General features: G+C 39.6%; 1 protein-coding gene across 1 annotated transcript; it reads right to left on the bottom strand.

Annotated features, from left to right (window-relative positions):
• Nucleotides 1–24,283: 24,283 nt before the first annotated feature.
• gabrd (gamma-aminobutyric acid type A receptor subunit delta) lies at nt 24,284–54,426 on the bottom strand. Its single transcript, XM_042762944.1, has 9 exons — nt 54,296–54,426; nt 52,968–53,083; nt 40,108–40,175; nt 35,579–35,799; nt 33,100–33,182; nt 32,583–32,720; nt 32,261–32,416; nt 31,423–31,631; nt 24,284–24,703 (listed from the first exon to the last, which is right to left on the bottom strand). Exons 1-9 carry the CDS (start codon nt 54,415–54,417, stop codon nt 24,614–24,616), a joined length of 1,203 nt encoding a protein of 400 aa, XP_042618878.1. The 5' UTR covers nt 54,418–54,426; the 3' UTR covers nt 24,284–24,613.
• Nucleotides 54,427–113,921: the final 59,495 nt, after the last annotated feature.

Here is a 113,921-nt window from a genome sequence, read left to right as displayed (position 1 = left end):
GTCCCTGAGGATTGCAGTATTTTTCTCCTCATTTAAATATTTCGACGTGCCATTGGAACGCATGTCGGTGAGTATTTCTTTATTTTTCTCTGTTTGTTTTCAGGCATTTATTGATGGTTCTCAGGTCAGCTGTTCGCAGCAGACGAGAGTTTTCTTTTCCATTTACTGCGTGTGCGCACGTAGAATGATGGATATATAATTTTCTAATATGATTTTCAAGGAGTTCTGTTCGCAGACTTATTCTGAATGATGAGTATGAAGAGTGATTCATCACAATCTTTATATTAAATTGTACCTGGTTAATTGTGTTTAACTAATACCAGGCAGATATTTTTTTGTGGATTAAGGAAGTGTTCAATTTGATTAATGATCTAGTGATTCGTCACAATCTATTTGTTAATGGCATTTTTGTTTTTTTCAACTAAATGCTGAGTTATTTTGGAATCTTGCAGTTCAACTTCCAGAATTAGTTAAAATACTGTGATTTATTACAGTTAATTTTCCCTTTCATAGACTATCATTATATGAGTGACCTGACCTTGGACTTGTTGTCATGAGTCACTCAAAATGTCGTTTTTGCCAAACTAGCATACACCCAAGAGATGGGCATCGCGAATGTCCCTCCTGTTTGGGTATGCAACATGTACTAGACGATATTGAAGATCCATGTGCAGCTGCAATGGAGCTATCTTTGCGGGAAAGAGTGCAAAGAGCTAAACTTTTAACTGGTGGTAATAAAGAAATTATTCCCAGTAGTTCCTCTCATAAACGCAAGAGGCCAGATGATTTCATCAGGTCTTCAGGGTTCTGACATGCCTCCAGATAAATGGAAGAAAGCCACAGTAGTCCAAGAGCCCAAGGATGACACTCAGTTGCAAATCTTGGCAGCATTGCGTGACTTAGCTGGTAAGCTTGAAACACGTAATTCTTCAGTAAGCACACAGCCATCTGCACTCCGGGCTGGGGATGAGTTAACATCATGTCAGGAAGAGAGGGATGATTATACGGATGCCGTCTCACTGCATACAAATAACTCCCTCTATGGTAGTGAGGAGAATGCAGACGAAAACGAGGGAGATGAATCCAGGTCTGAGGTTTCTGAAGGAAGCCTGCATTCTGATGTTCTTTCACGCATTTTAAGTGCGGCAAGGATCCTGGGCCTTAATGCTCAGGAAGAAGCTACAGCTCCAGCCCCCACACAAGGTGTATGGGCGAGTATTTCCCCTGCACAGCCTACTGTGTCAATTCCTGTAGCTGAGGATTATTCCCAGATGTTGAGGAAAGCCTGGAATAATCCAAAAGCGGCACCCCAGTTTAATGCAGGATGTAGACGGTTTGTTAAGCCTCGTTGCCACAATGAGAGTGGTATGGGGAACATGCCGTCAGTGGAGCGAGAGATCGCAGCTTTAACCGCTTTGGGATCTGATAAGGTTACTGACAATCCTCGTTGTCCCGATAAGGAGTGCCAAAAGACCGGTTAATGAGCCAAGCATATAACGCAGCTACTCAGGCAGCCCGTTCAGGAAATGCTCTAGCAATAGTTTTGGCTGCGTTAAGAAAAGTTGATAATAAAGAAGAGCGTGATGTGATGAGCTTGATTGACACAGCACTCATCACACACTCACAGCTTACCAGGGACATAGGGGCATCTATGTCTTCTGCTATTTTAGCCAGAAGACAAATCTGGTTGGCTCAAACATCTTTACCTGACGCAATCAGGAAGGATCTGACTAATATGCCAGTGGTTCCAGGTCGGATATTTCACACTGATGCACAGGCTTTACTGGATACTGCTGTTCAGGCAAGACGCAGATGGGAGTCAGTTCAGCAAACATTTGCTGGCCCTACCAAATGTGGCCATAGGGCTGCTCATTCTTTTCAGCCCCCACACTTTCCTCGTTCAGAAACTTGGGGGTATGACAGAAGACGATCTAGGGGTTACCAGTCCCATGATCGAGGAACCAGACCTTTTTACCAGGCTCCCCAGACCAACCAGGCTTATAATCCAGTCAGAGGAGGACCACTTAAGAGGCGTCCTTCCAGGGGTTTCAAACCCCAGGGAGGCCGGTCATAGCAGTCTCGGAGTCGTCAGAGAATGCTCCCAACTGTGCCTGGACAGTTGGGAGAAGGTAACATCAGATCCTTGGGTTCTAGATACCATCAAGACAGGATACAGGATACAGTTCCCAGTGGTGCCCTCCTACTTTTTCAGGGGTTCATATGACCATAGTCAGAGACCCAGTCCAGGAACAAATTTTGGCCAAAGAGATCACAGTCTTACTTCAGAAAAAAGCGATTGTACAGATAAACACCAGCAAACAGCTCACTGGGTTCTATTCAAAGTATTTCCTAGTGCCAAAGAAAGACGGGGGACTTTGACTTTGAATGACTTTGACCCATTCTGGACTTACGAAGAATTCATAAAGGTATTGCCCTTCAAAATGCTGACTACAGCACAAATTCTGGAATCCATAGAACTGGGAGAATGGTTCACTTCCATAGACTTGAAGGATGCCTATTTCCACATACCCATCTGTCAGGATCACTGCACGTTTCTTTACTTTGCCTTTCAAGATCGGGTTTATCAGTTCAGGGTCCTTCCATTTGGCCTGTCTCTGTCTCCAAGGGTCTTCACCAGGGTGGTTTCGGCAGCCCTTCGTCCCCTTCAGTGTGCAGGTTTGAAAATTCTGTCATACCTGGATGACTGGCTAATTTGTGCTCCTTCTCGCAGTCAAGTCATGAAGGACACAGAAATGGTGCTCCATCATGTCCAGTCTCTCGGGTTCAAAGTGAACTGGGAAAAGAGCAATCTAAGTCCCAGACCGTGTTTGTAGGAATTTCGCTAGATTCCCAACTGATGACGGCAACTTTATCACCCCAGAGAGTGGTACAGTTGGTCAGTCTAACTCAATCATTCTATCTGAACAGGAGAGTGAAGTTAATTCAGTTTCAGCGATTGTTGGGCATGATTGCAGCAGCAGCAGCTGTGGTCCCACTCGGCCTTCTCAAAGCCCGTCCACTACAACGTTGGTTGAACAACTTTCACTTGCATCCCAAATTACACAGACATGTAAGGATAAAGGTTTACACAAAGGTGTGTCCAAATGTTACACCCTTGGAAGTCATTACCATCACAAGCGGTTCCTCTAGGCAACATCCCAGCGAGACGGTCTGTGATAACGACAGATGCCTCTCTAACAGGGTGGGGAGCAGTTTGCGAAGGCAGGTCCATCAGGGGACACTGGAAATTCCCCTGGACCACAGAGCACATCAACGTGTTGGAACTCAGGGCAGTCCATCTCTCCCTGAGGGTTTTTCTCCCGTTGTTACAGAACAAACATGTTTTGGTGAGAACAGACAACATGTCGGCAGTGTACCACATCAATCACCAGGGCGGCACCAGATCAGCGCGGTGTCTCCAGGTGACAAAGGAACTACTTTCTTGGGCATTTCCAAAGCTCTCATCACTAGCACCAGACTGTCATTGCAAAGATTGGAATTGCCCCCCACTTTATAGAAACAGACACTGACAGTGTAGGCTATTCTTCCAGGAAAACAGTCCTCAGTCCTCCTGTCAAAATGCACTGCACACATCTGAATATTTGGGTTGAACTGTTCTGGAACAGTGCTGTAAGCTACAACTTAACCACTGATTTCTAGTTGTGTCCTCTTTGGAAAGGCCAAACAAAGTGGCTTAGCCTTTTCACAACTAAACACACAGCATCTCCAGCCAAACATGGCGATTAAGCCAACAGAGAGGGATAAAAAGTGCATACATTCTTTTCTTTGTGTGAACATTTAGGTGGCATTATGTCCTTCCCGGCCACAGTGTGACGCCTTAGATATGTGGGTGTTTGTTAGAATGAGCCATTTTAGGTAGCCATCTCTTTGGCTCTCATTTTTATGAGCCATCTCTTTGGATTTGAGACTTTAGTCTTTGCAACTTTTACAGATCTCTTTATGCACCAATAGCTTGGAACACTCCAAAGAGAAAGGAAAATGTAAAATCAAAGATTATATGACCCCTTTAAGAAAGCGGGGTTCTTGCTCCATCCAAGCAACAAATGCACGCCCCTTGAATGAGCAAGTTGATCCATTTCAGGGGGCTGCCAAAATTAGTTTAAAATCAGTCACAGCAGAGCCGGCCAAAGGCATAAAAGTAACTAAGTGGCTGCATAGGGGCCCCAAGAGTTCATGAAATGACAGCTTGATTTATTTATTGATTAATATTATTAGTTTTTTTTTGTGATATATTATGTCATTGGAAATTGGTAATTTATACAAAAAATAATCTCTATATATCGAGATCAGCTTATTAGTTCAATAGTGGTGGCCATCCAGGCCAGGGTCAGCCTAAGCATTTATGGGGCCCTAAGCAGAATTTTATTTTGGGGGCCCCTCGGTACCACCAATACGACTTATTATTGGCAATGCTTGATTATTCACACACTATAAATCTAACACACCCATTATCAATTTTATTTGTTAGCAATTGTGTTTATTAGCCATGTTGCTGGCATCATACCAGTGTCTTTCATTACTAAGTGGCATACTTAATGTGGTGCACTGAACAGAAGCTAAATAACCCAGCAGACAATGCAGGAACATAATGTTATTTAACAACATAGTAAATTACACTGTCAAGATCCAGAAAAGTATGAAAAGCATCGTCTGAGTAGTCCATCTGCCAGACAGTGTAATTTACTTGCCAGTCTATGCGACAGTCACAAGTCTCCCAGTTTTCATCCAAAATATCTTAAATTGTGTTCTGAAGACGAACTAAGCTTTTACAGGTTTGGAATGACATGGGAGTAAGTGATTAATGACAAAATTTTCATTTTGGGGTGCAGTATCCCTTTTAGCAATTTATTTAAAATGCACTGATCACTCTACAATCTACACACGACACAAAATCAGACACAATGTGTAATAAACCCACAACAGCTTAAAGAGTAGCAAACTTTGGTTGCAAACACAAAATTTATGTTACTGGTTGGGGCTACTACTCTAACCAAAACAAAACTTTTTTGGCCATGACTGTTACAATGAATAAAAATACTAATTATTAATAGTAATAATTAATTAGATATTGATCATTGAAAGTTAGTTCATAGTTTATTAATTTTAACAGAAGGTGGCCATAAAACACACAACTTTAAAATGTAAAAAATGTATTAGGGATGTTGCAATTAACACACTCTAATGGAGGGCATCTTAAATGTAACACAAAGACCATAGCATGAAAGTACATACATATGATTAAGTGTGTCACGGTACCAAAATTTCAGGATTCGGGACCATACCAGTGAAAAGTCCCACCGTTCTCGGTTACCATTGTCGGTACCAAAGCAAAAACAAAAAGAAAAAAACATTAAAAAAAAAGAAAAAAAAAAGAAAAAAAAAAAAAACACTTTTATCACTAAAAATAAAACCAATAGCCATTCTTTATACTTATTTACACTTGTGTTAAAAGGTTTTTCTACAAGTAATATAATTATGAAAAACAGTAAAACAAGTTTCACCCAAATTTAATTTGTCTTTGTAATGAATGAAATTTAAACATTTTATTTTTTGTTAAATTAAGGGGGATTGCTATTAAAATTAAAACAGGAAGAAATATTGTGTGATTTATTTCTTTAAAAAAAATTAATTTAACTAATTTTTTCATCAGTTAGAAGAGGCTCACACATACATTCTACTAAATAATAGTAATAATTTCTGCACAACGCCTTTATGTAAAAATGAACTTTTATTTTGACGGGTTTGCAGTGTTTCCCACAGCCTTACACTCTATTTGTGGCGGCACTCCCCCGCCCCATATATAAATATATATATGCAAATTCATTTTCTGCCAGCAGGACGTGCTTTAGGAGCGGGAGAGATAGAGGTTTCTCCGGTAACGGCTGCCAAAGCAGTGCTGAGCTCACAAACGCTGCCTTATCAAGAATTACATGCAAAATGAAATGAAATGAAATCAAAAATTTTCTAAATACAGTCGGTTTATTTCTGAAATACAGTGATAAAAAAAACACCCCGCATCGGTTTTGGATTTTGAAACGTGCCCCCCCCCCCCAGTGCTATGTTAACGTACAATGAAGTCAAAAGCCTTTTGGAAAAATATATTTGTTGCAGTCAGTTTGATATTGTCAATAAAATCAATGTGTGGGAAACCGCTGGCGTTGCCGTGATACCTTTAAATTGACACTGGTTTTACTCAAATGAAACGGCTTTTTAAATGCTTGTGAAGTGACTCATGAACAGTTCTGGTGATGTGTTTATGTATTTATGTCCTCATTGAGACTGCAGATGCTGAAATTTACTGCAAGCATCACGCGCTTCAGTCTATGTAGTAAACAAAACCGCATGTCTCTGCCATTCATTCATTCATTCATTCATTCATTCATTCACACAGAGACGCGCAGAACATTTACAGATACTGGTCCATATGGGAGATTTGATTGATTAAAAAAATTTTTTTTTTTGCTAACTTGACAAATTCCTGTGACTGTCCATATTAAAATGTAAGTTGCATTTTCATGACTGGATTTTGAGATTCCGTGCCGCGTTTTCTGCTTTGCGGAAATCATAGCGCTGTATGCGCGTCAAGAACCGGGGTTGAACGGGTACTCGGTACCACCGGTACTTAAAGAAACCTGGTACCATGACATTTTCATTTTTTTAGTACCGACTTGGTACCGAAGTACCGGGTCTTTTGACAACACTAATATGGATAGTCTCACACTTTAATTGGTTCTATTCTAGAACATCTGATGATTATCTAAGCAAAAATAAACAAAATATGGCAGTCGCACAACTGGTTAAAAAGAGCAAGCACCATGTAGACAAAACTGTTACATTTAAAATCCAGGTAAGCCAAGAAAGTTCTCAAGTCTTAAAGATTTTATTCAAATTAATGCTAATAATTGGCAGCAGCGGTGCACACGACCCTTAAATTCTTACTCTAAAGCTTGTCATACAAACGTACCGCATGTGGAATACAGTATCTTCAAATACTCAAACACAACATTCCCCCATTACTTAAAGCAAAATACATTGTTGGTGCAATAGGTGTCAAGGCACCGGCCTGATCTGGGTTTGTTTATGTGTGACCTGGTCTGTCTGGAGCACATAGCTGTCAGTTGGTATTTGCTATCCATGTGCACTATTGTTATCCCACCCCTCTTGTTACCTCATTATCTTGTTAGGGTTAAAACCTGTTTTAGATCATTAGTCACCCTTTATATTCCCCTCTTGTTTTTCTGTCCTGTGCCAGATTGAATCTCTGTTCTGCTGAGTTAACCTGTTTCTTTTTCTCTGTTGACGATCTTGTTCCTGTTGCTGTTTAGCCTAGTCTTGCTTAGTTTTCTTTGCACTTATTTTATACCTTTTGATATTAGGGTTTTTCTTTTGATTTAGTTCCATTCTATCTTGTTCCTTGTTTTCTGAGCTCCTGCCTTTTAGTTTAGTTTTGTTTTTCCCTTCCCCCTTTTGCTCATCAGCTCCCCCATTGGCTCTGGCTGTTGGACTCTCTACTGCCTGACTCCTCCTTCCCATCCTCGCTGTTCTCTGTCCCTGGTGTTCAATGGAGAAGTGGACTGTGGTCGTTGCTCTTGGACTGTTACTCTCTGCCATTGCTTTGGAAAACCCTTTTCCTCGATGCCTCCTGTTGAGCTGACTCACTTCCACGGACCTGGCTGGAATCTCTCCTGGTTATCCCTCTCGGACTGTAGCTTAGTTCACTGTTTTGTGTTTGAAAATCACATAAAATCTTTGTTATCCCTGCAAACTGATTGCTCTTTCCGTTACCACCTGACAGTTTGATCTGGCCAGCAATGGAATCAGCGTGGTCGGCTGACAGGATGCCAGGCAGCCATGTCAGCAGGGCGGGGTACTGCTGGTAGTCAAACATGCCACATGACTCACAGAAACTACCAGAGAGGTAGATGCCATTCTCCTCTAAAAGTGCGGGACATTGATGCGGGACAAGGACATTCTTTGGACTGCAGCCATTGCCTCTGCTTCAGCTCATCTGCTCATGCTCTCGGGCAGAGCTCCAGGACCTATAGTGCCTACTCCACCACTTTATTGATGGGCCCGGGTCCCAAGAATATCAAGCCGGATGCTCCGTCTCGTCTCTTTGCCAGTCTGGGGGAGCAGGGGGACACCGCCAGGGAAACCATCTTATTCTGTGGTGCCATGGTGGCAGCTGCTTCCTAGGGTATTAAGAGGTGGGTCAGGGAGGCCTTGCGGAGGGCAGAGGTCATGAGAGGCTGGCCCTACTGGTCTGTTGTTTGTTGCGGGTACGTTGCGTCCTTCAGTCCTTGAGTGGAGTCATTCTTCTAGGCTGGTCTGCCATCCAGGTTTGAGGATGACACTGGCTTCTGCCCGCCCCAGTGCTTTTGGTGGCCTTCACAGCCCCATGATGTTAGACAGTTTGTGGCTTGCTTTCTCGGTTTGTGCCCGCGAACAAGACTTCTAAACAAGCCTCCCATAGGTAATGCTGCGGGCCTTTGCCTATACCCACTGCCCTTGGTCCCATATTGCCGGACCTTTGTTACTGGCCTCCCCTCCTCCAGGGGCAATACCGTGATTTTGACGGTTGTGGACCACTTTTCAAAGGCAGCACACTTTATTCCCCTACCCAAATTGCCCTCTGCCAAGGAAACTGCTCTGGTGGTAGTCGATCACGTCTTCAGGATTCATGGTCTTCCCAAAGACGTGGTCTCTGACAGGGGGTCCCAGTTTGTTTCCCATTTTTGGAAGGAATTCTGTCGTCTGATCAGTGCTTCTGCGAGTTGATCTCTGGATTTCATCAATGGCCAGTTTGAGCGAGCTAACCTGGATTTTGGAGCGAAATGCCCCACTGTCTGGCATTCACGAGACAATCCCGGGCCAGGAAGACCGGATCCTGGATCCAGCAGCTCACTTGGGCAGAATATGCCCATAGATACACGCAACCTGTGGTGGCCACTGGTATGTCCCCTTTTCAAAGTTCTATTGGTGATCACCCCTTCTCTGTTTGCTTTACAGTAACTTTATGCCGCCGCGTACCCCTCTGCCCAAGCCTTTGTCAAGAGTTGCAGACGCACATGGGAAAGAGCAGGAAGGCGCTACATTCAGGGCGAGGAGACTTGCTAAGGTGGCAGCTGTTCGTCGTCGGACTCCTGCAACCCAAGTATGTATGTGGGCAGAGGGTATGGCTTTCCACTAAGGACCTGCCCTCTTAAGGTGCCAATGCGCACAAGCTAGCCTCACCCCAACGGTTCGCAAGCCTAGGTCCATACCACCATTTACTAAAGTCTTAAGTCCAGCGGCACGGGTGCGGCTTAGGCTCCCATCTGTCTTTGCTTGTGTCCCACCCTGTCTTTCACATGTCTCATTATCAAGACTGTCATTTCTTCCCCTTTGAACCCCAAAAAACTTTAGTTTAGTTTGTTTTTTCCCCTTCCCCCCCTTTTTGCTCCCCAGTTTCCACCATTGGCTCTGGCTGTTGGACTCCACACTGCCTGCCTCCTCCCTCCCATCCCTCGCTTTCTCGTCTCTGTCCACTGGTGTTTCATCAGAGAGCTGGACTTTCTCGTTTGCTCTTGGATGTTTACTCTCTGCCTTTTGCTCTGGAACCCCTTTCCTACGACACCTCCTGTTGAGCTGACATTCACTTCCATGGACCCATGGCTTGAATCTCTCCTGGTTACTCTCTCAGCGTGTGGCTTAGTTCCTGTTTGTGTTGTAAAACTCAATAAATCTTTGTTATCCCTGCAACTGATTCCTCTTCCATTACCACCCTGACAATAGGCAAATTCAATACAGTAGTTACAACCAATTCAATTAGTTTAACAATACATTTTACATTCTGTAACCATACATATTAGAACTATAATGAATTTCTCATTTAGCATAAAGGAATCAATGTCTTTAGTACTAAGTGACATAATCATGTAACCAATGTGGAGGGCGTTTCACTCGTGATGAAGACTTACAGGAACAGAGGGAGATACAGTAGGTAAGTTCATTTTTAGGCAAGACAATCAATGAAGGAAAAGACTGGCGGGACAAGGACACAAGTTTCAATCGCAATGACATTGTCTGTAGGCACACAAGCTGGAGAAACGATGAGACACCACATGGCAAGTTTTCGCATCTGACAACTGGTTAAGTGCATGAAAGCCAAGTTGACGTAAAATTTTCAAAGGCTCTGGAGAATCTAGGATGTCCTTTTCGAACCATGAACTGGAATTTGTTTATGCACCCAGTCTCCAGGTTTGAACTCGGGAGTACAAGCTCTTCATTCCAAGGTCCAAGTATGTTTTCATCTTCTTTTGAGACAATGACACTTTTGGACTCAAAGCAGTTTCCTTACTAGAAAGTAATAGAAAAGAGCGAGAAAACTTTGAGACGAATATGCATTTTTTCTACCACACAGTAACTCAGAAGGAGACCATCCAGTAAACAGAATGGGAGAGTAGCACGGTAAGTTTTGAAGAAAAACTCTGTTACTGTTGGTTTCCAAATGGGCCAACAATGTAAACAGCCACATTTCCCCATGGCACAAAAAGGTACAGGTTGTAAAGGTGCAACATGAACAGTTGTAGTCTTATCAGAAGACAAGCAAACTTCACAACTCTTAATCTGTTCCTTAACTAAGCAGTCAATACCAGGCCACCAGTAAAGTTCATGAATGCGCTGTTTCATGCGCACTATTCTTTGATGACCTTCGTGGGGGCCAGATTCACCAAGACACATTGTAATGAAGCAGGAACAAGACTTGACCCTCGAAACACATAGTCCTTTTCAACATTAACTTCAAAATATACACAAAAATAAACACATCCACAGCAGCGAGGCAGACTCACCAAAGCAGCTGATGAAGAAGTCCGTCCATAAAAAATCTGAGCACGTAATGCAGAGCAATTTCATCATCAGTAGTCAGCAGGTTAGGGTAGACGAGAAAGATAATCACCTAGCACCTAGTCCATAAGCCGCGGCATCGTTAAACAACAGTAAAGCAATGTTAGGGTCAAACAATTCTAACGCAGGGTTTTGAAGTAACAAACTTCTTCACAGTACTGAGACTATTCTAAGCTTCATCTGACCAGCTGAACCCAGACAGACCTTGTCTGATGCAAGCAAGCAATGGTTCTACTACTGAGATGAAATTTGGAATAAATGTATTGTACCATAACAGCAATCTAAGAAGTGAACGAAGCTGTGGGCATCATATTAAGGCAAGTCAAAATTTGTCAATGTATATAGCGCTTTATACAAAGTATGGTTGTGTCAAAGCAGCTTTACAGAGTCAAACAGGAAAATAGTTTGTCAATGATGCAAGAAGACAATAACAGAGTCATTTTCATTAGGAACAGGAGCATGAGGCATGAGGCAATAATTGTATATGCTGAATGCACTGTAAGTCGCTTTGGATAAAAGCGTCTGCTAAATGCATAAATGTAAATGTAAATGAGGCATTGCACTGAGATGATCCCCATCTGGGTAAATATCTTGTGCAGAGACAGTATGACCAAGGAAGCACAAACTGCTTTTATTAAAGTGAAATTTCAAATCATTCAACTGTAAACCTGCATCGTGTATGTGCTGAATAACCACTTTCCTTTGAACATGCGGTCATGTTCACTTTGTGACAGCATTTCTAACAGATAATGGCAACTGTCTGAGTTTCACACCTGGAGAAAAGGAGAATTTTCACCTTATGCACAAAGCCTTTTGCACATCCTAGCTTAGTAACAGGCACAGAGCAGCAGAAAGGCGCATTACAGGGACTGATGACTGAGCAGGTCCTGGAAGTATTGAAAGAACCTTCAGTTTTGAGATGCAGTCTATTATTCAAATCCATTCCAAGAAGAGCAGTGCCCCATTTAACTATAAAGATTGACGTATTACAGTTAATATCATCATTGGTAACAATAACAGGTAGACAGCCAAGTACTGGTATTGAATAACTAAAAAAAAGCAAGGCAAGGCAAGGCAAGTTTATTTATATAGCACATTTTGTACACAATGGTAATTCAAAGTGCTTTACATAAAAGAAGGTAAAATAATCATGAAGAAAAATAATAAAAAAAATAAAACAAGCAATTTTAAAAAAAATAAAACAAGCAATTTTAAAACATTGGAAATGATTTAAAAATTGACTTATTTAAAATAAATTTAAAACAGTTAAAAATAGAAAATGATTTTACATAAATCACTAATTAAACAGAAGGAGGCAGCAAGGGGTCTTTTTTAAAGTGTTTTTCATACACAGATTTTGGCAGAATGGAAACAGAGGATCCAGAATCCACAATCAACTCCACAGGTACAGAGGCTGATGCAGTCATGATAGTAGAAATACATTTTATCTTATTAGACACTGAATCGTGCATGTAAATAATCTGAAGCTCAGGCAGTTCAATTTAATGTACAATTTCAAGGAAGTAGCAGAAGACTTTGAAGCCACAGACAGAGGATTCACAGGTGATTTTCTTTTGTAACGATCAACATCAGTCGTTGTTTGTATTGCTTGAACAGGTACTGAAAGGCAGCAAGATTTGAAAATAATTTTAGGTTGTTCACCAGCAGCCTCCAGTTGAGTAGCAATAGTATTAGCCTTGCTAATACTATCAAATCAGTCAAATCAAAGAAAAAAAAGAGTCAAATCAGTCTCCAACAGCAGACGTTCTCTAACACAATGACTGTTTACATTCTCCATTAATTGATCACGCAACATTTCATCATTGTTAGATGCAAACTCACACGTGGCTGCTAGTTCCGAAGAGAAGCGACATATTGCAGGATTGTTTCCCCGGTGCTTGAATTCATTTTCTAAATGCATGATGCTCAGCAACAACATTATGTTGAGGAATAAAGTGCAGTTTTTAAGTCTCAATAGCATCCTTGATTTGGTAACATATAGAGCAGACTCTGACCCTCTGTTCTCAGGCAATGAAGAAACAAAGCTTACTTTCTTGCAACTGGCCAGTCATCTCCTGATGCATTTATGACAAGTTAGTAGTTCGCAAACTTTTTTAGCCAGACATCTAAAGGTATAGATGGCTCACCCGGACATGGCAAGAATGGTGTAGGAAAAGAACCAAAAGCTTTTTTTCATGCAGAACTTTTTTTCATGCAGAACAGCAAAATCCTCATTACCAATTTGTTGTTTAAAAATCCAGGTAAGCCAGAGGACAAGAAAATTAGCAAGCCATCTGTCATGATCTCCAGCTGGAGTGCATATGAACTCCACCAGAGGGCACTCCACCTCTGACTCTTGCCACTCTATCCCAGACTACATTTCCCATAATTCTTTGCCGGACTCATCATCTCTGATTGCATTCACCTGTGTCTTGTTTCCTCATCAGTTTATTTAAAGCCTGGTTTAAAGCCTGTTTTACCCTATTTAAAGCCTGGTTCTACACACACTCATGGCTCAATATTGTTAGGCTTCAGCGTTCCTAGTTCCTTGCTTTTTGACCCTGGACTGTTATCTGGTTTTGTGATTGTTTGCTGCCTGCCCTGACCATTGCTTGTTTATTTGATTACTCTGTTGTCTGCCCTGGATTATACCTGTTTGCTGCTGTTGACCCTGCCGATTTGCTGACCCTGACCACGTTTTTTAATAAAGCCTGCATTTGGATCCTCAACTCCGTTGTCACACTTCCCAAGTTACACCAACAGAGCCAAGTGTTACATAATTGGCAGCAGGTGCAACAACTTCCATTCTTACTCTAGACCTTTTATTGGTAACAACATGTGGAATACAGTGCGATCTCCTAACAAATACACAAACACAACCCGGACAGCACACGCACGTCTGGCTGACGTCGACCTCATTAACTAAAACATATAACAATTAACAGCTCATCCCTCTACTTTCCCACATAAACAAACCCCACAAAATGAGTCTTTTCAATAGTTTACCAATGAAATGCCCACAGTTACAAAGAGACCATAATAAATCCAACTTCAACAGAAGGGACACACCACTCAGCAAATCAGTGCATAAAAATTCTTAAAGCAAGTGACAAACCAAACAAAAAAACATATGCACTCTCCCCTTCTGTTAAGCTTCAGTATAACAGCTCGTCAGACATTCACATGTAGATATGGGTACCGAAACCCAGCATTAAATGGGCCCTGGGGCTAAATTATTAAAGACCGGAGTATCGATAATCTCTGATGTTAACGGTTCTGCTGTCGGTACTGGAGAGATTAAGAAAACACATATAGCCTACATTTGTTATTGCTGTATAGACATTATCCTGCAAATTCTATCTCACCAGAGTCACTAGCTGTTTTTACATTTAGTCATTTAGCAGACGTTTTTATCCAAAGCAACTTACAAATGAGGACAATAGTTGCAATCAAAACTAACAATAGAGAGACACTATATGTAAGTGCAAATGACAAGTCTCGGTTAGCCTAACGCAGCACTGGTAGCAAGGTATATATTATATATATATATATATATATACATATATACAGTACAGGTCAAAAGTTTGGAAACATTACTATTTTTAATGTTTTTGAAATAAGTTTCTTCTGCTCATCAAGCCTGCATTTATTTGATCAAAAATACAGAAAAAAAAATGTAATATTGTGATATAATTATTACAATTTAAAATAATTGTTTTTAAATTTATTATACTATAAATTATCATTTATTTCTGTGATGCAAAGCTGAATTTTTAGGATCATTATCACATGATCCTTTAGAAATCATTCTAATATGATGATTCATTATCAAAGTTGGAAACAGTTCTGCTGCTTAATATTTTTTCAGAACGTGATACTTTTTAGGATACTTTGATGAATAAAAAGAAAAAAAAAAAAAAAAAAAAACGAATTCATTTTCATACCGTAATCATACATCGATCAAGATGGCGCCGATGTCTTTGGCATGCCGTCTGCAGACCGCCTTGTTGCTATCTTTTGTACCTGCTATGTTTTTATATATGTCTCATTTAGTTTTTATTGTAATGCTATATTGGTCTATGACCGTTTATCACTTTTAAACATCCGTAGCATGGTCACTGCCTGGCCTAATGTTAGGTGCGATGTCTGTGGACCGCGTTTCGAGCTTCCACCCCGTCCATCTCTCCCCCCTGCATACCTGTGCCAGCTCCAGGTTGATCTACCACGCCGGAGACGCCGGAGAAGGCGTGGCAAACGCGGAGGCATCGCTGTACGACTCAGATCGGCCCTCTTGCCGATTCGCCATCCGCGGCTCGCCTTGCTTCGGCGGGGATCTGAGTTTGCGCACAGTTTTACTGCTGGCCACTCTTCCCTGGATGGCCCTCTTCGATGGCTGCGCCCTATTGTGCCCGGATTCCTCTCTGTACCTGCTCGGATTTACAGTCACCCTGGCCGTGGCGGAGCTAATCTTCACAACCTTCGTTCGCTGTGCCGAGAAACACAGCCAGCATCTGTTTCATCGCGGCTGAAGTTCGCTCTCATTAACGCCCGGTCTCTGGTAAACAAAACTTTCATTTTAAATGACTTTTTTGCCTCTCAGACCTTGGATTTCTTGTGTGTTACTGAGACTTGGACAAAGCCCGGCGAGTTATCTCCGTTTTCGGAACTGGTGCCCCGCGGCTGTCACTTCTTAAACTCCCCGCGTTTGTCTGGCCGCGGTGGAGGTCTTGCTACTGTTTTTAAAAACACTCTTCACTGTCGATCTCTACCTACCGGCTCCTACCACAGTTTTGAGGTGCAATTGTTACAATTAGTCTCAGTTAACCCCATTGCCATAGCTCTAATTTATCGTCCTCCTCAGCAAAATAAGGACTTTTTAAGTGAGCTTGCTGCTCTTATGGGTGATCTAGTTATCAAACATGACAAAATATTACTGCTGGGTTGATTTCAACGTTCATGTTTGCTGTGCTTCCAAACCATATTCAGTTGAATGTCTAAATATGATCGAGTCTTTCGACTTTACTCAGTGGGTTTCTGGTCCAACACATATCCATGGCCACATTCTTGATTTGATTTTAACTCATGGTTTCTCTATTTCGAATATAGAAATCAACAGCGCATTTTTCTCCGACCACATGCCTGTACTTTTTACTGTTCCTCTCACTGGACGCACACTTAAAAATCCATCCCTGGCACGTTTAACTCGTTGTCTTACCCAACGCTCTAGTGAAGATTTTTCTACAGCCTATCACAATGTACGAAACTGCCTGGAATCTGTCTACCCTGCATAACCTGGATGCTGATGCACATCTTAATCTTTTTAATTCAACCTGCGCAGATATCATGAATTCTATTGCACCTTTGAGGTACAAAAATCACAAGCCTGTACCAGTGCCCTGGCACACTGACACTACACGTACCCTTAGACGGGTTTGTAGACAGGCGGAGCGCCAATGGAAAAAGGACCATCTGCAGGTTTCCTATGAAATCATGAAAAATGCCTATAAGGTGTTTCAGAAAGCTGCAAAGTCTGCAAAATGCAAACATTTTTCTGAACTTATTTCCAATAATTGCCATAAACCTCAAGTTCTCTTTGCTACTATAAACTCTGTTTTAAATCCCTCTGTGCATCCTATTTTAGAGCCCTCTACTGCTCTCTGTGACAATTTTGCAAAGTTATTTGTTGATAAGATCACACTTTTAAAGATCTCAATTGTCTAACTCAGTGTATACACATGATGTTCCATTATGTTCTTCCATCTGGTCTGAGTTTGAGTCGATTGATTTGGACACATGTAATGAAATTGTTGGTCACTTAAAACCCACTATCTGTCCACAGGATATTATTCCACCTTCTTTCCTTAGGCAAATTATGGACACAGTTGGACCAGGCTTGTTAATTTTAAGTAACAAATGTCTGTCAACTGGTTCCTTCCCCAACAGTCTGAAAGTTGCTGTGGTGACGCCATATCTTAAAAAAAAACTAATCTCGATCCTTCCACTCTTTCTAACTATCGTCCTATTTCTAATCTACCTTTTATTTCAAAGATCCTTGAGAGAGTTGTACTGATTCAATTACAATCATACTTATCCGCAAATTCTCTCCATGAAACATTTCAATCTGGTTTTAAAGCTCTACACAGTACTGAATCTGCTCTTTTAAGAATGTCAAGTGATATTTTCACTGAAACTGACTCTGGGAAATCAATGGCCTTAGTCTTATTAGATTTGAGTTCTGCATTTGACTTAGTTGACCATGAGGTCCTGTTACGTCGTCTGGAGACATCCGTGGGCTTTCGAGGCGTTGTCTTGCAGTGGTTCCGCTCTTACCTGAACAATAGATGTTTTAGTGTCCGTATTGGTCATCAATCCTCTACTAGTGTACCTCTGAACTGCGGAGTCACACAGGGATCAATCCTCGGCCCCATATTGTTTATTCTGTATCTGTTACCTCTGGCTTCCATCTTTAATAAATATGAAGTATCCTTCCATCTGTATGCCGACGATACTCAGGTTTATTTTCCTTTAAAACATAACGATAAAAATGTAGGCCTTAAACAGGCCTTGTTTGCCTGTTTAAGTGATCTTAAACTCTGGCTTTCAAGTAACTTTTTAAACCTAAATGAAAATAAAACTGAAATAATTATCTTCGGGCCCAAGGAAAACTGTGTGTTTGATGTTGAGCGTGGTTCTCTCGCACCATATGAAACCCACTGTGCAAGAAATCTGGGCTTTCTGTTTGACCACAACTTAAAATTTGAGAAACAGATCAGTGCTGTTGTAAAGTCATGCTTTTTTCAGCTCCGCCAACTCTCTAAAGTCAAACCGTTTTTAACTCAGAGTAATCTTCAAATAGTGATTCACGCATTCGTAACATCACGACTAGACTACTGTAATTCACTTTACTTTGGTCTATCTCAGTCTTCTCTCTCTCGCCTACAGCTAGTGCAAAACGCAGCAGCTAGACTCCTCACTGGGACACGCAAGTATGAGTCGATCACCCCTATTTTATTCAAACTCCATTGGCTACCTGTTAAATTTAGAATTGATTTTAAAATTTTACTTTTTGTGTATAAAGCTCTTAACAATTTGGCCCCTCAGTACCTGACTGATCTGCTCTGTCCGTACACTCCTTCTCGTACTTTGAGATCCAGCGATCACTGCCTTCTTATCGTGCCGAGATCCAGGCTTAAAAAACGAGGTGACCGTGCTTTTGCGGCTGCAGGTCCAAAACTTTGGAACAGTCTGCCTCTCTATATCAGACTGGCTCCCTCAGTTTCCATCTTCAAATCTTCTTTAAAGACTTTTTTGTTTTCTCTTGCCTTTTCATGCTTATTGACTCTGATACGATTACTGCTTATTTTTTCTTTTGTTTTACTTTTTTAGTTGTCTCTTTTGTCCTGTACTGCTCTGCATTTTATTCTCTGCTATGTACAGCACTTTGGTCAGCCTTGGTTGTTTTTAAATGTGCTTTATAAATAAATATTATATTATATTATATTAAAAAAAAAATACACTATTGGTCAGTAATTTGGGGTCAGTAAAATTTTTTCTTTCCTTTCTTTTTTTTAAAATAAAATCAATACTTTTATTCAGCAAGGATGTGTTAAATTGATAAAAAGTGATAGTAAAGAAAATATATTATTAGAATATATATTATTAGATTTTTTTTTTTTTTAATAAATGCAGTTCTTTTTAACCTTTTATTCATCAAATATATTAGACAGCAGAACTGTTTCCAACACTCATAATAAATCAGGAATATTAGAATGATTTCTAAATGATCATGTGATAGACTGGATGTTACATGTGACACTGAAGGCTGGAGTAATGATGCTGAAAATTCAGCTTTGCATCACAGGAATAAATTATTTTTTTAAAGTATATTCACATAGAAAACTATTATTTTAAGTTGTAATAATATTTCACAATATTACTGTTTTTTCTGTATTTTGATCAAATAAATGCAGGCTTGATGAGCAGAAGAAACTTCTTTCAAAAACATTAAAAATAGTAATGTTTCCAAACTTTTGACTTGTACTTATATATATATATATATATATATATATATATATATATATATATATATATATATATATATATACCACCACACAAACACAGAAAAATAAGTAGAATAGAAAAATATATGTATATTTTTTTTTAAATAAAAAGGAAGATAAATAGATAAAGTAGATTTAAAACTGAATAGAAAATGCTAGAGTTAGAGGGTCAAATAAACATGGAACAGATATGTATTTAGTCGTTTCTTGAAGATGGCCAAGGACTCAGCTGCTTGGATTCAGTTGGGCAGGCCACCAGGAGGTAACAGTTAATGAAAAAATATTATATTTATATAATTTATAATATATTTATAATACTATATTTTTATATGCAATAATATTTATACATTTGTCTATGACACATTTTTGCTATTCACAATTCAGAAGCGAGATCGCGCTCACAGATAAAGCGAGCAACATGAAACCCTGTTTAATTATGAACTAAACATTCAAACGTCTGCTTACACTTTAGGCCTGTGGGTGTGATATTAATCTCATTTTATTTTTATTTTTTTGATTTTGGCTTCTAAGGATTATAAAAAAGAAGATATGAGCTAAAACTATTAAAAACTTCCTTCCCTTAACAGCACCAGCATCAGAATCAGCACAATCGTGATTGTTGTAAAATGCCATCTTTACTGTTGCTACAGTAAATATAGGGACATGTTTGATAATAAAACGCTGAAAGCACAATAATACGCGCAAGAGACGATGTTCCCCAGGCTGAAATGTTTGCGCACGCTCCAATATAGAGAATTAAAGGGTTACTCCCATGTCGTTCCCAACCCGTAAAAGCTGTGTTCGTCTTCGGAACACAATTTAAGATATTTTGGATGAAAACAGGAAGGCTTGAGACTGTCCCATAGACTGGCAAATAAATAACAGTGTCAAGGTCCAGGAGAGTATGAAAAGCATCGTCAGAACAGTCCATCTGCCATCAGCGATTCAACCGTAACGTTATGAAATGACGAGAATACTTTTTGTACATGAAGAAAACAAAAATAACGAGTTTATTCAACAATTCCTCTACAATTCCTAATACAGAAGAGCATACGTGTACTGCTCAGATTTGCCAAAATGGTGCTACGCTGATTTGGAGAGACACCGAGGAGAGGAATTGTTGAATAAAGTCGTTATTTTTGTATTCTTCGAGAAAAAAAAAAAATTTGGGATGGAGTATCCCTATGGGGGTAAGTGAATAATGAAAAAAAATAATAATTTGGGATGGAGTATCCCTTTAATTTCTCTAAATTAATTTAAGCAAAATTACAATTTGGTCTTCGGGTGCCAGGTGCACGTCCATGCAATCAATACACACAAAATATGTCAAAATGGCCAACTCGGAGAGTATACATTTAAACATAAGGGGAAGTCGTGGACTAAAGGTTAGAGAGTCAGACTCGTAACCCAAAGGTGGTGGGTTTGAGTCTCGGGCCGGCAGGAATTGTAGGTGGGGGGAGTGAATGTACAGCACTCTCTCCACCCTCAATACCATGACTGAGGTGCCCTTGAGCAAGGCACCGAACCCCCAACTGCTCCCCGGGCACCGCAGCATAAATGGCTGCCCACTGCTCCATGTGTGTGTTCACTGCTGTGTGTGTGCACTTTGGATGGGTTAAATACAGAGCACAAATTCCGAGTATGGGTCACATCACTTTCATAGTTTATGCCTTAAGTGGATGTGAACAGTTGGGAGAAAATTGGGCCATCAATGTTAATCATACAGCAACATGCAAAGAGTAAATCACTTACAGCTCTCAGTCTGAATAACGTTAGCTTTAATAAGCATTATTATATCAAATCATACAGTGAAAACTATGCAGTGTTCATTTACATTTGATTACTTTTTTAGATTTCTTTTGTAGGCTATATAACCTACCAGAACAGTAATGTTAGTAAACCTTCATGGAAAAATTAAAGTACTGTTTATTTTATTTGTATCTTTGTTTTATTGTATTTATCAGTTTGTTTAAGTTTATTTGTATGTACGTATGTACAGTATGTATGTCTAACAAAAAGTACCAAAACTGTTAAACTACCGCATCGATAAGCAGTAATAATACAGTTAAAATCTTAACAATAACCATTCCTAGTGTTCGCGAGCACCCCCTTTGCTATTCAACATATCAACATCAAAAAAAAATCAGACTTGACCCGACAGTCAAAGCGGCATTATGTCACAAAAGTGTGGACTCAGAGGAAGACCGTGAGGGTTTAGGGTATGATTTGGGACAGGGCCTCAGCCTCTTCAGCAACAGATACAACATGGAAAAACTATCACATGGATTTTTGCCAATAGTTCCAGCAATCAACTATCGGTTCCGATTAATCTGAAAATTAGAAGCACCAGAAATTAAATTGTGTCATCTGTTATAGGGACTACAGAACAGACATTTATAATTTGCAAAATTTTAAAATTAAAATAAAGCTATGTAAATTCTTGCATTTTTACAATACTATAAGTGTGTCCCATCAGTTAATGAAAAGTTCGACACACATTTGTGGTCTTCATCCTCACTTGAACACTTGGGCCAAATACAGGAAACCATCATCCCAGCATTGCACCGATGTGAGCACGAGCCCGCCGTAACCAAAGAGCCTCAGGTAACGAGTCAGAGTATTAGTGGAAAACGAGGGCATAACTCACAATCCAAATAATTCACTCACTGATAAAAATTCCACATGTACTCACAATCCAAATAAGAGATTCATTGTGCAGTTTGGAAAGCTTCTTTGATTGTAACGGAACAATGTGAGATTGTGATAAACTGACATGAGTGATAGCTTTTTAGTGATAATATGGAAGCGCTATTTGCATTTTTTTTGCTAGGCTACATATAAACAATTCAGAATTTGAATAAAAGATTTGTTTTTCATGCTGCTAACAGGACCAACAGCTACATGCCGTGTACTGTACATGCAGCAAAGTTTCAGGAGTGACATATATCTCGCATCCCTCATACAATTGCGGGATTGACTTGGTAAATAATAATTTGTTTGGAGTCAGGGTTGCTCATATCTGTTGCATCGATGGAAGGCAAGTACTTCAATTTGTTTTAAAAAAAAATCACTCCTCTTCATAACATTAGGTTCGCATCCAACAGATGTTGTGATTTTCTGTTTATACCTTTCTCTTGTTTATAGAGTCTATACCCAGTACAGTACAGATTTTCCTGCATCTCATCCATTCTGCTTTTCACATCCTGCCCTCCATCTGAATTTATACACATTAGAATCATGTGACTGCAAACAAAACTATTGTTACTCCCAGTTCCACACCATGCTACTGTTTTTAGGGTTCCATCCCTGTTTTCACAAAGAGTAGCTGATTAGTCCTTATTTACCTTAGTCTGTGACTCCCTAGTCTAGAACTAATAAATCTCAAGTTAAGAAATGTCTCAAAAATACTTATTTTTTAATTTAATCCTTGTAATCCTTTGTTGTCTGATGCTGTTCTTATTGCATGTTTCACATGTGGTGCTGGTTGTTTTTGTTTTTTTTGTCTTGATATATTATTTTTCCTTGATATATTCTTTTTGCCTTTGTTTCCCATGTGTCTGAATGTACTTTTGATATTTTAATAAAATGTTTTGCACTTGGATCCCACCCTCTCAGTCAACCATTGTTACAGTAAACATATGCATCAAAGCTCTGCGAATCTGTGCAAGGTATTTTTGAGCATTTACAATGTATATGATGCAAAAAAATTTTGCATAGTTTTCTTGTTGATCAGATTTTTTCAGGTATACACCACCTCTTTCAATCTGACCAAAATTCATTCAGATTGAGATCTATTGAATCGACTGAGGTGTTTGCGTGGAAAAGTGGGAATCCATGTTAAGTAAGAATCTTTATATTGAACTTTTGTTCAATATTGGTTTACATAGGTTACTTTAGTGCAGGGCTATCCAATGATGTGGTTGGAACAAAACCTGCAGAGTTTAGTAAACCATAATCAAACACACCTGCCTGTAATAATCAAGCAATCATGCCGACCTTAATTATCTGATGCTGATGTGTTTAATTAAACAGGGTTAGAACAAAATTGAATAGCCCTGTATTAGTGCATCACCACTATTAACAGTAGGTGTCATTGAATTGCTCTTATGATACTTTGATGTCATATATTGATCGTTCTGCACAGTGCTGCTTCAAGTCGAACACACATATTGTTGTAATGTGGATCAGAGACACCACACTATACAACATTCTACCATGAGTTCTAATCAGGATATCTGTTAGAGTAATCATTAATATTAGTTCATAGGCATTTTCCAATCCAATCTCAAAACACTCCAATCCTGGGTGACAAGAACAGTTTTATTTATCAACTTTGTCATGTCATTACCCTGGTGCCAAGGGCCCCTCACAGACTTACCACACAGTGGTGGCATTAATATATTTGATTATATATATATATATATATATATATATATATATATATATATATATATATATATATATATATATAGCAGGAAATAATAAATCACATGTTCATTTTCATGCACAAAAACAATGTGCTGATTGTCACGACAATCGCAAATTTTGTTACAGCACAAATGTGGCACTTCAGAACAAAAGCATAATTAGAGCAGCCTTGACAAAAGAAAAAGCTAAATAAAAGATATTGAACAAGGGATAAATTGCTCAGAATAACATCACTACCTTCATCAGCAATACTGATACAAACTCTCATGCATAACATCAGTAGTTGTGGGCAGGGTTCCCATGGCTCATATGTAATATTTTTCCACAACATTGCTTGTATTTCAACCCAATTGCTGGGAGAATGCTAAACTTTAAGATAAACACTATGTAAGAGAATGCATACAGAAAAATATCTACTTTTACATTAATAATTCAGACAGCTCTGAATTTTATTTGAGAACAACATTAATTTGCAAAAAACACAGATATTGTCACATTTCCGAGAAAAAAAAAAAAAAAAGAGAGAGTCCATTGTAACAGTAGTGTCTTCCAATGCAACAAATATGCAGAACTTTTTTTGTGAAGAAATAGTTTTAAATATGGTGAAGGTAGGAATGAAGATTAATTCATAAAGCAGTATAACATTCTGCATTAGTTCATTCATACCAGTACTTAGAAGGCTATTCTGGTGCAAATATTATGAAAAAAAAAAACAAAAAAGCAACAAGGAAATGTAATTGTAAAGCATCAAAGACTATTTGTAAAGATGCAGAGGCACCTAAAATTCAACAAAAACCCAACATACAAAAAAAATTCAAAAAAAAAAACGTAAATTCAGCATAATGCATTTAACATATTCTAAAAGACTACCCTACATCATCATATTGATAAGACGTAATAATCCAGATATTGTCATATTTTAATAATTGTATAGTTATGTTGTCACATCATTTATTGATTTATATACATGCAGAGCTTAAAGTATTATAAATCATTTACATTGTGTATGCCACCCAATAGATGACATTTACCACAGCAAAGGTGAAAGGGAAGACAGCACGAGCGTAGATATCAATGGTATCAGCATCAATAGGTTTACACTTGCAGCATTTCTTCTCTTCACTGCTTTCCTTCTGTGCTCGACGGGACTGAGTGCCACAGACCTCTGTCTCTTCATGCAGATCTCCAGGAGGGTCAGTGGCCCGCTGATCCCTGTTTTACCTGTTTGAGACGAGGAGACCCTGGTTCATGCCAGCCACAGAAAGTGAAAACAGAACCATGGCCTGCTTTCCATTCTTTACCATGGACTGCAAAAAAACATAAGAGAGTTGTTTATTAAAAGTCATAGATAGTATTTATTATAAATCTTTTTAAATTATTTTTTATTATTAATAATTATTTTTATTATCCTTTAAACTGAAAAAGGAATAAAGCTTTAATCAATATTGTGCCATTCTATCATGAAGTAAAAAAAAAATAAAAATAAAAATAATAATTCAGGTAAAGGGGGCTTGTAAATTAAACTTGTAATTTAGATACCCAGATGTTTTTCATTTCTTTATTAACTTTGTTAGGTTTAAGTCCAGCTGTAATATTTCAGCCACCAGATCCAGTCTGTATCCAAGTCAGAGGGTCACTGCAGTCACCCGCATCCAGTATGTATCCAGCCCAGATGGTGGATCAGCACCTAGAAAGGACCTCTACAGCCCTGAAAGACAGCGGAGACCAGGACTAGAGCCCCAGAGACAGATCCCCTGTAAAGACCTTGTCTCAGACGACCACCGGGACAAAACCACAGGAAACTGATGATTCTTCTGCACAATATGACTTTGCTGTAGCCTGGAATTGAACTGCTGGTTTCGTCTGGTCAGAGGAGAACTGGCCCCCCAACTGAGCCTGGTTTTCTCCCAAGGTTTTTTTCTCCATTCTGTCACTGATGGAGTTTTGGTTCCTTGCCGCTGTCGCCTCTGGCTTGCTTAGTTGGGGACACTTCATTTACAGCGATATCGTTGACTTGCTTGCAAATTATTGCACAGATACTATTTAAACTGAACTGAGCTGCATGATGACATCACTGAATTCAATGATGGACTGCCTTTAACTGTCATTTTGCATTATTGACACTGTTTTCCTAATTAATGTTGTTCAGTTGATTTGATGCAATCTTTTTTGTTTAAAGCGCTATATAAATAAAGATGACTTGACTTGACTATTTCTCAGAGGGCGGGCTTCAAGTATAACTTGTTTGAAGTAATGGTGCATCATATAACATTATCCAGAGAAACAAATGTTAATGATAAATCCCCTGTGATGTTTGTACAGGCTACTGTATACAGGCCACCAGGGCACCATACAGACTTTATTAAAGAATTTGGTGATTTTATATCCAAGTTAGTGCTGGCTGCAGATAAAGTTTTAATTGTTGGTGATTTTAATATCCATGTTGATAATGAAAAAGATGCATTGGGATCAGCATCCAAAGACATTCTGAACTCTATTGAGGTTAGACAACACGTCTCAGGACCTACTCAATGTCGAAATCATACTCTAGATTTAATACTTTCACATGGAATTGATGCTGATGGTGTTGAAATTATGCACCCAAATGATGATATCTTTGATCATTATTTAGTTTTGTGCAAACTTCATATAGCTAAAACTGTAAATTCTACTACTTGTTACAAGTATAGCAGAAACAAAACTAGAGGTATTTCGTATTGTTTGGCGGGAAAGTAACTTATCCTATAGAAAAGCATTAAAAATTGCTAGATCTGATTACTTTTCGTCTCTTTTAGAAGGAAACAAACATAACCCCAGGTATTTATTCAATAAATTGGCTAAATTAACGAAAAATAAAGCATCAACAAGTGTTGATATTTCCCAACAGCACAGCAGTAATGACTTTATGAACTACTTTACTTCTAAGATCGATACTATTACAGATAAAACTAGTAAACAAATAGCCGTTAGCTATAGTATCACATCAGATAGCATGCTATAGATCGCCTGAGGAACAATTCCACTCATTCTCTATCTCTACTATAGGAGAGGAAGAATTGTATAAACTTCTAAATCATCTAAACCAACAACATGTATGTTAGACCCTATTCCATCTAAGAACATAAAAGAACTACATCCAGAAGTCATAGATCCTCTTCTGACTATTATTAATTCATCGTTGTCATTAGGATATGTCCCCAAAACCTTCAAACTGGCTGTTATAAAGGCTCTCATAAAAAACACAACTTGACCCCAAAGAACTAGTTAATTACAGACCAATCTCGAATCTCCCTTTTCTGTCCAAGATATTAGATTAGAAAAAAAACTCACAATTATATTCCTTCTTAGAAAAAATGTTATCTGTGAGGATTTCCAGTCTTTTGCATATACTAAAAAAACTTGTTTGGCATTAATGGAAGTGCAATAGCATGGTTTAAATCGTACTTATATGACCGCCATCAATTCGTAACAGAAGAGGTATCATATTGATCACATGTGCAGTATGGAGTACTTCAAGGCTCAGTACTGGGGCCGTTACTCTTCATGCTTTACATGTTACCCTTGGGAGATATCATCAGGAAACACGTGTCAGCTTTCACTGTTATGCTGATGAGACTCAACTCTATATTTCTTCGTGGCCCGGTGAAATATATCAATTTGAAAAACTAGCGGAATGCATAATCGATATAAAAAACTGGATGACGAGTAATTGCTTACTGCTAAATTCTGAAAAAAAAAAAAAAAAAACCCAAAGGTGTTAATTATAGGACCTAAAAACTTTGCATTTAATAACCTAGAACACTGTCTAAGACTTGATGGCTGCTCTGTCAATTCTTCGTCATCAGTTAGGAACCTGTGTGGCATTTGAAAGCAATCTTTCCTTAGAAAGCCACGTCAAACCTCTGGCAATTTGATAATACCTAGAATATAAAAATCAACTGCGGGCGGCAGATCCTTTTCCTATTTAGCGCCTAAACTCTGGAATAGCCTACCTAACATTGTTCGGCAGGCAGACACACTCTTGCAGTTTAAATCTAGATGAAAGACCCAGCTCTTTAACCTGACTTACACATAACACACTAATATGCTTCTAATATGCAAATCCGTTAAAGGATTTTTAGGCTGCATTAATTAGGTAAACCAGAACCGGGAACACTTCCCATAACACCTGATGTACTTGCTACATCGTTAGAAGAATGGCATCTACGCTAATATTAGTCTGTTTCTCTCTTATTCCAAGGTCACTGCAGGCACCCGGATCCAGTACGTATCCAGACCAAATGGTAGAACAGCACCTAGAAAGGACCTCTAAAGCCCTGACAGACAGCGGAGACCAGGACAACTAGTTGAGCCCCAGATACAGATCCCCTGTAAAGTCCTTGTCTCAGACGACCACCGGGACAAGACCACAGGAACCTGTTGAGTCCTCTGCACAATACCACATTACAACAGCCTGGAATTGAACTGCTGGTTACATCTGACCAGAGGAGAACTGGCTCCCCGACTGAGCCTGGTTTCTCTAAAGATTTTTCCTCCATTCTGTCAACGATGGAGTTTTGGTTCCTTGCCGCTGTCACCTCTGGCTTGCTTAGTTAGGGACACTTCATTTACAGCGATATCGTTGACTTGATTGCAAATGATTACAAAGATACTATTTAAACTGAACTAAGCTGGATGATGACATCACTGAATTCAATGATGAACTGCCTTTAACTGTCATTTTGCATTATAGACACACTGTTTTCCTAATTAATGTTCAGCTGCTTTGACACAATCTGTTTTGTTTAAAGCGCTATATAAATAAAGGTGACTTGGCTTAACATAACACACAGCTTCAGCCATTCTCAGGTGAAGTGGATGTTATGCAATGGACAATATTTTATGGAAAGATAAACTGAAGTTTCCTGGAAGTAATAAGGTAAACCTTATTCTAGATTCAACAAATAAATTGAGGGATTATTTGATTTTAACTCACATCAGCTATATAAAATCTAGTGCAAATTAGATCACCGTAAACTGAAAAAACACACTAATGCCAATGGTCTCTGGAAAGAGGTTTGGAAAGAGTGATATTTACAGTACATTCCACATCTGGGCGATGATGTCTTCCACTTGTTGACCTGGGCCATGCTGCAGTGGGAAGAAATTAATCTGATCGGTTTCACAGTCTTGAACACGAAGCACTAGTGAACGATGAACTCCTGAGCCCTGAGAAGGACCTTGGTCTGGAAACACGCAAATGGAGGAGCCTTGAAGGTGAAGATTCTGAAGTCTGTACAGAAGATCCGGACAACCTGGAATATGCAGGAGATGGATCACTGAAGAGAAGGATCTGAAGTTGTTGGAGAAGATGGAGGGCATTAAGCTTGTGGTCGTTGCTGCTGTTTCCAAACACCGCAAATCTACATCTTATAGAACTTCCTTGTTTCTCATTAAAACAACTTAGCTTAGCAGCTTAACAACAACAATTTTGTACTTACCACAAAAACACACCTGCTTAGGATACTTCTTTGTGTTGAAGATAATCTTTTCATCTTTCCTGAGAAGGAGGGATTTGCAAGTTGGTCAGTTTCAACGTTTTGATTGGAATTCTGAATGGAATGCTGAAGTCCTCATCCTGCCTTCCACAAATGATAACCTTGAGGGAGAAAAAAGCACTTCATGAACGGGGGTTACTGTTTATGTTACCCCCCCTCCACAAGAGGTAGTGTTGTTCAAACTGAAGACTAAAGGCATTCTTTGTTGTCCACAAAGCCTGATCAATTCAAAATGAAGCTTTCCAGTCGTCCACTGCTGTCCACTACATCATAAAGGGCCATACTTGGAAAAAAAAAAACTTTCAGAAACTTATACAAACCCTGAAGGAGAATATATATTTGGCATAGAAATACTCTGTCCTACATTCAAATAATTTTTGGAAACTTTGGCCATGTTTAGCATGAGAATCCACCTCTTTAACGGTGTAAGTAACTCGGAATGCATGAAATAGCGTTAGACCTCCCCTTTAAAATCCAAGAATGAGCAGATACACAATAAACAAAGATATGGCTTGGCTTGGCTTGATTTGACTAAACAAGAACTTGAATATGAACACAACTTACATTCAGCTAGACCTTCAACAGTGAACACAACAGTTGTCTTGCTTTGTTTTTGGCAGGGGAATCACCCCATTATGTTAAGTACTTTTGTGAACACAGTCACTGTGTGGAATTTAATGACATGGCACTAAAATACATTTTTCTTATGGGTTTGAATGAACCCATATGTTCACAGCTGCCTGGGGGTGAAAAAATTCCATAGCAGAGTAGACTATGCTTTGTTTTTGTGTGACTCATCATATAGTGTGAGAATTGCGGATGAGCGGCCCTGCAATCCCATAGTACCCGTCACACCAGAGCCTTGTCACACCTTGCCTGCCAAGCCAGAGCCTCCTCAAGTAATGCCAAAGCCTGTTCACGTCATGCCTACCAAGCTAGAGCCTCGACCCAACGTGGCTGCCACTCCAGAGTCTCAACCCATCATGGCAGCCATGCCAGAGCCTATGGCCAAGATGGCCGCCACGCCAGAACCCCTTTATGCCACGGCTGCCATGCAAATTTCCCCTAAGTATTTTTATTTTTTTTGGGTAGGGGGATTATAGGACACAAGCTCCTGCATATGCGGAGCTTGGCCCAAGACAGATAAGACTAATGGCCAGTGTAATGGATCCACAAATAATGTCAATGCGAGTGGCTGGCACCCCAATGACCTCAACGCTCTCAAACCCTGTGACCTCAGTGCTGTCTAACCCAGAGGTCCTCGCTCAGTCAGCTGTACTGCCCGTGATGGTGGTTGCCACATAGTGTGTTTGGGCTACACAATACACTCCAGTCCATGAGTCAGCTCCAGAGTCCGCTCTAGTCCACAAATCCACTCCAGAGCCCGCTCTAGTCCATGAATCCACTCCAGAGCCCACTCCAGTCCATGAGTCTGCTCAAGAGCCCTCTCCAGTCCATGAATCCACTCCAGAGCCTGCTCCAGTCCATGAGTCCACTCCAGAGCCCTCTCCAGTCCATGTATCCACTCCAGAGCCCACTCCAGTCCATGTGTCTGCCTAAGAGCCCTCTCCAGTCCATGAATCCACTCCAGAGCCCGCTCCAGTCCATGAGTCCACTCCAGAGCCCTCTCCAGTCCATGTATCCACTCTAGAGCCCACTCCAGTCCATGAGTCTGCTCAAGAGCCCTCTCCAGTCCATGAATCTACTCCAGAGCCCGCTCCAGTCCATGAGTCCGCTCCAGATCCCCGATCCAGTCCAAGAATTCAGTGCCCCTCAAGTCCCAGACCTCAGTCCTGTGTTGGCACCTGTGAGTTTGCTGCTTGTCCTGTTTTCACAGTGTTCACACGTAAACTTTCTGCCAGTCATGTCACGGCCAAAGAGGCCATCTCTAAACTCACAGTCTGCTGTGCCACTGCCAAGGAGGCTTTTTTGAGCTCTCAGTCTGTCCGGTTATGGCCAAGGAGGCCATACCTGAACTCAGACAACTCTCTGACTGTCATGCTATGGCCACTGAGGCCGTTCAATGATATTCTATCTATCTATCTATCTATCTATCTATCTATCTATCTATCTATCTATCTATCTATCTATCTATCTGTCAAACAAACAAACATTTAACAACATATTTAACAAACCCAAAAGCTTATACCTTAGATTATGAGTAAAATTCATAAGTTTACTCAATTCATTTGTAAAATTCAAAATAACTGATAGAACATGAGATCAATCACCAGGGTCATAGAGCATCAGCAAAAACATTTTTTTTTCTTAATAGTGTACCTTTAATTAAAGACCACTGTTATGCTCTCAAAGTGTAAACCCATTGAGCACAGTGCCATTTTAAATGGCCCACTTTACCTGAATTCACCCTACTTGAGTTTTGAGAGTATATAAAATGCTTGAGACTAGAGTATATAAAGTGTCATGAGATGGGTCAGTTATAGTACACAGTTTCACCATTCTTTGCAAAATGAATCTTTTGATGGTACCTCTGCACTCTTATTCGTCTTGACTTTGGCTTTCTCCTTCTTGCTGTAGTCTGCATTATAGTGAGCAAAAGCATATTCGATCAAGGCAGCAAACACAAAGACGTAGCAGATCCAGAAATACACGTCCAGAGCTTTGATGGCAGAAGCCCGGGGCAATGATGAACGAGCACTGACCATCAGTGTTGTCATGGTGAGCACTGTTGTGATTCCTAAGGTTAATGGACAGATGGAAATATTCATTTGACTTATCAGGTTAATGTGTGTGTGTGCGCGTGCGTGTGTGTGTGTGTGTGTGTGTGGGTGATTTGTTTTAAATGTGCTAATTTTTATAACTGGTTAACTGGTTTCAGTTTATTTCAATGTCCACTTTAGGCCACTTTAGATATTCATAAGTAAATTTGTAAATTCATGTCAACAAATTCTCATTAATTTGCAGCTACTGTACATGTCAACTGACTCATTTGAGTATTAGTAAACTTTTAGGCTAGGGTTAGGGTAAGTAGAATAAGTTGACATGCACTAAAAACGTTACTAGTCAGTAGAATGTCTGTTGGGGGACCATCAAAATCAAGTGTTAGCCGATATTATATCTAGGCTACTAATACTCTAATGACTGGTAGCTGACTTGTAGTTGCAATTTTACTAACAGTTAGTAAAATGTCTAAAGTGGACTATCAAAATAAAATGTTTACCTATTGTTTTTTTTTTTTTCAAATATACAAATTTAACTTTTTTAAATATTCTAGATATGGAGAATATTAAAATATATATGATTAAATGTACATTTTATAAACTTTAAGTTTTATGAAATTAGCACTATTAACACTGAAATACAGACCCAAAGTCACTCTTGCTGGCACAGCTGATTGGCTGATCCAGAATGAAACCCATGACATGGCAACCAGTAAGATGGAGGGCATGTAGGACTGGATGATGTATACGCCTCGATTACGCCGTAGTTGAAATCGTAAGCTGAGACGTGGAAATCTCCCTGCTGTTTCAAGAAGGACAATATTTGGCTTGAAAATATGTAATATGTTTTTTTTTTTTTTTTTAATAATTCAAAATGACAACAACAGTTGCTGCAGCATTAGCAATTAAAGTTTTGGCAGAGTTTAGTTATATCAGATATATAGGACAGTGTCGATGAAAAGCCTCACCAGATTTAAAGTTCATCATCTCCGTGACAAAGCGATAATCTGTAATGGTGAACTGGGACAGCTCCAATTTGTCAAGCCCATGGATGTGTTTCTGACTCTCTGACCAGTGATACACAATGTCTTCTGAAGAGTAGCCATCTGCAAAACCACCAACAGAAAAAAGAAAACATCTTGGTTTGCCTTCAGCTGCATATGACATTTGTATTTGTCACTCAAACATGATGCTCTCATAATGTTACGTTCATACAAGAACATAAAAGTAAGGAATATGTAAGAATATAAGAAATAAGGCAATTCAAAAGATGGAGAAGTGTCAGTGTCATGATAAAAAAAAATAGACAGATAATGAAAAACCTTATTTAAAACACTAGAAAATGTATGGTTTTTGAGATAAATAAAGTCAAAGGCATCGTTATCATGGTTTGTTTTTTGTGCAGGAATTATTTTCGTGCTCATGAAGTTGAAACACTGTAAATGCAAAAGAGAGATCCCAAATATAAGTTTTCCCTTTACTCACAGCTTTCCAAGTCTAGCATGCATTCCTGTTCATCCATGGGGTATTTTGTGAGGTCCATGTCGCATGCAGCTGTTGATGTAATTCTGAAATGGAAACCATCTTGATTACATTTTGAACATGGAGCAGGTCACAGAGAAGAAATAAACTCTCTATGATCATGTGTTAAGATATGGAAAGTAAATTCTGATTCTTTTAAAATAATGATGTTGCTGGGATTTTTTTTTTATACATATTTTCCAATACTGTTGGCATCATTTGTTTGCTTTACACAGCTCTCAGAAATATGTGATTGGTCAGTGGTGGCATTTATTTATTTATTAAGTATATGCAATGCCGGATTATCCAATGGGCATTATGGGCGCGGCCCCAGAAGCCCATGGGGCCTAAGCAAGGGGAAGACGTTTTTGTCTTTACACTAAGTGCACTCAAGATTTAAAAATGACACATTCAATTCAATGTTTTTAGTGGTGTAGGCAGTAGAATGTAGGACTTTCAGAATTGGCTTTTGACGCGGTGGACCCAGGTTTGAATCCACCTTTTTCCAAGCTATATACACTCAAAAAATAGCTTGTTGGTCTAACTTAATAAAATTATGACACATATTTCCACTCATTTAAACTTGAACTTAAATTAAGTTAAATGTACTAATGAGTAAAATTCATGCTAATTTAATGAGATCACACCAATTTCATTTGATATATTCTGTGAATGTTCCCTGAACATAATTCACTCTTGTTGATCCAACCAGTGTTGCTGCTGTTCAGACTGGTGCCTTCGTGCAGAGTTGCATGAGTTTTCTGCATTGTTATGAAAATGGAGAGGCCTGTTAGAGTTACATTTTTTAATGTTTAGTTATTTTGAACATTTAAAAGAGTTCAAACAACATAAAATTTATTAAATTATGCTTTTTTAATTTTTTTAAAATTTTTTTTATTTTTTGGTTACCATTGTGGTGAGAGCTTGTGCTTAGGTTGTCAATAGCTGTCATACACACATGTAAATGTTCTAAGATCGTTTGATTGTGAAGGGTAGAAATGCTGATACTATAGACTGTGTAAATCACGTGCTGGCTCTCAAACTGATTTCTTTTATTTATTCTTATGAGAATGTATCAGCCAACATAACACTTGTTCACATGTTAAGTCCAATTTTTGTAGCATGCAAGTAATGATCAAGTAAAAATGTTCTCATGACATTAGCACTGTTACAGCTCATATAGCCTATAGCCTAACCACAAAGTCTATACTTCACCATAATGGTAACCTGAGAGCTAATAACTGTTAAACTTAAACATAAAACGCAGCGCTCGTCACTGTCACCTTTTACCCAGCCATCCAATCAATGGAGGAGGGGTGGGGCAAATACTACACCGACCAACCATCCTACTTTTACTGAACAATGACTGAAAAACAACATGGAGAAGTTAATATTACTGGTAACTGTATTTTTATATTCAGTAATATTCTTCAAAATGAGATAATAGTAATATGTTATTGCCGTGGATCTTCCAAATCATAGCAACCAAAGCTTCTCAGCTGGAAGAAAGCAGTGCCCCAAAAGTGTTCTCAAGAACCACCAGTTGGCCGTTTTAGAAGAGCACCTGGCATTTTTCAGCTGGCTAAAAACGCTTTGGCGAACACATGTTAATTGAATATTTATTGTTAGGCATATGCTCTATTTGTCTTTTTTGCATTTATGAAATATTATAAATAATTGGAATTTATTGACATGCACATGTTCAACTATCAAATCTGATGTTTACAAGGCATTTGTGAAACCGGAGGAGAGTTTTTAAGGTCTTTTTTACACACAAACTACTTTAAATGTACACATATTTTTACGCAGGTTTCATGAATGAGGCCCTATATTATTATTGTACAAAAATACTGAGGTGCAAATAGTATCTGCCAATATAAAGTATAGATAGCATAATTACTATTAACACTTATTACAAAGATTGCTGCTGGTGCAGGAAAGCATTGTTGCAATTATGTGGTGTAAATGCTTTATGATGGAGAATATCTACAGGTGTTAATATTGTCCTTCAGGTTGTAATCATAGGCTGTAACCTGTCAGTGTAAATCCTGTATAAGCTAGAGGTGTTTCCAACAAATAGTACCCTATAATTCAAAACCTTGATTGTGTGTGTGTGGGTGTGGAAGGTGCCTGACAAGACATTGTGCCCAGGGGGCTCTGAATTCTTAATCAGGGCCTGAGTAGATGGTGTTCATTGAGGTTGATAGGCAGATTTATTTGTAATAAAATAAAGAACAGACGACTTTATGTTTATTTTGTTATAATGACTGTCTCTATTTATAAACATGAGTATTTGATTTTTTTTTTTTTTACTTAAAATTTCTTCCCTTTACTGTGATCTGTCAGCATTCCAGCTTTACTGTGCTCCCCAAAGTCCTTTTACATTATTGCCAATACAAAACCACAACCTAGTTTAAAATGCACTTAAAGCATACCCACGTACCGACTGCTGTAGAGAATGACTCCATCAGGCTGCAGGCGTATGAGTTTGTTCTCCACAGTAACATCATGAAACCAGGCTGATTTGGCATTAACTATGAATGTGTCTGGTAACCAGAGTTTGTCCACAAAGCGGCTGTCCAGGCCAAGAGTTTTGTTTGTGTGGTTGTAGGACAGACGGTCATCTCTCCAACTCTGCCGCAGAAACACGGTCATGGTGTATTCCTGTCAAAACAAGTGCATGCAAACAAAACAGTTGTTTAGTAACATTTCTTGGACTTATTGTTGTGTATTGTACATATTTACAGATAAGTTTACTTTAAAGCACTGAGTTAAATCAAGCAATAAGCCATTACAGTCTATTCATTACAATGTTTTTTACCATCAGTATGGGGTGTTCTTGTTCTTCCTAAAACCCCTGAACAGTGGTCAAATCAATAATTAATATAGATAAAAATAATTTCAATCAGGACCACTTCCGTCAAGTATGTTTATGCCAATTATATTGCATAAAGTTAGTGTTGGCGGTATGGTTATGAACAAAACAACACTCCACACGCCTGTCCATGCAGCCATGCTTGGACAGAGCGGGGAGAGCAGCAAGACAACACCCCCGGGGCACAGAACAGAACCATTATATGCATACATAATTATAATTCACAATTACATGAGTTGTAAACGAAATGTGATAGACACTGCTTCCAATGAAGAGACTGTAAAGAAAGAACAAAGTTAGATTGGATAACAGGTTCAGTTGGTGGATTCGGGGTTGGAGGAGGGAGTTAATTGCAAGCAGCGATGCGACGGAAGAGACGCTAAAGAATGGGAATATGTGATAGGTGTCAAGACTGGATTGGTACACGTCAGGAACAGCTGACTGGGCCTGACTGAACTAACGCGATGCTGAATATTTATTACTTTTGACAAATAGCTGGTGCTGTGACAAAATCGATGTGATGTGGTGTGTGGAGTGACAAGGGCACACACAAAGTTTGGTGGTAGCTTTAGATTCACAGTTTCATATAATGGCATCAAATTGGTTAATACATCAAATAATAACCATTTGGTCTAGTAACACAGAATCCACACCATTTGCTGGTATGGTCTGAAAATAGACTGACAAAAACAAACAAACCAACAAGCAAACAAAAACCTTCCACAAGGAGCTTGACTCACCTCAGCATGAGGCAAGTTCAAAAGTTCTTGGCAGAAACATGAGTGCAAATGTGGTAGTGCTAAAAAGTTTGAGTTACAGATTTCAATATTTCTTTGGTTAATATTCAGTAAATCTGTATACCAAGTTTCATAACCTTCCTGCAAGCAGTTCTCTGGAATACCATAGACTTTACAACAGGTGCTTACGAACCATCTGTGCTTGGTTCCTAATATGCATTAATATTGAATGTGTGCATTTATACAGTGTTTTTCATTGCCTTCGAACACAACTCAACCAATCAGAATTAATATAATTTATAAACTTTTTAAGACTTTCACAGCAAAGCCATGTATTCATTAAAACATTATAACACATTTAATAAAAATAAGTAGCAGAGTTGTAGGATCAGATTTACTGTACAATTATATACAATTATATACAATACATACATATACCAGGGGTGGCGAACTCCGGTCCTGGAGAGCCCCAGCCCTGCAGAGTTCAGCTCCAACCCTAATTAAAACACACCTGCCTGTAGCTTTCTAGTAACTCTTCAGACCTTAATTAGCTTGTTCAGGTGTGTTAATTAGGGTTTGAGCAAAACTCTGCAGGGTTGCGGCTCTACAGGACCGACGTTGCCCCCGATCCCCCCCTGCACTACACATACTAATTCATGACCATACTCTAGATCACTTAATCCTACCCCATACCTAAACATAACTACTACAACAACTGCCTTACTTAATATCAATTAGCAGCAAATTAGGAGTATATTAAGGGAAAACTCTCAATTAATAGTGAATATGTGTTCCCTAATCTAAAGTGTTACCAAATTATTTAATTCATATAACAAATTTATTCAATTTGACATTACATATGTTTTACTCAGTTTCATTCTGATATTTTAAGACTTGGATAAATAAACCAGCTCATAAACACACATAGGTCATTCATTAATAAATGCTGGAGCAAAGCCTACTGACAAGCATTGGAATATGTAGACATATCTTTACAGTTGTTTAATATAGGCTAAGCTTTACCAAAATTCTGGAACTTGCACGTAACTCAGACTTTCTCACTCACACCCTCATATCAATATCCGAACCTGATCGGAAAAACGTCGGAGCCACTCCGATTGCGAATCATAAATATTCAACATGTTTATTATTTACAATCAGAAATCCTGATGTGTGGGGGGAACCCCGAGGACCAACGTGCGCATGCTCTGGAGATTATCACGTGAAACAAAACAATATCCAATCAGAAAGTGAGATGATGGAAGACGGAAGCAGTCATGGTGCAGCACAAAGTGAAACAGAGATGGAGGATCATGTAATCATACAACATGTCATGTAAAACCTACCATAATAGACTGGACTTTTTTTCCCCCGTTAATTTTCTGTGAAAATAATTCCAAACACTATCACTGCAATTTCTTTCTGCATATCGTCCGCCATGCTTATTCTAAAGTCTCACAAGATTTTGCAAGATTTCCTGTGTTTACAGTTGAGACTCTAGTTGAAAATCCTTTTTATCCTCATGTTTGTGGTCTATCACATTTTGAAAATCTTATAAGATGTAAAAAATCTTTTGGTGTGTACCCAGCATTAGCAATCGTGAAAAGCACTTATCGATGTGACTGCCCTGACAAAAAGTACAACTTTCTTCTGTAGAAATGCTTTACAGCTTAACATGCTTTACAGCTTTCTTGTAACATCAAAACTGTTACTGAACGGAACTGAATCAACATTGACTGTCTCGAGCTGAATAATGACATTGTTACCTTTTGTAGAACTGCATATAGATGGATTGAACTTGTTTCAGAATTGATGAACTTCACACCGGAATTGTTCTGAACTAAACCAACACTGAAGTGACTTGAGATAAATAATGACATTATTGTCTTCTAGAGCATGCTATGCAATAGAATCTGAAGTGTCTCCATAGTTCAGGCAAAAGTCATAGTTAATGGTTAATAGTGAGAATTGGTCCCTAAACTGAAGTGTGACCCAGTGCTTATATACTCTCATAGTCTGCTGTAGAATACAGAAACATTATGATTCTCATCTTTATCTCTATACCAGGGGTGATGAACTCTGGTCTTGGAGAGGCACAGTCCTGCAGAGTTAAAGCCTACAGGGTCAGACATTAATGAGGGCTTGGGCAAAAAAAAAAAAGCCAAAACAATACTCTATAAATTCAAGATAATGAGGCAAAATAAACCCTGAAGAATTAAACTAAATTTATTACGATTGCTGCTATTAAAGTTAGATGTGATGATTACTGAAAAGTGTCAATTACAGCATTACATTTAGATCTGCTCAGGTTGCATCATTTTGAAGCGTTGAACATTATAACCAAACATACGCATTTCTGGCCAAACAGAGTTCAGATTAGTCACCGGTGATGAAGAACGTTAAGTTGTGGCCTAATGGATAGAGAGTCAGACTTGTAACCTTAAGGCCGTAGGTTCGAGTCTCAGGTCCAGCATGGATTGTAGGTGGGGGGAGTGAATATCCAGCACTCTGTCCTCCTTCACTACCACGACTGAGGTGAGACCTTTGAGCAAGGCACTGAACCCCCTAATGCTCCCTGGGTATGTGTTCACTGCTGTGTGTGCACTTGGATGGGTTAAATGCAGAGTACAAATTCTGAGTATGGGACACCACACTTCACTTCACTTTCATTGTTGTAAACAGAAGTATTCACTTTTGTTGCTTTGAGTTTCTACTTTAGGGTCTGCATTTTTTATGTAGTCTTTGTAAAAAAAAAAAAAATAATAATAATAATAAAAAATAATTAACTGCTAATAAGAAGACATACTGTACTTGTCAACTTAGAAATAATTGATAAGAGGTGATAAAATTCTGAATCATTTGACATTTTAATTATATTGCACAGGGGTATACTCACCCCTACTTGTTCATATAACTCTTTATTAAAAATCACTGGACTACATAAAAAGAAACGACAAGACTCTGGCAAGCATAATATGTGGAAAACTTAGTATTCTTGACTTCTACATATGTATATTTGCCAGAGTTACTTCCTGTGTTTTTACAGCTGAGGATGGTGTTTAAATGAACACTGAAATGTCTTGTTGCTTATTATGTGTCCAGTGATTTTTTAATTTGTTTGAACATTTTATTAACTAGATGTTTTAGTAAATCATGAATTGAAATAGATTTACTCCTACTGTTTATTTTATTTATTATTCTGGAACTGAATCCACTCCATTTGGAAAGTAAATATTCAAAAGAAGTTTATCACCTTCAAAACTTTTCTTTTTCTTGTTCTTTCTTTTTTGTTTTCAGTACAACAACAAAACAAATCCAATACATCATATATGTGAAATAGGGTGATATCCAAAACATTACCATGTTGGCTTCTGAGATATGGTCAATACTGGCAACTTCAATGGCCATGGCAACATTCACAGGAGGTCCTGTGGAGACATGTGAGAAAAGAAAAAATAATTATCAGACTTCCCAAAAACAAACAAACAAACAAACAAACAAACAAAAAACTACTATTTAAGCTTGCTGTAATTCCCAAAGCAATTAGGAACCTTTAAAGCCTGGTTTATGCTAGTCTCACGTAGCCAGACCTTCAGACTGACGGCTAAAGGTCTGGAATTCATGGCAGCTTTCATTGGCCATGGCCCGCCCTTGAGGCCGTTTGACCGCCATGTCAAACAAACAATCACAGTTCGTTTCGGGCATGGAAATGTCTCCACAATAACAGGCCAGTGTGTAAAACTCTCTGACATATTTTAAAGATTCTATGCCGCAAACTTTAAATATTTCACATACTTTTGAAAATCCAGCGTTTAGTTAATCCTGATAAGCGCTCATCGTCACAGTTGTAAACACGGTGGCTTTCTTCTTTTGTGAGGGGGTTTGGGGCCACTGTATTTTTGTTTCCAGGCGGAACGTTAAATAACACAACACACACGTCTCACAGAAATCCTGTAGAATTCAACTAATCTGATGATGACTTTGACACTACTGAAGTGTTTCCACTTTTGTGTTCCATATGAATCAGACATTTAGCCAATGATCCGTGGGCACTGACATCTGAGGCTTAGACTAGGTTTATGCTTGATCCACATGCATATGGGCAAGGGTCAATGGACTAAAAATGTTGCATCCTTGTGTTCTCGCTCTACGAGGTATCGAGGTAGGCTATATGATGTCACACTTGTCCGTGTGCAGACATTGCACAGTGCAAATCCGTGAATGAATGTTCTGAAGTGAAGTAAACTTCAACAAATTTCTCCTGCTCAGGGAGTAGGGAGCAATGAACACTGTGTAGAGACCATGTCAATCAGAACACAGTTCATGCACGGAGCTCACTTCTATTTGGTAATGTAGAGACCAGAAATATATTTTTAAATATACTTTTTGGCATGCTGTACATAAGACCCTTCAGTGGTTGCTCAGGAACAAGGGATTTTCCCCGAGGTGCAACCCATTTGCATGGTCACGCAGTGCTGCCTTTTTGCCTTAGTCATGTGTGTGTGTGTGTGGGGGGGGGGGGGCACTCTCAGACACTTGTGCTTCCGCTAGCGACGTCACTTGCAGTCTTTATTTTTTTATTTTGTTCTATTTATTGATCAAAATTACAATGAAACCCTCAACATTTTTACAACACTGTCCACTTGCACAAGAAAAGAAAAAATAAACCAAAACACAATACCACATAGTAGCACCACTACCAATCTCCACTACCTGTGACGTCACTTGCAATCAACACAAATCGTGCATGTTGCCAATGGAGACAAGACGCTGTGGTGGTGATTAAACGATTAAAACTAAATTAGTAGGCCTACTACTATAACGTACAGGGTCCTGCAAGAAAAAGACAAGACCGGCAAATCCGCCCACACAAAACAAGAATATGAACGCAATGCACAAAGTCTTTTGTTAAGCGTTTTCCTCCTGTAGAAAAAACAAACACTTAATATGGCATAATGTATTAAAATACATTAAGTTCAATTAAAAGACCAAATTCGATATATAGTTATTATTTAATGTACTACAAGGCAAACAGATGGCTATGAACACAATGCGCAAACTTCTCTTAATACATTAAGCCAGGTTAAGTGTTTATGTTTTTCTACGGGAGGAAAACACTTAGCGAAAGACTTTGCGCAACCGTTCATATTCTGGTGTTCTGGCCACGGATTTGCTGGTCTTGTCTTTTTCTTGCAGGACCCTGTACATTATAGTACTAAATTAGTTTTAATCGTTTAATCACCACCACAGCTTCTTGTCTCCATTGGCAACATGCACTTGTGTCGATTGCAAGTGTCGCAGGTAGCAGAGAGTGCAAGTAGCGATTGCAAGTGACATTGTAATTTAGTTTCCTTTTTTCTTGTCTTCGCCACCTGGCTACTGTTATAAAATGTTGGGAAATTCAAACAAAAAGTAATAAAAAATTAAACAAAATAAAAAATAAAGACCGCAAGTGATGTCACTAGCGGAAGTGCAAGTGTCTGAGAGTGCAAGTCTGAGAATCCAAGTCTGAGAGTGCAAGTGCAAGCCTGCAGTGGGAAAGCTGCTGTCCCTGAGGCAAGTCTATATCCTGGGCTATCTCAATCAGGGAGTAGACATCGTGTCAAGGCAGGGGCCAAGGCCCGGGGAATGGAGGCTCCACCCCGAGGTTGTGGGGCAGATTTGGCTGAATCTGTACGTCTTTCCCCTGATCACTCTGCTCCCGGGAGTTCTGTAGTGAGTCTGCCGGGATGGAGTTAGTCTTCTACTAGTAGCCCCATTCTGGCAAGCCCAAGTTTGGTTCTCAGACCTTGTGTGCCTTCTTGACTGGTCTCCATGGGAGATTCTGATCAGGAGGGACCTTCTGACTCAGGCGGGCAGCACAATTGTTTATCCTCATCCAGAGTTATGGAAACTGTGGGTGTGGCTTCTGAGGGGGCACAACACAAACAGTAGCTTTCGGTCTCTCAACTGAGGTTGTTGAGACCATTCCCCACTCCAGAGATCCCTCCATGAGTAAACAGTACTTCCTGAAGTGGAAGCTTTTCACTAAATGGTACGGTACATGGTACTCTTGGCCCCACCCCTCTCGTCACACCCAGGTTCTAAGGCATTCTGTTCTCCTCCCTTCCAGGAGCCAGACCAGGAAAAGCTTGCCTTGGTGTATCCAGTTTGAGCACTGGACACATATGTCCACAGAGATGCCCTGTGGAGAAAGTCTGATCAACTTTTTGTTTGCTTTGGTCCACCTAAGAGAGGTCTCTCTGCGACCAAACAGACACAAATCAGATGGATAGTTGAGGCTATCTGGCTTATGAGTCCTTTGACTTCCAGACACCTTTGCCGGTCAGGGCCTACTCAACCTGAAGTATGGCGGCTTCTAAGACCTTCTTATCTAATGTGTCTACAGTATACATAATGTTTGTGAGGCTGTGGGTTGGTCTATCCCACTCACATTTGTCAGGTTCTATAACCTAGATGTTAGGACAACTCTGGGCTCTAAATTGCTTCTGTCTTGAGATGTGCGCATCGACTTCACACAAGACAGGCATTTGTCAGTATGGCGGAGTTGGTATTCTCATTCCCAAAGTGCTTTCGACGCAGCACGAGTTCCTGAAATGAAATGTCTCTAGGTTATGTATGTAACCATGGTTCCCCAAAGGGAACAAGAAACTGCGTTACCCTGCCATACTTCCTGCATCCTTGTGAGCGCTTGCTTTGACCTATCAGAAGCTAACACTCATATTACTATTAGAGTGGTATTACTTTAATAAATGATGTTGAGTTAGCATGGAACTTTTTTATATCAGCTTTATGCACCAGGTAAATAATTATGCACCAATGCATAAAATAAGAGTGAAGGCCCAAAATAATCCTTGGTTTACAGTGGAGTAGGCTAGGCTATTGCAGGACAGGAACTTAGCTTGGGCCAAAGATAGAAGTACAAAGTCTGAATCAGACTGGCTTCAATTTAGGAAGCTAAGAAATCTATGTCCTTCACAGATAAAAAATGCCAAATCAAATTTTTATTTACTTGAAACATCACAAAATTCAAATAATCCAGTTAAGTTTTGGAAAATGGTCATTGTCATTGTCTCCAGTTGATAATATGGAGATTTCTAAAACAATTACTAATAAAAATCAATTGACTACAGAGAAGTCAGTTATTTCGGATAGTTTAAATGAATATTTTATATCTACTGGCTCTCTCTTTGAAGCTTAGTCAAAAAATAGTTCTACAATAAATTCACTTATTGTTGCTTCAACTGAATTTATACTCCAAATAAATTAATTACACAAAACTTTGATTTTAAAGAGCAGGACATATTCTCACAAATCAGGCTTCTGTGGCTCTCTCCGATCGCCACCGGAGGGAACCCTCTCCTGAGTACTAATGTTCACGGACATCATTTCCCATAATCCCCGTGACTGGGACTGATTGCTAGCACAGCTGTTTCCCCCTAGCGTCCCTATTTAAACTGCTTTTGGACTCTTAGCCATTGTGAAGTCTTGTATTGCCCCGGCTACATTTCTGAGTGTTTCTTCCTGTTAGTTTGATCTCTTGTGTATTACCCTGAACTGTTTAATATTGTGTGATTCTCTGTTGCCTGCTCTTGTGACCATACTGTTGGATTCTACTCCCTATTCCCTGTCTGCTGCCTGCCTCGACCCTCGCTCTGTTACAGTTTGCTCTTCTGGATTGTCTCTGTTGTTCCTGATGCTGGTGATTAATTACTGCCTGTTTGATTCTGTTATAACTTTATTATAGCTGCAAATGAATCTGCATGCCTCTAACCCTTCATTACAGAAGACTTCGCCCAACACTGATCCAGCAGCCCTTTACCAGCTCACCACCAAGGTTTCTGCCCAAGCCTCCATGTTGGCGTCTCATCAACAACAGCTGCAATTACTCACCTCACTCACGGAGGAAATGGTGAGGACGCTACAAGCCCTTCAAGTCACAACACCTGAGCCCAACATTCCACCAACTGTGCCATCTCAGAACCCATGCAGATTGATTTCATTCACCTCACTGATGGAGAGAGAGCGAGGAGGATTCACAATCATCTTTGCCTCTACTGTGGTTTGTCCGGCCATCTGAGAGCTTCCTGCCCTATTCGTCCTACCTCTCGAGGCTTCCCCGATTGTGAGTTCCAATCTCAAATCTACAAACTATCTAGAAGTTCCAGGAACCCTTAAGTGTAATGAAAGATGTACTTATACCATAGCACTGATCGATTCAGGGGCTGTGGGAAATTACATCGGCATAAAGTTTGCCAATACTCATAATCTTCCTCTTATTTCATGTGAATCACAGGTGGCAGTGGCAGTCTTAGATGGATGTCCTTTGGGCTCAGGACAAGTCAAATTCGTCATCAATGATCTGTGTCTCCAAACTGGCATACTTCATACTGAAACCATTTGTCTATTCGCCATCAAATCTCCTCAAAATCCCATCATCCTGGGTCTGCCCTGGCTAGAGAGACACAATGCTCGGGTTTCATGGACAACCAAACAAATTCTTCAATGGTCTGATTCCTGCCAACATAACTGTCCTTCCTCGGTTACATCATCAGTGCAGAGGGGGTAGCAATGGATGATAAAAAGGTACAGTCAGTCTGTGCTTAACCCACTGGCCTTAACCTTCTTGGGTTTTCGCAAATTTCTACAACGGTAAATAGGCACCTCTACGACCATTGTCTGCTCTTGGTCTGGTTTTGTCTGCTACCATGGCATTCCAACAGTTGTAGGAACGTTTTACCACTGCACCCATTCTTCGTCCTGACCCAGAATTAGAGTTCACTATGGAGGTGGATGCACCCAACACCAGGATTGGTGCCATACTCTCTCAGCGACAAGGTAATCCTCTCAAACTCTTCCCTTGTGCCTTCTATTCTTGTAAACTCAACTTTGCAGAGCAAAATTATGATGTGGGAGATCGGGAACTTCTATCCATGAAAGCAGCCTTTGAAGAATGGCGTCACTGGTTGGAAGGAGCCAAACTTCCCTTTGTTGTTTTGGATCACCACAACCTTGAGTACCTCAGATCAACCAAACGACTCAACCCATGACAGGCAAGATGGTCTCTGTTTTTCACTAGTTTCAATTTCAAATTAATCTACCGTCCAGGCTCAAAGAATGTCAAGGCAGACGCTCTCTCTAGGCAGTTCGAATCTGCTCTGATTCCTCCATCTAATGAACCCATAATTCCCTCTAACCATATTCTCACTCCTATCCAGTTGGATATCATAACAGAGATCGCAGAGGCACAGGTCAGTGAGAACTCTCCGCCAGAATGTCCTCCTGAACGCACCTATGTTCCACTCAGTATCCGTCAACGTGTCATGCAATGGGTCCATAACTCTCCCAGTGCCAGGCATCCAGGTATAACAGCCACCATTCAGCTTCTTTCCAACAAATTCTGGGGGCCCACTCTCCAATCAGATACCATTGCCTTTGTTCGTCAGTGTACCATTTGTAGCATCTCCAAATCATCTCTCCAGCAGGCCTACTTAAGCCACTTTTAGTTCTCCAACGGCCATGGTCTCACATAGCCATAGACTTTGTCACGGACCTCCCCATCTCAAGGAACTACACCACCATTCTGACAGTAATCGATCGTTTCTCCAAGGCATGCTGTCTAATACCTTTAAGTAAACTCCCCACAGCCTTTGAAACATCAGGTACTCGTGGAACAGGTCTTCTGCTTTTACGGACTCCCTGAGGACATTGTCTCAGATCGTGGTCCTCAGTTCACTTCCCGGGTGTGGTCTCCGCATTCTGAAAACCCCAGCATCCATGTCAGTCTTACCTCCAGAAACCACCCAAGGTCAAATGGAAAGGTAGAGAGATTGAACCAGGAACTTACACACTTCTTGCATTCTTACTGCCATCACAATCAGAACGACTGGAGTTGTTTTCTTCTATGGGCTGAATATGCACAGAATTCTCTCCGCAAACCATCCGCCAGCCTTACGCCATTTCAATGTGTACTCGGATTTCAACCACCCCTGTTTCCCTGGTCCGGAGAACCCTCAGAACTCACTGCCATAAACGACTGGTTACAGAGAACTGAGGAAACTTGGAATACTGCTCATGTGCATCTTCAGTGCACCATCCGCAGAGTAAAGGAACAGGCTGATCATCACAGAAGGCTAAGCCCTGCTTGCATCCCTGGTCAATGGGTCTGGCTCTCCACCAAGGATCTTCGCCTTCGACTCCCATGCAGGAAATTAAGTCCCAGGTATGTGGGTCCATTCAAAGTCATTAGACCGATCACACCAGTATCTTAACGCTTGCCCCCCCCCCCAATTATCGTATCTCACCACTTTTCATGTGTCTCTGCTCAAGCCTGTTGGTGGTCCAAGAGGAGAGAGGGACCAGGAGGAGGCCGTGAACAAGAGTCCCCTCCCATCACCTTGGACGGTGAGGAGGCATACCAGGTGCAGGAAATCCTGGACTCCCGACGCCGGGGCAGGTTACTACAATAACTTATTGACTGGGAGGGGTATGGCCCAGAGGAAAGATCTTGGATCACTGCACAGGATATCTTGGATCCTTCACTCACTGCTGAATTCCATAGCGCACACCCTCACAAACCAGCTCCCCGCTCCCGTGGAAGACCTCAGCATCGAATACCTCGCTTCAGGAGCCACTTGCAGGGAGGGGGCTCTGTCACAAATTAGGCTTCTGTGGCTCTCTCCAATCGCCACCAAAGGGAACCCTCTCCTGAGTACTAACGTTCATGGACTTCTTTTCACATAATCCCCATGCCTGGGACTGATTGCTAGCACAGGTGTTTCCCCTTAGCTCCCTTATTTAAACTGCTTCTGGAGTCTTAGCCATTGCAAAGGCTTGTATTGCCCCAGCTACATTTCTGAGCATTTCTTCCTGTTAGTTTGATCTCTTGTGTATTACCCTGGCCTGTTTGATATCGTGTGATTCTCTGCTGCCTGCCCTTGTGACCATACTGTTGGATTCTACTCACTATTCCCTGTCTGCCGCCTGCCTCGACTCTCGCTCTGTTACAGTTTGCTCTTCTGTATTGTCTCTGTTCTTGACGCCGGTGATTGATTACTGCCTGTTTGATTCTGTTATAACTATTAAAGCTGCAAATGGATCTGCACGCCTCTGACCCTTCATTACACATGGTATTTTAAAGTTTCCTAATATTGTGTTGGAGGCCCCTACAATAGGTTTAAATGCATCTAAGGTCTGGAAACATTGTAATTTTCTCAGAATATACATTTAATATTAGAGTCATTTGTCAATGATTTCGAAACGATTAATTCCAAGCAAGTTCGGAGCAAACCCCTCCCTTCCATAATCCTGCTCTGATTGGTCAGCTGGCCAAGCCTGTTGTGATTAGCACAGAGAGGAGTCTATGACTCCTACAATTGACAAAGATACCATTGACAAAGCACCTTTACATAAAACAATAATATAGTGCTATTTTTCGTTCTTATAATAATACAAAAACACTTGTGCAAGCGAATTGTGCCCACAGTTAAAGTTTAGCTGCTCAACTGTGAAGACTTAAAACAATAATGGTGGATACGTTAGCCGAGTGCTAACGTGACTGACTGATGAAACAATACAGTTTGTAAACAAATGTCTACTGTAATGTTTGAAGAACGACTGACAAAAGACGCTCTGTCTTAACTTTTAATCAGAACGCAGAATAGCTGTATCACAGGAGCACCAGCCTAACTCGCTCGTCTCTCCCGCATTAACCCTATAACTGCCAGCGCAGCACAATAAACAGCAATTTCACAATCATTTTAATTTTTTTATGCTACACTACATTCTTTATTATTAAACATAGTAATTAAAACAACATCAGTCTGTTTTATCAAGCTTTTGGAGAAATTATTAAATGAACAATTGGAATCTTTTCTGGAAATAAATAATATTCTTTCTCCTTTTCAATCTGGATTTAGAAAGCAGTATAGTACTGTCACTGCTGCTTTGAAAGTGTTTAGTGACATTATTGATGCCTTAGATTGCAAATAAAAAAAATAAATAAATCATTTATTTTTCTTGACTTATCAAAGGCTTTTGTCACAGTTGATCATGGCATACTCCTAAATAGACTCTCCATTGTTAGTCTCTCTGAAAATGCTATTAAATTATTTACCAACTATCTTTCATGCCGAACACAGTGTGTGCTTTTAAAAGACTGTACTTAATCTATTTTGTCACTTCCAAAGGTGTCCCTCAGGGGTCTGTTCTGGGACCTATTTTATTTTCCTTGTATATAAATAATTTATGCGATAACATTCCAAATGCTAAATACCATCTGTATGCAGACGACACTGCTATTTACTGCTGTGCTCCATCAGCTTTACAAGCACTTCACTATTTACTATCAACGTTTGATATTGTTCAGTTACCTTTACAGTATGTCAACTTAAGCTGATTTTAAACACAGATAAAACTAGTTATTTTTTTTTTTTTCAAATGCTAAAGTTGTACCAAGTAATCTTCCTAACATTATATCCTTCCAGGGGGAAAAAAATAGAATATGTTGTAAGTTATAAATACCTGGACATCATATCTGATAGTTAACTTTAATGCTATGTATTCATAAATTAATTTTAAAACTTTACTACAGAAATAGATCTTTATTTTCTTTTAAAGCAAGGAAATATTAGGTATCTGCTACCTTCTTACCACTTTTAGATTAATCTAATCTACTGTAATTAAAACAAAAAAAAAAATAAAAAACAAAAACAAAAACAGGATCAAGGGTAATTTTTTTTTTTTATTTATTGTTATTTTTTTTTTTTTTTGTACCAAGTACAATACCAATAAAACAATACCAAATAAAAATTCTTAGGGTATACAACGACGGTAACTCAGCCTTGTCATATAAAGTACTATGTATTTGATAACTATCAAAAAAAAAAAAAAAAAAAAAAAAAAACCTTGATCCTGTTTTTCATAGTGTTTTACATACTTATAAGTGTACTTATAAGTCTATTTGTGGTCTAACTCCATCTTATTTGTCTCTGAGCTCTTCTAAATCAAAGGTATGCTACAATCTATGTTCCAATGATCTGTTATATTTTAAAATCCCTCAGGTTCGAACAGAGTTAGGAAAAAAGGGTTTTGGATATAATGCTACTTTAGCTTGGAATAATCTACAAAGCATTCTAAAGCTGACCGTGTTTCCATCATTACATAATTTTAAGCTACTTTTAACAAGCTGTGTGTTTTGTCCTTTTGTTGAATTGTTGTTGTGATCTTTGATTTGAGTGTTGTGGTATAATGTAAACTTGTATATACTATTTTGCTGCTTTCTTGGCCAGGTCACTCTTGCAAAAGAGATTTTAATCTCAAAGAGTTTTTAAACTGGTTAAATAAAAAAAATAAAAAATAAATAAATAATAAATAAAACTCTGTTTATGCCAGGTGTGCTTTTAAGCTTCTTGTTCACTATGTTGACTCATAATATCAATGGCTGACCTTGTCTAGCCGACCAAATGTTATTTTCTTGATCAGGTTCAATTTCAATATTTATTTGAAGAGAAACCATAAAATATTTTAAACCACAACCATGAACCCAACATGGTTGACAGGCAATTAATATACTCTACAATAATAGGTCATTGGATAAAATATAGAAAAAAAAGAGGACATTTACCATAATGTGTTCAAAATGTCTGCCATATAAAAAAATGACATCACATGATGCTGGTCACATGGTTTAGTGATAAAACATTTTTTTTTTTTTTTTTTTAGTTTGCAGGAGGCTGTTTGGTTAGATAAGGCAAGGAAAGTTTATATATATAGCACATTTCGTACACTGGTAATTCAAAGTGCTTTACATAAAAGAAAGTAAAATAATCTTTAAAAAATAATCACAAAAATAAAACAAGGAATTTAAAAACTTTGAAAATGATTTAAAAATTGATTTAAAATGAATTTAAGACAGTTAAAAAAATAGAAAATGATTTTAAATAAAATACAGTCCAATCATTTCGGGTTACATAAAATACAATGCAATACATAAAATGCAGTGCAATCAGTTCGAACATCGCACAGTGCTCATTCAATAAATGCACAGCTAAACAGATGAGTTTGAGTCTAGATTTAAAAGTGGCTAATGTTTTAGCACATCTGATCTCTTCTGGAAGCTGATTCCAACTGCGGGTGGCATAATAACTAAAAGCAGATTCCCCTTGTTTTGTGTGAACCCTTGGTTTTTCTAACTGACTCGATCCTAATGTTCTGAGTGGTCTGTTAGGTTTATATTCAGTGAACATATCTGCAATGTATTTTGGTCCTAGGTCATTGAGTGATTTATAAAGTAGTAAAAGTACTTTAAAATCAATCCTAAATGTAACTGGAAGCCAGTGTAAGGACCTGAAGACTGGTGCAATATGCTCAGATTTTCTGGTTCTAGTCAGAATCCTGGCAGCAGTGTTCTGGATGAGCTGCAGCTGTCTAATGGTCTTCTTGTGAAGGCCGGGTGAGGAGACCATTACAATAGTCCACCCTGCTGATGATAAAGACATGAACACAGTTTCTCCAAGTCTTGACGGATGGAAACAAAACATCTAATTCTTGCAATGTTTTTTAGATGATAGTATGCTGATTTAGTTACTGCTTTTGACATGACTACTGAAACTAAGGTCTGTCTCCAGAATCACACCAAGATTCCTGATTTGATTTTTAGTTGTTATACCCCTAGAGTCAAGATATGCATTCACCTTGAGAACTTCATCTTTGTTTCCAAATGCACTGTGTGTGGGTCCATGAACATGCTGAATCAGGTCAGAAGTGATTAAAACAGTTATAATTTCTTTTGTAGATTTGTTTTCTGCATTATCTATGTGAATATTAAAATTCCCTGCAATAGCAAAACAGTCAAACTCTGAGGAAATCATTGATAACATTTCTGTGAACTCTTCAACAAAGGCTGGAGAGTATTTTGGAGGCCTGTAAATAATGATAAACAGAATGCGTGGAGCACCTTTCAACAAAATCCCTAGATATTCAAAAGAGAAGTACTGACCAAATGACATTTGCTTGCATTGATAAACATCATTAAATAGAGCAGCTACACCTCTCCTAACAGTCCTGAAGACACTCATGAAAGTAAAGTTAGGAGGGGCTGTTTTATTGAGGACTGTTGCACTGCAGCTGTCTTCTAGTCATGTTTCGTTTAGAAACATAAAATCCAGATCGTTTGTGGTTATTAAGTCATCGATTAGAACTTGATGGTAGTGCTTTGTGTCTTTACAGCAATCGTAGTTTGATGCATAATAGGCCGCAGATTAGATGAGTTAGCCCTTCGGCTTGAGAAGGCCTTACACTTTCTATCACGTGATAAAACAGAAATAGAGAAAGCTACAGGCACACTGGGTTCCCGCTTGTTCTGTAAACATTTGTGAATGTTGCTGCTATTATAGCAGGGACCTGACACATATCACTGAGAGCTGGTATCAGTTGTTTTTGGTTCACCTACAGCAGATGGAGGGTTTGGGCCCTGGCGTTGTGGCACCGGCCGGAGAGCTCTCACAGGAGGAGGAGGACGGTTAGTAACATGAAGTAACATGAGTAAAATGAAACATTTTCTTTTTTGAAAGAAATAAGACATTGGCTTTAACAATTTTTATTCATTATTTTGAACTCAAGACTCACTCAGTTAAAAAAAAAAAAAAAAAAAGTGGACATTGCAAAAACTAGGACATGAAGTCAAATTGAAAAACTTGATGTACAAAATATTTATTATAATATGAGAGAATACAGTATGTATAAATGTATATAGTATGTATTTTCTTAGAAAACTGATTCAAAAATAATTAACATCAGTAGACATGAAATGTAACCTAAATTATAGAATGGCCTGCTTATTATAATCAATTATATCTACCGTTTCAGAAATGAGAAAAATAAATGAAGAGCAGTGGGTCCCCAGGTCTGTAGAAGAGAACCACTGACCAACTGAATAAGATAGGTATGCTTTATAACTAGGTACTTATCAATGCTGACACGTGGTGTGCCTCTCACAAGCTTGTTTCTTAGGATATGATTCAACTATATGTGGGCTTATTGTAAAACTCTAAAAATAGACTGTAGAAACTGGAGCACTGTTGGTACAGTAGGAACGCTAAACAAAAAAAACGTTTGTTGTGAAAAAAAGGAGAGGATAAATATTGATGCTAAAAAATGACTAAAGGAGGTTGATCAGTGTTTTACTATCCACTGTGATAAGATATACATATAAAACTCACCTCCAATTCCTGGGCGAAAGTTTCGAGCATAACCTTTCATTAAATCATCCAGATTAGGCAACCAGGATATTTCAATGTCTGTGCCAACATAGTCACCAATATCACTCAGCATGGCCCTATGGGGACAAAACAAACAATGTTCTTCACTTTCTCTTTCACAATTTTATCATAGATGTAGATGTGGATGTGTGACGTGTAATTGCAGTTTGATGGTCACAATATTGAAATATAGTATGTGCACATATTTATCGGAAGTGGACTAAAATACAGGACAGCTTGATGGATTGAAAAAAAAGGTTTTAATTACAGACATTAGGGAAAACCGGATAAAACAGAATCGGAGCATCAAAAAGCAAAACAAAAAAACAAAAACTTGCAGAGGGGCTCAGAGGATGCTGGTTAGACAATCCAAAACAAGCCAAAAAAAAAAAAAAAAAAAAAAAAAAAAAAAAACATTGGTTTACAGTAGAGTCCGAAAAAGAACAAATACACATAGACATAAAACAAAATAAAAATGGGGAAACTGAATCAGGAAGTTAAGGAGGTAATAAGGTCTATGCCCAACAGACATAAAGGACAAATCCAAGTAACAAAACTGACAATGAGAATATACACCAGAATCTCGATGAGAATCTCAAAGCTGAAACAAATAATTTAAAATAATAAGTTTACACTAAAAATAATATTCATCTGTCTATTTGACTGAATGAGCTGTAAATTTTCTTTCATGTTATATTTTTTCTATTTCTATTCTATTTTAATGAAACATTGGTATCTTTTTAGTCCAGTGTTCTCTGTTCCTCCTCGTTTTTCTGAAAAAGATACTGCACAATTGTGGTATGCTCTTCTGATTTAATAAACAATATATCCCATGAAATGAATAATTAAATGTACTAAAATTCATCATTTTTCTTCCCAAATTCCCACATCTCTTTCCCACTTTATTAATCTCTATTATCACTCATCATTAACTTGACCTTAGTGGAGAGAGTGAGCAGCTTCAAATACTTTGGTGTACACATCTCGGAGGACCTGACCTGGACTAATCACATTAAGGCTCAAATTAACAATGACTCTACCACCTGAGACTCCTGAGAAAATTCAAGGTTTCCCCTGGAATCCTGAAAACTTTCTATATCGGGGCTATAGAAAGTATATGGATGTATTTCATCGTGGTATGGAAACAGCTTAGCCTAGGATCATAAGCCCTGCAAAGAGTAGTGCGCTCCGCTAAGCGCATCTCCAGAACTGATCTCCCCTCTCTGCAAAACATCCACACCAGGAGATGTAAATCTAGGGCTGTTTAGATCCTCAAAGTCTCCACCCACCCTGTAAATCCACTGTTTAATCTGCTACAATCAGGCAGACGCTTACGCAGTCTGTTGGCAAAAATGGAGAGGCTCAGAAGGATCTTCTTCCCACACACTATCAGACTATAAAACATGGACATTAAACACACTGCACTTTAGAAACTTTGGTAGTGTAGGGTTACTCATTTACTCTCTGCACACTGCACATTAGAGACTCTGGTAGTGTAGGGTTACTCAATAACTCTCTGCACACTACACTTTACAGACTCTGGTAGTGTAGGGTTACTCAATAACTCTCTGCACACTGCACTTTAGAGACTCTGGTAGTGTAGGGTTACTCAATAACTCTCTGCACACTGCACATTAGAGACTCTGGTAGTGTAGGGTTACTCAATAACTCTCTGCACACTACACTTTAGAAACTCTGGTAGTGTAGGGTTACTCAATAACTCTCTGCACATTGCACTTTTTTTTTTAGATGAGCTAGCTATGCAACACTCATCCTCACTGCACATTGTTTACATCTCTGCACATCATCTGTGTAGTAGTTTAATATATTGTGTATATATATATATTTTTTAATTTATTTATTATTTTTATTTTGCACTTTCTATAAAGAGTATGCCATACCTACATTTCACAGATTGTTGTATGTTATATAACTTGTATGTGACAAATAAAATCTTGAATCTTGAATCTAGCAGTGTTTACCGGAAGAAACAGGGTACACAATATTTGTATCTGTCAAAATAATGGAAAGCTCTTCGAAATATCCATCCATCATCCCATTAATGATGGAACATTTTTGATCAATATCTGAATATTTTTGTTTGTCACATACATGGTTATATGGAGAGCATATGACCAGCAGTGAAATGTAAGTGCAATTGGACAGTGCAATTATTAAAGAATACAAACACAAGAAAATTATATATAAATATGGTATGGAAAAAGGTAAGCTAAAAAAGGAATAAAATAAAATGCTTATAAAATAAAATAAAATGCACAGGACAGTTAACTGTAGACTAATAAATATTAAGATGAGCAGGAATGTACAAGAGAATAATGTGCAAACAGGTTGTACAGGGTATTTACATAACAGCAATAGAGATAAAAATGTAAATACATAAATATAAATAATACAGACTTTGCTGTGTGCAAGTGACAATGTCAGTATGTTAAGTATCTTACTGATAATTAAGTGAAGTCATGTAGAAGTTAAGAGACTGAGTTTGAGAGCCTGATGGCCTGGGGGAAGAAGCTCCTCCTTAGTCTCTCGGTTTATGCCATCAGGCTACGGAAGCACTTATCAGATGGCAGCAAAATGAAAAGACAGTTACCAGGGTAGTAAGAGTCCTTAATGATTTGAACAGCTCTGCTTTTGCAGCTTATGAGGTAGATGTCCTGCAGAGAGGGGAGAGCAGACCCTGAGAAGCGCTCCGCTAAGCGCACAACTCTCTGCAAGGCTCTGCAGTCTTGACTGGAGCTGTTCCCATACCACACTGAGATACACTGAGTCAATATCATTTCTATGGCCCCTGAATAGAAAGTTTTCAGGATTGCTGGCGAAACCCTGAATTTTCTCAGCTGTCGCAGGTGGTACAGTCTTTGCCTGGCTTTATTAACCTGAGTTTGGATGTGTGAAGTCCAACTCAGGTCCTCGGAGATGTTTACACCAAGGTACTTGAAGCTGCTCACCCTCTCCACAGGGGTCCCACTGATCATAAGAGGAGTACAGGGCTGCTGCTATCTCTTCCTGAAGTCCACAATCAGCTCTTTAGTTTTACTCGCATTCATAGAGAGACAATTGTCCTAGCACTATGATGTGAGTTTATCTACCTTATCCAAGTATCATCATCATCATCATTTCTCTTCATCCCCTATGGGACATAAGGCTTCAATGAGCACTCTCCATTGTATTCGGTCCCTGGCAGCATGTTGGGCCTCTCCCCATGACAGGTTCATCTGTTCCCCTCTTGTGTCACAGTTCTGCGCCAGGTGGTTTTGGGTCTCCCTGGTTTTCTTTTACCAGGTGGTGTCCATCTTAGGGCGACTTTTGTGATGCTGTCCTGCTCCATCCTTAACACGTGTCCTATCCATCTCAAGCGTCTTCGTGGTAATCTCCTTGGTGATACTCCAGCTTCCCCGTTTTCTTGTACAATTCATTGTTGGAGATCTTATTAGGCCAAAAATTCTGGCATATTCGTCGGAGGCATCCATTATGGAACACTTCCATTCTCCTCATGTCAGTTTTGATAACTGGCCAGCTCTCTGAACCGTACAGCAGAACAGATTTTACATTACAGTTATATAGGATCATCTTCGTTTTGAGGCTGTATTGTTTTGATCTCCATATAGAACGGAGTTGGGAGAAGGCACCCTGAGCCTTTCCCAGCCTTGCTTTAATATCTTTAGATGCCCCACTGCCCTTACTGATGAGACTGCCCAGATAGGTGAAATTTTCCACAAACTCAAGTGGTTCCTCATTAACAAGGATGGGTGCTGTGGGAATGGAATTGAATCACTTGTGTTTTGGAGGTGTTAATACTGAGCCCAACTTGTCTGGCAAAGTTGTTCAGCCTATCAGTTTTAGCCTGCATGTTGTACTGGTTGGTTGATAGGAGAGCAAGATCATCAGCGAAGTCAAGATCTTCCAGCTGGGAGAGCAGAGTACACTGGATGCCTCTGGGTCTGTCTGCTATGGTGTTGGTTGTAATCCAGTCTATTGCGACCAGGAAGAGGGATAGGGGACCCTTGCACCCTTGTCTCACTCCGGACTGCACAGGAAACCACTCAGAGAGGTGATTTCCCATAATGACACTACACTTAAAATGTTCATAGAATGGTTTTTATGATTGAGATGATCTTTGATGGTATTCCATAGGATTGCAGTATCTTCCAAAGGGTGTGTCGATGGACACTGTCGAAGGCCTTCCTGAAGTCCACGAAGTTGATGTAGAGGGGTGTATTCCATTCCAAGCACTGCTCTATGATGTTACGCAAAGCAAACATCTGGTCCATACATCCTCTCTCCCTTCCTGAAGCCTGCTTGCTCCTGTCTAATTCTGGTGTCAATGGCTGCCCATGCGATTGAGAAGGACTCTGCAGAACACCTTGCTTGGGATAGACAGCAGAGTAATTCCACGCCAGTTGTCACAGTTCTAAATGTTGCCTTTTTTGGGGACTTTGACAATGAGGCCTTTGGACCAATCTTCAGGGTTGGTGTTACTGTTCCAGATGTTTTGGAATAGGTCCATCAGCACTCTTGTTGATGTTAGAATGTCAGCCTTAAGCATCTCGGCATGAATAGCATCTATGTCACATGCCTTGCCACTTTTCAGGGTTTGAATGGCAGCTTTAACTTCAGCAGAGGCAGGGGGGTTGGTGTTGATTTCCAGGATATCCTCTGTTGTTGTGATGTTGGCTGGTTGTTCAGGTTCAGGGAGGTGAGTATTTCCTGGAAGTGTTGAACCCATCTGGCTGCTTGTTCAATCTCTGATGTACAGATGTTGCCATTCTTGTCCATAACATGGGTAGTTTGGTTTGTGCGTCTGCCACAGAGTCGCTTTGTGATCTTGTACACTGTGCCCAGATTTCCATAGGCTAACTAAACAGCTTTTTCAGCTTCACTTGCCAGGTGTTCAACAAAGACCCTTTTGTCTTTTCTAGCACTCCTCTTCACCTCTCTGTCCTTGTTTTTATAGGACATCTTGGTGTTTCTCAAGGAGTCATTGGGACTTGATGTTCAGCAACTTTGCCTTCAGCTCTTTCCTCTCTTCGATTTTCAGCCAAGTGTTAGCGGATATCCATTCATTGGTCCCTTTCTGTTTGAAGCCCAGGACTTTTTGTGCTGTTTCAGAATATATGGTTTTGATAGCATTCCATTTGCTGGGTTCTTCTTCTATTTCACAGGAAGCCTCTAGCGTGCTGAAGCGGTTTCTGAGTTCCAACACAGAACCTTGTTTTTCTTAGGATGTTGGAGCTTTGCAATGTCCAGTTTCTTCTGCCAATGGCCTTGTGGGATTAAATTCTTCAACTTGAGTTTAATGGTGGCAGCAATTAGGTAGTGGTCGCTATAGGCATCTGCACCTCGGTAGGCTCTAACATCTTGCAGTGACCTGCACCATTTACCGTTAATGATGCTGTGGTCGATTTGGTTGATGGTCCTACCATCAGCTGACTGCCATGTGAGCTTATGGATGTTTTTGTGTGGGGAAGATGGTGCACCGATGACCAGGTTGTTACTCGTGCAGAAATCAACAAAGGCGTTCACCATTGATGTTTCTGTCGCCACATCCATGTCTGCCCATTGCTCTCTCGTTGTTGTTGGTTCCCACTTTGGCATTCATGTCACCAGTTAGGAGAAGAACGTCGTGTTGGGGTACTTTGGAAACCACCATTTGCAGTTGTTCATACCAGCTTTTATCCAAGTATGCAGCTTCATTATTGTTGGAAATGAGGCCCAGAACCAGAGTATCATCAGCAAATTTGATAATAGATGTGGAGCTGTGGGAAGATACGCAGTCATGTGTGTAGAGCAGGGGACTCAGGACACAGCACTGTGGAGCTCCCACGTTCAGGGTGATGGAGTTGGAGGTGAACTGGCCTACTTTCACCACTTGAGGTCTACTAGTGAGGAAATCAAGAATCCAGTTGCAGAGTGAAGAATTCAGGCCGAGGTCCATGAGTTTAGAAGCTAGCTTGATGGGGACTATAGTATTAAAAGCTGAGCTTTAGTCGATGAATAGCAGCCTTACATTGCTGCTGTCAATGTGCTTGAGAGAAGAGTCCAGGACATGAGAGATGGCATCTTCAGTAGATCTGTTGGGTCCAAAGTATCAGTGATGGAAGAGCAAATGTTTTTCTTTACAAGTTTCTCAAAGACCTTCATTTACATTTATTTACATTTCTGCATTTAGCAGACGCTTTTATCCAAAGCGGCTTACAGTGCATTCAGGCTATAAATTTTTTTAACAGTATGACTTTGTGACTGTTGATGTGAATGCAACTGGACGATAGTCATTCAGGCAAGAGGGGTTATTGTTCTTAGGCACAGGGATGAGATGTTTTTAAAGGAGGTGGCAACCACCGAGGTAACAAGGGACTCATTAAAAGTAGATGTAAACAAAGCAGTGACCTGATCAGCACAGGACCTCAGAACACGGCCAGAAATCCCATCAGGACCTGCTGCTTTCCTGACATCCACTCACTTTAAGGCCCTCCGAACCTTGTCCTCTGACACAGTGATTACATGATTATCGCTGCTTTTGTTTCTAAGGGCACAGATGGTTCTTAGTCCTTGCCACATGCATCGGGAGTCATTTAGCTGGAAATGGAACTCTTTTCTTTCCCTGGAACAGCATTGTATGCGGCAGTGCGTTTATTTACTGCAGCACGGATTGTTCTGTCCACCCACGGTTTCTGATTTGGGAAGGTCCTTGTTTACATAGCTTAATGCTACATCTGCAAACTTGCTGACGTCAGAGGAACTTGCTCAGAACATGTCCCAGTCGATGTCATCAAGAGTGGGCGGACCAGCGTGTCACTACTCTCTGCACCGGGGGTTCTTGAACGAGCCTTTGTTTATATTCTGGTGTGAGGAAAATGGCGGCATGGTCCGATTTGCCAAAAGCCAGTAGTGAGAAAGCTTTGTAGGCATTCTTAAACTGAGAGTAGCAATGATCCAGTATATTCAGTCCTCTGGTTGGACAGGATACATGTTGATAAAAGTTTGGCATGACCTGTCTGAGGTTGGCTTTGTTAAAGTCCCCCGTGATGATAGAAGCAGTGCCAGGATGTTTGTTAATTTAACCGCTGAGCACATCGTGAAGCTTAGACAAAGCCAAGCTTGTGTCTGCCTGTGGTGGAATGTAGACAGCAGTAACGATTATCGATGAAAACTCCGGGGGCAGATAGAATGGGCGGCAAATAATGGATAAATGTTCCAGATAAGGAGAGCAGGAGCATGACAGAGTGGAGATATTCCTTGGGTCACACCATTTCCTGTTGGTCATGAAACACACTCCACCACCTTTGGATTTACCGGCCTCTACTGTCTTGTCCATCCGTAAAACAGAGAAGTTATCAGACGGCATTACAGCAGTGTCCGGGAGTGAGGTTGTGAGCCATGTTTCAGATAAACAAAGGATGTTATGTCAACATACACGTTACATAACATACAGTAACTACAGTAATATTTAACTTGTTGTTTATGGTCTGCAGAAAGTATGGGGCAGTAGGAAAACGGTGGCTAAAAGGGAATAAAATCAGGAAGGGAAACAAGGGAGACAACAAAGGAGACAAGTAAAGCCAATTAAACAGCAACGGGCAAATAAGGGAAGGAGCTGAGAAACAATGGAACTGACAGAGAAACACATAAATGTAGGTCTGATTACGTTAGGGTAACACGTAGTTAGGGCTGCCTGCTATCTCCGATGCTCTTTGCAATAATGACTGAAACTCTTTATAAACCTATGCTTCCTACAGCGGGATTTTCTCAGCGTGATTTATTATTATATATTTACAATCCATCTACGACAGTTCCTATGATAATTTCTGCTTTAAAAACATTTAGACAAATATCAGGATAAAAGCTCAATATAGGGAAAAGTGACCTAGCTCAACAGCAATCTTCTGAAACCTTATCTTCTTCAGTTCAGAGTTAAAATTCTTAGGAATCAATGTCACTAAGATATATGCTGATCTGTTTAAGGAGAACTTTTCAAAACTACTGCTAGCTGCCTCACGTCAAAGAAGCTTTTTAATTTTCAGCACATAGAGACTCTTTCACATAGATATCATACTATAGAGACTGCTGTCTGTTCACTGGGCTAGCAAATACAAAAAAAAAAAAATAAATAAGGGTAACAATTTAATTGATGTTCAACAAATTAAATATATATAAACAGATACAGATATAATGCAGATAAATAAATGATAAAGCTTGGCTTATTGAATATTAGATCCCTTTCTACAAAAGCTTTTTTTTTTTTTTTTTGTAAATGATATGATCAGATCATAACTTAGATGTGCTCTGTTTGACAGAAACTGACTAAAACCAGATGATTACATTATTATATATATGTCCTCTCCCACCCCCATTCCCCCAAGATCACTGTTATAAACATGAGCCGTGTCCAAAAGGTAAATGGGTGAGGTGTTGCTACAATTTATAGCAATAACTTTTGAGTATTTCTCAGAGGCCTGGTTTTAAGTATAATTTGTTTGAAGTAATGGTGCTTCATATAACATTATCCAGAGAAAGAAGTGTTAATGATAAATCCCCTGTGATGTTTGTCCTGGCTACTGCATACAGGCCACCAGGGCACCATAGAGACTTTATTAAAGAATTTGCTGATTTTCTATCCGAGTTAGTGCTGGCTGCAGATAAAGTCTTAATTGTTGGTGATTTTAATATCCATGTTGATGTTTAAAAAAGATGCATTGGGATCAGCATTTATAGACAATCTATGCTCTACTGGGGTTAGACAAAACTTCTCAGGACTTACTCATTGTCGTAATCATAATTTAGATTTAATACTATCACATGGAATTGATGTTGATTGTGTTTAAATTATGCAGCCAAGCGATGATATCTCGGATCATTATCTAGTCTTGTGCATACTCCATATAGCTATAGCTGCAAATTCAGCTGTGTTCTTAAACTGTGTTCCGAAGATGAACGGCGGTCATACGGGTTTGGAACGACATGAGGGTGAGTCATTAATGACATAATTTTAATATTTGGGTGAACTAACCCTTTAATTTGTATAACAACTTAGGCTTTTTAATGTGTTTAATATTTGTCTTGTGTCCCTTTGTTTGCTTAAATGTTTTGTCAAATAATAGTAATAATAATAAATCACATTGTTATAAAAAGGGTTAATTTCTTATTGTATAATTCTATAAAATATATTTTTTGAAATATTAAAGCAATAGATGAGATAGATTGCACAAACCAATGTTATATTGATGATGCTGCATGCACACAGATAGGTGTCAGTACCAAAATCAAAGTTTGCAGTAACAGATGCGACTGTAAATGCGGTATTCATTGTGACCTATGATAGAGTAATTCTGTGTTTCCTAGAATGGACAGTTCACAGTGATCAGCAACATACAGTAGCTGGTATTACACAACATTTAGTGGCACATGCTACTCAAATAGCCTGCCCTACAACATATACAAAAAAAAAGACTTAGAAATATGTATATTTACCAGTTATTTAAAAATCACTAAATCAGTCTGTTTATTTATTTATGTTTTTCCTGACACAATTAGTATAGCTGCACATGTCTCACGTGTCAGTGGAGAATGGCATGTGCCATTGACACTTGTGACATATGCCGATGGATTGTGTCACTGACATTAAATACATATCAAATATTTTTTAATAAGTAGGCTATATAAAACAAAAGGTCCCACTTTATTTTAAGTGGTCTTAACTACTATTTACTTACATTTTAATTAATATTTTGGTACGGTGTACTTATTGTGTACATACATGACTTACATTGTATATTTTAAAAATACCTGCATGTAATTACATCTGTAATTAATTTCTGTAATTACATTTATAATTACACTGTCGACCCATCCCTTACACCTGAACCCACCTTAATCCTACCCATACCACCAAACCTGTCCCTAACCTTACCTGTATCCCACCTCAATAGCAGCAAAAGTGTTTTGCAATACAGTATGAACACAATAAGTATATTGTGCTTATTTTTTGATATAAGTACATAGTAGTTATGGCCACTTAATATAAAGTGGTACCAAACAAAATGAATAATAAATATAAATACATATATGACACAACTCAAATATTAAACACATTAAGAAGCTGTAATGATTAGTCCACTGAGGGCGAGCGTAGTGAGACCCCAAGTGCAGTTTATTTACAAGGTGATAATCCAAACATAATCCAAACAAGATACACAGACTTGACTTGATGAGGCACGAACAGACTTGACTAGGCTTGAAACAGACTTGACATGAACAGACTTGACATTGACCGAGACAGGTCAATGAACAACTAGACTCACCAACAGCAGGTTACAATGTTACGTTAATACACGACAAGAGACAATGGCACAAACATGACTACTTATAGAAACTATGAGGGTAACATGACAGGAACAAACCAAGGGGAAACAAGACACATGACTAAGACAACCAATGAGTAAACATAACTGATAAATCACATGACAAGACAAACCAATCAGAACATGACACAATGAACAAGAGAAACCAATAGCAAGATGACAAGAGGGTAAGGGAAGCATGACACAAACAGCATAAATCAAACTACAAAATAAAACACATGAAAACAAGAACATGAAACAAAACCCCAAAACAGACATTACATATCCCCCCCTCTAAGGGCGGCTCCAGGCGCTCAAACAAACAAAACCCAAAAAGTCCAGGAGGGTGGTGGAGTGGAGAAGGAACAGACCATGAAGCAGAGGGGGACCTGGGCCGTGGAGCAGTGACAGACCATGAAGCAGAGGGGGACGTGGGCCGTGGAGCAGTGACAGACAATGAAGCTGAGGGGGACCTGGGCTATGGAGCAGTGAAAGACAATGGAGCTGAGGGGGACCTGGGCTGTGGAGCAGTGACAGACATGGAGCTGAGGGGGACCTAGGCTGTGGGAGCAGTGACAGACAGTGGAGCAGATCCTGAGCATTGTGGAGCCATGGCGGAGCAGGCCTTGCAGGGAGCCAGGCAGAGAGTATGTGGATGGCCTCCTTGGCCGTGACAGGACAGGCAGAGAGTTTGTGGACGGCCTCCTTGGCCGTGACAGGGCAGGCAAAGAGTTCGTGGACGGCCTCCTTGGCCGTGACAAGGAAGGCAGAAAGCTTGTGAACAGCCTCCTTGGCCGTGACAGGACAGGCAGAGAGCTTGAAGGTGGGCGCCACCACCTCGGGAGGTTCTGCAGCGGAAGCCGCCTCCTCTGGAGATTCTGCAGTGGACGCCGCTGCCTCTGGGGGCACTGGAGTGAATTCAGGGCCAGGAGAAGCTTCAGGAGCATACTCGTGGACTGGAAAAGTCTCTGGAGCACAGTGTGCAGCCCACACGCTCAAAATGGCGACTGCCATTACTGGAAGTACTGAGGCCACGGGAACCGTCTCAGTGACTGCCAAGACTTCACGAGACTCAGGCGTGGCGGCCATCTTGTGTGAAGGCCCTGGCTCGACAGGCATGTCATGACGGGATTCATGAATTGAAGCCACTTTGGAATGGCGGCCATGTCGTGACGGGACTCTGGAGTGGTGGCCATGTCGTGACGGGACTCTGGAGTGGCGACCATGTTGTTGCGAGACCAGAGGTTGTCGTAACGGACGGCCTGGACGAGACCCTGGATGATCAGCTGAGGCGTGACGAGGCCCTGGAAGTTCAGCTGAGGCGTGATGAGGCTCTGGAAGTTCAGCTGAGGCGTGACGAGACTCTGGAAGTTCAGCTGAGGCGTGACGAGACTCTAGAAGAGCAACCATTTTCTGAAGAGACTCTTGAGTGGCAGCCATTTTGCGATGGAGCTATTGAATAGCGGCCATGTTGTGGAGAATCTCTTGAGAAACTGGCATGATGTGAGTAGGCTCTGGCTTGGCAGATGTAACGTGAGCAGACACTAGCATGTGAAAGGGTCCTGGAGTAGCAGGCTCAACATTAACAGGCTTTGGTGTAGCAGACATGACGTGAATAGGCTGTGGCTTCGCAGGCATGACGTGAGAAGGCTGTGGCTTGGCAGACATGATGTGAGTAGGCCTTGGCTTGGCTGGCGTGACGTGAACAACTCCTGACATGACGGTTGGGATGTGGAAAAGTTCTGATGTGGCGGGTACTGTGGGAGAGCTGTGTTCCTCCTCAGCAACCCCCACAGTAAGTGGTGAACCCGCCAGCAAAAGAGCATGGTCTATATAATCGGCAAGGGACCAGTGAACTTTTACCCCAGGAAGCTGAGAGCCAATGGGCTCATTAAGACCCACCCGAAAGATGTCCTTCAATGCCACATCATTAAAGTCCACCCGGTTAGAAAGTTCACAAAAATCCTGGACATAATCCTCAATGGATCGGTTACCTTGAAGAAGACAGAGGAGCTGTGAAACTGCTGGGTTCATGGTAGAGGTTGTGTATTCTGTAATGATTAGTCCACTGAGGGTGAGCGTAGTGAGAACCCAAGTGCAGTTTATTTACAAGGTGATAATACAAAAAAAAACAAAAAAAGACACGACTTGATGAGGCACAAACAGACTTGACTAGGCTTGAAACAGACTTGACATGAACAGACTTGACATGGCATGAACAGACTAGACTCACCAACAGCAGGTTACAACATTACGTTATTCGTTAATACACGACAAGAGACAATTGCCAAAACATGACTAATAGAAACTATGAGGGTAACATGACAGGAACAAACCAATGGGAAACAAGAAACATGACTAAGACAACCAATGAGGAAACATAACTGATAAATCACATGACAAAACAACCAATCAGAACATGACACAATGAACAAAGAGGAACCAATAGTGACAAGAGGGTAAGGGAAGCATGACATAAACAGCATAAATCAAACTACAAAATAAAACACATGAAAACAAGAACATGAAACAAAACCCCAAAACAGACATTACATATCCCCCCTCTACGTTGTACAAATTGTACAAATCTTTTGTACAAATTAACTTCACCATGTAATTAATCCTATGTTTGACAGAAACTTATCATCAATTAAATATAGTTCTGCCATTAAGTGTGTGTGTTACACAGTCTACGTTATACTCCAGCTGACAGTGGCAGTGTCACTGCTGCAACATATGGTGACATGCTCCACAACAATGTCAGTGACGCTGACACAATCCATTGGCACAAGTCACTTTCCCACTGACATGTCAGTGAAAACTGGAAGTGCCACAGATGGATTTGTGTCATTGCAAACTGTCCATTCTAGGAAACATACAGAATTTAATCTATCATGGATCACTACGAATACTGCATTTACAGTTGCATCTGTTACTGTAAACTTTGATTTTGGTACTGACACCTCACCTACCGGCATTTATGCAACATCATGGATATAGCATTGGCCAGCACAATCTAGCTCATCCATGGCTTTAGTATTTCAAAAAATTATTTTTAAAGAATTATGCAATAAAAAACTGAAACCATTTAATAACAATGTGATTTTTATTTTTATTTTTTATATTGTTTGACCAAAATATTCAGGCAAAAAAGGGACATTAAACACATAATTAAGCCTAAATTATTATTCAAATTAACTCCGTGATGTAATTAATATGCTTGAAAGAAACTGAAACATATCATCAATTAAATATCCTTCTTCCATACGGTGACATTCCAAAACAACGTCAGTGACACTGTCACAAGTAAATACATACAAATTAATTCAGTGATGTAACTAATCCTATGTTTGACAGATACTTATCACTGATTAAATATCATTCTGTGATTAAGTGTGTGTGTGTTACACAGTCAACATTCATACATGTTCCGCAACAGTATCAGTGACACTGACACAATCCATTGGCACGTCACAAGTTTCAGTGGCACATGCCACTCTCCACCAGTGTTGACAGTTCCGTGTTAACACTGTGGTTTTTTATGTCTGCAGGTTGAAGTGACCACAATATTGTGATATTTAGCCCCTGGAATGTGAATTTTTACTGGTGGAACCCAAACATGATTGGGCTAGTTTGAGTAGCAATTGGGTTTTGTTGTGGAAACCTGGCAACCCTGCTGTCCACTGAAGTGTCACTGGATGTGCCACTGAGCATAGTAGCATGTGCCAATGGCTTCCAGACATCGGATGCCATATCACTTAAAAGGGATGTCTAACATGTCCATAATGCTATTTTCATGCATTCTGAGATATTTACACTGTTAAAGAGTTGGACTCTCATGCTAAATGTTTGTCAAAGTTTCAAAAAAAATAGTTATAATGGGGTATTTCGGGTTTGGGATGTTTCATTAAGTTTATTTCCAGCATAGCTCTTCAATCGGGTTACGGACATCGTCAGCAGCACTGCAAAGGAGAAGAATGTCTTCAAAAGGCAGTGTTTTTGGATGTGAAGAGGACCTTGTTCAGTTTCCCAAAGAACCCAGGGTAACACTTTAGTATAGGGTCCAATTCTCACTATTAACCAGTTTCTTATTACCATGCCTATTATTAACCTATTGGCTGTTAATTAGTGCTTATAATGCACATATTCTGCGTGACCATATTCTACATCCCTAATCCTAACCAATACCCTAAACTTAACAACTGCCTTACTAACTATTGATAAGGAGCAAATTAGCAGTTTATTGAAGCAAAAGTCGTAGTAATGGTTTGTTGTAAGAAGGCAAAAATAGGGAGACTTTAAAGTGTGACCGAACCCAGCATTATCAGAACATTGGATGCATTTTTTTTTCCGGGGGAGCAAGGGAGTTGCGCACATGTGTTTGCTTGTTCCCGTCATTTGAGGGATGAATATTTTATAAACAAGGGAAATTCGACACGATAAAAGATCCAGTCATGAGTCAGAACCTCAGGCAGTAAGAAAAACTGCATCAAATTTCTGTGTTTTGTTGCCAGCCAGCAGTGTCTGTATGTAAACAACACGAGCATGCTTGTGACTCTTTAGCTTTGCCCATGGCATGCCTCCAGGAGCTTGGCTGTTTTTGGAGAGAATCGTTAAGCTGTATCCTTCTTTTGTAAATCTGATAAAACTAATGACTCTTTGGAGATATGAAGGATGCAATACTATTATATAGGTACTCAAGATTATAATGAGATTGGCCGAAACTGTGTGTGTTATGTCCCCTTTAATGTTGCGCCTCATCACTTGCTCCCTCTAATCAAGTTGAGCAATGAAGTGATGATGAAGGTTACTTGGCAAACTGCATCATGTCCTGCTCTTATTTGCCTCCGTTTCCTGAGTAATGCCGGGTTCACACTGCACGATATTCAAATCTCTCTCATTGGCGGTTAGTCATTAGCCAATGTCATTTTCAAGTCACTGGACTCACTGCACTGGAAGGGAGAGCCTCAACCACGCGCCCGAACGAGTGTGGCAATTCGAAGCATTGGATGGAGGACTCACATTGCGACCAGAGGGAATGGCAACTCACTGCATCGGGGGGGAGCCCAGTCCTTTGCCAAATGTGCACCACAGTTTGTAACAACGGATGGAGGGCTCACATTGTGACCGAAGGGAGAGCCCCGTCCAATGCTGAATAAGCAATAAAACTTGAAATGACAGATGGAGGGCTCACACTGCGACCGAAGGGAGTGATGGCTCATGGCATCGGAAGGGTGAGCCCTGTCCTCCACTGGATAGGCAATGAAAATCTAAATGACAGATGGAGGACTCACTCTGCGACCGAAGGGAGCAGCGGCTCGCAGCGGCTCACAGGGACGGAAAGGAGAGCCCTGACCATGGCCAAATATGCGACACGATTTGAAGCGTCAGATGGAGGGCTCACACTGCGACCGAAGGGAGCGGCGGCTAACTGCTACGGAAGGGATAGCCCTGTCCTCAGCTGGATAGGCAAGACATTCTAAACAACAGATGGAGAATTCACACTGCGACCGAAGGGAGCTGCAGCTCATTGAAACAGAAGAGAGAGGCCAACGACTGCCTCCGAATAAGCAGGGCGATTCGCAGCGTTGAATACAAAATTTCAGATAGAGGTCTTTTTTAAGCTGATCAGGGTTAGATGGGCTTCCTTAAAGTTAAAATGATTGGATTTGATGTAGCTCCTAAAGGCATCTAATTAAGTGTCGAGGAGGGGTTTTAAGGGATAGGCTACAGGAATACAAGTTGCAAAAAGTGAGTTACTGGGGTTGCCGATGAGTCTGCCTCTGGAGAGCCTCACCTGCCCCTGAATAAGTGGTATGACCTGGAAGGACAAATGGAGGGTCCACACTGTGACCAACACTGTGACCAACGGGAACAGTAGCTTACTGCATTGGAATGGAGAGCCCCCATCTGCTGCTGGGCAATGGGAATTCCAAGCTCAGAAAACTTTTTGAATTGTAAGAATAACATGACAGATCTATTATAAGGTGTTTCCTACCCAAGAATTTTCCCAGTAGCCACACCGACGGGCCAATGCGAAAAAACTGAGAAGGTGGGAGCATCAAAAAGGCTTATCATGAATCCTCGTTTAGTTTGTGCCACCTATGGGGGAAGGCTGAATAGATTATTTCAGAGAAATGGCTGAATGCAATAGAAAACTCGGAAACTGGCCACATACAGTTAACTGTTCATCAATAAAAGTTCAGACATTCACTCTGGGTTTACACATTTTGATCTCCACATATTCAATAAATTACAGTTGCTGTGACACTTCTGACATGATTTAGTGGACATTTGAATTAAATGTTGTTTAGCCAATATTAAACAAGGATTAGATCACACAGTGACATGTAAAAAGCAATCATTAGACTGTTAGCGCTGTCTGTAGGTCTTTGATATAATGTGTAATGTACATTACTTAAATTGTTTATTATACATTATGAATTTTAAGTTTTGTTTTGATCAGCAAAACCAGATTGTTACTTGCTTTTGACACTTTATTTCAACCAATTATTATTGCCTCATTGCTATTACATATGTATTTCAGGTCATTTTAAAGGCTTGATTAGGTCTATTTTTATTACCATAAAAATACAATATAATTATCAGATTACTTGATTAATCATCAGAATAATTGACCAATAACTCAGTTACCAAAATAAAATAATGACTGCCCTGGATGAGAGGTCTATGTCCGCACCTGCCAGGATCTGTGCTCAGATGTTGTGAGCCACTGGGGTGGCTCCGAGGTGACAGTATTTGGTGGGATGGACAAAAGTATTGCTGTGAAAAGAGAATATTGTGATTTTGAGTGCAGAAGAGAAGTGTAAGGAGAGGAGAGGGGGCCATGATGGTTGGCAGGGGCAGCCTCACGCTTAAATCGGGCTCTGCAGTTTGAGGAGGAAGGCTGAGAGAAGTGTAAGAAAGTGGAGGGAAAAAAATTAGATGTGAGGGCCTGTGTTGCAAGTGGAGGCAGCCTCATGGTTGCTTCAGCTGCTGTAGCTGTAGGCCCCAGGAAGGGGAGTATGTGACCTCCGCTAGCATCCATGCATTTTCCTCTAAACCATGCAGAAAGTAGAAAGTATTGGGAGAGCTAGCCAGCCAAGCAGCACATCAGCTTGTAAAGACTTGGAGAGAGGTGCCTAGCAGTACATGTACAGTACATTATAGCAGCATGTGAATTAAGTTGCTAGTTGCGCTTGTCCAATAATAATTGTTTATTTATGAAACACCTTAGTTGTCACTTTGCTGTCAGTGAAGCCATGCTGCTGTGAGATCTAGGGGCGCAGCCCAGGCTCGTTGAAGGCCTGCCGCTGTGACCCAATGCTCGAGACGAGGCGGGGTCTTGTGCGGGACGATGGTGCTGTTGAAATGTTTAAACTGGAGATGGGAGGTTGAAAAAGAAGATGCATTGGCCTTTTCTTTCTTGGTCTGTCTTACTTTGTTTAATAAAGTAGGAGATAGTTTCGCTGTCGAACACGGATAAATCAGAGATGGTTGGATGGAGTTTGGGGTTGAATTTGGAGGTTATTGTGACTTCTGAGCATCTCGGAAAATCAAAAAAATAAAAATAAAATAAAAAGCCATTATGAACCTGGCATCGAGGGTACGAGTGGTATGGAGTAAATGGTACCCTTTGCAGGAACTGGTGAAACTGCTTAGGGGATGAAATTAAGTGAAGTGTCAAGGAGGGATTTTAAGGGGTAGGCTACGGGAGTATGAGTTGCGAATAATGAGGTACTGTGGTTGCTGACGGGTCTGCCTCTGGAGAGAAGCGAGTGAAGCAATGCTGCTGTGAAATCTGGGGCACAGCCCAGGCTCGTTGAAGGCCTGTTGCTTGTCCCATCTTGTGCGGGACAATGGTGCTGTCAAGCGAGGCGAGTTCGGGAACTTGCGAGCTTTGCCCAATCTGTTGGTCACCTTGGGGGCTGGAGTGGATTTAAGAGTGAGGTTGGCTGATTTGCAGGGTGATGAATAGATTGTACAGATCTGCTTTGTTCATTTTCTGCGAGAACTGAATCAGAATCAGAATCAGAATGAGCTTCATTGCCAGGTATGTTTACACATATGAGTAATTTGTTTTCGTGACAGAAGGTTCCACAGTGCAACAAAATGACAGTGACAGAACAAAAAACACAGATAATAAAAGAATAACAAATATAGAACAAGTAAGTAAGGAATAACAATATACAAATTGACAAATGTATGTTCAGGTATATTACAATAGACAGTTTCATATGTACATGTATATTATGTGCAAATTTAAAGTGTAGACTAAGTATGTGTGTTAGATTAGTAAGTGTATGAGTGTATAAATAGTGTTGTGTGTTCCACAGTTATTGTCAAGTGTTCATGAGATGGATTGCCTGAGGGAAGAAACTGTTCCTGTGTCTGGCCGTTCTGGTGCTCAGAGCTCTGTAGCGTCGATCAGATGGCAACAGTTTAAAGAGGGAGTGTGCTGGATGTGAGGGGTCCAGTGTGATTTTGCTAGCCCTTTTGCTTACTCTGGATGAGTACAGTTCTTGAATAGAAGGGAGGGTTGTACCAATGATTGGCTCAGCAGTCCGGACTACCCTCTGTAGTCTTCTGAGGTCAGATTTGGTAGCTGAGCTGAACCAGACAGTTATAGAAGTGCAGAGGGTATGGCGGAGTTTGAGACTGCACCAGTGCCAGGCAGTTGAACTCCTTTGGCGAACCTCTCTGCCTGGGCTGTCTGCACAACATCTCAAGTGACTGTCCCGCTTCACCTGAGAGATTGTGGTGCCCAGAACCTGAGGCCCACTGCAGACTGTGGTGTGAATGGGGGGAGTGCATGGGGGGTTTCTCCTGAAGTCAAATCATTCACTGTTTTGAACGTGTTCAGCTCCAGGTGTTGTTATACTGCACCAGGAGTTCTGAAAGAGGGATCTTTCAGATGTTTGCAGAGGGATTTAGATGTATACAGGGGAGAAGAGCAGTGGGGAGAGAATGCAGCCCTGAGGAGCTCCAGTGCTGATCATACAGGTGGTGGATGTGTATTTTCCCAGCCTTACTAGCTGCTGCCTGTCTGTCAGGAAGCTGTTGATCCACTGACAGACTGAGGTGGGCACGGAGAGCTGAGTTAGTTTGGGCAAGAGGTGGTCTGGGATGATAGTGTTAAAGGCCGAGCTGAAGTCCACAATCCATGCAATCCCATGTTCACTGCATCATCCACAGACCTGTTTGCTCTGTAGGCTAACTGAAGAGGATCTAGTAAGTATCCATAAATGTCCTTCAGGTGGGCAGCACCAGTTTTTCAAATGACTTCATGACCACAGACATTAGAGCCACAGGCCTGTAGTCATTTAGTCCTGTAATTTTGGATTTCTTTGGGATGGGGATGATGGTGGAGCATCTGAAGCATGAAGGGACTTCGCACAGCGCCAGTGATCTGTTGAAGATCTGTGTGAAGATGAGGGCCAGCTGCTCAGCACAGGATTTCAGACAGACTGGAGTAACACAATCTGGGCCTGTTGCTTTTTTCCTTTTCTGCTCCCGGAAGACCTGGCACACCTCATCTTCACTGATCTGAATTGCAGGTGTGGGGTAGAGGGGGGTTGCAGGAGGTGTGAATGGTCACGGTATGGAGAGGTGTTCACTTCTAGTTTGTGATCTCCTTCAAAACCTGCAGTAGAACTCATTCAGATCGTCTGCCAGTTGTTGATTCTCCACAGTACTAGGGGATGGTGTCTTTTAGTTGGTGATCTCCTTCAGACTTTTCCACACTGATGCTGAGTCGCTGGAAGTGAAATAAGTCCTTATTTTTTCAGAATAATTCCTCTTTGCCACTCTGATCTCCCTTTCCAGTGTGTATTTGGTCTGTTTATACAAGACATTGTCCCCCTTCCTGTAAGCATCTTTTTTGGCCTGAAGGAGCTTTTGCAGTGAACCATGGTTTGTCATTGTTGTAAGTTAGATGAGTCCTGGTAGGAATACAGATATCCTCACAGAAACTGATATATGATGTTACAGTCTCTGTGCTCATACAGATCGGTGGCAGCAGCTTCAAAAACACTCCAATCAGTGAGGTCAAAACAAGCTTGTAAATCCTGCTCTGCTTCATTAGTCCATCTTTTTACAGTCCTTAATACAGGTTTAGCTGATTTCAGTTTCTGCCTGTAGGTCGATATAAGATGAACTAAACAGTGATCAGAGAGTCCTAAAGCTGCCCGTGGAACAGAGTGATATGCATCATTTATTGTGGTGTAACAGTAATCCAATATATTACTGTCTCTGGTGGGACATGTGATGTGCTGTCTGTATTTTGGCAGTTTACAGGAGAGATTTGCTTTATTAAAGTCCCCAAGAATGATTAAAACAGAGTCCGAATGATGCTGTTCTGTCTCTGTGATCTGATCAGCGAGTTTCTGTAAAGCTGAGCTCACTAACACTAACGAGAATGAACGAGTGAAACTCCCGCAGCGAATAAAACGGCTTGCAGTTAATGAAGATTGTTTCTAGATCTGAACAGCACATCTTCTTTAACACTGTTACATCTGTACACCACCTTTCGTTGATGTAAAAGCATGTCCCACTGCCATGCGATTTTTCCATTGATTCTGCGTTACGGTCCGCTCTGAACAGCTGAAAGCCCGGCAGATGGAGCGTGCTGTCTGGAATGGCCTCGTTTAACCCTCTGAAGTCGATTAACGCGTATACGCGTTTTGGGGTATTTTCTCCTGATAACCCCGAAAAGAACTTAAATTACACTTTCAGTTTTGATCGTACAGATAAGGAGCAATACATCAATCGAATCTGTAAAGGGTCTACTTTTTTTGTATACAGACATAATAACCAAAAAACTTTGTGCACTTATAAAATAAAGATAAAAAACAAGGAGTGCTGTCTGCAGCCTTTGTCTGCGCTGATCTTCAGTTACAAACGCTTCATTAAAATGAACTGTAACTCAATGAATACTCAACACAGAGACATGAGAGAGATATCTATAGAAAGCCTGACATGTCTACTTTTAAACTAAACACGTGCTGCCGAAAACAAATATTCTGTGATAAAGTAATCCATATGAAAACAACGCGATGTCCGTTTTTTCACGTCTCCCTTCATTATCTTATAATGCGACCGCGCCCACGCGCCGAGCGCGCTATTCAAATTATAATGTTTTCACTGAAGCGCGCGGCTTTGAATACGCCCACACAACAGAAGACAACGCAGCGAGATTGTTCTTCAAGTTTTTTTATTTTACTGTTTGCTTCGCGATGAGAGGAATAAGACATAATTCACCCCAAAAATATGTGATGTGGTTGAGGATTTTGAGATTTGGATTTCCTCAGAAAAAAAAGAATGAAGCACTTTATCCAGCAGAGATCATAAACATGAGTAAGTCTCTTTTTATTTATTTATATACTTGTACTAGTTTTCACATAACGTGTAAACATTTTACTTGTTAGACTTTTTCCAAAGACTTTTTCCAAACTATAATTCCTGACTAAATGTATAATCAAGTGAAATATTATGAAGTTTCATTAACAATATACACTACTATACCATTCAAAAAGCTTGATGTAAATAATATAATGTACCAATAAATGTAACTGTAACAAATGTAATAAACAATGCTGTTCTTTTCAATTTATCCTCCCTAAAAAACCTGAAAAAAAATATTCTCAGCTCTTTTCAACATTAATAATAATAATAATAATAATATATATAATAATAATAATAATGATAATAATAATTTTTTGTAGAAAATAAGATTGTTAAAAGGATTTCTGAAGGATTGTGTGACTGGAGTAATGATGCAAAAAATTCAGTTTGAAAATCAGCTTTGATTGTTCCTAATAAACTGTTTAACTGCACTCACAAGTGAATATTAAATTATGTTGTGGGATAATTAAATATATTATAAATAAACTACAAACATAAAATTATATACATTATTTTTGTCCTCACATTCTTTCTTGTAACTCATCCCTCTCAGTGACACAGCTGACTGAATGGCTCATTATGCGGCTCATTATGCAGGCCTTTGTCTTCTCAGGTGTGAATTCATGATAGTTGATGCTTACTCGCATATGACTTTTACCAACAAAAAGTGTCTTAGAAAATTTAAATCAATATATTGTTTTCTGTAAGTGAGTAAACAAGATGATTTAGAAAAAAAAATTCTAGGCTACAAGCTCCAGGGTTAACCAAGTTTCCGTGTAACACAGAGCAGCAGAGTGTGAGAAATCCTTATTTGTCTGGGAGAGCAGAAGGAGTTTGTCTGTTTTGTTGGGTAGAGAGTGGCTGTATATATATATATATATATATATATATATACGTATTGTGCTAGTTAAGTATATAGATATATATATATATATATATATATATATATATATATATATATATATATATATACGTATTGTGCTAGTTAAGCAGATTAACTGAGCAAGTTTCACCTGTGCCGAATTGGTTGATTATCTGATCGTGCTCCTCCTGAACCTTGTTAATAAAATATAATTTATTATTTTGACATTGTGTAAATTATATTTTTTTTTAATTATTATTTATTGGATGTAACTATAATAAATACAAATATTCTGTCCCTTTTTGGCAGTGAATGTACAAATTCATGACAAATTGTCACATCTGCCCTGTTTACCCCCTGGAGGATGACCTCCTTAAATGCCTCGATCATTATTGGGATGTGTTTATCAACTTGTATCTACAAAGGTCCACTGAAATCATTGTGGGACTCCTAGTATGATTTATTTGCTCTGAAGTGGCATTCATACTTAACAAACACACTACAATCCCTACACATTCTAACCTTATCTTCACTTTATGTTGCAATTACTCTGCTTATTATACATTTAAAATACAAGAAGTTATATATCCTATCTGAGGGTTGTCCCCCCTAGAAATATGATTTAAAAACCACACTGTGTATTTGTAAATAATGTTTTATACTTAAAATAACTGTGTAAGTAGAAAAACAACACAAATGCAAAATGGGCAAAAATGCGTCTTAAGTTTAGAAACAATTTGTGTCTCCCCCTCCCTTGCCTCACTGTGCTTTGGTCCAAATGCTTTCCACTTTTATGTCACACACACAAGTGAGAGAGAACAAAGTCAATAGTTGTGAAACTTCAGGCTGTCAGTTGGCTATTTTATTCACTTAAACATCGGATTAAGTGATTATTTTCTCTTTGCGACTGCACAGGACACAGTTTGCACATGCGCATGCACACTTTGAATGAAAGGAGAGACACGTTTTAAGTGCGCGCACTCTCTTTGTCATTAAAATCATTATTAAAATCATCATCTCAAAATCTCTCTCTGTCATCATTTGTCATTAAAATAATGCCATAGTCTCCCTGCTAAGCTAATAATAGTAAGGCTTTCCTCTAAATATACATATCCTTATAAGTAATTTTAGCTGTAATATTTGTCCCCTTCAGAAACTACTCTTGAGAAAATTTATGTTTATTGCCCCTCTGCCTCCCCCCACTGTCAGACGAAATTTACACCCTGATATAAATTACAAGAAGTTTATATCAAGTAGTTCCATATTGGATTGATTTTAATAACTTAAATATACTTGAAGAGTGTACCAAAATCATACATTCCTATAGGAATATACAAGTATCAGATCGGGACTCGGTTTCAGTAGATACTCAATATTGACTCAGATCAGATTGGAAAAAAAAAAACCTGATCGGGACCAGTGTTGGGCAGTAACTAGTTAATGTAATAACATTACTTTTTGCAGAAAAGCTGATCTGAGCACAGATGTGTAAGTTGTGGCATTACTTGACTCTAGCATTACATGGCTTGCCCTCCAACATGATCCCCATATAAATTATATTAATATAATTAAAAATCTTATGAATTATGTGATTTCTTTTGATAAAATACTTTATGAAATATAACCATATTTGGGTAACAGAGAAATTATAGCTACAATTAGCTTCAAGCTACACATTTCAATTAATACAACACTTTTACTTAAAAGTCACTATTAATCACTATTGAGTGTTTGTGATAACTTCTGACTGTGATCCAATGTAGATTTTGGTCAAATGATGAGGCAGAAATATATTGTTACTAACATTTTAGAAGTATTTTATGGGGGAGATACACAAATACAACTTCTGTGTAATGTACTTTTAAAAGGTTGCCAGATAGTAATAAGTAAAGAAATAACATTAAAAGGAGTAACTAGTAATGAGTAATAAATTACATTTTTGGAGTAACAAGCCCAATACTGATCGGGACATCCCTAGAGAGAGGTGCTACTTCCCAGACTGTCTTTTCAAATCCCATTCTTTGTGATGTTCCCATGTTGTTTAATATGCCAAATAGCCAATCAAATTAAGCTTATACATCAATTAAACTGATTATTTTCAAAAGACAAACACTTTTACAAAGCAGAAGACTGGTCCAGTTCCACTTACAAACTTCTCTCTGTATATGGATGGTAAAAATAATTAAATTGCACTGAAATTAAAATGAAAATTGTACAGATGTATTCACATTTTCACATTTCAAAGGTATAGCTTACCCAAAAATTGAGGGTGAGTAAATGATGGCAGAAGTTTCATTCATGGGTAAACAATCTTTCATATTAAGTACATTAGACAAAAATGTTATCATAAACTTTCCACAATGTGAATAAAAACAACAGCATAATTTTGTTTGTTGGGATGGTCCTAAAATAGGTGTTAATAAATTACATAACATTATGCATGTCTTATTTTATTCTTTTTTTCTTTTGATATTGAGGTCAAATTTGACCTACAGTAGTGATGATTCTGTGAGATTCATCACAAAAAAAGAACGCTCATAAGTGTATTGTACACAAGGGGGCAAAACCCTAATGTGTTGACGCACATCCACAAGAGACATGAACTGTGAACTGCACAACAAGCAAAGGGAGAGACGTGGGTGTGTGGGTTAAAGATGAGGCATCCCATTTTAGTGTCCACATCAAATTTAATTTACAAAAGTTTTGTGAAAATAAAATATGTGGTTGAAATAATGTTCCATTGTCATTCAGCATAACGGATATTTATGTAAAAATGGAACAACATACATATTCTGACCTGTACTTTTAATATATAAAAGAAAAAGTAATATATATAGCGAGCAAATGGGTAAAACCAAGTGGTTTGAGGGCTACAGTGGCAAAGATTGAAAATTAAAATTTGGGTGGGGGCTGGAGTCCTGAAATAGTCTTTTTTAATGTCGTCAAATTATTCTTACTGTGAACATGCCTGAAAAGATTGTATTTATTTATTTATTTATTTTAAATTTATTTATTTATTTATTTTTAGTATATTACATTTTTTGAGTATCTTCTGTAGATCATGGTAAAAATGTATGATAGCTTTCTTTCTGTCTTTCTTTCTTTTTTTGCTAAGATAAAAAAAATAATAATAAACAGGACACATTCTAATGTATGGGGAAAAAAATTAAGCTGTATTGAACTTTCAATGTTTTGATGCTTGGAAACCCCTTTTGACCCATATACAAATGAATACATGCATATTTTAAACTGTACTGTAGAGCTCCTTACAGAAACGTACAGAAATATTTATGACGGCATATTATTTATATCTAACTACCCACCACCAGCGATACATAACCACAACGATGTATCTTATTTATAAAGCAAAAGACACGAACATGAATATCTGTCCCATATCCAAGCAAAAACGAGAATATGAGATATAAGCATACTGGTTACTGTATGTGAATATTCATATGACGGTACTCGTGATGATGGATGTTCACAGATCAACTCAAATTCTGCTCAGAAATCAGATGCATTTATTTACTGCTAAAGCCTCTTTAATAAATATTATAAACCCATTTAGGCAATATTTGACATTCAGTGTACTCGGATATGCGTATATGTCTGTAGCACTGTTCTCCTTAACCTCACACTGGTTTGAAGGACACGCGCATCCTCACCTGCTCATTCTGTTCTCCCCGATGAGCACAAACCAGAAGATCGCCACGGCAAAACTCAGTGCATCCATTTTGCGCAAAAACGGTAAAGTTGAATAGGGCTGAAAGGAGACAGACAGATTTAAATGTCATAGTTTTCACAGCCTCTTAGGAGAATCGCAGGAAAATGTGAATAAAGATCCATATTTTAGCCAGTGCCTTATCCAGATGGCTGAAAAAAAAGGGCACACATATCTCTCTTCCTCTCAGTAGCTCTCCCTCTCTATAAAGCCTGAACCATCTCGAGGTCCGTTTATCGAACGAATCGTTCTTATGAGCCGGTTCTTTTTAATGACTCTGTCGAATGGAAGGAAGCGTTCTTGGAACACTTCACTAGCTGCGAGCAATTTACTGAATGCTGTGCAGTAGCCTACTGGCTAATAAATTACTTCTTAAATTACTTGCTTTTGTTTTTGTCAAATGTAGTGGGCTTTTGGATACAGGCATTTTGCATATTTAGCATATTGCATAGTGCTAAGAATATTGTATTTTGCATAAATGAATAATTGTGCAATATTTTATTTGAAATGAATTATATATATAGAAAAACAGGACAATTTACCATGAAATCAAAATTGACAATTCTAACAATATTATGCGCCCTTTTTTTAAATAAATAAATAAAACTTCCCCTTGCAAGGACGTGTCTTTCTGAAGACACGTGCACAGGTCCGTATCAAAAATATACATAGAAGATAAAATAAAATTAAAAATTAAGACAAAACCAACTCCCGCACTACATTTTTTCTCGTTTTGATTTATATTATCAAACTGGAACACAGACGTTTATTCCAAATACAGCCAATCTACAACACGTCACACTGTAGGCTATATAAAATAATGAAAAACATAGTACACGACAACATCTGTAAAGACAAATTTCAATGTACATGCAAAAGAATGCAACGCCATTTCCCGAACAGTTTTGACCGTTGACTTGAAAGAACCGGTACAGCAAAACTAACCGTTCGAACAAAGCGATTCATTTGAATGAATCGGATTTTCCAACACTACGATAGCTGCAAATCCCTCCTCTCCGTTCACGTCAGATTAAGTCCTCCGCTTGTGGAGGATGCAACCACTCGACGCACGATAAAACGATGCTCTTATGTGACATCAGCCCTGTTCAACAGTCATCTTAAGCCCATGACAATGCTACTTCAAAGCCAGTGTATTCATTTTTCACAAATCACAGCATAGTTTTAGGTTGATCTCTACAGCCACAGCGCATTTAATGCGTCCTGGTTCGCGATGCTATGCATTTATGAAAAGACAATGATTTGTAGAAGGCATCAAACACATAGCCTATTCTACCCACGTTAATATATTCGTCATTGTTCTGTTCAGTAGTTTACCAGTGCACTACTCTTAGATTAGGCTACTGTTTGATTTGTTTCTGTCCTGTTTAATGTGTATATTGTGTGTTGTCTGTTATATACTGTACAATTAGCCTACCTTGAACTTGGGGCTGAAATGAGGTGTTGCATGCAGTGACAGTGATTGCATAAGCTATTGTTCTAGTAAATACCTTTCATGACTGACCTAGCAGAATATATCACTGCACAATAAGAAACCCTATGTGCTATGATAAATGTTGTTTATGCTTCCCATCTGATTAAGAACTGTCCAAAATCAGTCAGCTATATCAACAAAACAGGCCAAGTGTTTAAGCTATTGTTCTGAGAGTTTGTAGTAGCCAAGAGAGGAAAGAGAGAGAGAGAGAGAGAGAGAGAGAGAGAGAGAGAGAGAGAGAGAGAGAGAGAGAGAAAACAATGGAGACATGCGTTGAGATGGGTTAGTGAATGAGATGTGGCCTATGATTATTTTCTCCACAGTACAGGAATGCTGAGCTTTATGATTACCCAGTCTTCATAACTTATACAAAACAGCCCAACACACACACGTGCGCGCACACACACACAAATACAGTGTATATATATATATATATATATATATATACATATATATATATATATATATATTGTGACGCATGTCCCGAGCACTCATCAGTGTCGCCCTGGAAACCCAGGAGAAACACCTGCGCGCACTCAGCATGGGCTGGCCGGCCACAGCTGAGGCTCATCAAGAGACAGCTACAAAAGCCGCCGCGTCACACACACTGGAGAGACATGTCTCCAGAAGACTCCACGATAACTGATACTCTTCCTTTCTTCCAGAGAGCAGTGTGTGACCAGCCAGCCCCAGTGTGTGAGTACAGCATGAACACCCAGCAATTGAAAGCACAGAGTACAGACGGCGGAGCACCGAGCACCAGCGCACCTCACCTGGACACGTTGACACAAGTGTTGCCTTCAATAAATTCACCCTCCGGGGCCTTTATTGAATTCCCCTTGTCGTGTGATTCTTCACCCTGTTACTATATATTATAGTACTATAATTATAATATTATAGTATTATAATATATATAATATTACTAGTATTATATTATACTGTAATATTATTACAATAATATTGATATAAAGACAATTAACACGGACGTCAGGATGGCCAAGTGTTGCTCTGCGTTCAGGTCTCCCCTGGAGGTGTGGGTTTGAATCCCACTTCTGACAGACCTATCCTTTGGGGAAGTCTTGACCTAATGGTAAGAGAGTTTGACTCCTAACCCTAGGGTTATGGGTTCGAGTCTCGGGCCGGCAATACCACGACTGAGGTGCCCTTGAGCAAGGCACCAAACCCACAACTGCTCCCCGGGTGCCGCAGCGCAAATGGCTGCCCACTGCTCCGGGTGTGTGTTCACTGCTGTGTGTGTGCACTTTGGATGGGTTAAATACAGAGCACGAATTCTGAGTATGGGTCACCATACTTGGCTGTATGTCACGTCACAATCACAGTGTAATTAAGCAATAAGGCATGAGAAGCGGCAGATTAAGGTACAATGCACAGCTCAGTTTCGTTGCCAAATGAAGTCGAGTCGCAAGTGTTCAGTCAACTAGGACAGCAAATTCCAATTTCAGTTCAATATTACAACTTCCTTTGGACTTTTTTTCCACCTGCTTTATTTTCCTTAACAAAAATAAATGCCACGACTTTAACAATAAACCATGAGTGTTTTGAACAGCAATTTAATTTAATATTTCTACAATTAAATGCTGTATTTAAACAACATTATTTAAGCAAAATCCATCTAAGGATTTTGTTGATAGTGATTTCATTTGATTGTTAATAGTCAACATATCTTTTTATTCGGATTTAATTTATTGATAAAATTTAAGAACACATAAAAAAAAGATTTTTATAATACAAAAACGTTATATAATACTAATACATCACCGTATTTCAGCTCATTGATATTCCAAACTTTTGATCTCTCAACTGAGAGAACACATTCTGTTTATTGTATTATAATGACTATTTAATTTTAGATCTAAACTTTGACTAGGCTAGACATGTTGAATATTAATTTTTCTGTATATGAACCTCAAAGCATATTTTAATTTTTGTGTATTTTGTGTTACTCCATAATGATGTTCTAGTTGAGGGCATTTGTGGTGTATCTAGGTATAGGGCCCAAACATAACCTAATGCCCAGGGCCCCCAGGAGCCCTAGATCCTACCCTGGCTCTAGACCAAGCAGCAAAGTTTTTGGTAAATAAAGATAAAAATTAAAGTGTATTTCTCCGAAGAAAATATTCTTGCTTTGTCAGTGGGCAAATGTTTCCCATGGTGTGAGTAGCTCCATAGGAATCCATTGTTACAATTCTAAATCTTCTCTGCAGTGAACATTTGTGCTGAACATTAGTATTTGGTAAATAGGACTTTTATACTATGCCATGAAACACCACTATCAATAGATGCAAATTATTCATAATGAATCTCACGTTGGTGTTAGAGTTGAATAAAAATGTTACATATAGACTTATGAAGGTGATGTCGGCCCATTTATGAGTGTCAAACTACCCATCATCTTCACACCAACCATTCCAGAGGAGGCAAAACTGGATTTCCAAATCACATTTTCTCAACCTAGCTGTGATACCGGTATAGTTTTCACATAATAATAAATATTTTATATTTGGTTTAACAGCTCAATAGATTAACTTGACTTTCCTCCTTGTTTTCTTAAATGCATAGATTGTGGTTTCAGTTTGCGGCGTGGCAGAGAGCGCACCTGTATGGGTGTCTAAGCCAAATATTGACCGAAAACTTTGCATGTATGATCGGCTTTATCAGGACACAGCAGAAACTGACAGCTAAAACCATGACTTTAAAAAGACTTGTTGTGCTGCCTATCAGTCGGATGACATTCGTTTTCAAGACATAATGTCTGTAAAGTAATTGTATCTGCAGATATCTGTAACATTCATTGTCAATTAACGCAGGATAAGCAATATGGAAATCACCCAGAGTTTGTGCATACTCTATTTACACACTGCCAATACAAGTGATTGAATGAACTCAAAACATTTTTCTAATTTACAAATAAAGTATATATCTGGGAATATTAACAGAAATATGCAACAAATGTTATAGTAATACAACCCTCTAATATTATATTACACTATAAAGGCAATATATATATATATATATATATATATATATAATATATATATATATATATATATATATGTGTGTGTGTGTGTGTGTGTGTGTGTGTGTACTATTAAATATAAAACTGAAATTACCAGTAGGTACTTTGAAATTTGTAGTAAATTTGTTGAATTCATTTATCTCAAACAGTACAGCAAGGCACAAGTCTGGAAGTAGCTAGGAAATTAGTATGGTTCCCAGGGAATGTACTTTTTAATAAACCTGACACTTATAATGATCAGGAAAATCCTGATTCTAAATAAAGAACCAATTACATATGTAGGACGTATGTTTGTATTTTTAGGCTGGAAAAGTGCTGTTCTAAAAATATTGGAAATGTGACTTTGGATTTTGCCTTTCACTTTGGCCAGTCTTATTATGCCGCTTCTCATGCCTTATTGCTTATTATCATTAATAACCTAGAAATTGAAAACCAGGTCTTGAGGAAATAGAAAAGCTGAGTACCACTGGCATTGTAACGTGAAGCCAGATACATTTGGATCCATATGCAGTAGTTTATTAAAGAATGTTCAGACAGGCAGAAATCAGGAACAGCGTCAAGTGTGTCAAGGGATATCCAGGAACAGCAACAATACCAGGCAGAGGTCGGGGCAGGCGGCACAGAATCACAGGCAGTATAAACAATCCAAAGTCAGACATGGGAGGAACAGACACAAGGAGAAATGCTCGGAATTGAAAGACTGGGCTAGAACAAGACTTCGCAATCATTGAGAGTCCAAACACAGTTTATATAGGGGAGTGGTAATGGGGAACACCTGGTGGTGTTTAGACCTAAGCACGGGATTATGGGAAATGGAGTTGGGAATGGAAATGGACACCAAATGCAAGAGTCCTGAGTGGAGTGCCCTCTACTGGAGTTCATGGGCACTCCAGCTGATGATCCTGACAGGCATAGCAATAAATATGTCTTGTTACCTTCTGTAACTTTGGTTCTCTGTAACTAAGATACAGGTGTATTTAATTTTGGTTTTGTAACTTGCATGTCAGTGATAGCAGGTGTCAAGTCAAGTTAAGTCACCTTTATTTATATAGTGCTTTAAACAAAACAGATTGTGTCAAAGCAACTGAACGACATTAATTAGGAAAACAGTGTGTGAATAATGCAAAATGACAGTTAAAGGCAGTTCATCATTGAATTCAGTGATGTCATCATGCAGCTTAGTTCAGTTTAAATAGTATCTGTGCAATCATTTGCAATCAAGTCAATGATATCGCTGTGAATGAAGTATCCCCAACTAAGCAATCCAGAGGCAACAGCAGCAAGGAACCAAAACTCCATCGGTGACAGAATGGAGAAAAAACCATGGGAGAAACCAGGCTCAGTTGGGGGGCCAGTTCTCCTCTGGCCAGACGAAAGCAGCAGTTCAATTCCAGGCTGCAGCAAAGTCAGATTGTGCAGAGGACTCAACTGTTTCCTGTAGTCTTGTTCCGGTGGTCGTCTGAGACAAGGTCTTTACAGGGGATCTGGGGCTCATCTAGTTGTCCTGGTCTCCGCTGTCTTTCAGGGCTGTAGAGGTCCTTTCTGTGTGCTGATCTACCATCTGGTCTGGATACGTACTGGATCCGGGTGACTGCAGTGACCTCGGAATAAGAGAGAAATAGACTAATATTAGTATAGATGCCATTCTTCTAATGATGTAGCAAGAACATCGGGTCTTATGGGAAGTGTTACCGGTTCCGGTTTACCTAATTAATGCAGTCTAAAAATCCTTTAACAGATTTGGATATTAGAAGCGTATTAGTGTGTTATGTGTAAGCCAGGTTAAAGAGATGGGTCTTTAATCTAGTGTCACAATGGACTGGCATAAGGTGTCTGAGGTGGGTCTCAAACCCGGGTTTCCCAGTCAGGGAAAGCTAGTTCTCTACCTCTTGTCTGCTGGGAAAAACAGTTTCTTAGAAGACCCATGTGCAGAAGGAAGGGCAAACTCAAAGGTTCATGTAACTCATAGGCAAGCAGTCTTTACTTGATCACAGTAGTTAAATATAAACAAAAGATCAGTTACAGCTTTACAAAACAAAACATAAGGTAGGCCAAATGGCAACAGGAAACCATAACTGTTTTATAACTCAAGTAATCCGTACTGGGTAGGCTCAAGACTGAACACAGCTCAATGAAACTGCCAAACTTAAATAGGTCAAAATATAGATAGAACAAATTACCTTAATGAGCAGTCTTAACTAAAGATTTCAAAGCCATTAATGCCACCTAGTAGCCCGGAGAGTTCTCACAGTAAAGGGCAGGGGGTGCCCACCATGGCTGAGAGAGTCATTGCATGAGGGAGCAGACAGCACTCCCTAGTGGCTTGGACAGTCATTGCAGGATGAGTCTTACATCTAGATTTAAACTGCAAGAGTGTGTCTGCCTACCGAACAATGTTAGGTAGGTTATTCCAGAGTTTAGGTGCTAAATAGGAAAATGATCTGACGCCTGCAGTTGACTTTGATATTCTAGGTATTATCAAATTGCCAGAGTTTTGAGAATGCAGCGGACGTAGAGGACCATAATGTAACAAGAGCTCGTTCAAATACTGAGGTGCTAAACCTTTCAGGGCTTTATAAGTAATAAGCAAGATTTTAAAATCTATACGATGTTTAATAGGGAGCCAGTGCAGTGTTGACCAGGCTAATATGGTCATACTTCCTGGTTCTATTAAGAACTCTAGTTGCTGCATTTTGGACTAGTTGGAGATTGTTTATCAAGCATGCAGAACAACCACCCAATAAAGCATTACAATAATCTAACCTTGAGATCATAAATGCATGGATTAACATTTCTGCATTTGACATTGAGAGCATAGGTCTTAATTTAGATATATTTTTGAGATGGAAATATGCAATTTTACAAATGCTAGAAACCACGTCCTTCGGGAGGCCATGAATGCGAATGACATGATCAATGACAGAAACCGCTGTCTCCCTGGCAGATGGTAATTTGGTCAGGGGAATAAAATGAGCCGCCTTCGAGAACCGGTCCACCACGGTTAAAACCACCTTGTTGCCCTGGGAGGGTGGGAGGGCAGTAACGAAAACTAGCGCAATATGGGACCAGGGTCTCGAAAGGGACTGACAGCGGCTGCAGGAACCCCGCTGGGGGTCGATTGGAAGACTTACCAACCGAGCAGGCCAAAACAAAACCACGAATGTCTCGAAGGCCACCAGAATCATTGCTTAACCAACTAACCGGTACGATTGACCCCTGGATGACAAGTGATCCTGGAACAATGTCTCCAATGGATGACATCGGACCGCAAGTTCTCAGGCACAAATAAACGGCTCGGTGGACAACCGGATGGAGGCGTTACCCCTCGTAAGGCACTATGGACCTTCGACTGGATCTCCCAGATGACTGCAGAGATGACCAGTCTCTCCGGTACGATGGAACAGGGAGAAGATGGACGCTTGGAATGATCAAAAATACGAGACAAAGCATCGGGCTTGGTATTTTTGGAGCCCGGGTGGTACGAGATGGAGAAAATCAAAATGGCCAAAAAAAGGGCCCACTGAGCCTGCCTAGAGTTCAAGCATTTAGCGGATCTTATGTACTCTAGGTTCTTGTGATCAGTCCGGACGATAAAAGGTACCCCTGACCCCTCTAACCAATGAGGCCACTGTTCCAAGGCCAACTTAACTGCCAACAGTTCTTCTGTTACCAATATCGTAGTTGCATTCGGTGGGAGTCAAACAATGGGACAAATAAGCGCAAGGGTGCACCTTACTGGGAGAGAACCGCTCCAGCCCCCACCTCTGACGCGTCGACCTCCACCACGAACTGACATGAGGAATCAGGGGTCACCAGAATGGGAGCCGAAACAAAGCGGCTTTTTAGGTTGGAAAATGCAGCTTCGGCTGCACTAGACCACCTGAACGTTACCTTGGTGGAGGTCAAGGTAGTCAGAGGAGCAGCCAGCTGGCTGTAATTGCGAATAAAACGCTGGTAAAAATTGGTAAAGCCCAGAAACCTCTGTAGGGCCTTACGGGAGTCTGGGGTTGGCCAATCCACCACAGCCTGAATCTTGTCGGGATCCATGCGTACTCCCTCGGACGATACGATGAACCCCAAGAACGGAACTGACTGTGCATGAAAAACGCATTTCTCCGCCTTGACAAAAAGCCCATCTCTATCAGCCTCTGAAGCACTCGTCTGATGTGCTGAATATGTTCCTGGAGAGACGGAGAAAAAATCAATATGTCATTCAGGTAAACATATCAACCATGTCTCTCAGCATGTCATTGATGAGTGCTTGGAAGACCGCGGGAGCCGAACGGCATGACCAAATATTCAAAGTGCCCCCTGGGGGTATTAACCCTCTGGAGTCTAAGGGTATTTTTGGGGCCTGGAGAAGTTTTGTCATGCCCTGACATTTGTGCTTTTTTCAGTTTCTTATAAATATCTAAATGGCTAAAGTCCTAATCTCACTGTAATCAGCACAAACTAGATAATAATAATAATATGTGAGCAGCATGTATGTACATGATTGTGTTTTTGAGAAAAAAAAATGTTATGCGTGGTTAGTGAAAATTTAAAAATGTAAATCACTTGAATAAGGCAATAAAACACATACAGAAAATCATCACTCACTTACAGAAAACAATATATTGATTTAAATTTTCTAAGACACTTTTTGTTGGGTAAAAGTCATATGCGAGTAGGCGTCAACTATCATGATTCACACCTGAGAAGACAAAGGCCTGCATAATGAGCTGCATAATGAGCCATTCAGTCAGCTGTGTCACTGAGAGGGATGAGTTACACGAGAAAGGTGAGGACAAAATAAATGATATAATGTCATTACTCCTTTATTTAGAATATATTTAATTATCCCACAACATAAATTAATATTCATTTGTGAGTGCAGTTAAACAGTTTATTAGGAACAATCAAAGCCGACTTTCAAACTGAATTTTTTGCATCATTACTCCAAACAAAAAATCAATAATAAAAACTATTAAAAATATAATCATCAACAAAAAAAAAATTATTATTAATTATAATCATTATTATTATTATTATTATTATTATTATTATTATTATTATTCGTATTATTATTATTAATGTTGAAAAGAGCTGAGAATATTTTTTTTTAGGTTTTTTAGGGGGGATAAATTGAGAGAACAGCAATGATTGTTACATTTGTTACAGTTACATTTATTGTTACATTTATATTATTTACATCAAGCTTTTGAATGGTATAGTAGTGTATATTGTTATTGAAACTTCATAATATTTCACTTGATTATACATTTAGTCAGGAATTATAGTTTGAAAAAAGTCTTTGGAAAAAGTGTAACTAGTAAAATGTTTACACGTTATGTGAAAACTAGTACAAGTATATAAATAAATAAAAGAGACTTATTCATGTTTATGATCTCTGCTGAATAAAGTGCTTCATTCTTTTTTTTCTGAGGAAATCCAAATCTCAAATCCTCAACCACATCACATCTTTTTGGGGTGAATTATGTCTTATTTCTCTCATCGCAAATCAAGCAGTAAAATAAAAAAAAACTTGAAGAACAATCTCGCTGCGTTGTCTTCTGTTGTGTGGGCGTATTCAAAAGCCGCGCGCTTCAGTGAAACATTTGAATCTCAAAAGCCCGTTCAGCACGGGGGCGTGGTCACATTAGAAGATAATGAAGGGAGACGTGAAAAAAGGACATCGCGTTGTTTTCATATGGATTACTTTATCACAGAATATTTGTTTTCAGCAGCACTTGTTTAGTTTAAAAGTAGACATGTCAGGCTTTCTATAGATATCTCTCTCATGTCTCTTCGTTGAGTATTCACTCAGTTACAGTTCATTTTAATGACGCATTTGTAACTGAAGATCAGCGCAGACAAAGGCTGCAGACAGCACTCCTGGTTTGTGATCTTTATTTTTTAGTGCACAAAGTTTTGTTGTTATTATGTCTGTATACAAAAAAAAGTAGACCCTTTACAGATTCGATTGATGTATTGCTCTTATCTGTACGATCAAAACTGAAAGTGTAATTTAAGTTCTTTTCGGGGTTATCAGGAGAAAATACCCCAAAACGCGTATACGCGTTAATCGACTTCAGAGGGTTAAAAGTGGTCTTCCATTCAACCCCCTCCCTGATATGAACCAAATGATAAGCATTGTGGAGGTCCAACTTCATAAAAAAGGAAGCTCCCTGTAACCGCTCGAAAGGATACGTATTCTTTGCCGTGATGTTATTCAGCCCCCGATAGTCAATGCAAGGTCGCAGGGAACCATCCTTCTTACCCACGAAGAAAAACCCCGCGCCCGCAGGAGATGAGGAAGGGCGGATGATCTTGGCTGCCAAAGAATCAGAAATATATTTCTCCATGGCCTCCCTTTCCGGAACGGAAAGAGAGTATAATCTGCCCTTAGGCGGAGACGTACCCGGCAATAAGTCTATGGCACAGTCATAGGGACGATGCGGAGGAAGAGAGGCAGCTCGAGACTTACTGAACACTTCCTTCAGGTTCAGCTACTCCTTGGGCACGTTAGGCAGGTCCATGGATTCCTCTTGAAACACAGAACACAACACGGAAGAACAGGCAGACACCAAACAAGACGCATGACAAAAACTGCTCCAAGCACAAATAGTGTTTTATTGCCAGTCTATGTGGGGATTGTGAAGTGACAACCAGGGATGACCCAACACCACAGGAGCCAGAGGGGAATTGATCAACAGTAGTCTAATCTCCTCCGTATGGTTACCGGAGGTGATGAGCTTGATGGGTATGGTGCTCTGGGTGACTGACGGCATAACCTGCCCACTGAGTGCTTAGACGGCAATAGGCTGAGGTAGCGAGACCACCGGAATGAGTAACTGAGCCACCAGTGACACTTCAATGAAACTGCCCTCCGCTCCTAAGTCCACTAAAGCCTGGCAGGTATGGAAAGTGTTGGCCCACTATAGTCTGACCGGAAGGAGAGTAGTTGTAGAGGATTTCTCGAAGGAAACTCCACCCGTCAATAACCTCAAGTCTACTGACGGGTTCTGGCTTTTACCGGACAGCTTGTAACAAAATGCCCGCTCGTTCCACAGTATAAACATAAACAGTTGGTCCGTCGACGATCCCTCTCCTCCCTGGTCAGCCGGGTTCTGCCCACCTGCATGGGTTCAAGATCTGAAATGGGACTGACCGTGTCACCAGCGAACTCCACCTCTGGGTAAGAACTTGCACATCTTAGTTGATCATGACGTTGCAGACAGCTGTCCACTCTAATCGCCAACTCGATCAGTCCATTCAGAGTTATGGGTAAATCCAACCCGACGATCTCCCACGGTCAGCCAACCCATGCAGGAAGTTGTCCCATTGTGCCCCACCGTTCCATTTAGTCTCTGCCACTAGGGTGCGGAAATCAATGGAATAGTCAGTAACTCCGTCAGTTTCCGAGCCGCTTCACATGCCGAAACGAATCAATCAAACACTCTGTTTAGCTCCTCAGTGGAGGACTAGAATGAGGTGCAGCATGGTGATTGGCTCTCCCACACCGCTGTTCCCCAGAGTGCAGCTTGTCTTGAAAGCAGCGTGATCATCAACGCCACTCTGGACTGCTCCGTAGGAAAAGACATGGGTTGAAGAGTGAAAAACAACGAGCACTTAGTTATAAAAGCTCGGTATAAATGTGGCGCACTAGCATACTGAGCAGGAGTTAGAAGACGACGGAAAGGGAAACAGATGGTGGGGTAGGCACAGTGGGCGCGCCGTTGATGTCCGCTCTTAAACGCTGGAGCTGGGCAGTAACCTCCGACACCTGTGCCCCAAGACTTGCACCGCATGACACGTAGCCAATATCTGTTCATCCTGTTGATCCATACGAACATTGCTATTAGCAATGACGTCTCTCCACTCACCACTTGCTGAATCCATCCTAGGTCGGATTATGTCAGGACTGAAAACTCGAGATTCAATTGCAAGTGAATAATTCCTTTATTCAGGAAAAGCTCTCAAAGCGAAAACAACGACTGGTCAGGAAAGTCTTGGTGCAGCTGGTCCTTGGCAGCACAGGGACTACAATGGGCAGATCTCCAAACGCAATCCAATGAAGATCACCCCAACAGATAAACGTCCACTCCGAACAGAGGCAGGAACTCCAAGACGAAATAAACATCTACTCCGAACCGAGCGACTGGAACCCAGTAGACTAAAAGCAGAGAACTGCAAGGAGCACAGCATTAGCCCACAAAACAATCCGACAATGAACGAACAAACACAGAGACATAATATAGCAGCATTGACGAGCCGCAGCTGCAGCTGATTGCTAATCAGCGCTTGTGAGTTGCCCAGCAACACATGTGACAGCAAAGACACACCCACACAAAACAACTGAACAGGAATCCACAGACCTGCGAACCGTGACAGTTCCTAACTGATGACGAAGAATTAACGGAGCAGCCATAAAGTCTTAGACAGCGTTCTATGTTATTACATGCAGAGCTTTTAGGTCCTATAATTAACACCTCTGTTTTTTTCAGAATTTAGCAGTAAGAAATTACTCGTCATCCAGTTTTTTATATCGACTATGCTTTCCTTTAGTTTTTCAATTTGGTGTGTTTCGCCGGGCCGTGAAGAAATATAGAGCTGAGTATCATCAGCATAACAGTGAAAGCTAACACCGTGTTTCCTGATGATATCTCCCAAGGGTAACATATAAAGCGTGAAGAATAACAGCCCTAGTACTGAGCCTTGAGGTACTCCATACTGCACTTGTGATCGATATGATACCTTTTCATTCACTGCACCATGAGATTCGAGATCGGTCTGTAATTAACTAAACCCTGCTAATGCACTTCCATTAATGCCAACAAAGTGTTCTAGTCTATGCAAAATAATGGTGTGGTCAATAGTGTCGAACGCAGTTTGAAGAATAGTTTTAACATGGTTTACTGGAACACTACAATAAGTCTATATTAAATGACTTTTTAACTCACTTTGTGCAGCGTCTCTAAAATATGGCGAAGCTGAGGGTTGAAGTTACTTCAGAAACAGAGAGAATATGTTGTAACTTTTCCGTTTTTAAGCTGATAAATAACAGGACAGCATTGACAATAATTTTTCGGCACTCCTGAATGTTTCTTTGCGCACAATCTGTGCGTTATGTGCGAGCTTGTGTGTTGGGTGCGTGCGTGCAGCAATGTAGCAGCACATTAGTTTAGAGCAGAGATTAACTACCTGTACAATAAACTGTTTATCGAGTCAATATTGAGTATCCACATGCTACAAACAAACATGCCTGAGATATAACCTCCTGCACTCATCCACCGTCTTAATTATAAACTTCAGCTTCTTTCTGATTTGAGTGATCCACATATCTGTCAGGCTAGCTAATGATGAATAATGTATGCATTCTTGATAAAATGCAGTTATATTATGGGCTGTTGGCATTAATTGTGCTCGTGATGAAGTGAAAGTAGAGCGCTCTCGGAGCGAGTGAAAATCCACTCCTCCCTCAGTCAAAAATCACGCTGCACCACTCCATGCTCCACCACGCTCACATATACTGATCTGTTCTATTACTCATTGGTAAGTGCTTGAGCATTTATTCACTGATCAAATGCTATAAAGCTGCTTTACTAAATGTGAGTAGAACCTCGTCAAACTTGCAAGCATGAGTTGAATGATCTGAAGCTCTCAGTGTAGCTGTGCATATTCTGACTTATTAAAAGAATTCCCAAGATGAACATCCATTATATCTGCTGTTCTCAAAGCTTGTCGCTGCAGGCAGTGCCCAACATTAGGTAAAATGGGTCACCTATTCTAGATCCATATAGATAGCTGGGATTCTACATATTTAACAGTCCTACTGATGTGGATTTGAATAAGTGCAATACACAGATCTCAGCTGCTTCTCATACTTTATATGTATATTCTCTCTGTTTATGTCTCCACTTTCGGTCTGTTTTTCTGATTGATCGAGAATGTGAATATATTGTTTTTTTTTCTTCTTTCTTTATTTTAGGGCCAGCACAGCTCTCAGATTGACATTCAAGGTGTGTAAAGAGATGAGGAACCACATTTCCATCCTAACTAAAACAGGATTTATCCAGGCCAAATCCAGCTTCAGTGCTCAGCTGAAATTTCTGCCCAGGTAGTCCTCAATAACTTGATAGTAACTATGGTGTTGCTCCAAAACAATTCTGCCACTGCTTTGTTTGGAACTATTTTCAATGGTGAAAAACAGACAATACTGACAATATTGTGTCTAAAACACTTGACTAACTTGATTGATCCTGCATCATGTTCATTGCTAAGCAATTCCATGCAATGTAAGATGATGTACAGGTCTGTGGTGGGGCAGAATGCATTGAATTCCTTAATCATTTTAACACAGAATTTTTTTTTTTCATAATTGCACCAAATTCACATGTAAAATTGACATCCCTACTCATTATATAATGCCTGTTCTTTGTAACATAATACCTCCAATACGGTTTCATTTAAAAAAGTTTTGTTGATTACCACTAAATGCTTCATACATCATGAAATGTTGCATGTTTGTTGCAGTCACTACTAGGATAGATTAAGGATGGATTTAGGGATTTACCCAGAGAAAGTTACAAAAACAAACAAACAAAAAATAACAAAAAATAAGATGGTTGTGAAAAATAAACTGTTCCCTTCCTTGAAAAATGTAACTTATATCACAGGAACATCTCACAACATAACAACATTGAACCATCATAAAAGCTCCTCAGAGAAGCACGTGGACATTTAGTTGGAGCTGAATTTGAATGAGGCTGCTGAGATATTTTTAAACCTGAACTGTAATGCTGTGTGCTGCAGTGCTGTAGGCTCCTGAGAGTGAGGCTGAGAAGCGTGTGTGTGTGTGTGTGTGGTGCTCTTTTCCTCGCCCACAATTTTCATCTGATAGAACAGCATACTGATATCTTGTCTGATTTGAGGTCAGATGAAGCAGCATTATGACAGAAGTTAATAGAACATCTTGTGGGCCTGGCGTGCTGCAGTGGAGGAAGTGAAATTGCATTAATCTTCTTTTGAAAACTTTAAAATGCAGATTAGAACAGCATTAACAGTGTCCGCAATCTTTTACTCATCTCTCTCTCTCTCTCTTGTGATCCAAAACCCACAGATTTGCCTTGACTCCTTATGTAATGCTGTTCACATGGCTCATTCTCACTGGAGCCTTTTGTGGGCCATTATTATGGGCTATTGTTGCACAGCTTTCTATAATAAGGGATAAAGTGCAGTCAGCCTGTCATTTTTGCCAATTAAAAATGATGACAGGTTGCTTGGGATCCGGTATCTCACTGAAGAGGTTTAGCTATAGCTTACTAAAGCCCCAGTGCTTTTATAAAACAGGGCTTATTGCTTTTATAAAATGATTAGTATGAGCTTAGACCACCCATTAAGTCAAAATTTATAGCAAAATATGACATTTTAAAATAATTTCTTCAATGCAGTAAAACTGATTGCCAAGCAACACACTGATGCAGTGGCGCAGTAATACTGATGTAATTAGGTCATGGGTGTGTGTTTCTAGAGTAATTTACAACGGCCTTGAATGTGGCTCAGCCATAATCATAATCAAGGAACAGAACTATACTTTTAATAATTTGTGATAATCTCCATATGACTATAAATTAAAACTATTAAACTATACATAATAATAATACATATTCATCATCTGCATATGTCTAGCAGCAGCCTAGTAAAAAGACAAACACTGCAATTGAATTCATCCATCTATCCATCTAAGATTCAATATACAATAAAAAATAAAATTTAAACTGACTCAATATTCAATATATATAATAGAAAATAGAAAAAAGTATCAATTTGCAACTTTCAACTTATTTTATATTATATTATATTATTTTATTATTATATTTTTATTTTATTTGACAGTTCACTATCACGACTAACCAATCAGAATCAAGCACTGCAGAGACGTGTACAATAATAATGTATAATGACTCTAAACTGTATATTGATACTTTATATTTTCTATAAAGCTGTGCTCATAATCACTACATTTTTATTTGTTAACATTAGTTAATACAATTGCTTACATAAACTAAAAATAAGCAATATTTTATAATAACATATTAATTTTTACATCAATATTAAAAAAATCTGTAGAAGTGCTTTTCATTGTTAAACTGTGTTACATTAAGTCGCTGCAGCTGTTAACACTCCCCCGCTGAGAGACACACACACACACACACACACACACACACACACACACACACACACACACACACACACACCGACTCATACTGTTTCCCAAGCATCTATGCAAATGAGTCTTAGGACTAAAAATTTAGCTTGTGAGAAACAGACATTATTTAACACTGTACGTAAAATTATAGAGTTACTTTATGTTCCTTGTTCTCTTGATGTGGATATTAGAAAGCATATGCTCTTTTTGTCTTTCTTATTCTCTCTCTGTCCGTGTGTACTGTGACAAAGCTCTTTTGAATCAGACACATTGACAGCTGTGTTTCCCCAGTGCTGCTGATTATGTCTATCTACTTATACACTAAAAGATCACAACAAAGCTCTCAGTTATGTTCATAAGTTAGCATGTCTATAGAGACAAATGTGTGTGTGTGAGTATGTGTGTGTACAGCTTATAAAGAATGAAGGTGGTTCTTAGGACCAGTGATACAATTTTATGACAAATATTCACATTTTTCCTTATACTCTCTTTCTTTCTTTTTTGGCATGCTGAACTCCATTTACTATAATGATTCATCACTACGACTGGGATCCATTTGCAGCTTTATTAGAAATGTTGTCGTACAGGCAATTGTCAAAGCACAGACAAGGTAGCAGAGTAGGGCAGACAGAATCATAAATATTAAACATGCAAATAGTCGAGGCAAATAGCAGAGCCTGAGTGTGGGCCTGCTATAAATAGCTGGGTTAAGGAGGTTCAGGTGCCAGAGGTAATCAGTACCATGTACAGGGTTTATGGGAAATGTAGTGCAGGAGAAAAATCAAAACTCTGGTGATGGAGCCCTCTGATGGCCCGAAGAGGGAGTTACGGAGACACTCCCTGTGACAGAGCCTCCTGCGAGCGGCTCTGGAAGCAAGGAAGTGGTCGACACCAGGGTCTCCCACAGGGTCTGGGGTCCAGTCTATCTGGATGGTCGCGGTGGAATTCCTCCAAAAGATTGGGGGCCAGCATGTCATCCGCACTGACCCAAGACCTTTCCTACGGGGCATAACCCTCCCAATCAACCAAATATTGGAGAGTTCTTCCCTGGCCCCTGGAGTCGAGCAGCTCTCGAACCTGATAGGCCTCCTCGCCCTCCACAAAGATGGGCAGGGGACCCTGGTCCTGTGGCGCCTCCTCTCCCCGCTAACTGGGACCAACAGTGGGCTTCAGCAGTGATACATGAAAAGTAGGAGACGCACGGTAATGGTAAGGTAAGGCCAATTCAAAGGATACAGGAGTTATTTGTCTAATTATTTGAAATGGGCCCACGTACCTGTGACTGAGCTTGTGACATGGCAGGTGGAGACGAAGGTCACAGGTGGACAGCCATACTCACTGGCTAGGGGTGTATTCCGGGCTGGAGCAGCGAAGCTAGTCTGCCTGTTCCTTCTGTCGTCTGACTGCACACTGTAGATGATGATGAGCTTGGTTCCATGTATCCTCGCTCCTCTGAATCCAGTCGTTGACTGCTGGGACATTTGTCGGTTCTCCTGACCAGGGAAATAGGGGTGGTTGATATCCCAGAATGCACTGAAATGGAGTTAGGCCAGTAGAGTGTTTGTGAAGGGAAATCTGGGTGTACTTTGCCCACATTAGATAACGACTCCAGTCCTGCTGGTTCTGACTGCAGTAGGAACGGAGAAATCTGGTGAGTTCCTGGTTGAGTCGTTCAACCTGCCCATTGGATTGTGGATGGCAGCCTGAAATTAAGCTCACATTTACCCCCAAATCTTTGAAAAAAAAAGCCAACCATAAATGAGAGGTGAATTGAGGACCCCAGACAGAAACTATATCCTCGGGTAGACCACAGAAGCAAAAGACTAATTCACATAGATATTCAGCTGTTTCTAGCTCAGTGGGGAGATTGGAGAAACAATCTATGACAGTGAGGATGATAGTATGGCCATTAGAGTGGGGCAGGTCGGTAATGAAGTCCACGGCAATGTGTGACCAGGGGCATTGAGGTATGGGCAGAGGTTGAAGCAGCCCTGCTGGTAGTTGATGTGAAGGTTTCTGCGTGTTGCAAAATTTGCACTTGTGGATCAGGTTAGTGGCGTCCCTCCTAAGAGATGGCCACCAGAATTGATTTTGGAGGAGCTGAATGGTGGCATTGATTCCCGGATGACCTGAACTGAGTGAAGTGTGCACCTGTGATATTGTTTTCTCTAAGTGATTACATCCCATTGAATGGGTGACAGAATGAGAGATGGGGAAATTATAGTTTCTGATACCTTGGGGTCAGGACCCTCCTCAAATTGTCATGACAGTGCATCTGCCTTGACGTTCTTAGGCCCTGGCCGATATGTGACAGTGAAGACAAACCTGGAAAAGAACAAAGACCACCTTGCCTGCCTTGGGTTGAGTCTCTTGGCTGTCTTCAAGTATACTAGATTCCGGTGATCTGTAAGAATGGTAAATGGATGTTTAGCTCCCTCTAACTAGTGACACCATTCCTCAAATGCCACCTTTATGGCCAAGAGCTCTCTGTCTCCGACGTCATAACTCCTTTCAGCAGAATTCAATTTACGGGAGTAGAAAGCGCAGGGCTACATTTTAGTTAGAGAGCCCTGACAGCATCTGTTACGAGTATGAATGGTAAATGGATCAGGATGACGCAGGATGGGTGCGGTGGTGAAATGATGCTTCAGCTCCTCGAAGGCCTCCAGGGCAGAAAGTGACCAATGAAGATGACTTGATCCTTTCTTAATCATATTAGTAAGTAGAGTGGCTACTGAACTGAAGTTTCTGATAAATCTGTGATAGAAGTTGGCAAACCCCAGGAAGCGTTGCAATTTCTTTGATGGTGACATGTAATGGCCAATTCAGGACTGCGTTTACCTTGCTATCATCCATAGCAACACCCTCCTGACTGATCACGTATCCCAGATGGATGTTAGATGAAACTCACACTTCTGTGCCTTGGAGTAATGTCTATGTTCAATTAGGCATTTGAGAACTGCCCTAACCTGTTGGATGTGCTCCTGGAGGGTTTCTGAATAGATTAAGATATCAACAATGTAAACATTGATGAATTTATTGATCATGTCTCTGGAAACGTCATTAACAAATGACTGGAATACAAAGGGACTGTTGACAAGGCCGAAGAACATGACCTGGTATTCATAGTGCCCAGAGTTTGTGGAGAAGGCCGTCTTTCACTCGTCTCCCCCTCAAATCCGAATTAGATAATATGCACTCCACAGGTCAAGTTTGGCAGTTCTTAATTGTTCTAAAGCAGAGGGAATTAGAGGTAGAGGGTAATGAAATTTAACAGTTATCTTGTTGAGACCTCGATAATCAATGCCGGGGTGGAGACCACCGTCCTTTTTCTTCACGAAGAAGAAGCCCACTGAAGCTGTGGAGGTAGAGGGTTGAATAAAGCCCTTAGCTAGTTCTTCCTTGATATACTCATCCATGACCTCGGATTCGTGTTGTGACAGGGGAAATATACGGACCTTAGGAGGCGTGGTACTGGGCAGGAGGTCAATAGCACAGTCAAAAGGTCTATGTGGGGGTAATTCGGAAGCCTGGGTTTTGCTGAATGCTTCACACAGATCCTGGTAGATGGTAGGCAGCCTGGGGATGCTCGTCACCCCAATGGAAACCATTCGGAGGGGAAGTAGAGTGATAGCAGGAATACAACGGGGAAAGCAGACCTTATTCCAATGAGTTATCTGAGCCTCAAGCCAAGAGATGGTGGGGTCATGTCTTCGAAGCCAGGGCAGTCCAAGGATGATTGGTGCATGAGACGTTGAGATGATATAGATGATGATTTCTTGGTGTAGAGATCCGATCGTCATGGTGAGCGCGGTGGCCGTTGCCCAGAGGTCGTCCCATGCCCAGAGGTCACCCATCTACCACTTCAACTGCCAAAGGGGAAACACTTAATTAGAGGGATACACTTTGGCAAAAATCCAAAGGCAAAATCCAAAGACAAAGTTTTCTGCAGCCCCAGAATCCAACATAGCTGCTACTGACACAGTCCTCTTGGGGAAAGTAAGGGTGACATGAACTGTAACACAATTATCAACATTTAGGGCTAAAATGGGTACACTCACCCGGGCTGTGGGATCTCAATGGCTTCGGGTTGGGTAGGTGGATCTTCTGTGGCTGGGCTCGCCGCAGTAGAGGCACAATCTTATGTTGATGCGACATTCTCTCTCCTCAGGTGAGATGTGGTAAGTATTTACTTGCATGGGTTCAGGATGATCATAGGTTAACGCTGGTGAATATTGTAGCGGAAGGCGGTGTGATCGGAGGAGATTATCAATCTGAATGGTTAGTTCGATGAATTGGTCTAGAGTTCTTCCTTCATCTCTGCATGTTAACTCAGATTGTAGATCGTAATTCAAGCCCCTTCGAATGAGTACCTTCAGAGTATCCTCTACCCAGGTTGTTTGGACTGCAAGGATATGAAAAGAGAGAGCACATTCTGCTGCAGATTTCCTACCTTGGGTTAAGGCCAGCAAGTGATCGCCTGCACTCTTTCCATCCCTCGAATGATCGAAGAACACCCGAAAGCATTGGAGAAAAACTTCAAACGAGATAAAAGGCGAACCACCATCTTTCCACACAGCCATCATCCATTCTAGAGCCCTTCCCATAAGTAATGAACAGACAAATGAAATCTTCCCCTCGTCAGTGGCATACAGGGTTGGTTGTTGATTAACAAACATGGTACAATGTCATGCTCTCAGTGACATCTACAATTCTTTAATAATTATAATGCAGTTTTATTGCACTTATATTAACTGTGAGACCATATGGAATATTTGTACTTTATTACCATTACACATTCATATATACACAAAATCTTGATTTAAAAAAGTCCGTAGACACATTATGTAACTTTATGAATTTAGTCAACAAGTAAAAAAAAAAATCCTTGCATAGAGTTCTGTAGTGATTTGGTAACGTCACTTAAGGTGAGCGTGAGAATGTTAGATGACTCTGTCCTTCTTTTACCTTGGGCCACCAACTCACCACACCCCAAAAATAATGCCCTGGAGGACAATATTGTTAAGTAAATAATAATAACATTAAAAAATGTGCATTTTATTAACAAAGCAAAAACTACTAAATGAATCAAATGAATGGATAAAGAAATATAGATGAAAAGATAAACTGTTGCTCTGAAACTAATAAGGTGAAGAACCTTAATCCATATTAAACAACAACAAAAATAAAAAATATTTGTTATTAACTGACATCAGCTATACAACATTTAATGCAAATAAAATAATCTTATACTGACAATATTGAAAGCCAAGGAAAGTATTTTTCCACATGGTCCACATGGTTAACTTTGTTGCAGATTATTCGTTAATGCCTCTTGCCTCTCAGACATAAAGAACATGCAAATTCAACTTTTGTTGTTGTCCCGCCAGGTAAAGGCTCAAAATTTTGTTAATGTCTCTTTCCTCACAGGTTGAAGACTCAGAACAAGGAATGGCTAATGGATGGATACATTTATCCCTTTCCAATAATGAAGAGATTACACTTTGGAGTCCAAACGTGATGGAGAAAACAACAACAAAAAAAAACACTGGCCTAAACCTTTAGAATGAGTTTGAAGATGGGTGAGGGACAGTTAGTTTCTATGAAACAGCACGTAGACCAATACAAAGTCCTCCCCTTTCCAGATCTGGTACTGGTACTGGTCATTCTCCCTCTAAAAGGAGTCTGGCAGTTGTCCTAGGCTGTTTGTCCAACAAAGATTAAATCAAAATGTAGCAAAACTTTTCCACTGTGGCAGTCAGAGAGAGGTCCCGCCATAAAAACAGATTTTTTTAGTTGTAGATCAATACATTAAAGTATCTTCCTTATTGACTCATGCTGGCATATTAATAGTTAATAATAATTCAAAATAATGTTGAATAATGTTATTCATTAGAGCCCCTCTCCCTCCCTAATATATTTTGAACTGTAGGATTGAATACATAAAAGTGCAAAATAAAAAAATAAAAATGATCTTTACTTTATACTGTTAATATGTACAGGTATTTAAAATCAAATATTTTTGCACTTTTACTAAAGTAAAAATTGGAAAGCGGTACTTTCAGTTTTACTGGAGTTATATTAGGGTATGCATATTTTTACTCAAGCACTAAAATCAAATTACTTATCACAACAAACTCACAAGCAGTGTGTTTTAGTTCAGCTCAAGTCACCTAAAAATAGCTTTTTAGAGCAGAGGATGTGTCAGGATGTATTCACAAGCAAGATCCAATCAGATCCCTGTTAGGGGTGTTTGTTCCATCGACAGATGGGCTGTGTGGCGTCCTGCAAAGCTGTTCCACAATGCTGTGCCAAGCCAATTCAAGAGTGCCACTCCAACTGATTCCATTAACTCAGAAGAACCAGTTCTTTAAAGTCTATATCTGAAAAAGCGCTTAAAGGAACAGCTCAGCCAAAAATTAACATTGTTTATTCACCCTCAAGCAACTCCAGAGATCATGTATTATTACAAATATTGTTCTGTTTTGTTTTGAAAGACAAAAGTCTTCCAAAGCTATAGTAATACATGGTTAAATAACCTACTGAATGATAATTTATATAAAAATTAATGTGTTCATCAGTAGTTGATGCAATGTTAGAACACTTCTTAAACCTGAAATGATTTTTGTAAATCCAACGGTCAAATGCTGACTAATGACTAGTCTATGTGTGAAGGTCCACAAAACTGGGCTTTTTTTTTCTTCTTTTTTTTTTTTTTAGAAAGTAACATGTAAAAGATGAAAAATAGGAATAAGGGAGAATCTATAAAATTATGAATAATTTAAATAATAATAAATTATGAATAATTTATTGCTATTGAGTGAATAATATGTAATAATATAATCCATAAAAAAGTAACTGTAGTCTGATTATGAGTATTTTAAAAATGTAATATAATCTAATTACAAGTCTGTAATTTTTGCAAACTGATTATGTAATACAGATTACATGTAATCAGTTATTATCCAGCTCTGCTTATACTGTAAATTATATAGAATGTATGTACTCCCTCTCAGGGATTTGAAGAACGTGTTGCCGTTTCTTCCCCACAGGGATAGAGCTCATTGCTCCACCTGTCTTCCTTGGAGGAGGTTGATGTGGTGGGCATCGAACAGGATGAGGCTGAGGATTCGTCACCTCAGTCTATCCAGTATGAGCTGGGGGTAGTGATAAGGGTGGTGGACAAGCTTAAGATCAATTGGGCCACCAACAAGCAGGACAATCATCCTAAGAGTAATCTGGACAAGCATTTCCTGCATTCTAGGCCAATACCTCCATGCCGCGTCCTTTCGTTTTTCCTGATCTTCACACTGAGGTGTATAGATTGTGGGGAGAAACCATTTCAGCCCGCATCTTCAGCCCTGCGGCCGTGAATTATTCTACCATTATGGAACTGAGGGAGTGCAACTATGGTGCGATGCCTAGGGTAGAGCAGACACTTGCGAGCTGTCTGTCTCCCAAGTCTGCATTGTCTCTCAAGGCATTACCCATGAAGCCACTTAAAACATCTTTGACTTTGGTGGGTAAAGCATATATGGCAACAGGTCATGGTTAACACCATGGCAGTGTTGCAGGCTTACAAAAGCCGACCTGCTAAAGGATCTTGATGAGGGCAAGGAGGTCAGGTCCGACGACATTAAAAAGCTTTGTCACACCACAGATTTGTCTCTCAGAGGAAACAAAGAGGCCGCCAAAGCTATTGGCAGCCTTCTCCAGAGCGGTATTCAAGGCTTAGTGTATCCCATCATGCATCATGTTGTGGAAATAAATCGCAAGACTTTTTGACAAGATCACGAGAGGTCACGGAAACCTATGTAAGTTAAATATTAATAATAATTAGATATTGCGTATAATTTGGTAGTAAAACAAAGTGCTACACATATATGATTATATTTATTTGCAACTGCTTTTTATCACTTAATTAGAAGCATCACAAATATCACAAATTTCCAGAAATTAAAGCGTATCCCATCAGGTAATGAAAAGTTGAACACACATTTGTGGTCTTCATTCTCACTTGAACACTTGGGCCAAATACAGGAAATACGTAAATAAGTAGTCAAGTGATCAAGTGCAAAGACCGCAAGTGTGGGTATTTGGACAAGGCAATTATGTCACAAAGGAGCATCGGGGGGACAATGCCAAAATATGTGATCCCATGGCCAAAAACACATGCCAGGTGTGCATGGGGACTGTGATATTCTGGTCTCTAGATATGGCTCTCTATTACAGAAAGTTCAACAACCTCAACAACAATTCTTGAATTAAGATTTGAAAAAGCTGAACTTACCATGGTTACTAAACATAGGACAGAGTTCTGAGTTGGGATGTTTCTGTAATACCCTTAGGTCCATCTTTCAATGCAAGTCAGTGGGATTTATTTATTTATTTTTTACCCATTTTATCAGCTACCAAGTGAAAATCAGTGTTGTTAGCTATGCATGCAAAGCAACATGCTCAATTGAATGCATTACTGGTATTAGCTTAGACCACTTTTGTGCCCTTTACTTTGTTTATAAAAACTCCCATAATCCTCAGAACTGGACACTGGTTATCATCCCTCTATCTCAGCATGCAAAAGCAGAAAGCAGAATCTCATCTCATCCTCTTACCCTCTTCCTCAGTCAGACTCTTCATTCACGCCAGGACTCTTACTGATCCCAAACCTGTGCACTGATCAGAGTGCTGGCACATAACCAGATCCTTCTTGCCTCCCCAGCAGCCTCACCTCACTATCAAATGCCTCAAATAACATTAGTCATATCTGTAACTGACTATAATCCTGATGCATGCAAATCTACATGCAGATTTTTTGAGAAATGAGCTCAAATGTGGCAATCAGATTACCTAAACCCAATCAGTTCTATGAAAATAAAAAAAAATAAATAAATAAATAAATAATGCAGGCTGTATAATCTGTATACTGTAAACAAGAAGTTAATATTGAGTGGCCAGTTAGATCAGAAATGTTTCCTCCAACAAAAACATCCCAAGCTTTACATGTCACCAAAAAAACATACTAAAACAAGTCAGGTCAAGGCTTGACTTGTATATAGCAAGACAGAGCAAGACAGGCACAGGCAAACTCTGGAGGGCCACTGTCCTGTAGAGTTTAGATCTAACCCTGAAAAAAATTCTTGAACAATTCTGAGCTAAACTGATCAGAACAGCTGCCCCACATAAATTTCATAAGGATATCAACAAAACAAATTTCTGAAGGAGATCAATAGCTCAGATCAAGGTTGCCACCAACTCCCTGGGATTACATCCACGATACAGGAGCTAGAGTGGCAGACAAGGAGCACAACACAAATGCATGTGGCATAAAACAATCTGGCAAGCACAATGTATAGAAAGGAATCCATACAAGAAACAATGTTCTCACACACAGAGGTGGGAAAAATTAATAGAACAAGGGCTAGACAAAGGCTAAACGACAGGGCATGGTAAGAGGAAACACGAAGATGGGACAAGAGCTAATACATAAATGCACTGTGGATAGGGCTGTCAGGGCAGAACCCTGACACAATAAAAACCACACACACACTTGCCTGAGTGTTAACCTTACCCAATTTTCTTTCAAATTAGGGTTTGAAATTAACACAACCCATCAAATGCGGTTATTGCTATCAACTCACTAGCCTGGTCACAGAGCTGCCCTCTGTTCCCTCTCCCTAGCCTGTTTTGCATTAAGACATGAACACATACTTGAGTTTTAAAACTTTTTATTTACCTTGATGTGTCAGCGAGTGGATGATACACACACACATACACATATTTGCACACCTGCAACTAGATCGTTGTGTTCAGATTGGCCATCCGAACACTAAAACCAGTGAACATTTAAGTTTTTCTTATACACTCTTGGCTATAACCTGGATCAGCATACATAGTGGTGGCCCTTCTTGAACTCAGCAAAAGACCTGAAAGGACTTTTGTCAGCCTTTTAATACCTTTGCTGTGTTGCATCATATGGAGTGGGAGATACCAAGTTTAAGTGTAAACAGGTGGAAACTGTTTTATGAGTTCTTGTAATTGACTTTCTATAATTATTGCTGAATTGAACTTATGGTATATTGTGCTATTGATATTTGGTTTATTAAAGGAAATAGTGTTACTTGATTTTTAATCCTTTTTATTAGGGGTGCACGGTAAATGTCAGCCGATAATTAATGCGCATCTCGTCAGTAAAGCCGGTTCTCTAATCAGTGGTAAATTCCATCAGGGTGCTGATTTGAAATAGAGCAGCGTTTACTACACGGAGCCGTTGTTAACTGACAAGCTGCGCAAATCCACGCTGATAATGAACGATATCGGCCGATATTTATCGTGCACCCCTGCTTTTTATGTGTTAATACTTCATATTATTTTCATGTGATATTAGGGCTTCTGAGAAATGGTTGAACCCATGTGTATAAATTCTCATGTAATGAAGCAGTCAGGTAGTCTTTGAGTGGTGTTCAGTAGCTATTGGGGAGTACTCTGATTGAATCATTGTTATTCCTAAACCAAGGTTGTTGTTTTTTTTTTGTAATTTGAAGTTGGATTTATTTATTTATTTTTTTATTTTTTCCTCAAGGGATATTCACCTATTGAACTTTTTCTATGTTTTGCACCTGTGAAGTATAGACGAAACCAAAATTTTATTTTAGCCAAACCCATTTCAAACAAGGTTATCTTATTATATTATTGTTTCCTTACAGACTCAAGAATACATCCATTCCAGACACGGAAGACACTCTGATTTGAATTTACAACATTTATTTTACCAACCAAACATGTTAGAAGTACACACACATAAATTTAAATGAAATTAAAAAAAAAAAATAAAAAAAAAAAAAAAATAATAATAATAATAATAATCTGCAAATTTTTCTCCCAAAGATGAACCCCCGGCTGGCCGGCCATCGATCCCTTTCTCTGTGTCAAGCCTGATTTATACCGTATAAAAACATGACGTCACCCATAGACTCCTGAAGAACGTTTCTGAAGCTCAAAGTGTGCAGACTGGGCCGTCGCCATCTTGGCAGCGCGTCGCCACGTGACTCTCCTGGATAATCGAAAATGGGCAAAAAGGCGGGAGCTGGTTCCTGAAGCCATGCCCACCTAGCTCAACGGCAGTCAGCAGCGGCAATCCACCTGTCACTCAAGTGACCACGCCCTTAATTATGCAGAACTTTAAGGCTTAATATAATTTAAACGGATGAGTTATAAAAAATATTCAGCCCCTTCACAGTTGTCATCAAGGGCAAAATTAACTATATAGACCAAAATCTTTTTTTGAACCAGGCTATAAACGTTTTTTTCTGCTGTAAAGTTGGGCACTTTAAGATGGGGAATCTATGGGACTGACTCCCTTTTGCAGCCAGCCTCAAGCGGCCAGTCGATGAATTACAGTTTTAGTCACTTCCTTGTTGGCTTCACGAGAGAGAGCGGGAGGTTGCCACTCGATTTCTACTCGACGCGTCCGCAATTTCGCTTGGGTGAGCGCAGAAAATATGACGTCATCGCGGTGTTGCTGGAAGTTTATGGCAAGTGCGTGCAAACTATTCATGTGGCGGAGTGCACGGCATTTTTTGTAACTTTACGCATAGCTCCGCATCCGAACATGCACGAGTTCTGGGCGATTCTAGCCGACCATGCACGTCTGTGCCGGCGTTTGTATGAAAACAGAAGCAGTTTAATGTGAAGTTTTTTGACAGAAAACGCTTTTTTGGAAAAAAAATGTTTGCATAGTTTGTCCAAGGCTTTTTATTTGAAGTACGTTTTATTTTTATTGTATAAAATAGGACTAGAATTCATTTAGATATTAATTATACACTATTTGCTTAAAGTTGTCTTGTGTTTGATGTGTAATACAGCCAATAGTTTAAGATTGTTTTAATTTTGTACATAAAGAAATTATTAAAACACAAACACAACAATAACAATACTTGCAATACCCACAAATGAAAACTAACCCTCAACTCCCATACCAGATGGTTTTAGAGGACAATTACTCCTCGTCGCTCCCCTGTCGTTTCAAAGAATAGTACAAGGGCGAACGGGACAAGTTTAAAAGCCTCGTCCATTTGAGAAGGTGCGCTCGCATTCAGCGGAGCCAGGAGAAAGTAAAAATCCAGCTTAACTTTGTTTGCTGTCGTCTTAATTTTTTATTTTTTTATTTTTTTATTGCAAATTCAAAAATGACATTAAAGAGATACAACTTAGCATACATTACATAAAATGTATTAACAATATGGGACTTGAGGGAGTGACGTCGGTCGCGTCTGCGCAGTGAGACACAGGAAACAGAAACACTGCAAAGTAATAAAAAAAAATCGCTCCCTGGAAACTACTGCAGTAAATAATGGGCAGGGGGCAAACTGGCGCTAAAATCACAAGAGAGATGCAGCTGAACAAAACAGGCGTTAGTGGTACAGACACCGCTGAAAACGAAACCCCGTTATTTTCTGAAGTTGAACTCGAAGGAAATGAAGTGAAGCCCTGGCCATATTTATGCTTTATTTGTCACAGTGTCTGGTTTGTGTATCCCTGGGTGTCCGTTAGAGGTCTCACTTCCCCATATCATCACCCCACCTCAGAAACTACATTTCCCACAGTCTTGTTGATACTCATCACTGTTCATTGCACTCAGCTGTCCCTGGTCATTAATCATTGCACTCAGCCAATTCCCCGTTAGTATTGTCATTTCCCTGTGTATAAATACCCCCGGTTGTTCTGTCATTGTTACGGAGTCCTTGTTGAATGTCACCCTGCTATTTTGTGTTTTCCTTGCTTTGTTCGTGGTTCTTGTTTTTGGACTGATTACCTGGATTTTGACCGTTTGCCTGGCTAGATTTATGATTTCTGGATTACCCATTAAACACTGCATTTGGATCTACCTCTTTGTTTGCGTTTCGTGACAGAAGGACTCCGTCATGCTCAGATCCAGCGGTGTGGGATTTCCTATCTGTTCCCCAGTCACCATGGAGGAGCGGAGGGGTAGACTCTGGAACTTAACCACCCTGCGTCAAAGGGGGCGTGAGCTGGGTGATCTGGCTGAAGCGTTTTGGACTATGGCGGTAGGGCTGGGGTATAACGATGAGGCACTAAAGGATGTGTTTAATGACTGCCTGGATGACCCTTTTTCCTCTGTGGGAGATGAAGGGGCTGGAGATCCTAGACTTTTGGGGGTTCACCAAGTACCTGCACCATTGTGCTCAGTGGGATACTTCGACCACACCTGTGTCTCCAGAGAAGAGGGCCGCCAGCCCAGCGCCACAGCACGAGATGGCCACCAGCCCCGAGGCGGTGGCCGAGGTGGTGCCCGATGCCGAGGCGGTGCCCGATGCTGTTTCCCGATGCCGAGGTGGTGCCCGATGCTGTTCCCGATGCTGAGGCGGTGCCCGATGCTGTTCCCTGGAGGCCGAGGCGGTGCCCGATGCCGAGGCGGGTGCCCGAGGCCGTTCCTGTTTTTCCTCTTATTTCTACAACAAAAATAATATTCCAAATACAGCTACCAAAGCAGCTACCTCTGAGCAACATGACAGTGTTTTGTTCCTGAATGAATCAACCGTTTAAAATGATTCGGTTCAATCGCATGACTCACTTATTAACAGTGACTTGCTGACACATACTGGCCATTTTTAATTTCACACTTAAAGTATCTTCATTTTTTTTTTTTTTATAATCAATTTCTTATCATTTAAAATGAGTATTCAACATTTTATGTCTTGTATATCAAAACATTATTCATGCATTTGTAACTGCAGGTTAAAGTGCATTCTTGTCCTGCACTAAACGTGTGTAAATACATCTAAATGCCACTTCCGAGAATCTTCTGCATTTCCTCTGCATTGAAAAGATGAGTTTGTTGATACTGGTTTGCCTGGTAACAGCCCAAATGCCGTCTTATTCTAAATAACTGATTCCTTTAATTAAAAACAACTAAGTTTGAGATTAATAGGCCTATACCAGGGGTGTCAAACTCAGTTCCTGGAGGGCCGTAGCCCTGCAGAGTTTAGTTCTAACCCTGCTCCAGCACACATATCATGTAGTTTTCAAATAAGCCTAAATGATTAGATTAGCAGGATCAGGTGTGTTTAACTAGGGTTATATCTAAACTGTGCAGGACTGTGGCCCTCCAGGGAGTTTGACACCCTTGGCCTGCCCTAATTTTGCCTCCCTCCCACTGTTAAAATGTAACTAAGTAATTTTTACTCTGAGTAAATTTTAAATGAGCTACTTTTTACTTTTACTCGAGTAAATTTTTAGACTGGTACTTTTACTTGTACTTAAGTAAAATTTCATTAATGTAATGGTACTTTTACTTTAGTAGAATATTTTTGTACTCTTTCCACCTCTAGTTTATGGGTACACAGAACAGTTGAGATTGAATCAGGCTATTTGTGAATCTGTCTTTGTTGGCTGGAACAGTAGTGCTTCCCGGATGATAACGCAGAGCCATATAGTTAATATCAGTAATACACAGAATGCACAATACAAGGAAATGGTCAGTAACATCATCACTTTGAGGTACAATATTAGTAAGATCAATTCCATGCGATGTAATTAAATCTAGCGTATGATTAAAATGATGATTGGTCCCGGTGACATTTTGCTTGACTCCAAAAGAGTTTATTAGGTCAGTAACTGCAAGTCCTAATGCATCATTTGTATTATCAACATGAAAGTTAAAATCTCAGACAATTAGTGCTTTATCAATGGTAACCAATAGGTCTGAGAGGAAATTTGCTAATTCTTTTAGGAATTCCATCTACAGCCCTGGTGATCTATACACAGTAGCCAGAGCAAGAGATACAATAGATTTCTTTTGCATATCTGACAGTGTAACATTAAGCAGAAGTATTTTGAATGATTTAAACCTGTATTCTGTTTTCTGGGTAACATTGAGAATATCACTATATATTGTTGCAACACCTCCCCCCACGACCAGTCTGACGGGGCTCATGTTTATAACAATAGTTTGGTGGAGTAGACTCATTTAGACCAATATATTAATTTGGTTTTAGCCAGGTTTAAGAGCACTAAACAAAGTTGTCAGCTATAAAGCAATGGTTATTAATAAAAACTATAATAGTAATAAGAATTGTCACATGAACAATAACCAACTGATAAAATAAAACCACTCTGTAACTCAAGCCATGCTTTCAGGTACATTCATGATTCTGTGAAACTTTTTTGGCTGTTGATGTTAATAACATGTTTTAATGTCAGTAATAAACAACGAATCTAATATTCTCTCTGAGATTCCATGTTCCATTACAAAAATTAGCCATGGTTTTAAAAATCATGGTTCTTGTAGCCATGGTAACCACAAATTAGACATGGTTTTGTTACTTCAAATAATAATTTACAAAGAAGTATTAAGATGATATTTTTTTTTGTGTGTGTGGTTATAAAACCAGACCTAAGCCAACAATAGCCTTTCAAATGACTTAAAATGCATTATATAAAAACACTGAGCCAATAATGATTAGTTAATTAATAATTATATGGTTTTATTCAATAACATTGTTAAAATACATAATGTAATACAAAATAAACTATTTATGTTCATTACATGTTATTACAAATGCCTGCAAAGGGAGCCAATAGCCATGTAATTGCTGCTGCTTCACTTACAGGATAATCAAATCCTTGTTTAGTAGGCTATTGACCAAAACATTTCATTTAAATATCCACTTAATCTTTAATTTTTGGCCACCTTTTTGCTATATATACACTGTAAAAAATGAACTGGTCAAAAAGTTATGATAACTTATATATGTCATTAAATCAGACATAAAAAATGTGTTTTGAAATTTAAATTCAATTGTTTGAGTTTTCAATCTTCCAATTTAGGTTCATAAGTTACTTCAATGAATCACAAAATCCAGGTGCTTGAATGAACTTGCAATTTTAAATTGAGTGGGGTACAAGTCTTTGGCGTGTTGCAGATTGAGTGGAGGACAGCTCTTTGTGCATGTACGGGGAACTACCGACGAAGCCAGGCCTCGAGATGAACAAGTTTACACTGTAAAACCCGACAAGTAACTTAACTGAAACCGTTTGAGTAAACAGATTGCCTTGATTTAAACCATGTAAGTTTTAAAACTTTGCAATTAAGTAATTAAGTGATTAATTAAGTGCTGATTGAGCATTAGTGATGAACAGCTGCTGTTAACAAACAGAATCACTGAAGAAAAGAGAAACACAAGAACTACAACTGACTTCAGACACAGCCTTACATGAAATCAACTAAAATATAAATACATTAAATCTCTCAAGATCTGATTAAACAACTCCACAAACAGCGTCACCAGCTCCACTTATTAAAAACCAGACTGACTTTATTTCTGTCAGACGTCTACAGAAGATCTTACTGAGAATTAACTAAGGTTTAGATGTTGATTTATTGTTTCATTTGAAGTAACCATGTTAGAGATCAGTGTTTGCTTTAGTTGGGCTCTTGACTCTTGACTTCTGTCTTAGTTTATTTTTTCTCTGGTTGTTGTAGCCATGTGTTTTTGAAACATGTTTGTTATAACTCAAAAACCCAGATAAAATATTATCAGGTATTGGTTGTTATACAGCATATTGGTGATGACAATCATCAGTTATGGAGCTGTTCAGAGTCCAAAATCTGACTAAATAGGTGTTGTATAATTAGTTTGGTTGATTACAATGAAAGCCACTCAAAGAGCCAGTGGTTCTGTCATAATCAGTTAAGTTAATATAATATAATCCAAACACTTTGTGCACATATATCTTTCTTCTGTGGCAGCAATAAGTCACACACAGACATCAATAATCATAATATGAACCTCAACAATGGTGATGAAAAAAAAGAAAAAAAAAAACATGCCAGCAAGCAATCAAACTTCAGTCGGCCGGGTGCCTCATTTTTCCGTCAGACAAGATGAGTCGGGTTGGCGTGAACAAGTTCGCTGTTGGTAAGTGTTCGTAGTGTTACCCTCATAGTGTAAGCTCACGCACAACCCTACTATTTATCTTAGCCTCATTATGTGACCCACACCCAACTGAAGTTTGGTACCAAAAAAAAGTATTGATTGCAAGTTTGAGATGATTGCATGATTGAAGTGTTTATGTATAACTTGTATTGGCTTAACATTGGTTTTAATAAAAAAAAAGTTTTGTACTCAAATTTGTCTTTTTTATAATTTAGTTAAAACAAGACATTCTTTTAGATCATCTTAACTTGATACCCTAATTTAAAGACATTACTTAATTGAAATTACTAAGTTGAACCCACTAATGGGGATAAGTTGACAGAATGCTCATTACTGAGTTCACTTTATTTTGAACTTGCATAGCAAAGTTCAAACAACAATAATTGTATTAGTCATGTTGACTTGCAGAAGGCAATTCAAAGCTTAACAAGACTCAAAATAATGAGTTAAAAACAATTCATTAATCCATTTTTTTTATTTAACTAAAATTTTGAGGCATCTGCTTAACTTATGATTTTAAGTAGAACCAAGTAGATATTTTTTACAGTGTATATTGATGACACAGTCTCTAATTTCTTCAACGAAAACATGTGGACATCACAACCCTTACAAAAATTAACCATGATTGTATCGTAGTAAAACTGCTTAATTTTGTTTTGCATGATTTCTGAATGCTTGAGACTATAAAATCAATCACACAACTGTATTATTGAAATCATATATAGGTAGCTGTCTATTGTAATTTGTAAATAATACAATTTATTTATTTATTTACTTTTATATATTATTAAAGTTCTATTTTGACCACTATATAGTAGGTGTTTTTTGTTTAGAGTTTTTTACTTCCATGATATTTGAGGGAGGGGGCACAACAATACAATCCTGCTGAAGCCA

The sequence above is a fragment of the Cyprinus carpio genome, chromosome A8, assembly GCF_018340385.1.
Source record: "Cyprinus carpio isolate SPL01 chromosome A8, ASM1834038v1, whole genome shotgun sequence".
NCBI classification, from domain to species: Eukaryota; Metazoa; Chordata; class Actinopteri; order Cypriniformes; family Cyprinidae; genus Cyprinus; species Cyprinus carpio.
This window is presented reverse-complemented; position numbering and strand designations above follow the sequence as displayed.

Coding starts and splice junctions, on each gene's coding strand:
- gabrd (XM_042762944.1), bottom strand. CDS start 54,417: ATGTCCATGTTTTATAGTCTGATAGTGTGTGGGAAGAAGATCCTTCTG. Junction 32,417..32,582: donor GATGATGAACTTTAAATCTG/GTGAGGCTTTTC, acceptor TTCTTGAAACAG/CAGGGAGATTTCCACGTCTC. Junction 31,632..32,260: donor GCCAGCAAGAGTGACTTTGG/GTCTGTATTTCA, acceptor CATTAACCTTAG/GAATCACAACAGTGCTCACC.